The 124,171-nt window shown below is 40.1% G+C and overlaps 12 protein-coding genes and 5 long non-coding RNA genes across 23 annotated transcripts; 8 read left to right on the forward strand and 9 right to left on the reverse strand.

The window, feature by feature from the left end:
* The first annotated feature begins 1,526 nt into the window (after positions 1-1,526).
* On the forward strand, positions 1,527-4,970 carry LOC104421202 (plant cysteine oxidase 3). Its single transcript, XM_010033081.3, has 5 exons — positions 1,527-1,796; positions 2,898-3,049; positions 3,305-3,455; positions 4,097-4,297; positions 4,404-4,970. Exons 1-5 carry the CDS (start codon positions 1,568-1,570, stop codon positions 4,520-4,522), a joined length of 852 nt encoding a protein of 283 aa, XP_010031383.2. The 5' UTR covers positions 1,527-1,567; the 3' UTR covers positions 4,523-4,970.
* A 129-nt stretch (positions 4,971-5,099) lies between these two features.
* On the reverse strand, positions 5,100-9,852 carry LOC104421210 (enolase 1, chloroplastic). Its single transcript, XM_010033094.3, has 7 exons — positions 9,143-9,852; positions 7,615-7,922; positions 7,341-7,495; positions 6,916-7,233; positions 6,082-6,228; positions 5,937-5,987; positions 5,100-5,466 (listed from the first exon to the last, which is right to left on the reverse strand). Exons 1-7 carry the CDS (start codon positions 9,580-9,582, stop codon positions 5,401-5,403), a joined length of 1,485 nt encoding a protein of 494 aa, XP_010031396.2. The 5' UTR covers positions 9,583-9,852; the 3' UTR covers positions 5,100-5,400.
* Positions 9,853-15,694: 5,842 nt separating this feature from the next.
* Positions 15,695-16,882, forward strand: LOC104434382 (tetraspanin-11). Its single transcript, XM_039306736.1, has 2 exons — positions 15,695-16,156; positions 16,565-16,882. Exons 1-2 carry the CDS (start codon positions 15,695-15,697, stop codon positions 16,880-16,882), a joined length of 780 nt encoding a protein of 259 aa, XP_039162670.1.
* A 4,610-nt stretch (positions 16,883-21,492) lies between these two features.
* Positions 21,493-22,765, forward strand: LOC104421217 (ethylene-responsive transcription factor CRF4). The gene has a single exon (XM_010033103.3). It carries the CDS (start codon positions 21,805-21,807, stop codon positions 22,549-22,551), a length of 747 nt encoding a protein of 248 aa, XP_010031405.2. The 5' UTR covers positions 21,493-21,804; the 3' UTR covers positions 22,552-22,765.
* A 1,961-nt stretch (positions 22,766-24,726) lies between these two features.
* On the reverse strand, positions 24,727-27,149 carry LOC104421227. Its single transcript, XR_720951.3, has 2 exons — positions 26,601-27,149; positions 24,727-26,511 (listed from the first exon to the last, which is right to left on the reverse strand). It is a non-coding gene; the product is annotated as an uncharacterized LOC104421227 (long non-coding RNA).
* Positions 27,150-29,693: 2,544 nt separating this feature from the next.
* Positions 29,694-30,839, forward strand: LOC104421232 (probable calcium-binding protein CML15). The gene has a single exon (XM_010033122.3). The coding sequence runs from the start codon at positions 29,942-29,944 to the stop codon at positions 30,410-30,412; it is 471 nt and encodes a 156-aa protein (XP_010031424.2). The 5' UTR covers positions 29,694-29,941; the 3' UTR covers positions 30,413-30,839.
* Positions 30,840-31,450: 611 nt separating this feature from the next.
* Positions 31,451-37,862, reverse strand: LOC104421241 (putative phospholipid-transporting ATPase 9). The gene is given in 12 exon segments (XM_010033133.3): positions 31,451-32,441; positions 32,534-32,725; positions 32,896-32,994; positions 33,089-33,214; positions 33,726-33,935; positions 34,025-34,133; positions 34,231-34,319; positions 34,566-34,842; positions 34,943-35,053; positions 35,268-36,607; positions 36,949-37,244; positions 37,247-37,862. Coding segments are annotated over 12 exon segments (3,576 nt in total). The 5' UTR covers positions 37,341-37,862; the 3' UTR covers positions 31,451-31,808.
* Positions 37,863-39,668: 1,806 nt separating this feature from the next.
* LOC104421251 (protein Dr1 homolog) lies at positions 39,669-43,663 on the forward strand. Of its 4 annotated transcripts, none has more exons than XM_039307284.1 (6): positions 39,669-39,920; positions 40,027-40,110; positions 40,931-41,020; positions 41,628-41,722; positions 42,409-42,477; positions 43,222-43,663. In XM_039307284.1, the coding sequence occupies exons 2-6, from the start codon at positions 40,056-40,058 to the stop codon at positions 43,378-43,380; spliced, it is 468 nt and encodes a 155-aa protein (XP_039163218.1). In that variant the 5' UTR covers positions 39,669-39,920; positions 40,027-40,055; the 3' UTR covers positions 43,381-43,663. The 4 variants fall into 4 exon arrangements, with proteins under 4 accessions (XP_039163218.1, XP_039163217.1, XP_010031455.1 ...); XM_039307283.1 differs by having other exon boundaries at positions 39,673-39,920; positions 39,995-40,110; positions 43,219-43,663; XM_010033153.3 differs by having other exon boundaries at positions 39,673-39,920; positions 43,219-43,663.
* A 563-nt stretch (positions 43,664-44,226) lies between these two features.
* Positions 44,227-49,166, reverse strand: LOC104421279 (kinesin-like protein KIN-8A). Its single transcript, XM_010033180.3, has 7 exons — positions 47,877-49,166; positions 46,777-47,050; positions 46,256-46,306; positions 46,067-46,159; positions 45,615-45,980; positions 44,788-45,474; positions 44,227-44,599 (listed from the first exon to the last, which is right to left on the reverse strand). Exons 1-7 carry the CDS (start codon positions 48,710-48,712, stop codon positions 44,546-44,548), a joined length of 2,361 nt encoding a protein of 786 aa, XP_010031482.2. The 5' UTR covers positions 48,713-49,166; the 3' UTR covers positions 44,227-44,545.
* A 3,803-nt stretch (positions 49,167-52,969) lies between these two features.
* Positions 52,970-55,583, reverse strand: LOC104434383 (piriformospora indica-insensitive protein 2). Its single transcript, XM_010047321.3, has 2 exons — positions 55,443-55,583; positions 52,970-54,241 (listed from the first exon to the last, which is right to left on the reverse strand). The coding sequence occupies exons 1-2, from the start codon at positions 55,551-55,553 to the stop codon at positions 52,970-52,972; spliced, it is 1,383 nt and encodes a 460-aa protein (XP_010045623.3). The 5' UTR covers positions 55,554-55,583.
* Positions 55,584-61,777: 6,194 nt separating this feature from the next.
* Positions 61,778-65,064, reverse strand: LOC104421330 (single-stranded DNA-binding protein, mitochondrial). 2 transcript variants are annotated; one of them, XR_005548040.1, is made up of 5 exons: positions 64,700-65,064; positions 64,063-64,289; positions 62,954-63,054; positions 62,228-62,358; positions 61,794-62,127 (listed from the first exon to the last, which is right to left on the reverse strand). XR_005548040.1 is itself a non-coding variant. In XM_010033244.3 (4 exons), the coding sequence occupies exons 1-4, from the start codon at positions 64,976-64,978 to the stop codon at positions 62,279-62,281; spliced, it is 687 nt and encodes a 228-aa protein (XP_010031546.2). In that variant the 5' UTR covers positions 64,979-65,064; the 3' UTR covers positions 61,778-62,278. The 2 variants fall into 2 exon arrangements, 1 of the variants encoding a protein (XP_010031546.2); XM_010033244.3 differs by having other exon boundaries at positions 61,778-62,358.
* A 17,528-nt stretch (positions 65,065-82,592) lies between these two features.
* Positions 82,593-83,350, reverse strand: LOC120290383. Its single transcript, XR_005548338.1, has 2 exons — positions 82,904-83,350; positions 82,593-82,858 (listed from the first exon to the last, which is right to left on the reverse strand). It is a non-coding gene; the product is annotated as an uncharacterized LOC120290383 (long non-coding RNA).
* A 6,579-nt stretch (positions 83,351-89,929) lies between these two features.
* On the forward strand, positions 89,930-91,712 carry LOC104421286. The gene is made up of 2 exons (XR_005548336.1): positions 89,930-90,013; positions 91,320-91,712. It is a non-coding gene; the product is annotated as an uncharacterized LOC104421286 (long non-coding RNA).
* Positions 91,713-96,068: 4,356 nt separating this feature from the next.
* LOC104446802 (receptor-like protein 35) lies at positions 96,069-97,474 on the forward strand. The gene has a single exon (XM_039306737.1). It carries the CDS (start codon positions 96,069-96,071, stop codon positions 97,233-97,235), a length of 1,167 nt encoding a protein of 388 aa, XP_039162671.1. The 3' UTR covers positions 97,236-97,474.
* A 1,038-nt stretch (positions 97,475-98,512) lies between these two features.
* On the reverse strand, positions 98,513-102,127 carry LOC104444921. Of its 3 annotated transcripts, XR_005548333.1 has the most exons (6): positions 101,167-102,127; positions 100,969-101,026; positions 100,732-100,792; positions 99,706-99,965; positions 99,480-99,611; positions 98,513-99,388 (listed from the first exon to the last, which is right to left on the reverse strand). It is a non-coding gene; the product is annotated as an uncharacterized LOC104444921 (long non-coding RNA). The 3 variants fall into 3 exon arrangements; XR_005548334.1 differs by lacking the exon at positions 100,732-100,792 and having other exon boundaries at positions 99,706-99,937; XR_005548332.1 differs by lacking the exon at positions 100,732-100,792.
* A 14,863-nt stretch (positions 102,128-116,990) lies between these two features.
* Positions 116,991-118,160, forward strand: LOC120290464 (receptor-like protein 54). The gene has a single exon (XM_039306738.1). It carries the CDS (start codon positions 116,991-116,993, stop codon positions 118,158-118,160), a length of 1,170 nt encoding a protein of 389 aa, XP_039162672.1.
* A 2,334-nt stretch (positions 118,161-120,494) lies between these two features.
* On the reverse strand, positions 120,495-122,407 carry LOC104421295. The gene is made up of 4 exons (XR_005548335.1): positions 122,043-122,407; positions 121,845-121,902; positions 120,610-120,869; positions 120,495-120,515 (listed from the first exon to the last, which is right to left on the reverse strand). It is a non-coding gene; the product is annotated as an uncharacterized LOC104421295 (long non-coding RNA).
* Between the last annotated feature and the right edge of the window lie 1,764 nt (positions 122,408-124,171).

Below are 124,171 nucleotides of genomic sequence, written 5' to 3' on the forward strand. Positions count from 1 at the left end.
TAGGTCTCTAATGATTTTACCTTTGGTTGACCATATTTCACAGCAACTACATCTAAGTCTTCTCCAATAATTAGTAGTAAAACAAATAAAGCCAAATTGAGTAAGGAAAGGCAACATATTGCTTCCACTTTATTGCACTAGTAGTGGGCGGGATTATTGGTCTTTTACAAGTATTGTCTCTAATGGATATACTTTTGGTTGATGTTAGGACGCTAATGATTGTACTTTTGGTTGACTAAATTTTACAGCAACTATATGCAAGTCTCCTCCAATAATTAGTGCAAAACAAATAATGTCAAATTAAGTAAAGAAATGCAACATATCCCTTCCGCATCTATTACACTAGTAGTTGGCAAGATTGTTGGTCTCTTCCAAATATTAGTTCTATTATTTAGTGTTGAAACCTTCTTGGTTTTATGGGGTAAAATCTATAAGTGCCTTGATTATATCTATCATTGAAATTTTTAATTGCTAATGTAAATGGAGTATATAGTAGTCTATTATAGGCTCTATTAGATAATTATTTTAAGATAATATCTCAATCAAGATATGCACAACTAAAGAGAGATATACGTGCAATGTATGTGCAATATATGTGCGATATACCTTGTAAGAGTTTCTATAGCTATTCTAAATGGAAAATTAAAATTTTACTAAAATAATCAATAAATTATTATAACAATATAAAGTTATATTGATGTGAGGGCTCAACTTATTTCATCAACAGTCAAATTATCATATCGATTATTTACTTTTACTGAAAGGCCTTTATATTTGTAGCCTTACGTATATAATTATAATAATAATAACAACAACAACAACAACTTAAGTGAGGCATGAATAGCTTGTTTTCTCAATAATTCTTTTAGCTTAAAGATAGATGCTTTTTTGTTCTAATAAAATGAGATTTTTAACTACCAACTTTAAGTCAACATTGACCTTTTAAATTTCCCCACGGTCAATTTATTTCTTCCCATCTAAAATGTTAAATATACAATCACACTCAACATCATAATAAAACTTTGCTTTTTGAGAATTGAAAAAACAATTTTGCATGACTAGAATAATAGGGATTTTTTTTTTTGTGGAACAAGAGGAAAAATATAAACTATATATGTTTGATTTCAAATCATGACTAGATTAGAGTTGAAAATCAATACATGTAGATTATGCAGATCCAAAATAAGATTAGAAACGAATATTGAAAATGTTATAGGTTAAAACCTTATAAGTTATAGATCTATCATTAAGATCAAAACCTTATGTTATGTAACTTGAAATGGAAATGTCGGTTATACATAGGTTTCCAAAATTGTTAACATATGTTAACATATGCTTGACATGTGGGGTCAAGATAATGCACTTTTAGGTTTTCAAGAAATTAAAAAAAGAAATCTCTTGCTGACAATCGAAACCCGCACGTGGAATCGGCACACAAGTACAGGGCTCAACCTCGGAGACACCGAAACTGAACTACATCTTCGACAACACGCGCGTCGATCAGCAATAAAAACGCTTTCTTGGGCCTGTTTCGTTTTCCTTACTCTCGGGGACCAAGCCGGCGTCAATGCAAACGAGAAAAATGCTTCGGAATTTGCGGAAATTCGCGAGGGATAATAGGTGGCTCCTACGAAATGGAGCGCCCTTCTTCTCCACCAAGCGAGCGAGCATGGCCCTGGAGAGCCCTCGCGGCCCCAAAGTCCAGGCGCTCTACGACCTCTGCCGGCAGACGTTCACCCCCTCGGGGACGACGCCTCTGTCTTCTCACTCCGTCCAGAAGCTCTCTTCCCTCTTGGGTACGTTCTTGACTCGCCCCTCTGTTCTTCCTTTCGGTGCTAAGTCTCTGTTCTTGATGCTCTGGTGCATTTAGTCCGCTATTCTTGATGTGGGTGTTCTCGATTCGGTTAATCTTGATTTAGGGTTCTTGTTTTGCTTCGTGGGTCGACTCAGAATGGTTTGGGAGGAGGTGGGTTTGTCCATTCAGGATCAGCTATCGTGATCGTTCTCTTCTTCAGTTAGGGTGCGATTAGAGTGAGAAGAGATTTTGAATAGAATGGTGCTACTGGTTTGTAACATGGATTTGCATAAACTGTTGATAGATACTTGAAACTGTCGCGGGATTGAAAGAAGGGGCAAGTATTGTTGTATTTCTGCCATACCCATTTTTCCTTTCTTTAGTTGCAAAACTCATTGTGTTTGGTTAGCAAACGAGGCTTGCGTTGTTGATGCGAATCAGGAAGATTGTTTGTTGAGCTTGACTGGTGTTGGGAATTAGACTCCATTTTGTGCAAACAAGGAAGACCACAGCTATCAATTTTTGAAACATTCTCGATATTTTTCTGTCTGTTAGGAGGAGCAAGTTTGGTTCTGCATTAGTCAAGGGCCAATAATCAGCTCTTTTGCCACATTCCCGAGGAAACTTATAGTGAAAACAACCGTGAAAGCGTGACATTCAAGAGGAAGAATCTGCGAGTTTCTGATCGATATCAGGCTTCATCTCTGCTTCTTAATTATGCATACAAAATCATTTTTCCATGTTTAGCAATCCTGTTGTAGTGCAATCAACAGAAAATGGATTACTAGTCACAGATTCGATTACTAGTCACAGATTCAATTGGTACTTTGATGTTTTGATGGATGCTGTAAAGAAAAACTGCTTTGACTCTCCATTTTTCTTAGCACACTTTGGTACCAATTATTAAAGCACGATTGAAGTTTGTTAGTGTTGGGCAACATGGCACATGTACTTCCTTCATAATCATGGTTTTGAACATCGTAGAATTCTTAGTTTTAGATTTTTAATAACTTGAAGTTTTAGAATTCTACTTGAACTGACTTTACGAGTACAATTTAATTTATTTAACACCTCATAACTTTAAATAGATATTATTTTGCAGACACAATTGGCCCTGCTGATGTTGGGCTCTCTGAGGATGCTTTGGAGGATGATCATGGGCATGGTTTCTTTGGACTTAATGGATTAGACAGAGTCCCTCGCTGGGCTCAACCAATAACATATATCGATATACATGAATGTGAAAGTTTTACGGTAAGATCTGCAATTGTCTTGGTTTGTCTTCTGAATTCTATGATGCTCTTCATATGATTCTTGCATTTTTAAGTACGACTTTCTATGAAGTTTAGATGTTACTTTTCTTTTAATCTGAATAGATTTTGCTCTTCTTCTTTCAAACTAAAAGGCATTTGGGAAAATGAAATTTCTCCATCGATTCTCGCCTAAAAATATGATAGATATGTTTGTTCTCATGATTACATGCTTAAAAATTAATTATTTTCTTTGCAGATGTGTATATTCTGTTTTCCTTCTTCTGCAGTCATACCTCTTCATGACCATCCAGCCATGACTGTTTTCAGCAAAGTTCTCTACGGCTCTTTGCATGTTAAAGCATATGACTGGGTTGAGCCAGCCCGTGTCCTTAATAAAAGGGGACCAGGTTGTTTTATGCTTTAATCACTCTTAACATGTCTTTTTCTTTCCTTTTTTTTCTCCTATCAAGTATCGGATGAGTGGATTTTCTTCGGAGGGAGAGTGGTGGGTGGGGTAGGAAGGAGGTGTGCATCAGCAGCAGCTAGGAAATTCTGGGAGGAAGTGTCGTCTTAGGTCATCACTTAGTTCTTTTAGAGATGCTGTACAGCTCAATTTAGGATTTGTCTGAGTTGATCCAATAATGTGAATGGCCTCAATGAATGTAATTGTTTGAAATAGGAAATTAATAATCATCGATTTTTTGTATGTACTTTCTCAGGAAAAAACTGGACTAAAACTAACTTTCTGTACATATCTTTAAATGACAAATTACTAGAAATAACAGAGATTTTACTGGTGAAACACCCTACCACTGGTCAAAAGAAAAAGGAATCTACCTAAGAGAACCATAAAATGATTTTTACTGCGTACAATTAATATTTTTGGTTGTTGAGGAGCCCAATAATTTGGGAGTTTAGCAAATGCTGAGTGTACTTACTGGGAAATTCTATCAGCTGGTCAATTAAGCCACCTACATAATTTACTTCTTGCAGACGGATTTTAGAGCAGATGGCTGAAATACTTACTTCTTGACTCTTTCTTTGGCAGTGAGATTGTCTAAGCTAGCTGTTGATAATGTCCTAACAGCACCATGCCCTACGTCAGTTTTGTACCCTAATACTGGCGGCAATCTGCATTGTTTTACTGCAATCACGCCTTGTGCAATGCTGGACATTCTCTCTCCTCCTTACAGTGAAGATGCTGGCCGAAGATGTACATACTATTGCGACTATCCCTATTTCACCTTTGGTAAGTACCTCTTTCTGTGTGCATGTTACAACAAACGGAGTCAGACTCTTCATATATTGCATCAGAAACGATTGGGGTCTTCTTAGTTCTTATCACTAATCTGCAGCAAATAAAGATGAGAAGAGTGATGAGGAGGAAAACTACGCATGGCTTGCTGAGACTGGTACACCAGATGATCTCTACATGCGGCCCGGCAAATATAATGGCCCTGCCATTGAGATTTAGCTCTCTTTAAAGATACTTGCGAAGGAGGCACTTCTAAGCAGGTTATTTCGATATGGAATAAGTTTCATCCTATCATCTAGTGGGTGCGGGAGGGGAGGGAACGTTCAGAGAAGAATGGTGGTCCAAGTTGATAATCACCGGCTTGTGCCCGTGCATCAACCAATGATTAGCCATGGCGAGTATGCGCGTAGTTGAGTACCTTGTACTGTATGAGATAATTATACCGCTCAAGAGCAAGTTGATAATCTGACCGAATGACCAACTTTTGCATCCTCAAAGTTAGATTTATCTTGCCAAATCCAACTTTGATCTGGAGCAATTGCATCACCATGCTCCAACTGATCCTCTGAAGGAAGGTGTGAACGTTCTCTGATTTATTTAGTCATTTTTCTCTTGTACAATGCCACAGGTTATGTTCCTCATAAAGCTCTAGCTGATATTTCTGACAGCTTTGTGCATGTAAGGTATTTGAGCGTGTTCAGATGATAATTTGATCGCCCTATAAAGCAACCCAGAAAGGTTCATGCGAACAAGCAATTAAAATAACGCCTTGATTCAATAAAAGGGCACTTAAATGTTGCAATAATAAGTATTTCATGTTTGGAACCAGCTGATGGTCACTCCAATTTCATATAGAAACCAAATACAAAACCACAAGGTATGTTTAAGGACAAAGATTATTCCAACAGAAACTCAAGGTAAGTTGCCTACACTGAGTATGAGCTCTTATCACAAGCGTAATGATTGAATTTGCCAAAACTTCTCTAAAGGTAGCTGCAACTTGACTTTGCCTTGGAGCTCATCAAATTCTGATGACTGCAAATTTTGGTATTGCGCCACGTTATTACGAGTACAGAAGGTAGAATACAAGCTCATCTCTAGGGTGATCTGAAAGCTTCGCCCGCATAACGAACATTTCCTAGTTCCTCTTCAATGCGTAAGAGCTGCAATGATCAGCAACCACAGTTGTACATGAGCATTGGCAAACACGGTTTGGATGAAAATATACATAATAGACAGGCCTGCTGCGGATGTGCAGTGCAGAAGCACCTATTCCACTTCAAAATATTGTTACATCCTTCAAAGTTCTCATGTTAGTCTAAGGCAACCCAAAGTACCTATCGTTTATAAATCCAAATCTAATTTGACTAAGTGTTTAGGGATCCTGAGGTCCAGAGGGGTCTCAGACAAAGCAGTTTAAGATCATACTCAAGACCATTCTCATATTAGTTTAAGGAGTTAAGGTCATACACAGGACCATTCTGGTATTAGTTTAAGGCAACCCAAAGTACTTATCGTTTAATAAATCCAAATCTACTTTGACTAAGGCAATAGATACATCAAGTGACAGTTCAGCTACAGAGAGAGAGAGAAACCGAAAATGGGTAGAAAATCAAGAGTGACCCTCAATTACCTGGTTATACTTTGCCAGCCGCTCACTTCTGCAAGGAGCTCCTGTCTTGATCTGACAACGAAACATGAAACATCTGTGTTAGTTCTGTGGTTTCGGAAAAGATGCATGGCAAGTGTTGGAATATTTTATTTATGTTAAATCGAACCTGTCCACTAGCCAAACCCACAGAAAGATCAGCAATAAAGTTGTCCTCGGTTTCACCACTGCGGTGGCTGACCATTACACCCCAACCAGCAGCTTTCGAGTCAAGCGCTGCTTGAATGGATTCAGTCACTGTGCCAATTTGGTTTACCTGCATCGAGGTTATCCAAATGACAAAATAGATCATTAGGGTAATGCATTTGCCCATAAGATCAAATCAGATATGACAAATTGGTAACAGAAGGTGAAGGGGTAACCAGAGTTACTAAGGGAGTACCAAGAGACCAATCGACACTAGAATCTCCATAGCACTTTTTAGAAGGCTTTAGGTGAACTCTATACTAGTCACAGGAATACATTGCATATTCTATTCTATAAACAAACTGCTATTTTGCTCTTAAGAAATATCTAAATAATTAAATGAACACTATATCATCATAAAAGTTAGAATATACTCTTCTTGGAACAAGTTTGGATTCAAAATTAGTTGTTTATATAGTACATAGAGGTCCATATCCCTTTTCCTCCTATCAGGCCCTCTATGGCTATCTCTAATAATCCCCACCGCATGATGATTTACGAGTCAAATAAAGGAAATGCAAATCTAGAATATCAAGGGTATAAGATTCATCGCATTAAATTTCTAGCAGAGGAACATTTGACCCAATAATCTGGAAAAGGCTACTAAACACAGCATAACAAACATAACATGAAAGTAAAGAGTCGATAAGGCATGAACCATAGGAAGAAAAGGATCAGGCAGAGATTGACAAAGCTCAGACATAACTCATGGCATGGGAAAAAATATTGGGTAGGATGATTTGGAATTAGAGGCTACCTTCAAAAGTAAAGCATTGCAAGCCTTCTTGCCAATAGCTTCAGCTATTCTCTTTGGATTGGTAACCAACAGGTCATCTCCCACAAGTTGAATATCAACTGAAGACTGAAGAGATGCCCATGAGCTCCAGTCATCTTGGTCAAATGGATCTTCGATGGAGACAATAGGGAAATCTTTGACAAAATCCTTGTAGAGATTGCAGAGGCTCTGCGCTGAGAGCACGTGCGCCCCGTCATTTGGCTGTTTCTTGAAATTTAGGTCATATCTCCCATCCTTCAAGAAGAACTCAGAAGCCGCAACATCCATCCCTATTTTGATCTGCACCATTATTTTGCTTCCATGAATGCCATTAACCAAGTTTGTTCAATGAAGGATCCTTTAAGATTAGGATAATAAGCAACTCCTAGACCAGTAGCTGCATGTACCTTTCCTGTGTACCCGGCCTTCTCAATCGCATCCATCAGGAGAACCAGTCCCTCCCTATTATCCTGAACATTGGGAGCAAACCCACCTTCATCTCCAACATTACACGCATCCTGTCCATATTTGGCCTTAATGATCCCTTTTAGAACATGATAAACTGTTCAATCCGACAAAAGAAAAGATGAGCGCATGTTCATACTTTGGAAAAACAGCAAGAAGAAAGAAAAGGACACAGAGCATGCTAAAGGCAACTGATGCAAATAGCAGCCTACTGACCTTCACTACCCATGCAGAGTGCCTCAGCAAATGAGGTTGCACCCACAGGTAAGATCATAAATTCTTGCATAGCCAGATTATTCCCTGCATGACTGCCTCCATTTATCACATTAAATGCCGGTACTGGCATGACGAGTTCCTTTGTTCCAGAGATGTCCTGGATATGCTTGTACAGGGGCACTCCTTTTGCTCCTGCACCTGCTCTGCACACACTAAGAGACACTCCCAATATGGCATTGGCCCCCATAGCCGACTTGTTTGGAGTTCCGTCAATATCTAGCATAATAGCATCTACATCCACTTGATTCCTGTGGAATGCCACATGCCATGAACAAAAGCACGGATTAGAAGGAGGATTGCTTGAAAAGGTAAATGCCCACAAACACAATATCAAGACCGATCTAATCAGAAGTAGTGCATAGCCGCTGAACAGGCAAGTTATGCTTACATGACTCCATGACTCATTTAGTTGAATGACTAAATACTCAATTACAGAAGCTGCCAGATGGATATTCCGAAATCTTACATAAAAAAGAAGACTCTCGATAGACTGTTCAAGCAAAAAATTAAGTTATAAACTTGAATCATCTGAACTTGCAAATTCTAATCTTCTGTGTAATCCAGGTACCCACTCATCTCCATATCTTTCGCCCCTCATTTCATAAAGAACACCAGCAAACAAACTTGTCTTCATCTAAAAATCAATCCTTCCATACTCATCGATATTCACTTTTGAGTACAGAGGTGCAGTTTTGATACCACTTATTAAGTGCGGACGAGCGGCTTAGATAATACTTGTTGAGCATGGAAGCATGGTGACACGAGAAAACTATAATAGCCAACTAGAGACGCACTTACACCGAAATACGGTACAAGTATAACACTCATAAAATGTTGTCTCATTACAACTATTACACCCACTATATGTGAATTACCAGAGACTACACCTCCCTATGACAACTTATTTTCTGACACTACAGACAAAACTCTAAAGGCAAACTAGCTCGTACAAACACATACTCTCAGCTCTTTATCTCTCTCTCTCTCTTTCTCTCACGGGGCCACCTACTCTCTTTCTCTCTTATTCTGAAGCTCACACTACGGCGCCCTGTGGCTTGCCCTCGAATACTTCACTGAATCTCTTAATTATAGGCACATGAGGAACATGTGCAGATGAAAATCTTGAACAAAAGCTGACGACTGTCACTTTTCTCCTTCAAAGAATTTGATGGCAAATACTAACCGCTAATGGCATTTATCTCGTACAGCTTTAGGTACTACTCTTTTTTATAGGGGATGGGGAGATCACTATTTTGTCATGGAGTATCGAATGCTCCTTATAGCAGGTTTTGAACTTCAAACATTCACAAATCGCCTTCATCAAGAAGCAACCAACTCCACATCTAAATACGCAGAAACCAAAGACTCCCCGAATCAGCTTCATTCGCTTCATATACTTTCACAAACTATTAACATCAGAAAACTAACAGCAACAGCACAAACATTGACCAGCGATCGCCAGCAGTACCTGACATCGACTCCAACGAGCTTAGGACCAAGGACCTCGTTAATGTTCCTGACCGCATTGAGCACGCCTTTCCCTCCGTACACGCTCTTGTCCCCATCCCTCAGCTCCAACGCCTCGTAAATCCCGGTGGACGCCCCGCTGGGCACCGCGGATCGGTACAGATCGTCGGTGACCAGGTCAACCTCCACGGTCGGGTTCCCCCTGCTGTCCACGATCTGCCTCGCCCTCACCGACTTCACCCTACACTCCTTCGCCGCCGTCTTCGCCGGCGCCGCCGCCGGGGCCACGGAGCACTTGACCCGGAATGCCTTCTTGGAGGACCTGGCCCGCGGGATCGCGGAGGCGCAAAGGTGGGAACTTTGGAGCGGCCTCGAGGAGATGAAGGGTCTCTGCAAAAGGGTATTCGCGGAGGTGGCTTGGGAGGCCGGGGCCGTGGCCATTGCTGGGTTCCAGATGGTCAAGGGATGATGGGTCGACACAGACACAGACACAGACACAGAGAGAGATGGAAGGAGACTAGAGAGAGAAAATGAGGAGGGTTCTGAGTATATAGAGGAAGGAGAAAGCGTGGGAAGGTCCGCTGGAGGCAGGGGGGCGATGAAAGCGAGGCGGAGAGCAAGAAAGTTGGCTGCTTTTCGGTGGGGGTTGGTGGGGGAGACAGACGAAGCTGTGACAGACTCGAAGTTGAGAGGGGGGCGTTTTCTGCAGGAGTCGAAACGAGGTTAGGTGTCTTCGTGCGGATTGTTGTTTGGTTCTTGTGTGGGGGCGGCAAACTGTATTTTTAAGAACGTGGGTCCCAAAATATTGGAAAATGGAACCGAAGTTCGTTTTTTTTTTTTTTTTTTTCTTTTGGTAGAAAAAAGAAAAGGAAAAGGAGGAAAAACTTAGGTTAGTTGATAGTCGATGTGATTTGGGATAGCAATTTGATTGGAGGAGTTTTGGTTATTAGAATGTTACAATTTGATTATAAAATGTCTTTTATTGTAAATAGGAAAGAGCGATTGACGGATTTAACTCAGCAACCGAATGGAAACTTGCCTTATTCATAAACTCACGCGAGATCGATCAGGTTTCTGGATAAATAATTGTGGAACTCTTGACCAATTCTATTCTTGATTTTATTATTTAGATGGGCCAGTTAACATTTGCTCACTTCACATTAAGGTCAACATGATATATCGTCATGTTCATCAATCTTCTATGTCTTTAAAGTTTGAGACACCCAAAAAAGAAAAAACGATGGCTATTCCCGAATCAACCTTGAAACCTATTGATTCAAGTGTCGAACAATTTAGTTTCCAATCCTAAAAATTAAGAACCCACTCAATCAAGATAGATATCAGTTCTTAATCTAAAATCTACCCACCTAAGAAGGATTATCCTTAGTTGTGAATGAATAAAATGCATTACTTCTTATTGATTTCGAATTTATTGGGCCGTAATTTGGATTTGAACTTCTTACAATTAAATTATTGCATGTTCAAAATCCTTTCTTTACCACGGGTGAGGTATTCTCAATCCCTAACTCTATAGTTTGCCTTCATCCTCCGGTTTTCCCCTCTCGTTAAAAAGAACATGTAAGATATACTTCCATTTTTGACGGACTTTTCCTCTCTCTTCCCCTTTGACATTATCAAGCCACCGCAAAGAAATGATCAAATACCAACCGAGCGCTAGTGCATGATGCACCCTCGTCATCTCCACTTTATTAATCCCGGCATCATAATTAATTATATAATGAGATTACATAAGATGTTTTGTATGATCATCTTCAACTTATGCTTACGTTAATTCACCGGAAAAGACTGATACTAAAAAATTTAGAAACGAGTCATTTTTCACAAGGAAGGATTTCACATTTTTAGTGCTTGCATAGACTTTTAAACACTAGATGTATTCCAGCCCTCGTCTCCAAGAGCTCAACCGAGGGCTTTGGGGTCGCATGGCCTGATGCCGGGATTGTGCAACCAAGTCTCGCTTATCCGATGATAAGGATCTCGTTGAACTCAATTCTCATACAATGCAAATCTCCTCAATGAGCACGGCGGCAAAAGATTCATAGTCAGATGAGGGATTGGAGGTTCAATTCGACCGGGTGGGACTAGGGGTGTCAAAAACCGAACCGAACCAAAAAATTCGGTTTTTTTTGTTCGGTTTTCATTCGGTTCGGTTCTCTTTAAAAACCGAAATTTTTTTTATCGGTTCGGTTTTTATCGATTAACCGAACCGAATTGAACTGACAAACCGATAAGAGCTTATTTCTTGGAAACGGGAAATATATACAATAGAAAAAAAAAACAAATGCAAAAACCGAAAACTAAAAGCTAAAAACCAAAAAACCGAACCGAATCAAACCGAAATTTCAGTTCCGTTCCAGTCTTATTCGATTCGGTTCAAAAGTTTTTCCTAACGGTTCGATTTGGTTTGGTTTTAAAAAAAAAAAAAACGAATCGAACCGAACCATTGACACCCCTAGGTGGGACTCGTCATTAAGGGAGCGCCAGAGGGATTGGAGGCGATCAGAGAGGGTGGCGAAGAGGCAAGTGCAAGAGGGCAAAATAAGATTTGAAAATGTTGGGCAAAGTTGGGAGAAGAAAAAATTCATTAATCCTGAAAGTTACCTTCTGAAAATGTAGAAAGCCCATTTTTAGCTTTATTAATATTGGCATTTCCCCAAAAATGGTCAAACTTCTTTTTATCAATGCTCGCATTTTCACTCAATAGGCCTTAAAAGGTTCAAAATTCCTTAGAAAAGTTAAACTAAACGCATACTAAGTCTAGTTGAAATGGTTCACTACTTGAGTTCAACTCAACTTAAATGTTCAAGACTCGATATTTTACTCAAATTCAATTGAAAACTCGAACTCAATATGTATAATCCTTTTTATAAGCTCGACTCGAATCACTTAGTCAATAAATGTTATCCGAAACTCAAATGCAACTTAAAGTCAAGCTCAAATTGTAAAACTACGCTATCATAAATAAAATAAAATAAAAAGTGAACAACTTCATCTATTGGTTTATAATTCACAGATTTATATATAATTAAACTATACAAAGATTAATTGCTCAATTAGGCTATTAAACTCAAGCTTGACTCGCTGAGGTCCCAAGTTGAGACCCATGTGCCGCGGCCCCGGTCAGTGGGATCGGGTTTCGGGCTGGGCCAGCACGTGGGCCCATTATAGCTTGGGGTCTGGGAAGTTTTGGGGCCTCAACGGGCCTCCAGCGGTCCGTCTCTATAACAAGGCCCGTTTAGTCTTCCGGCTGGACTCTGATACTTCTAAATTTCTTCCATTGCATTGACTCGATTCAAAATCTCTCAAAACGCTTTGATTTTTTTACTTTTTTGACCAGAAACAATGCCTCATTGTTTAAAAAATTTTGAAATTCTTGATTATTCGGTATTGATTTTGAGGGGAATATTACCAAAAAAGTCTTAAATCTATTGCAAATTTTCCAATTTAATCATTTTTTTCTTTTAACATTTTAGTTTTAAACATTTTGTAATTGTTCTAATTCAATCCATTTGACTAAATTTGGCCTGCCGGTGTTAACATGGAAGCCAACCGATGTCAACAAACATTTTTTAATAATATTTAATTTTAATTTTTTTTTTATTTTTTCTTTTTATCTCTTTTTTTCCTACTCCCTCCTTCTTCCTCTTGCTTTAGCAACTGGCCAAAGGGGAGGGCCGGTTGTCAAACTGACATGCCCAACTAGTGGCAGCTTGCCCTCGCCTTGACGACAGGTCGAGCTTGCCAATTTACTAGCGAGGGCTTGTCTCATCCGATCTAAATAAGGTCGACCTCACCTAGCCATTGGCGAGGAGAGCCATTGCCAGATTTGATGGGGGCTTACGTCACTAATGGGTGGGCGAGCTTACTCTCACCTAGCAACAGCAAGGCGAGCTCACTACTAGCATTGACCCTCCCCTCTGGCCAATCATTGAAGTAAGAGGAAGGAGGGAGGAGGAAAAGAGAGAGAGAGAGAGAAAATAAAAGAAAAGAAATAAAATATTATTTAAAAATTGTCCACCGGTGCCAAGTAGCCAAATTTGGCTTGATTGACTAAATTAACACAATTGTAAAAGATTAAGGATTGAAATGACAAAATAAAAATTTATGATCAAATTGGAAAAATTGTAATAAATTTATGACATTTTTAGTAATTTTTTGCAATCTTGAGAAATTATTAGGTGGATCATGTAAAATTTTATGAGATCACTGTTAAGTCAATAAATTTAGAACATTTGGATTCGTGATTAATTAATTAAAAATTCCAATGCACATGATATAATGCATCTAATTGCGCGCTTCATTCTTAAATTTAGTAGGACCTACATGATTTCTACGACGGGTGCACGTCCGTCCGATGCACCTAAAATCTTCTCCTTAGTGATGGTGCTTAGTGTAGTTAATGCCCTTGAAACTTTTTCTCTTTTTTGGTTATATCAAGGCATCTTGGATTTTAAAAAGTTAATGGATAATCATGGGAAGAGTTTAATTTTTTTTTCTTTGAGTATTAGCTCATATAAGCATCATGGAGTTTAAAAGTCAAATAGATATCACTAATTTTTCCATATAGCTCATGAAATCTAAGGTGCATTTGTTTCACGGAATACATTTTTGGGGAAAACATTTTCCTCATTTTCCGGCGTTTGGGTCGCTTAGGAAAATGAGTAAATGGAAAAAGGTTTTCTAATCAACGGAAAATGTTTTCCTAGCAAAGCTTAAATTCAGGAAAATGATTTTTCTTTTGAAAGGACCGGAAAACGTTTTCGAATCTACCAAAGCTTAGATTTGATGCTTGGTTTTACAAACAATTATTCTTATAAAAATATATTTTAAAAAATTGAATTTGAATTATTTATTTAAAAAAATTAAAATTTGGAAAACATTTTTAAAATAAAAATAAAAAAATTCAATTTGCTTCTTTTTCTTTTTCTTTTCTTCAATTTTAATTTTGCTTCTTCTTCACCCGTCACTGGCCACAAGGATGGCTAGTGAGGTTTGCTTCTTCATTTTTTTTTCCTGTGATGAAGTGTGATTATTTTTTAACGGGATACAAATGGCATAAAATATTTTCAATTATACATCGCCAAACGAAGGAAAATAAACCGTACTCCTAGAAAATGTTTTCCCAGAAAGCATTTTCCTTTATCATTAAGTTTTCCGTGAAACAAACGCACTCTAAAAGTTCACTTGTATTGATTTAGCAAATTCTAGGGATAAGCACCGGTCCAGCTCAATCCGTAAGTTAGATGAAACGACCAACAGGTTCAAGACTGACTTTAGAGAGAATAGATTTGCTTCCTGGTTCCACAGACCTAGAACGGTCCAAGGTCGGTTCGCTTCTCGATTACAAGGCTAGAATAGTTAGTTTTACTTGAAAACCATTTTTGATCCATACTTGAATTGAACCAAATCTAAATCCATTTAGAAGTTTCTTTTAGAGAAGTTTTTTTCTTTTCTTTTTGCACAAATCAAGAACTAAATTGTGCTTTAAATGTGAACAAATAACATAATCACTTAATCAACCAATATTTTTGTAATGAAGTGGCGTGATTTTATACCATACAAATTTGGCTTTTTTACAAAATAAATGCGTCAATTTCCTAGTAACATGTAACAAGGCCAAATTCAACTGGTTTAAAACCAAAAGTTCCAAAACTAGTTGATTTGATTCCCAACTCTAGGTATCACATGATTGATATCGACTCTAAGCTAATAATTGACCCATCCTAAAATATATCACCGCATCAATTTTGTGTGCATAATTTTTTTTTTTTTTTGCTATATAAGGACCTCTCTAAGAGTTCAACATGCCACGGAATTTCTGATCAAATAAATATCGAGATCCGATTGCGCTTTGTCTAAGTATTAATGCATCAAAAAAAAAAAAAAAACTCTCCTTTTCTTGTCCTCCTATAAGTCAACAAGTCAAACATCCATGCAGGAGTTCCATTCCAAGTCCCAACCAAAACATCCACGTCATCGTGGGGAGGACCCCACCTCCCCGACAGGTCAGCATGTCGCCATACAATTTTCTCATCACGAACATCACTCGGTCGTGAACTCGTTATTTCATAGTCCAAATTCAGTTTACAGATATCAACGTCATCGTGGCCGTCGATCGTGTGCACTCCACGGCGACATCTGTACAATCAACGGCTACGATCACGATACCACGTAAAACTGAGTCCACGTAGCACCACTCCCGTTGCAAGAACTCCAGAACCACCACCCCCACGTGTTCCACGGGGCCCCACCACCTCCACCCTCACCCATTCACGCCGCGACACGTGGCAGGAAGTTTCCGCACGATCAAATAAGACCTCCTCTCCATGCAGTAACCAGAAAAGTTCTCCTGCTCCTTCCGAACTCCTCGTCTTCCTCATCCTCTCGATTCCAATCTCTCTCTCTCTCTATCTCTTCCATCAACATCACTCTACGCAAAACCCTAGATCCCTTCGCTTGCACAGAGAAGTTTGCATACGTCGCTTGCTTGCTTGCTTGCTTGCAGAAGTCGTGCGTGATCTCGGGGGTGAAGATGGTTCGCGCCAGCAACTTCGTCGTCGGGCTCCTGAACGCCCTCGTCGTCCTCGTCTCCCTCGCCGCCGTCGGCGCCTCCGTGTACTTCCGCGTCCACGGCAGCCCCACCTCGTGCCAGAAGTCCCTCCAGGACCCGCTCCTCGTCGCCGGCCTCGCCCTGCTCGCCGTCTCCCTCATGGCCGTCGTCGGCGCCTGCTTCGGCGTCAACTGGCTCCTCCGGCTCTACCTGGCGCTCATGCTCGTGCTCATCGTCGCCCTCGTCGCGCTCGCCGCGTTCCTGTTCCTGGTGACGAACAAGGGCGCGGGCCAGGCGGTGTCCGGGCGGGGCTACCGGGAGTACCGGCTGGGGGACTACTCGCACTGGCTGCAGAACCACGTGGCGAGCGGGAAGCGGTGGGACGAGATCAGGGTTGCTTGGCGGAGGGAGACGTCTGCCGGAGCCTCGCGGCTGGCGGCGCCGGCAAGGAGGCGGCGCAGTTCTTCAAGATGAACTGGTCCCCGATCCAGGTGACGTAGATGGAGTTCTTGTCGCGCACGTTGTTCATGTTTACTTCTATTTTTCGGTCTGCATCGAAAATATTAAGGTGGTTTCCGTATATTACGGATCTAAAAAAATACGAAAGTTCTTTCCTTTAATCAAACCTTTTGAGTAATTTTTATAGTAGCGGTTATCGGAGTTCTTTAAAAAATAAGATGTATTCCAGTTTTCTAATTTCCTCAAATTTACTACTTCTCTAGTTATAACTTCATTGTATAAATTTTCGTTTACTACTCTTGAAAATTAATCAGAAAGATCTTTATGTTCATGACATATGATAAAGCTCATTTATTTTATTTTCTTTTCTTTTTTTTTGCATAATTTCTTCAGTTGGGTTGCTGCAAACCGCCGAGCGACTGCGGGTTCGAGTTCAAGAACGCGACCTACTGGACGCTTAGCCCTGGGTCGGGCACGGCGGTGGACGGCGACTGCGCCAAGTGGAGCAACGACCCGAAGATCTTGTGCTACAACTGCAACTCGTGCAAGGCCGGGTTCTTGGCCAGCATCAAGCGGCAATGGAGGGCGCTGCTCGTGTTCAATGTCTGCATCGTCGTGGTCGTCCTCTTCGTCTACAGCGTCGGGTGTTGCGCCGCCAGGAACAACCGGTCGGACGGCTATAAGTTCGGTCGTCGTGGATGTTGCGCGTGAGAGGTTAGACGATTCAGACGGGGCGTACTTTCATCTCGTGTAATGCTTAAAATAGAAGAAACTTCTTAGATATCAGACTTGATACTTAGCATATTTGTAGGGTTGCTTTAGGTGCATTTTGATTTATTTCGATTCTCTGGTTGTTGCATGGGGCATGTATCATTCGGTTAGTGATTTCCTAATTCAATGACACCATATCGAATGTTTAATCTCTCTCTCTCTCTCTCTCTCTCTCTCTCTCTCTCTCTCTCTTTTGGTACGGCATTATTTACTAATACCGCAATTTGATTTGTTACTCAAACGGAATAACTAATATTGATTTGTTACCGTCATCGAACGGATTATTGATGTTGTTTGGTGAAATAATTTGAATATTTCCAATCAATTTTCAATATATTGTCATATTTAACTTGACTAATGAAATAGATTGATCTTCTTAGAATTGTAGTAATTGAGTATTCAGGTTAATAACATTTGTAGATCAATGAGTATATCTAATGCATAGTGGTCAATTATAATATCTTGTCTTGACTTAAGGAATTGTGACATTTGGTGTGTCTATATATCTTTTGATATAGGGGCCCTAGCCATGACTTGGTGAATTGGGACATAATGAGGTCCTTACACGACTTTTAGTATCTCGTGCTAAGTAACTGGCTTGCCTGTAGCATCCATGTTGAAATTGTTCCGTTCATCTGTTTGTCATATGTCTACTTGTGCATAATCGCAAATAGTTACATAAATCAACCTTCTCCTTCAAATCTTGAAATTTCATTTATCGGGCCAATGTTGCACACCCTTTTAACATTTTCAGATTAGCAGGCTGGCATCGAGATCTACCTTTTTCAGGAGTTAATTACATGCGTTGGCCACTTACTTGATTTTCAGCTCTATGATTGCTAAGTTTAATAGTTTATCTATACAATAATAAAAAAAAAAAAATTATTATTGGACCAAACTATTGGGCCTCTAAGCACGCATTTTTTCAACAATGGGCCCAGAGAAGCTCCGGCCTTGAATTCTTCATCACGTTTAAGATCCGAACACAATGTTCTGGAGCAATTAAATTGAAATTAAATTGCCTCTCTTAATAATAAACGAGATGAAAATTGTAAAAATTCACGATACGTATATATGTTATCGTCATTTTCCCTCGAAAACATCAAAAAAAGTTCGGAGTTACTATAGTAAGATTGTAAGATAAGGTTTCTATAGTAAAATCATGATTTTACATCATTCGTACTCTATATAAATAAGAAAATCTTACATATGGTAACAAGGCTGTTTAAATTACAAGATTTCATAGAGACAACATACATGATAGGTCAGTTTTCTTTGTTTTTCGTGCTACCCAATGAGAAATAACGAGTACATTATGCTTACACATGTTGGATATACAAACGATTGTTAACATGTTCCATCATTTGTTCACTAAAGAAAATACATTAATAAATAAGTTCAAAACCCAAGTATTTTTACCCGAGTATAACAAGTTAGGTACTTTCACGAGTATAATTCAGCTCACTATAGACATTTTTCCATAAATTCAACAAACATGAGGGAGACGGAAGTTCTATTGCAACGTGCAGACGTGTACTTTAAGTAAAAATACGAGGATCTTATTAACAGTTACTTGTCTCATTATTAAATTAAAATAATAGACAGATGAATCGTTGCCTTAGAATAATGTGAGCCTGGCACAATTCTCCTATATCTTGCATGTGCTCCTTTTCCTCCTAGCTAGGTTTCTTTATTTCGACCCACTTGACTCGTCAACCTCAAATTCCTTCTTTCACACTACATTCAATTGATTCCATCGAACTTTTATATAACCTTTCCTATCCTAAGCGAGTAACGCAACTAGCCTTTTGAAAAGTTTATGCATATTTAGTGAATTTGACATGAAAAAAACAATGCACGGGACAAGCCTAGTACCTAACTCAAATTCGACAGAATGAAGCGGGGTCTCGGATTTTTCTATTCGTGAAATGAAGATCGAAATTCAGACGAAGATACCATCTCGACAGCCACCTTTGTGCGCTTCTACTTTTAGGTTTTAGGAACTCAGGATAACGAGAGGTAGAGACAGCTTAGAGGGTGATGGTGAAAAGTACTTCTAGAGAATCCGACAAGAAAGGCTCGAAAAAGCTCTGAGGTTGATCTGCAGTCCAACAAGATGCGCGGGCCCTTATTCGGATTTGATTAAGGAAAAATTCAGACAATCAGGGAATATAGCTCATGTTTGATACGTTGCAAAGGTCTAACAAAGACAACACCCGCTAGATGACAACCCTAAAAGAAAAAATTCATCTTCAAGAATATATATTATTTATTTTGAATCCGCGGTGAGGATTCGTCTATTGCTATATCGGTTGGAATAGCTCTAGAGTAATATCATTTTTGTGGGTTTTTCCATGAGAGTTTATTTATTTCGAGGACAAATTCATTATATGAATCATTTATAGTTTTGTCAAGAGTATTGATTTGATCAGGTGTATCTTTTATGACTAAATTTTTTTGAAGTTGGAGTATCGAAGGGTTAACATCTCTCATATTTTTATACTCCATCAAGAATAGAAGGTTGCAACGCTCTTGGGATATTGACCCCATTATCTTCTCCTCTAGGGATCAGACTTAGAGTTTTTGGCCAGTTTGGTTGCCTTTGGCTGCTAGTTGTGCTTGCCGCCTGGGCCTTTCTCTGCTGTTCTTGTTGTAGCCATTTGGCTTTTCTCGCGGCTTCCTTCCACTCATTTAGAGTTTGTTCTTCATGAGTGCAAGTTTTTGAAGCCGTCTCATTTGTACAGTTTGGCTTCCCCATTATATTGCTTACTTTTACCAAAAAAAAAACATCTCTCATATTTGCTTCTATGTTATCTCTGTAACCTATTACTTTCTATGTGAGATTTCATTTAAATTTCAGCACATACCCCACTTACGTGCGGATTACTGTCTTTGCCGACGATATATACTTATCAACTGTAATACTTCATGATTCATTTGGGTAGGCCTGCCTTTTGTAGGAATGTCTCTTTCGGAGAATTCTGGTTCATAGGGTAATTCAGCTATACGTTTCTTTCTTTTCCAGAATACATTGGGTAAAGTAAAACAAAGGTTATTTAATACGCGTGGATGTGCTGATTTTATTTTGTTTTGGACTATCGGTTTGTTTAAATTTCCCACTCTAGTGGGGACTACCGTAACATAGAAGGGACAATTTCCCACTCTAGTCAAATTAAATTAATGTGAGGGAGAGAAAGATGGTGGGGGTGAAGTCAAGAAGCAAACGTGCCTGTTTTGGTCGTATTTAGGCTTTTGAGGTGTGAGTTTTTGTCTGCTGGCTGTTGGATGTATTGCACCAGGGACATTAAGTCTGATTTACAGAGAGGGTTTAGTGCTTAAATTAATTCCCTGAGTGGTTTGCTGAGCCGACCTTATAATCCCTTTGGATCTTTCTGCAGTAGACTTGTGTCCATTGCAAGCTGATCTATAAACCTTGGCAAATTCTTCTTCCCAGATTCCTTATTTGGCCTTTAACTGTAACGTACTGTAACGTGGTGTACTGCTTTGGACTCGTGTTCATCAGAGGCGGATACATTAAGAATGCTTCCGGCATGTGCATCCTAAATCATCATGTGGCGTAGAATTCCATATGCGATCTGCAAGATGTGTGACTAAGCAGTCGAGGACCGCCTGTCTTTAGTACTCCGGGAGTACATAAAAATGGGCCACTCAAGACTAGGGTTGAAAATTGAAACAGTTCCTCTTGGAAATTTGGTTTCATGAGATATATTTGACCTATTGTCAGACGGTACCAGGCCAAGAAGAAGAGATTCTTACATAGACTTCAGCAGACTTTAATGCTCACTAAAATGTGTGTCGTACATGTTTTTTCTGTACTATCCATGATCTGTCGGGTCTACCACGTCAACCGTGGATGAAGACCGTGTTAAGAACTTCGTAGAGAAGTCACTTTTGCCTACTGTGCAGATGGTTGAACTTGCTTAAAGTTTGAAGTGGAACTAAGAACCTAAGTCAAATTTATAGGAGTGAAACTCTGAACAGCACGCACAAGTGAAATGAACTTTTGTAGCTGAAAACATGTCTCTTGGCAATAGAACCTTGAGATCACCTCAAGGACGAGGCCCAGAATGAATGACCCTCACATTTCAGCTGGAACGTGTTAATAAAACTAGATTTCGTCCATTGAGGAGAAGTCTTCTTAACAAAAAAGTCTTATGCATTAAGTCGCACTAAAGACATGTCGTAACTAACCAATCACTTTGCTAGCATGACATATATTACATCCAATTTTAAGTTTGAATTTTTGAACTCTCGATTTCTCAATGGCCATCTTATTGATGCGTCATTGCCACATGACATTATTGCTGCACAAAACACCCCCTCTTTCTACAAAACAAGAATGGCAATGTCTATAGAGCATTTTGGACAAAGCACACTTATCCAGCAAATTTGCCTGTCTTTCATTTTGTCTTTAACCTACTCCGCCAGGTAAGCCTTCCCCATTCATAAAAGTACAAAAGGATACATTATGAGCATGGTGCTAATCAGTGACTAAATGCACCATGGATTGTGGTCCTCCAGATTACAGACAATCCATGATGAACAGGACTTATCAATGAAACACCAGCATTTTTCTCCACAGTTGTTACCACTACCAACCTACCACTCCCTTGGAAATCTGAATATAATCTTGACACCTTCATAGGAATCTCTTGCTCTGTCCCTGAGCTAAAGCTGCAATTTTTTGTGACGTTATTATTCTTGTTTTTACATGGAAACAAACCCCAATCAGACAAATAAACTTCTCCCATAATTATTCCTGTCATCATTCTCGTTGGTCTTGTTCTCACTACCACTACAGTACAAGCGTATTCCTCTCCCATTCTCTTCCTCTTTTTGCTATGGACCAACCCTCGTCATGCGTGACGTTCCCAGAAATCCCATCCAAAAGCTCATCCGGTGGCACTTCAACGTCTGTCGAAAGAGCGAGGGATTCTGGCCAAGGAGGAGAGAACACCATAGCCATGAGGAAGAACATCAAGAGAAGAGCGAAGGGCGATGATGCAATGAGAAGGTTTCTCGGGGTGAGACAAAGGCCTTCGGGAAGATGGGTCGCCGAGATCAAGGACTCCACGCTGAAGCTGAGGCTGTGGCTGGGCACTTTCAATAGTGCCGAGGAAGCCGCCTTGGCTTACGACAGCGCGGCCTGGCTTCTCCGAGGGAGGAACGCGAAGACGAACTTCCCGTGCCACCAGCTGATCGGTAATCACCCCGAGGTGAACTGCAGCTTCGTAGGGCAGCATCCGAAAGTCGACCAGATTCTCCAGCATGCAAATATGAAGCAGCAACAAGCAAGATCGTCGTCGTCATCAGTTCTCAACTCTTTTCTCAATCATCCATGGCCGGATCGGAACAGGAGGAGTGCAGGTGGTTCGAAGGATGTCAATACCCTCGTCCAAGAAACGATAGTTTGCTCCCCGGCCTCACCAAAAGAAGGTTCGGACCGTTGTGGCATACAAGAAAACGAGCCCCGTGGGCTCTCCTTATTTGGTAGTTCTAAGGTTTATTCCTCAGTGTTTGTGGCTCCTTCTTTTAGTTCTTCGACGCATCAAGACGAAAGAGGACAATACGATTTTCAAGAGGCTTAGTAAACCGATAATCTAAGCTCATGGTGAACACTGTTTCGCAATTGTCGTAAGTATATTAAGCTTCGCCTGCTGGTCTGGCGTTTTCATCAGTTGTTTGGTAACTCCAATAATGTCTCCAACGATGTGTATGCTCTCTCTGATTGTAGCGATCGTATGATATGAAGTTGCTGTTAGCTTCTACGCCTCTTGTTCAAAAGAAATGCAGAAGAAGAAGAAAAATATGTTTACCTGCTATGTGTATTCTCTCGGCTTTGATCATGATCAGGACGTGAAAAGCTTATCTCGATTCAAACTCGACCTGAGCTGAGATCCAAATACGGGGTGTAATTTTGAAGTCTCAAATCGGGGGATACTCGATTTAGATTTGGAGGACTTAGCTTCCATGTTTTGTCATGGTTTTTCCAGGCGATAAGGAACGTTTCACTGGTTAATCCTGAGCATCTAGATGACACAGAAGACAAAGGACAGGCGGATGCTCGGTAAAATAGCTTTGCCATGAATACTATTCTCTAGGTTTGAGCTGAACACCATTTAAGGATGCAACATCTATTTGTCTAACTAGATCGGTCCAAGACGAAATCTCTCGTTGATGAAAGGCTAATATCACAGCATAATAATGAAAAGGCAGCTTAGCGTATCCGTGCAAACCGGTCATTCAGATTTCGCGTGAAGAGACTGATTCCAAGTGGCTATGGGGAAAGATGTGGATGGCTAAGAGGACTATTATCTAGTGTCCGAAAACATGATGGTAGTCGGTCCGCCGCCGTGGTTGCTGATTCACCGTGATGAAATTCATCTAGGGTGCTCAACCGAGCTCATTTTCAGACAAACTCAAGGCCTGCACATGAGAAAGAAAGCGTGCTAAACCTGAGCTTTTCTGGACCTACACCTATATTTTGAGTCCCATGTCTCCTCCAAAATGTCACATAAGAAAGAAAGCGTCCTAAACCTGCGCTTTTTTTTCTGGACCTACACCTCTATTCGAGTCCCATGTCTCCTCCAAAATCTCACGGTAAACCTCTCTACTTCACATATCCTCGGACTACAGGTCCGGCCACGGCCCCGATGTGAGCATACGGATATGTTGCACAATCTTGCCCGCGAGAGAAGAGGCAGGGCAAGGTTTTCATTAATAAGTACGCCGATCATCGATCGGAAGGTTGGCAAAACATGAAGCCCGGATCAAATTAGTAGAGTCCTTGATAATTGATACCCACATGTCTAGAATCGTTAGACGTGAGATTCGATCCCGAGTCACGTCCCTGCCCTCCCCCAGCCACACTGGCAGCCAGGGCATCGCCCGAGCACGTCGTCTCAAGCCGGACCACCATCAGCCGACCTCATGGATCTCACGTTTATCAAACAGTTCAAAGTCTTCCCTGGGTTCATGAATACGAGCTAACTTGCACAAACCCTTCAGATGATCGTGCGCGCAACAAACCATTCAGATGATCGTGCGCGCAACGATCATTCGAGTGGAATTTATCAATCAAATAGCCATTGCCACCATCATCACCAATTTCGTCGCCACCCCCAAAACTTGGCTGCGAAAATTCCCTCTCTTGATCATAGCACAGCCTTTCCACGTTTTGTTTTTATCGCGAAAAAGCCATTGGGGCCCCAAGATTGATGGAGCACATCTGATGGCGACAGGGTTACTAAACTCGCTGTCCTTAACGAAACGAACAATGCGTCCTAATCCGTCCCCCCACGAAAGCTAAATCAGAACTTAGCTCCAAGTTGACAGGCAACTAGAATTTAACGTGTCAAACTCCTTGGAACAGTGTCCACTATCTGAAGCCAATAATTTCAACCTCACCATCATTGGGCAATGCACTAGACATCTTGAAATCATATTGGGAAACACTTCATTTAGGATAAAGACGCGTGGCAAAGTTATTGTCTTCTCGAAGGACAAGCGATAAACGGCATGAATCAGCCCAGTTGATGACGACAAGCGATTCGTTTTCTCCAGACGAAACTGAAGGACCTGTATAATACAAACTGTGCGCTCGAACCGGGGAGGAAAAACAACGAAGGAGAGTGTTCAAACGGCAGATGGGGCAGCTGCTTTAAGGCTGCCGACCTGACGGCAGCTTCAAGGCTGAAGCCGGGCAGCATCATGAAGGGCAGCAGAGGGAGGAGAGAGACAGAGAGAAAGGAAGCGAAAAAAGATACATATAACGAAAAGAAGCGCGAAACTTAAACTAGAAAAACGTACTACTATAGGCAAAAGGTGCCTTGTAGCTGACAAATACACAGTGAATGCAAGAGCATCACCAGTTGCAGCATTACAACTACAGAATTAGACATCAGCAATTATGGCTGAGCATAAACATTTTAAGACGGCAAAAGCAGAATGAAAACCAACCGAAAAGGAAAAGAAAGAGAGAGAGAGAGAGAGTATCCTCAACCTGCAGATGTCATCCTAGATTCTTCCACAAACCCAATTTCCCCATATTGGTGATTCCTCAGACGGTGTACACAAAGGAATCTTTCCTCACAAATCTTTTTCATCCTTTCCAAACTATCTTCATACGCAGAACATGATGCCAGATTCCAAAAGTGCTTCCTTCAATGTTTCGGATTCTCTCTCCCAAGTTGTAGTCCACAAGCTGTTGCTTTCCTCACTTTGAAGCAGTAGATTGTCCCACTGCTGGAACTTCATTCAAAGATGGTCCCCTTGGGGTGCCAACTGGAACCAAGGAACCACTTTTCTACCACCCGATCAAGAAAATGACACATTCATGGGAACCACTTTCATCCAAAAACTCAACAACGGGCAACCATGGGAAGACTACATGGTACATTGCATATAGCCAGTATCACACTTCCACTCAGAAACATAGGAACAGAGTAGAAAAAAATTAAAAACCTAATGACTTCCCGAAACTCGAACCACGCATGACCATGTAGAAACTTCTGGATAAATCACTCTCTGGAGTACTTACGTAAAAAGGTGCAGAAGCAATAACAAGCTTGAGCTTGCAAATAATCCAATGCGTCAACACAAAGGACACAACTTTCGGCCAAAAGGTGCAAAGAAAATTATGAAGAAGAATCAAGGTACAACTCACTTTGAGGAAGGCATCTAGAAAGATAAGCTAACCGAATTGTTGAATGTATGCAGGCTTGTAATAAAGATAATGACCATTTTACAAATGTTATCAAACTTGTACTTGAAAAAATAAAACCACAAGTACCCACAAATTTCGACATATTTTCACATTAGAGAACCTTCATCGGAAAATATTCCAAGAAACTGGGACTGAGAGGAAGAACCAGAAATGAACTGAAATGATGATGACGATGAAACACGAGAGGAGAAATCAACTCCGGACATTCAATTGACAATTGTCTACTCCACACTTTGGCAGCCATAGTAATTCTTCAAAGCAGATCAATTGACGCAGAGAAATCTATACCTAAGCCAACAAGATGTTAACTTTATATGGTCAAATGAGTCTCGACAACAAATCACAGCTCCAACAGTTGCAAGCATACTGAAATCACCACAACAGCTGCAGAAAATCCTTCTAGAAAGCAGCCATTTTCGAATGATCCACACTATCATTCTCTCTGTTTTTTCTTTTACAAATCACAGCATACTTCTATCTTAGATCAAGCAAAGTTTTTCCTTTCTCAGAAATACGACAGTAAGCCAAGCGAAAACGGAAGCTGATAATTCGCCTCATTAAAGCATTAAAAAAAAAAAAAAAAAAAACTTAATCAAGCCAGGAGCGCCAACAAGAACCTCGTTCAGTTCTGAAAAACCAAGGAAACAAAACAAGAACCATAACCCACTTTCTTCCCTCGCTCGTTGCTCCGTTCGAAGAGATTTCCTCAGACAAGAAAATCAACTGCCTCCAGGGTCACCTTCCATCAAAGAAAACAAAATGTCCCAAAGGGTTCCCAGAAAATCTCCCATCCGTTGGACCCCTTTTTCCAAACCACTCGCCCCTGTTCCACATCTCAAGATTTCATCCAGCCGAAAAGATCGAAACCAAGAAAGCAAAAAAAAAAAAAAAAAAAAAAAAAGCAAAACGCACCCAAGACAAAAGAGAGGAGCGAGCGCTGGATGCAGAGGTTTATCGACCGATTCATGCGTCTTGTCCATTCGAACCAACAAAATTCCCCAGGAAGAGATCGATGAACCGCTGCCTCCAGTGACTTCACCCCCACCGCCCCCGCAACGCCATTAACAAAAGTAAAAAAAGGGCTCCCTCAACAAGTCAAACCACGAAGAACCCAGAAATCAACCCGAGGAACACGATATTCAGGAAGAAGATGACCGGAAAAAGAACGCAGATCCGGACGACCGGAGCCCATCGCATTCGCACAAAAAGCTCCCGACCCATGCACAGTAGTAGTACCCAAGGAGGAGAAATGCACACGACGATAGGTACAGAGAAAACGGGTAGCGACGGATTTTGAAGGGCCGAACCCCAAGATTCTGTTGCGTCGCCGCCGCCGCCGCCGCACGGCGCTCCGCCTCCGCCTCCGCCTCTCTCTCTCTCTCTCTCTCTCTGACATGGCCTGTTGCAAATGGTGGAAGTAGATATTTAGAGAGGGCAGATTTCTGCCCTTAGCAAAATTGCACAAATTTTTCTCCTCTTTTTTTCTTTTTGATAACTCCACCAATGATCCTGACATTTTATAAGGAAAATTTACCAAAAATTCCTCATATGGATTACCCATAACCCTAAGTTAATGTTGACTAAAGGAAAATAAAATAAAATCCAACATGGCAATTTTTTATTATTTATCGAAGACCTCTGGCGGCGATAAAAAAGAAAAGAAAAGGAAAGAAAGTCTGTAATTTTAAAAGGGAGAAAGATAGAAGCTAGAGAGAGGAAAATACAGAATATTCTTAATTACACTGATTGGATGAGCTTCATAAATTAATCATGCTAAACTAAAGTATTAGATGTGATTGTGCTACTTGCAAGATAAATATTGCGTGCACGTTAAATGACCACAGGTTACAAGATCGAAACACCATATGGACTGAATAAATTAATGGGACACATTATTTTAATGTTGGTTTGTAATTATAGCATCATTCGATATGTCATATTATCTAATTCAATTTTAATATTCTTAAAATTGCCCCAATTGGAATAATCAAGTGGAGAGGAGACTCATGGATAATATACCATCATTGATGCGCTATGAATCAATTCCGTCGCATTGTAGGTCAACATAAAATTATGTTCTATTTGTTTGTGAAATTGGATAATCTAAAAAACATTTTTCTTAAAATCAATCACATATCGCTTATAAAAAGAATGAACGAAAAATATTCTCTCTTCCATAAAATTATCTAATCAAAATTGCACTTGTTAATGAAAAAAAATATGTACATTAAATTAATTATTTGAGCAGTCACTTTTAGAAAAATATTTTTAATTTATTCATTTTTTATGAAAGAATAATAATAATTTTCTCTTGATGGAGATAAATTTCATATAAGATGGTGGAAAAAAAATTGAAAAGAGCAAGTAATAACTTCTTAAAGTGCTGGTCAATTGGTTATATGCCTAAGTTAAAAGTAATGAATTTTGTGCTCAAATTTCAACGTTATCGATCAATAGTAATTTTGGTCATAAATCAATAGTAATTTTCGAGAAGTGCGGAGTTAGTCGATTTCCAAACATTTGGATTTCTTTGTCTCAAAAATAAAATAAAATAAAATAAGGCTTTTTGCGTGGCTGGGGGCTGCATTGACACGTGTTTGGTCCCTAGGCTGCCACTGATGGTGCCAAACTCCTCTTACAATGAATGTAGACAAAGCAATATAATTTTGATCGCCAAAAATTGTTTTAAATAATTATATCTTATGAACAGGTGAAATGTGCTTTTATATAAAAACTTAATCTCTAGTAAATGATATAAAGAACGCGTAAATTTGAAATTTATTATTTTTGCCATAGGGCTCTCGCTAATTTCATCTTTAAAACTCTGATTCCCCATTTCCCATTGATGTATGTATATGCATATGTATGTAATACTAGTATTTCAATATATACTCAATTTCATTTTTATGAGCTTATTTTTATTGTTTCAGTTTTGCAAACTATCTATCATCAATACTTTCAACTCCTTTTCGTGGGACACAGGCACATATGCTCGGCCGATGTTGATTTAAAGCGGTTTGCATGTAATTTATAGATTTGAACACGAGACTTCGAGTTCTCAAGTTGCAAATTTCCTGATGCCTCGACCAATTACGCAATATTTCCAATCTTTTGACCCATTTTATGTTTAATTGTGAACCGTCAAACTATTTTCTCTATTACAGACATGTGATAAATATCATAAAATTGCATTTATGGTTTTTTTAATATTACTTGAAAATAAATGATTTGAAAAATATTTTTCTTAAAAATCATCGCTTGTAACGCTTGAATTAATTAGACAAATAAAAATATTTCCATTACCAACAACAATTTATTTAAAAAAATTTGTACATCTTATGTTCACTTTTCCAAGTGATCATTTTTACGAAAATATTTTCCGATTCATTCATTTTTCGTAAAAAAAAAAAATCTAGCTTTAGAGTGTGTTTGTTTGACGAAAAACTCAAGATTTAAAAGATGATTGGTTACGTAGCTTAGAAATATTAATCAATGAGAAAAATTTTCATTATTGACAAGAATTTATACCTAACTATTTTCGTGAATGCCAAAAATGTTTTTTATTCATTTATTTTTGTAATCAATGTAAGTACTTACTTTTCTGAAAATATTTTTAAAATTTTAAAATTTTTCATGAAACAAAAACACCCATAATCGAAAGTCCATTGACCTTATCCATAAATTCTCTCACTTTTGATACATCTAGCACCTCACATTCATCCAGCCCTTAGATTTCACCCACCACCAACATTGCCAATGGCTGGTCCCCCATGGACAAGACACTCCAAAGTCCCAAGATGCCCAGATTCTCCGCTCCATGCCAAAAGTCCAACACGTCCATGAACTGTCCATGAAGATGCTCTCAGACAACATTAAAATTGAACAAATGTGGACACTTTCCTCGAACCTGCCTAAGTCCAGAAAATCCCTGAGCTTTCATGTCACAAAATTTTTAATCACCGACGCGCTATTTCTGTTATAAATGTCCATGCCACTAGGACCAAGATGAACCTCAAATCCATAACCAACCTCAACACCCCTTCCCTCCCTCCATTGCCTCATATACCAAGATCCACTCCTTCCCCCTCCTCCTCTCCTCTCCTCCGCCACCGCTGCCGCCGCCACCGTCGCCGCCTCCTAAGAAGAAGAACCCGTGTTTTCATTTTCGCATTCGCTCCCGGCCTTCCTGTCGAGGAAGCCGGTCGATTCGGTGTCGCGGGACATCGTGGGCGACGTTTTGAATCTCTTTGGTCATGGCGGCCTCGCTGAGCCAGCTGCGGGACATATTTGCCCGGTTCGACATGGACGCCGACGGCAGCCTGACGATCCTGGAGCTCGCGGCGCTCCTCCGCTCGCTCGGGCTCAAGCCGTCGGGGGACCAGGTCCACGTCCTGCTCGGCAACATGGACGCCAATGGCAATGGCCTCGTCGAGTTCGATGAGCTGGCGAGCGTGATACTGCCGGACATGAACGAGGACGCCCTGATCAACCAGGAGCAGCTCCTGGAGGTGTTCCGTTCCTTCGACCGCGACGGCAATGGGTACATCACTGCGGCGGAGCTCGCTGGGGCGATGGCCAAGATGGGCCAGCCGCTGACGTACAAGGAGCTCAGGGACATGATCAAGGAGGCCGACGCGGACGGGGATGGCGTGATCAGCTTTAACGAGTTTGCTACCGTAATGGCGAAGTCGGCATCCGACATTTTCGGCAAATCCTTTTCGTAATGTAGATGGTCCTTCCACTGGTAATATGGTGACCTTTTGGCAAGCAAGAACGACATATGGTCATCCACATTGTAGAGACTTTGTGCAGATTCGTGGCCTCTCTGCAAAACCGATGTTGATTAGATGGTTAGAGTTCAAGAAAGCTGAGTTCTTTCTTGCTTCGCGATGCGCACCATTCATGCGCACAAGGCGAGAACCCGAGAACTCGGGTCGACCTTGACTGTTGATTAATTCTTTTATATGTAGATAAGATCTGTCAGCTGACAATTCGTTTCCTAGATCTATTGATTTCTGGAGTTTCTCCTTCTGTGCAAGTCCTGATCTTGTGTGTGAATTTGCTCGTTGTACTGCAATTTCACTCCAAACCACCCTTTGTTTTTTATTGCTTTTTGCTTTCGGACAGGAGAAGGTGAGTTGTCTTATGTAATTTTTAAACGTTTGTGATGGTGAGTGTTGACCGAGGATGGAGACAGGTTTGGCTGTGACCATGTGCTTCTTAAGGTCACTGCATGATTTTCAACTCAAAGCTCTGTCTCATGGTTGGCAAGAGCAGTTCATACCTGCGCTGTCGCCATACGTCATTTTAATCCGAAGGGCGCGAATTGTCAGAGTTTGCACTCATTGTAGAGTTGTAGTTATAGTCGTACCAGCTGAGAGGAGTGCTGCATAGCATACTGATCGACCCGTTTTGCATCTTGAATGTATTCGGACCTTTGACAATAACCCAGAGAGATATGCCCAGCTCAAGACCAACATTTGCTACCGGAAATAAGCGAAAATAACGCAGTAAATTCTATGTAAAATACATTGCAGCGGCACAAAGATGACTTGTCCTTTGCTTATGCTAAGTTTACTGAGATGCCCAGATTAAGATTTCTTAAACCGTGTGATGTTAGTGACAGGAATAGTGGCCAGGAAGAGGAGCTTGCTGGGTCATTTCTTGACTAAAAGGAAGACGTCTTTTTCACTGCTGGAGGCCTAAACTTGCCGATTTGAACTCACATGTCAGTGACAGCAACTAGCTTTCTTTGCTACTGGTTTTTCCCAAATCACATTGCTGATCTTTACAGAACAGAGAGAAATCTCGCGCCATGTTGATTACAAGAGTAATGGCAAGTACAGCTTACTACTTCATCTGTGACAAGGTTGGCGAAAAATCCTGTCTAATGTCTCTCCATGCTTCCAAAACAGCAAATAATTGTCTTGGAGCCTCAAAAAAATGTTACTGGAGGTCACAGCAGCGCGATCACAGTCCAGACCGTCATCTTGCAAGCCTCCTTTGAGAAAAAGCGGCTCGAGAGTCGATCTCTCACGGTACACATGCTTAGGGACCTTAATACTTGCAAATGAAGTTACAGCTATCCTAATGATAGTCTACAAAAAAGAGAGAATCTCCTCATTCTTCCTCAACCTTGACCTCCTCGAAGCGTTTTGATGTCGCCTCATAACGAGCCGTGTAACCGACTGTGGTGGGCTTCAAAGATCTCTGACGCACCAGTCGACAGTATTCGGGATCATCCGATTGCCCATCATTCGTTATCCAATGTATCATCTGATGGTACATTGGGAAAAACCGCATTTGAATGGCTGAGTAAATGAAATATGGCAGGAGCGACGAGACCAGAACGAAGAGCGTGATGAGCCAAAATGAGAAAGCCGGTGCGCATGCCTCGTAGAAGACCATATAGGCGGTCGTGGATATATCAGGGTCCATTGCTCCGTATGCTAGGAGGAATATGTACCAAAATATAATCCCTCCCCAGATAAAGAGATGTTGAATGTAGGTGAAGTAGTTGATCGATAGCGCCATCTGGCAGTTGACAACCCAAACGACACAGGTGTACATTGTCGTTCCAAGGATTTCGAAGCCGACCACTTCACCCCCTTTCCTAAATGCTTGAGTCTCCACAGCGGAGATACAGAAGAAGAAGACGCAGGTGGCACTGAGGATTCCGTTTAGCGCCCATCCTAGGATTCTGCTCCAGCTGAAAAGCATGTTTTGCACGCCTTCTTGGTACAGAAGCGGGAACTGTAACGTCGAATAAGATCAATCAATAAAGATATAATTAATAGCATACAGAAACTATGAGGAACATAACGATGTTGCGTTAAGGAAACTACCCTGAGACATAAGTGATCTGAGACATCTTGGTCGAATACTCCGAGGGCAATTACGGGGAGCGAGGTGAAGAAAACGTTGTAAAACGAGAGATACCAATCGTTGTAAGCGGTTTCTCCAGAGAATGCAGCATAGGCCTCAAAGTAGAACAGCGTGAAGCCAAAGGCAATGTTCTTGTAGAAGAAATAGCAGATCTGTTAAGAGATATAAGCAGAACACGAGTTAATAGATCCATTGGGGGGAAGTGACAGGGGGCTAAGAAGCAATCTAAATTTGTGGCTTTTCAATATGAGAGTCATTTTGTCTCTAATTATGGCAAGATGTTTCTCTAAGCCTAGAGAATGAACTTTCTTGTGATTGTTACCATTGATGACATCCTTCGGTAGCACCAATGCCCGTGGACAAGTAGCAACCTTTCCAGAAACCGGAACTGTGCAATTGCAATGTCGCTAGACATAACAGCCTGAAAAATTGGAGAAACAGTGACAGTGAGCTGATCAGACAATAAGAAGTTGTACTGGCATACAAAGAAAAGGAGAAACTCTCAGAGCTGTTACCTGCATTCCTTCAAATCCGCTAATGCCGACTCCGATATCTGCTTCCTGAAGCATTCCGACATCATTTGCGCCATCACCAATAGCTAAAGTGGTACCGCCTGTTTTGAGTTTAACCAGCCTTGTGACCTGGACATTTTAAGTAGAGAAACTAATGAATTTTGAATTTGTAGATAATGCGACTTGGACACGGGATGTTTTAAATAGTCAACCTTTAAACTGATGCATTGTTTCTGCTTGAGCTCTCAATGACAGGAATGTTATAATAAATCAAGCTCTTTTATCATCTATACAGATTTATCAGGATTCTCTTGAAATATTGACTTTTTTCACAGTGGCTTCAAGAACCTGCTGCAGCATAACATAGTTAATGAAGTGAAGTACAGAGCTCATTTTGATTTCGATTCTGCTTAGCATAACAAGATTATCCCCTATGATTTTTCTTACACAATTCATCACAATTGGCTGGACAAAAGTCTAGATTATTATATGCAGTCCCCAGCGATTTTAGAAGACTATGGAACCAAGAGAAAATGTAAGTACAGTCAGGTTTTGTTTAAAAATTATCTCAATTCGACAAGGCATAGTAAAACCACTAGAAGGACTGATAGGGCAATATGATGATCATTGTGCAACTTACTAATGCTTTCTGTTTGGGAGATGAGCGACAGCAAATAACAGATGCACAGCCAATGGCAAGGTCGAGAAACATGTCCTTGGCATCGTCTTCCAGAGCATAAGTAAGTGAGTTGCCATCAATAATCAATGCCAACACGTCAGGGCTTTCCCTCGAAGCATCAAGCAAAACTTTGCCTTGGTTTATCTGATGGAGGACACTTGCCTTGAAAGCCTGAAAAAGCAAGCAATCTCTGCCAACCTCATTACTAGTGATATTTGAATATGTAGCCAAAGGAAATATAAGAATATAGAAGAAAATACCGCAGCAGTGGCAGAACTGTCCCCTGCTTTCTCCAAGGACTTATTCTCTGGTGTCTCAGAGTTTATTATTATCTGCATCATACCTTGTCTAAGCAAGCTACAGGAAAAGCTGCAAACAATCCAACAGTAAGTTTAAATTCTTCACATATTGTTTAAATTCTTCAAATATTGCCTTAGTTTACTCCATATATAAAAGGAAGACCTACCCAATGTTGATCGCCGTCTCCATCTTGTCTCCTGTGAGAACCCACATCTTGATTCCAGCTTGAGCAAGTTTATCAATGCAATCAGGAACCTATCCAACATAAGTAACTTTACATGTAATCCAAACCTTTATTAACAATTCAAAAACATGGGTCAAGATATGGAAGGTCGAGGTTATATTTATTGCCAATTGACCATTATTTTGGTGAGAAAACAATATGCAGCTTTGTCTATCTTTCACCACTAAAAGAAATTGTTTCTATAGTCATTTTCCAGTTATAGTAAATCCCTTCTGGATATCTGTACTCATTTAAAGTGTCTCAGCTCAAGTTCTCACCCCATTTTGAAGTTTATCCTCAACAGCTGTGGCCCCTAGGAGAATTAAACCCTTCTCAATCCTTTCTTCAACTGCCTCAATCTCTTCCTCACGATCAGCATTAACTATATTCTTTGCAGCTGTAAATGCCTCATTGAACTCACTGTACTCATCCTCATCGAGTTCACGATATGCTAGCACCATTGTCCTCAAACCTGCATCGGCATATTCATTTACATGCTCCTTTGTCTGTTTTACATATTCCCTTCCAGTTTCTGAAAGTCTCTCGAACATGACACTGTTCGATTGAAGAGAGAGAGAATTTATTAGCCTAAGTCAGAATTTCCAATTTGAGGCCATGAGTAGTCCATGATAATTGGATCTCTAATTTATCAAACCTGTCGGCTCCTTTGGAGAGGAGTAATAGCTTCCCTTCCTCATCCCTCACAATTACAGACATCCGCTTCCTCGAGCTACTGAACTCCAATATACTTAACAGCTTATAGGTTCTGCAAAAATCCAAAATGAACACCTGGTGTGACTCATACCAAAGTATGTTTGATTAACTCAAGCAAAATATAGCAATTTCGCCCTCAATATGCCAGTACTACATATATCAAATACAGAAAAGCATCAGCAAATTCTTACCAGGATAACTATCCCAACAACCAAAGTAAAATTTTGTTAAGGTCATTTATTACCAATTGTCAACAAGAATCTGACCTTTCCACTTTGTTTCCATATGTCGGGTCTAATTCGCGCACTGAGATGCTCGTCTGAGTCCTCTCAAAAAATTCAAAACCAAGTTCTCTCGCCGCAATGACGAATGCTGCCTCATCTGGTGATTCGGCTTCATATGAGATTCTTCCTGTTTCTTCATCCACTTCTGGGATTGCAGTGTGGCAAATTGCCAACAAGCGCAGGAACTTCTGGATGACATCTGCCCGAGGCTCATTTACCCAGTTACCATTCATAATCCGATCATCAGTGAAATTAAATCCCTTTACAGATGTCTTGTCCTCAGTGTGGGCTTCCTCTCCTGCCATCCCTTCATCTAAAGATGACCCTTTTCTCCTGGCAATAGCCCTTTCAACTTCCGTGACTCCGGTGCCATAAGCAGTCCCACCCACAGAACACTTTATGAATTCCATGGAATTGCAGGTCAAAGTGCCAGTTTTATCGGAAAGAATCGTATCAACCTGGCCTAGTTCTTCATTTAAATTCGAGGTACGGGCCTGAGCAGGCTTGTCTCCTTCCTCATAGTACATATGCAGATCATGATTAATGAAGATGCTTTGAAGAACCTTGACAATTTCTATGGACACATACAAGGAAATGGGGATGAAATAGCTGTACAACATTAGTGCTGTCACAAAATGCAATAAGGCTGCAACCACCGCTCTTTTGGGGTCATAGTAAATTGTCGTATCATCTGGTCGTAGATACCACCTTGTCATAAATTCACCATCAAGGTCATGACTAGTAGAAATTCCAAAGAATATCGAGCCAATGGTACAGAGAAGAACCAAGAATGCGAACAAAGAGTACACAATTTTATCCATTCTTCTCTCGATCTTGCTTCTCTTGGAGGGCGGTGCAGTTGAATTCTGAATGACCTTCGTGTCTTGTCCTGTGAAAATGACCACCCCAAAGATGTAATCTGTATTACGTAGCTTGGAGTCTCTTAGCAGAAGTTGCTGAGGACTTAGAGGGTGGTGTTCTTGCCCAAGATCCAGGGTCCCAATGAAAGAGTACAAGTTTGCATTCGGGTCTTCACATCTAATCATGGCCCTAAAATTTTGAAAGTCTGAGTCCTCTTGCAACTTCGAAGTTGCATCAAGCGCTTGTTTTAGCTTCAAGTTGGTTTCTCCATCAAGATTCATGGTCTCAACATAGCAAATTGCTTCATCATAACTGGATGAGAGTAAGATCAGGTCAGCTGGGAAGAATTCATCCTTCTCTACCTTCACAACAGCTCCAACTTTCAAATCTCGCCATTTAGTATCATTGAAAACACCATCATCGCAATACACTTTTACCTTCCTATTGTTAACCGCGATATCCTGTCCCAACAGCACCAGCAAAACCAGTCAACAGAAAATTGTTTTTATGACTTATGAGTTTCGAATATCAAAAATGAAATGCCAATGTCAATTGGATAACATGAAATAGACAAAATGCACAAATAGAACACACACAAAAGCACGCGTTATTGGATAATTATGCTGTGCAATTTTTCATACTTAAGGCAAGCAGTCCCTGTTACGTCAACATAATTATCAAAGCTGAAATGATCTCTAGATAGAAAAAGCAAGAAAACTTTGCTGTGTATCCCAATGGACATATGAAAGAAATGGAGATGATAAATTCGTCTCTCTGCAGGTGGTGACTAATGGAGGCTTACCTGCTTCTTCCTCCGCCAATCTTCGATAATCTCCTTGGCCATCGTGACTCCGATAACGACAACCAGAGGAAGGACATTGCTTATGGCAGAGTAAGGAGACATCGGAGTGAAAGATAACAGAGCGCAGAGGAGGAAATATATGTTGGCCACCCTCCTGAACTGCTCAAACAACGACTTGGGAAGGAATGTGGCAAGCGTGTACTTAGTGCTCCTCACATAATTACTAGCATACTTCTGATTGTCCGCCTCGATGCAATCCGGGTCATTGCAAAACACCACTCTCGAAAAGCCAGGCCTCCGATCAGGAAATGCTCGCCGAAGAAGGAGTCTTTCCCGCTCGAAGAAGTGTGGATACGGCCGAAGTGGTGCTGCCTTTTCCTGCCCCTGCCCATTGCCTTCCCAACCTCTTGACTCCTAACCACAATGTGCAGCTTCAGACCCCATGAAGAGCTATTCCGGAGGACACGATCCCTCCTCCGAGAATCGAAAAGACCCTGAAATCAGCTTCCTCTGTACCGTCGGATCCAAAGTGAGCACCGAAACCCATGTTGATATATGAACCGGCTTGGGAAGGACAAAGTCCTGGAAACCAACCGATCCCTGCCTTTGGACGGGATTGGTTGGAAACTTAAAAGAGAGACAGACAGACAGACAGAGAGATAGATTTGAAAAGATAGTGGAAGCACGGTTCAGCTAGCTAATCCCAGGAGGAAGGATGGAACGAAAGCTGCAGCTGAAGAAGAGCCAAAGAAACGAATAACGTGTGCTCAAAAGGGGTTCGGATTCAATACTGTAGAGAGCCGATCTTCAAAGCGGAGAATGACCCTACAAAGAACCCCAAGAGGGGAAGACCGTTTGGAACTGCGGTTCCTTTGCGAAACTTTGCTTTGTTTTCAGTTGGTAAATTTGGGATTTTGTCATTGTCAAACGAGGCCAGCCGAGGCACGGACATTTGCAAAGTTCTCAATCTTCTTTGCTTTCACATGAGCTCTGGACCTTCCTGTCTCATTCCTTCATTTTGACCAGTAGGTTTGAAAGCGGCAAGTGAACTTTTTTGCATGCCGTAGGACCAAACCAGACGCTCTCAACTACTTCTCTCCCTTTACCCTTTTCTCTTGGGGAGAAAAAGGAACGGAAACTAGAGAAAGGTGGGGGAAGAAGCCGCCTCTTTCCATAGAAAATTCTTCAATTACGCATATGGTCGTTTCAACTTTGACTTAATATATAATATGATTTCTAAACTTTAGTCTAATATGTAATGTATTTCCTAAATTTTCAATTTATTGAATATAATCCTTAAACATTTGCTTCACGTTCGATATAGTTTTTGAACTATATGAAAATTTGGAATGCGTTCCTTGAACTTAAATTAATAGAAAAATAATATTGATCATTTTCGTATAGTTTAGGGATCGTATTGAACAAATTAAAAATTTAAAGATTACATTGCGCATTGTGCTAAAGTTTTAATATCACATTGAATAAATTAAAAGTTTATAGATCATATTGCACATTGGATCAAAGCTCATAAATATTCTATATCATTATCTCAAAGTAAAATTAGGATATAGGCAATTCTTGACATGATCTTTTGAAAGATATGTGCTTTAGTAAACATGACTCATTTGTAATGGGTATCTCTCGAAAAATAGTTCAAATAATCGTCATAGACTATCGAGAGAAAATACAATTGGGTCAAGCCCATTGATGAATTGGGTTTATTCTATGATTCGCATCTTCAAATGTCAGGAGATTGGTTTAATAGTTTTGACTTAATAGTTTTGACGATCAACTCTCCAAATTCGAAGTTTTAAAACTACACTACACAAGTGCTAGCACGCAACAGCCTTGGCAAACTGCCTAGAGTTTGACCTTCATCGGTCCTAGAAGGAAACCTTACTTTCCTTCCTTCCCACAGCAGGCAACGACACTAGGGGGAAGACGATCTTTTGAATCTACTAGAGAACATAAACTATCACCTCTAAACGTACGTTTTCAGCATGACATGATGCCTTCGTTGACCCCTTTTGGAAGCATGACGAGCAACTTACCTAGGCCCACCCATCGCCTTGCAGCAAGCAAACTAGCATCCATTAGATTGTCTCGACATAGCCTCTAACAGCTTCCGAGACCGAGCCGAATTAGTTCAATTCATCTCTATTCCAGGCTAAAACGTTTAGCTTTAAATCTGGTGCGCCAAAGCTAATTAGAGACCCTTCTAACCTAACCGATCACACAATAGTTAACGAAGCACATAGCATAGCAAAACTACTCATCGCCCTTTCGAGTCTCGGGTCAAATACAATCCCCCCGCCGGGGGGGGGGGTGTCTGGACAGAGGAAATCCAAAGCCCGTTTCTGGCCCGGCTCGGCTTTCCCATTCCCACCCCCTAGGCCCAAGAAGAAAAAGCCCAACATGCCAGGCCCATCCCAGGAGTCAAAACCGGCCCCCACCCCAAAAAAAAAGAAAAAAAAAAAAGGAAAAGAAAACGGCGTCGCAACAACGGTACGTGCACGGAATTTAGTTTCTGACCTTTTCTCATGGGCCCATTCCACGCGCTTCGGGAGCCGCGTGCGCGATCCTCGCCGCGCGACCCGCCCCCATTGCCGTCCCCCGCGACGGAGCCCCACGCGCCAGCCCCGCGCGTGGGAGAAGGAAGGGGAAGGGAGAAATCCCCCGGGCGGATCCAAAAACAAAATTTCTTTTTCCCTTTTTACTTCTCTCTCCCTCTCTCTCTCTTCTCCTCCCTCGCTTTTGTTCTTGCCCTAAATCAGCTGCGAAGTCGTCTTATCCTCTTCGATTCCTGAAGAATCGTGTCGCTCTTCTCCTCCTCCTCGACGATTAAGAATCCGATTTTGATCGCGGCGGTCGATCGTCGGCGGCTCCGATTCGGCGGCGGCGGAGGCGGAAGATCGGTTGCTCGGCGCAGCTTCGCGTTTTTCCGGCTCGAATCGCGCTGCCGGGTGAGGTAGGTGAGTGTCGGGATCGTGTTTTCCGGAGGTCTTCGCGGCGTCGGTGCTGTTTGATCGGATTGTGGTCTGATTAGGCCCCTAACTTACGCCGGCGTGTTTGGGTTAGGGTTCGGTTCGGTTGGGGGTGTTTCGAAGATGGACCCGATGGATATAGTGGGGAAATCGAAGGAGGATGCGTCGCTCCCCAAAGGTCGGTTCTTTTTCCTTTCTTTCTTTCTTTCTTCCCTATGTTTCTTCGCCTGTGTATTTGACGGATTTCTAGCGTGTTGGTTCGTGAGTGATGGTGCTTTGCGTCTCTAATTTGGGGGTTGATTGGCTGAACTGGGGTTTCGTTCTTTTCTCGTTGCTTGATTGGCTTAGTCAGTGAGAGTGACCTTTTTTTTTTTTTTTTTTTTTTTTTTGGGGGACCGGGGGGGAGAACTGCATGGAGTTTGTCCTTTCAGTGTTCTTCTATCATGCGAAATGGAAGTAAGCGCGGTGGCGGTGGCGGTGGCGGTGGCGGTGGCGGTGGCGGTTTTTTTTTTTTTTTCTTTTTGGGGATATTGAGCACACTGTGTTTGAAGAACCCTTAGGCAGGCAAAGTCATTGGGTTGGTCCCTTGTGTTAAATCTTGAAACAGCATGAGATAGTCAGATTTCTGCAAATTATTGAGCCAGAGTTTTATTTAGACCTTACTTTAATACCTCTTTTGCCAGAGTTTTATGTCGATACACGTCCACTTACTGCAAGCATAGCCACAGGAAGCCCGTGACACCAGTAGTTTAGCCAGTTCTAATGCACTAGTTGATTGAAAGGAACGATTGTGTGGGGACCAATCCTTGCAGACGAAGCAAAAATTTGGCGGCCGGGAGGTCATGCATATGTGTAAAACTTTGCTATGGGGTGCTTCATAACACTTACAGCAGTTTGAAATATTTTGATTGAGCATGTGGTGTTATACTTGTCAAATTGGTGTGTTACTAATGCTCTACTTAGTACTAAAGCAGTCTGTTTGTTTATCGTTTTTGCAGCAACTATGACAAAAATTATAAAGGAAATGCTACCGCCCGATGTTCGTGTTGCACGAGATGCTCAAGATCTATTAATCGAGTGTTGTGTAGGTAAGAAATAGCTGCTTTGATTGAATATGATTTAATGGCAAGCATAAATTAGTCATAGATCATCTTGAGTTGAGCTGGTACTTCACTGCTTTCCAATGGATGGCAGAAAAAGTTATTTGATCATAATAATTGATGGATATTGCTAGTAAATTTTTGCCCCGTATTTATAAAAGATATAGTTCTATGTGCTCTATACTCTAGCTTTTGGGTTTCAGGTACTATATTGTTAAGGGGTCGATATTTCCAATGGGATAGTGGTTCATTTGCATGATCCCTATTTTTCTTCCCAGAGGTTGATCTGGTGCATTTGGTATAGTTGAGACAAGATTGGCTTTATACTGAAGCTCTTTTGCCAACTATACTTTTATGTCCATCTTTGTTTCTTGATAGGTTAACCATACATTATCCCTCTGAAACAGCTGTTGTATAGGAAGTTGTGCATATATACAAAGGTTTTTGCTAAGTTGACTTGTTGCAATGTTTTCATATGATTTGACTTTCTCCTGCCCTCACTGGACCTTAGCTATTGCGTTCCTTCTTTTAAATTTTTTTACAATATCCTGGTTGCCTTGTATCTGACATCTTTTCCTTTTAATGTACTCTTCAGAGTTCATAAACCTGGTGTCATCTGAATCGAATGATGTTTGTAATCGAGAGGAGAAAAGAACGATTGCTCCTGAGCATGTACTCAAGGCATTAGAGGTGCTCTTCTTGTTCTTGTTCCTCTTCTTTATTGAACACACTCGCATTGATAATTGCTTTTCTTTTGATCCTGCACATTCTCCTAGCTAGCTATCAGAAGAACCATGTGCTTGAGTTCTGTCCTGGTGAATTATAGTTCGCAATGCCAAAATCTGTACTTCAACAGGAGAATCTATGGGCTCTAGCAGCGTTATCTTCATTTTGTTTTAATATATAATCATACAAACCAATACTTGAATTGTTATCATTAAATTGCCGTTGATGGCAATGATTTTTGTTGTCTTCCTTTCTTGGCATACATCCATTAAGATCTTAGAATATATTATGCTCTCCGCATGCTTACTGAAAGTCAAACTGGTATATTTTGTGGCAGCATTAGCACAGATCACGTGGATATGCCATTCTAGTAGTAAATAATTTTCTACTCAAATGCCAGTTATTTTTCCCCCCTTCCCTTGGAGGCTTTAGTACCTAATATTTTTCATTAGTGGAAGTGTCTGCTGGTCTACCATTACATTGTTAATTATAAGGGAACATTTAAAACAGATGTTGAAGAGAAGCAAATATTTCCTTGATATTGTTTGTATATTTTGACTCTCTTTTCTAGGATTATGATTTTAGATGCTCATGGTAATTGCTGTTTCAGGATTTTCTAGATTTGATTCGGTAGTTGATTGACATTTCAGGTTCTTGGGTTTGGGGAGTACATTGAAGAGGTTTATGCAGCTTATGAACAACATAAGCACGAGACGATGGTATTGCTTTTTTTCTTTTTTTCAATAAATTGTATTTTTTTTTCGGGTAACTGTCTGACAAGTTGAAAAAGTCTGCTGCTCATTTGCTCCGTGTGCGGTTGTTAACATTCTAAAAGCTGGTACATTGGAACTTAAAGATGCTTTGAGTAGATATCATCATCCCTAACAAACTTTATGGAGATGAATTGTGCTACAATTTCTTAAGCTGTCTAAACTTCAAAGCCACTGAGTTTTTTGAGCTAGTAAAATTTTTATATTATCTGATCATTTGACTCTTAAATTTAAGTGTAAGATGTAAAGAAGCCAGCTTTTCCATAGGGACTTCTTGATCTCATGGTTTGTGATGAGTTCTCTTATCAAAATGTTAGTTCAATATCACAACTATTATGGAGGGTACTCGAGTCTGTTGGTCCTGTTCCTTAGAGTGTTGGGAACAGAATTCATAAAGCTGTTTTCTTTATCTTTCCCACACTCTTACAGTGATGTTAGTTGGCTTCTGATGATCGGGTTAGAAAATCCATTTGCTGAAAAGACATTGCGAGAGAATAATAATTAAGTGGAGGGATGCAAAAAGTACTTGAACTGTGCATCTGTGGCAAGATGCAAAACATAAGCAGTGTTTGCTCTATTGTTTTTGGAAACTTATTTTGCATTTTTATCCCTTCTTGATTGTTGCTTCTGGGCCATGTTAATTTCAGAAGATGGCGGGAGCATTAACATCTTCTCTTTAAATGTGTACAGCAGGATTCTCTTAAAGGTGGTAAATGGAGTAATGGAGCCGAGATGACTGAAGAAGCATTGCTAGCAGAACAGCAAAGGATGTTTGCCGAGGCACGTGCCAGGATGAATGGTGGGGCAGCCGTCCCCAAACAAGCAGATGTAGACTCTAATGTAGAGAGCTAATTTTAGGACCTTGATTTCCTTAAACCATAGGCAAGCATCTCTAACTCTTTTATATGTGCTTCTGATCTCCTCTTATTTTGTACAGAGCCAGTTGGGAGGTAGTCTGGCTTTTGTTGATATCATTTACGCTCCGAGCTTGTATTTTATGTATGGATGTTTACCTAATGTAATTAGCGAGAGCTCTTAACATGCTTAAATCCTCTGTTTCCGGTCAGTGATCGCTGTAGTTACTATTCTATACGTCCCTGTTCGTGCAATGAAGTTATTTTACTCTTCTTAAGAATTGAAGGCTGTTGTTGAGAGCTGTGGCTGCTGGATGTTATTAGATGCAGTTTTGATTCCTCCGGGGAATGCTTTCTCCCAAATTGGAAACAGCCAGAATTGCAGGATTGCTGGTATCGAATTCTCAAGGATGAATAACAGGAAGACGGTCCAGCCTTTTTGTTTTTGATAATTTGTGTCTGTTGCTTGGAAATAGTGTAATTATTTTAGAAATGTCAGCTTACACTACGTTTGGTATTTTCTTTACTCGAACTGGTTCTTGATTCTGAAATGGCACATATGCCGACACACAGCTTCACCAGCATAGAATATCGCATAATCTAAAGTCAAGTTGTTTGAATAGATTCTCTCTCTCCTATGTAAAAGGAGAGGACACCTTTCGGTCAAAGAAGATGCTGATGATACCAGGAATTAATTTTTGAACGAAAATGTTGCCATCCTGATTCGGAGTCTTGGAGCAACTGCAGATTTACCCTTGCTCCTTTTCAGGAATAGTCCGGAACTATTAAGAATATATCTTTCTTGGTTCTAAACTAATGAAAGATCGACCACGAGTTCACAACAGTCGAAATCTAGGACGCCTGGCAATACTTAGTGCGCGGCCATTTCGTGGTCAAGCATTACATTAAACGTGATCTAATCAAACTAATAAAAGAATCTGCTGTGATCACAATCGAAACTATTGTGAAAGAATAAACGGTATGGATACAAACAGAATTTATAAGGCTTGCTTGATCGCACGCATAGAGGGAGAGAGACGTGAAAAAAAGCACACAAAGCACATGTCCTTAATTATAGAATACCACCCGGCATGTTGCTTTCTCCATCTCTCCTCGTCTACACATTATCATGCTCGAGCTCCAACTCTCCCGCTTATCTTTCTTTAGTCGCCTCTACTTGAAACATTTTCAGGGGGCCTTCTACGGGTGAAACCCGGCTGTATGACACAATTTCTTTTGTGAATAAAGCAAGTCAAAGAAAAAGGATATGCAAACTTGATCAGCAGCAGGAGAAACTCCGGCACAGTATTAATGTGCTTATATTATGCTTGTTCAGTGAATGCGTGTAAGTTGGAATAGCGTAGTGTCATTATGGAAAGTGGCAGGGATGGGTTAACTACGTTACCTGAAGTAGCATGGAGGGAGCTCCAGCCAGGTCGGGAACAACATGGCTTCTGGTCTTTCTTCCATTGAACGTGGCAGCCGAAGGGCTATTAGCCGTTGTTATGTCCCAAAAGCTGCGCTTCTTAGCCGTGGGAATTGGTGATTTAAACCGGTGACCCGGGCTCCTAATCTCGCCAGTGCTCGGCTCCTTAGGTCTCGAGCTAGCCCTTGTGGCTACCCTTTTCGCTCCTTCCCTTGCCACTCCTATCGATGATCTTCTTTCACCCTTTCGTGAAAGCTGCTTTATGCAGTCGTCCTTCTGTTTCAATTCAAAAGCGTGTTCTTTCTTCATCTTTTGCATGTCTGCCTCCAAGGCCTTGACGATCTGTTGAAGGTCTTTAATCACTTCATCCGCTCCCTTCGGTTTGAATTCTGGAGTGAAACAAGTGCCTGATAAGAAAGAAGCTCTGGGTCTCCGTTTTTCATTTGGCAGGCCTGATGTAGGAGGAGTCAACAGAGAGGTCACGGAGGATGGGGTGGGAGATGATTGGGCAGCCAAGGACTGTGCCTGAAGGGTAAGGAGCTTCTGTTGCTGCCGAGCCAATTGCGCTCGCAATTCTCGATTCTCTTTCTGTAACTCCAGTAAGAGCTTGGCCCGGTCGGCTTCTGATTCTGGTACCTGCAATGTTTCTTCATTCACCTCGCTTGCCTGGGAAGGTATGAGCAAGTATCAATAATGATTGCCAACATCTCCAAGGAGAAGCCCCGAAAAGTTTCAAGAAAATGCATCAGGATGGAACATCATTAGTTATCTAAAGATAGGAAGATGGTGATTGTTAGGAATTTAACCTTGGCACGGATTTGTTTGGCTCGGTCTGCCCAATGAAGTGTGTTTTGTGTCTCCCCAAATGAGAGATTGCTTGGACTGATATTGGCGATCATCACAGTATTACAAGATCCCCCTAGAGAGTCCTTGAGCAGCTGTGTGAGCTTCGAGTTTCGGTATGGAATGTGCCTTTTTCCCTCCACAAGAGCATTAATGCAGCTACTTAGTGCAAGAAGAGACCGATTAATGTTGGCACCCTCGAGTGATCTAAGAGTTCTCTGATCTGTGGCAAGAGCTCTCTCTGACCCAGCAAGATCGATCAACGACAACTTACCCACTCGGTTGATCACATTCATGGCTGCATCTTTTACTCGATATTCAACCATAACCTTATTATGGCAAAGCAGGGTGTAAGAGACTCGGAATCTCAGTTCCAATTGGAAACCTTGTTAAGTATATGCATCTGCAAATATACCTGGAGAATGGCATGGGATCGGGAAGATGTTTCATTGGCCCGTGTCGGTTCAGTAGTTCGGTTTTGGTTCCCTTGGAAAAGCAGTGCCATTACCTGTCTCGCAAGCAAATGAGGAAAGAAGATTATCAGCCATTACATTTAACAAACTCTCACAGATTAGGAAAGTTTGAGAGGGAACGGTATTATTACTTCATCTGTTGAATAAGCTCTATACTGTGTGAGACCAGCTGCCACAATCCCCTGAGGAACAGTCAACCGCAATTTAGATATTGATCAAATTTATGAAGTAAAATGAGATTGAGAAGGAAAAAAAAAATATTCAATTGAATCCTAGCCAACTGAGAGGCTTTCATAGTGGCAAAACAATTGCTACAAAGGATAATCAACAGAAAGACCATTTAGGACTAAATAAAAAGTAAAAAGAGGCAATGGTAGTACTTGAGTATTCTTCATAAAAGTTTTGAGAATAGTTTCTCTCCTTTTATATTACAGGGGGATTCGCTGAATATTATCACATTGGAGATCCTAAATTCTAGGTTGCGATAGTATAAGCCGAACTCCTCATTCGATTCTTGAGAATTAAAAATTCTGAAAATGATAATTTCTATTCCATGAAGCCAGTTCATACAAAACACTAGACCAGGAAGGAGTATGATAACGCCAAAAAGTACATTTTTCTCGAATGTGTTCAGATATATCCATGATCCAACCTGTTTGTCTTCTCTGAGAACAAGAGGCCTTCCAGGAGAAAGCAAATCACGGACAGTTTCGTTGTAGACCTCGAGATAGGACAGATGAACCACGTGGTTTCCATCACAGCTCCTCTGCCTGATTTTGGTGAAGAGATCCTTAATTGCCAAAACCATGACTCCAGGATTCTCAACAGTACCGAGCATTGTGTAAGTCTTTCCAGCTCCAGTCGCACCATAGCAGAATACGGATCCATTCCTACCCTGCAGAACTGCTTCGACTAATTCCGCTGTTCTGTTGACAAAAGTAAGTGACAGCATCATTCTTTGCTTTGATCTAAAATAGAAAAGAAGGCTAAAGCATTTCCATTCCTAGGGAACTTGAAGACCTACTCAACAAAGAATTACTTCAGCTTCCTTCAAATGCACATTCAAATCTTTCCTATTTCTTTTTAGTAATTAGAAATATTAAGCTTGAGAATGTCTAAAAGATTGAACTGCTATTCTATTATTTTGGATTCCTACTCCAAAATCCAATACATAATCACATCCTCCCTCTTTTGGTAATTCTGTGCCACCAAACAGTATGCTTGTTGTACTTACGAAAAAAAAAACAGTATGCTTGTTGCCAACACCAATGGAAGTGAAAACTGGTCTGAAAAGCTTGAATTTAAAGAAGAAAGAGCAACACAGAGCAGAACCCCCTTAAAACTCCATGGTGGGATCTCTAGCAAGAATTCATCATAACATCAGAACTCTCTAGGCAGGAAAACAGATCGAAAATTTCGCTCATCCGAAGCTTAAATGTTCCAGAAAGCTACAATGGAGCAATACATATCAATCGACATAGTCGAAACTCTCTCCTGATAGTCCCTTGTTTCCAGCTACCAGAATTGGAGCACTAGAAAGACAAACTGCCACCAGCTTCAATTTAGTGATGAACCGACTAAAATTAGTAAGTAGGCCGTCTAGGGACTGCTAATCTTCTCAGCAGATTGCCATTTACCAAAGCTTAGGACTATATCGGCAAAACTGCAATCGAGCTCTTCGCCAGCAATTCAAATGCATCAAACCATCAAAAACTCGAAACATTTTCTGAAAGAAAAGGGAGAGATACTCACGTAGCGGAATAAACTTCATGCTGAGTAGCGGTGTCCGGGAACGACGCATCGAAAGCGAAATGCCTCCCTCTCAGCCTCTTGAGCCTCAGGTAATCGTTCTCATTCCCGAACTCCGTCAAGTACACGTCCCTCCGGTTCGCGATCCTCACGCAGCACCTCGACCCCGCCTCCCTCTCTCTCTTCGCCATCGGCCGCAGCCTCACGAACACCAGAATCCGGCTATGATCGCCGCCGCAATTCCTCTCCCTGGCCGCCTCCGGCTTCTCCATTTCCGGAACGACCTTGGCAGCCCCACCCCCCAAGGACAGCCTCCTCGCCACCGTGGTGGCAGTAGCCACTGGGACCACCTTCCTCGGGCAGGTCGAGAACCCGATTATCCTGTCCTGGCCGGAGCCGATGTTCTCCTTCGCGTCCCCGGCCCTCGGGTTCGGGTTCGGCTTGCTGGGCTGGGGCAGGACGAACGTTCTGGTGATCGTCGAGTTGGTCATCGTGTTCTCCCTCATGACCTGACCCGGCCTCGACCCGTCTTCCACTTTCGGCTCCTTCGATCCGAAGAGCTCGACGCTCGGGTGGGTCGAGAAGCCGGCACGGTTCCCGCTCTGCTCCTCCGCCGCCGCCGCCGTCGTTCTTGAAACGTTCCTCGCCTGCTTCTGCTGCTCGTAGAGGAGGGTCAGCTCCTTCATCTTCTCTTTCAAGCCGTGGTGCGGGTTCCGCAGCGGGAGGTTCAGGCCGCTCATCTGGGCCGCCCTCGACCGCGGCCCCGGGCACGAGTCGTCGTCCTCATTGCTCTGCCCTCGGCTGCCGCTCTGCGAGTGGGACCGCGTCGACACTGGCATGTTCCAATGAGCTTCCTCACCATCCAAACCAAGCTAACGACCGATCTTTCCGCCGACCCAGTTGCAGAAACGAGCCCCGCAGTGGCCGAAAATCGAAAACAAAGCGCTCTGGTTGCAGAAACAAGTCGCACGGTGGCCAAAGATCGGAAATTTTTCCCGGAAAACAGAGCCCAAGATCAGAAATTTTCCCGGAAAACAGACCCAAGGTCAGAAATTTTCCCGGAAAACTGATCCCGGAGCGCGCGTTGCCGGCGGAATTAGTAACAAGACTGCGAAACTCTGATCAAGAACAGCACAGTTTGAAGAAGCTGAAGCGAAGAGAAAGAAGGCAGCGCAACGAGCTCTTGACAAATGGGGAAATTTCGGAAAGAGGAGGGAAGGGCGGGGATCCAGTGCGGGATATCCGGGGAATGATTTCGGTGGGATCTCGGCCGTTGAGATGGGGGCTCGTTATTATGGACGGCTGATGGAGGGGGAGGGGCGTGCAGCTTTTTGAATGGGAATGGCTATGAGCACTCCACTCCGGTCGGACCCTCCGTGCGGGGTGGGGAGACCGGGGGAGTGGAAGGAGGGAGAAAGCGGAGTGCCCGTAGGGGAGAGAAATTTGAAATCCGCATCCGGCCTCGTAACGTTCAAACTGCTGCGTGTCAGAGAAGAGACCCCAAACGGTCGGTTTCTTGTTCTTTATGTTTCAAAGGGCATAGTCAAATCTTTTCTTGATTTTCTTTTTTTCTTTTTTTTTGAATTATGTGAATAAATTAAGGGCTTGCTTCTGAGATTTTATTATTATAATTAGGTCTTTTTTCGAAGCATGTAAAATCTATTTCTTTATTTGCCAGGAATTAGGTTGAAATAAGCATTTTGGCAACACATGATTTTAAATTATATAATAGCTCAAGATAATGTGAAATGGTTATTTAAAAGTAACAATAAAGTGCTATGTTTTAAGAGAATGGTGTAGCCATGAAATGATCATCAATCATCAATCATCACCATTATAGTTGCTACCCCATGGCTATATTGAATATCACTTTCACATGGTAGGATAAGCCTACCTCCTAAGTCTAATCAAAGGCACGCCACTCATGCTGCGATCAATAACTTCGCGAGGAGACAATTCAATGTGGCATGAGCCCAAATTAGCACAATGAATTAAAATCTAACTTAAAAATTTCTTTGTTTTGGGACCATAAGATCCCAATATGTTATTACTAAAGGTGATCATATCCTGGGTAGTTGGGTTCTTGGCCTAATATAGGGAATTGACCCTTGTGACTTGCAATATAATTTTCTAGAATCATGAACCAAATTGGTCTATTTTTGGACCTATGTGACGTAACCTCTTTTTTTTTAAAAAAATATATAAGAAATCATATTCATCTAATAAAACATAATAGATGCAACATTTTACTACGGAAACATATAATGGTATTGTTGTTTTTTCATGTTAAAGGCAAAGGTTTGATTCTCATTGAATAAAAAAGTAATTTTTTTCTCCAAAAGAAGTTTCAAACCGTCTCAATTGGATAACAAAATTGGCTCAAAACCGATTAGTATGATTTCTAGGTTTTACCGCCTCTTTCCAACCTTTGAATTAGGAACCGAATTAGTCTTAGATTGATTTTCAAATTTGTAAAACTGGGAACAAACCCCATTTTCCCTAAAACAGATCACTCCTAATGGATTTTTGGATCAAACTAGACTAATGCTCACCCCTAGTTATCACTCTAATAATCCTCACTTGTGGCGCATCATATTTGATTAGATGATCATAGTATAATGTCGGTATGATCATTTGATGGTTAGTGCACTATCATTAGAGTCATGGTCAGATTAATGGACGGTGGGGGATGCGGCTTGTGAGCATATTTGTCCTTAGCTTTATGGCATTATTATCGGCTAAAACCACGTTGGACGAATGATGATAAACTATGAATTTGTCCTCAGCTTTATGTTTGGAGGGTAATCACTCATCTAACCCACGCCTTTATCTTTACTTTCACGTTTTCTAATCTGCCCCCCTCGTTCGGCTTTCCCAGGTTTGAAGTCAGAACATAATGAGCAGTCCAATTTGCTTAGTCTTTTTTTATAGGGAATCATACCTAACTACATGTCCTATATGTGGGTACATAGCACTGTTGTCATCATCTCTATGTTCTTAAAAGCGTTTAACATATCAAATTAAATAAAAATTAAACCTCAAAGTCGAAGCTCAAGCACTTCGAAGGATAGGAAAGAAACGACGAATAAGCTGGTTAAATCGTTTTCGCTCAACTTGATCGAAACATAATGCGATTATACAAGTTATTGAGTTTTCGAGGAGCAATTTAAACTAGCAGCTATTTCAAAAGGGAAAAAGTACCAAAAAAGTTATAAGTCTATTATATTTGTATCAATTTAGTTTTAAACTTTTTGTATTTGTATCAATTGAGTCTATTTTGGAATGGCAATAAAAATGGTTGTGTAGGGAAAAAAAGGTTTGGTGGGTGGATTTTTTATTTTTTTTTTTATGTTGAACGAATGTAGACATGACTTTCATGAGTTTAGGAATTGTCGAACTTTGTGTTCAAATGGATGGTGTTGAACTCCGGTTTGAGTTGGGCTTGGCGTCTCGGGGGTCGACCCGTTTCTAATTTTTCATATGGGCCAAGATCTTAGCCTATTACTAATGGGGTTTGAAATTAATTGACATGGGCCCCACAGTCGGTCCAAATCTAGGGAGCTAGAGTTTTCTACAGATTGTAGTAATTCCTACCTAGTAGACTTTCACCAAAGAGAAAAACCTCTTAAAAATAAAAGCCCGTTTAGTTTAGTTTTTTTTAGCGGTATTGTAATCTGACTTTAAACAAATTTATTTTCGACTTTTAATTTGTTATTAACGTCCTCCTTATTTTTTCACCATGTTCATGGAGAGTAATGATCATCATGATATCTATGTAAAACCATAACTTTTTTTTTTTTTTTGACTCTTTGGGGATTCATTACGTTGCTAAAATTTATTGGTGTTATCTATAATTTTGTATCGGGTGGTAAAATTTTAGTGATTTTGTGTACTAAACTTATCGTTATTACCAAAAAAACATATTTTTCGGTGCTTAAGATTGTTGGCAAATAAGGAAAATTACCAAAACAATCTTAAACCAATTGCAATTTTTCCAGTTCAGTGATAAATATTTTGTAATTGTACTAATTTAATCTATCTGATCAAATTTGGCTGGCTGGCTTGACGTGGATGCTGGCCAGCGCCAACCTTGTGGCCAACGCTGACATGGCAATTTTTAAATAAGATTTTATTTTTTTGATTTTTTTTTTGATTTTATTTTTTGATTTTTCTTTTCTTTTCTTCCTATTGTTCTTCTTCTTCCCACACCTCCATAGTGGTTAGCAAGGCTCTAGCGAGCTCGCCCGCCACTGGGAGAGGGTCCAAGGCCCTCGCTGGCTGTCGACAAGCAAGCCCTCACCCTTGGCTATGAGGCCATGGCCGCCTTTGCTTGCGGCCTCCAGGCCTTCGCGAGGCGCAGCCGCCTTAGATTGAGGTCAAAGTGAGGCAGCGAGGCTCATTTGGGCTTGACGACCATTAGTAGAGAGAGGGAGAGTGCGCCTAAGATAGAGGGGGAGGACCATGAGGCACCTCGCATAGGCCTAGGGGCCGAGAGGGCTTTGGCCGCTATGGGTGAAGGCAACCATGGCCTTCCCAACCGCGGGTGAGACTGCCTTCTCCGTTGCTAGCAAGGCTATGGTGAGGCTACCCTCGCCTGTGGCCCCAATCCTCACTAGGGGGAAGAAGAAGAATAGTAGGAAGAAAGGAAAAAAAAAATTATTAAAAATTTTGAAAAATAAAATATTATTAGACAATTGCAATGTTAGCGTCAGTTGGATGGTTGCCGCTTGCCGCATCCATGTCAACGCAGCCGCCAAATTTAGTTGGATGTAACGCAAAAAAATATATGATTGAATTGTAAAAAAAAAAAAAAAGTTTTTGGACTAAATTAGTATAATTGTAATAGGTTTAAGACTCTTTTGGTAATTTTGCGTTTATTATTTCAAATAAGCCCTAAAATAAGTAAAATTGGTAATTGATTGATTCATTAGATTGGAAGTGGAGGATTAAAGAAACGGGTCCTATTATAATCCCTAGCGATTAAATAAGAAAAAACACAACACAACAACATCCTCTGCTCTTAGATCTTAACCTTTGACTCTTCTTCTAATTCAAAGCTACATATACATCAAATATTTACTATAGTTTCTCTCAACCTACTCGAACATGACGAGCAGGAGCACCCATACCAACGCCATCATCTCCTTCGATGTCGAGCCCCAGCCCGACCCGTTGACACCCCGACTTGGCCACCCCGAAGAGACCTCGATCTGCAAATCCCGATGCAGATCGTCGTCTCCTTCGCTCATCTCGGCAATCAATAGAGACGACACCGTGCGGTTGCCGCTGGCGTTTCCTCCTCGTGAGCATGGCCTCACCCCGAACGGCACGTTGACAGCCAACGACGACGAAGAAGTTAATGGGAGCCGATGACAGAGATTGGGATTGTTCCATGCGCCGAAACGCCTGCCCATCTTGCCGTAGAACGTGCCCGGGAAATCGAGTTGGCCGGTCAGATTGTTGCCGTTCAGGTAAAGCGCGCTGATGCAAGGCAGCGATGCGAGCTCGGGAGGAGGAGTCCCCCAGAGAGAATTATCGCTGAGTCCCAAGAATCTCAGCCGTTTGAGCTGCGTCATGGACTCCGGAATGCGGCCTGTCAGCCCGGTGCTGGACAGGTCCAGCACTTCAAGATCCTCCAGCTTCGCCCATTCAATGCCCGTGAGGTCGCCGCGCAGCGTCGGGTTGTTTGACATCACCATCTCCTTCAAGGAGAACATTTCTTGGATGCCCCGGATCAACCCGCCCGAGATCTTGTTGCCCCCGAGGTCCAGGAGCGTGAGGTTCCTCAAGTTCCCGAGTTCTCGGGGCAGAGGCCCGTCCAGGTTGCTGTTGCCGCTCAGGTCAAGCTTCAGGAGCGAGGTCAACCCCCCGAAGGTCAACGGCAGCGGCCCGGAAAGGTTGTTCCTGCTGCAGTCGAGGATCAAGAGGCTGTTCAGTCCTCCGAGAGCCGGTGGGATCTGACCCGCGAACCCGTTCGACGAAAGGACCAGCCTTTTCAGGCGGATCAGATTGCCCAACTCCATCGGCAAAGGCCCGGTCAGTCCGTTCTCGAGGAGGACCAGTGATTGGAGCCGCTTGAGGCTGCCGATGCTGGCGGGAACGGTTCCGACGAGTCCCGGGTTTGATCTGAGCTCCAGCGACTCCAAGGTGTTCGATAAGGCTCCCCAGCTGAAGATGGGGAGTCTGACAGGGTTTCGGCGAGGGGAAGAGAAGCAACTGTAGATGGAGAGCGTCGTGAGGTGCTTGAGCTCGAGCAGGTGATGCGTGAGTCGTGCATCCTGGGCGCACCTCAGAGAGTTTTCGTAGACCGGTCCGACGTTCAAGGCGCTCACGTACCACCAGCCATTGTAGAGATCACAATCCACTCCCTGCATTGATCATGGAAAACAAGAAGTCGAGGGTTGACTTGTTATGTTGCAGAAAGAAGAAAAAGGGTTATTTTATACATGGTGTAATCCCGATTACACAAGCAGTGAGCTTCAAACTGCCTTGCATTCAATCCCAGGCTTACGCCCTTCACACTTCTTCAATTGCTTTTCTTTTACAATCTCGTTCGTCTTTCTTTCCCATATTTCTTGAAGCTAACACTTGGAAATTCTATTTGTGGAGGATATACTGCTGATCTAGACGAAAATTCCTCCTTTAATCGAGCCTACGAATCTCGAGCCAAGGAGAACAACTGGACCAGCAGATTTCAAGAAAAAAAGAAGAAGTAAATCTATATTATCAGCGAAAGAGAGCACAAATTTGGACTAGAAAATGGAAAAAAGATATAGGAGAACAGGATTAAGCAATGCTTGGTGAATCAAATATGATCTTCAAGATTGATGAAGCTCAAGCTCATTTTCAATGATCATGCTCATGGATTGTATTATGGTCCCTTTTTCTTCTTTTTTTCCATTTTTTTGCAAAATCCATTTACGTTACTTATTATATAGATTTGCGGGTCTTGGCTGAGTAACTTGGGCAAAAAATGTTCCACTGAGAGTAAACGGAAGTAAACTTTTGGACATGTCGCTGATCCTAGTACACTGCTTTTGAAATCACGCAAGTAGACCACGGTATAATAAAACAAAAATAGAGGGCGATTTCTTTAAGGGAAGATTTCCAGATACATATATCGTAAATGGAAATTTCTAAATGCGGTTTGGAACTCAAAGGGGTTTCTTGCTGTTGACAATTGCACGTGGGGAACTCCAAGAACTCACTAGACATCATCATTAGTTAGCTAAGTTACAAGATCAAGCGATTCGTCTTCTATCTAAGAAGAGTAAGCATTATAATGCCAAGTTAACAAGGAGTCACACATCTCGTCTTTCAACACACATAAAACCTTCTTTGGACATTGATAAATTTGGACATCGTTATGATAGCTACTCTTTTTTACCATTCCAGATCTTCGCTATTGCTCCAGTATCTGAAGGAACCGCGTTCAAGAACTACAAAAAGTAATGCATAGATGTCCCTTGTCCTTATGAAACCGAGACAATGCATGCCAAAATGTTGGTAACATGATCGATCTCTGATCTCCATTATCTCTTGCATGTTATTCAAAAAGTAGTGAAGTACCTGAATTGGCGTCCACCCACAAGGGTCAGGATACAGATCAGAGCCATTCCACCATTTGCCCACAAAACCCTGAATTGCAGAGTACAGCGCCTCTTGCTCTCCTCTCTCCATTGGAGCCCCTGAGGAACCATTCTCTTGTTCTTGTCCTCTACAGGAAACATTGAACGAGGACAAGGACAACAAGGATAGCATGATCAAGAAGCAAAGAGGAGGACTAAACGACATCTTCATGGCCAAATCTAAAACAAAAAAGGCCACAAGGCTCAGTAAAGAAGTAACTAGCACTAGTCAAAACTAGTATATATCAACCCCTTTCATAGCAAAAAAAAAAAAAAAAAAAAAAAAACCCCTTTCAAAAGTGGAGAGAGAGAGAGAGAGAGAGAGAGAGAGAGAGAGAAGCACGTTTATGAAAGGGCCACGCTAAGCTCATCGCCAGTCACACCACCATAAAGAGAGAAGAACATGACAAGAAAGAAAAGCAATGGCCGGCGTGTCTGCTTTCCCCGGAAAACACCGACAGGCGACAGCACAGGAAGAGAAGCTCCTATCAGACCGTGTACAGTGAGAAAGACGGAGGATTATGGAATGCTCTATTACACGACCTCCGTACCGATCCAGCAAACAGTGAAGCAGGAAACTACACAGGACAAGCAAGATCTAGTCCGGAGTCTTCTTTCCCGCAACGAAAAACCACTTTCTTGAAAGATATTTAAGAGACTTTCGAAAGGAAAAGGAGACCGTAAATGCCAAGAACGTACTACGAGTTCAGTTGCGAAAGTGAAAATTGAGTGTGGGCATTCTTTGATGACATCGGGAGTTTCCTTAGCGCAAAGTACGAGGTGGCCTTGGCGCGAGCCCTTCTTTTGCATGTGGGTTCTGTTTCCCTGTTCGGGAAGAATTTATGTTAAGATTGGCGGGCGGACCGAAGCGCCATATCGGAGCTATGGGACTAGGGTTTTCCAGTTCCGGTTAAAACGCCAGGACTTGTCGTGACGCTACTTTTGGGATGCAATGCTCATCTTTCATACCAAACGGTCAATAGATATAGAACTCGATTCATAAATCACGTGGCGGATTGTAGATTAATATTCAAATAATCAAGTCATATTCGAGCGTTTGACAAGAGCTCGTCGCATTACTTCATGCACAAAAGAGGTTCATTCCATCTTAGTACAAATACAAATTCTTGTTTTTTGAGTTATATATGGCTACGGTTAGGGCTAGGGTTCTTATCGGGGGACCAGTGTAGAAACGGGGGTGTTATAATGAGACTTGCCACGCATGCATGTGTAGGTGTTGCATGCAGGCACGAGACTGGATTTATTAATGCCCTTCTCCTTCGGTAGGGGGCCCGAGTTTCATTCCTTTCCTTGCAGCAAGCCATTCATGGCGGTCTTCGCTACATTCACTTGATCTAGTGACCAAACGAAGGATCCATGTAACATACTTGTAAGCTAGACGCACACATCCTCTTCCGTCCTTTTGAAGAATCAAGGTATGTGCCTGTATGACAAGAAATCACACATAAATTGTAGTTAGACTTGTCAAACGAGTGGGTCGGATTGAATTTGGACCGGGTTATAAATGATCTGGCAACTAATATATGACTCATTTATTTGTAATGCAAATTTCTTGATCCATATTTGACTCAACTTATATTGCTAAAACACTTTCACATTTAGCTTAGTGTACAAAATTCATATTAAACTAAGGTGAGGGAAGATAGTGAGATCGAGTGAGGGTGAGAGAGGATGAAAAGAGAGTTATAGAGTTGAATTGGGTTTAAATAAATTGTAAACTCATTTAACATCCATATTGTGTTTAAACTCATTTATGACTTACTTATTAAATATACTTAACAATTTATGACTTATTTAACACTTATATAGATTAGGACTTTGTTACTAGCATTTGTGAACCGTTTTGAGGTACGGTAAGAATAATAATCTATTGTGAACCATAAATTCATGAAAAAGTGAGTTTTACTACGATTTATAATTATTTGTGGTTTGATTTTTTGTTTTCTAGAATAAGCCATTATTCTTACCGTTTATGCAATAATTTCTCTATGGGTTAAGATGAGTCTAGTTGCTAGGAGAAATTTCATAGTCTAAAGGAGAAACTTAAAGGGCTCGTGACGATCTTTCGAACCAGTTTTGAATTAGAACGAATGCGATTGGTTTTGTTAGGGAAAATGTTAGAAATGGCTGATGAGTACTTGAATTCGGGCATGGTGCGGATGTCTCTTTGTGGCTGCATTATGTTCTGCGACCGTACTAAAAGAGCCTACAGAGGAAGAAGCTAATGGCTGCTGCACTTCCACCCTACTCCTGCGGAGCACAGAGGGAGGGCTCCATGCGCTTTGCCAGCGAGCTTTTTTTGGCTCACAATTACATGCAGATGACGTGGCACTCGCATTTTCTTGAATTTGCATTGGCAATGGCAATGAATGAAAAAGATGCACGCATCTATATTTTGAACTTTTTATATGTCATCCATCGTCCGGCCGGTTAGTTATCAAGATGACTTCTGTCAACGATCCACAAAATAATAGTAAATGAAATGAAAAAAAAGGGCAAAAACCCACCAAAAACTCTAAAATATAACCACTACATATACCCTAAGCTTTTTCTTGTGACATAAAAAATTCCAAACTTAAACTTATGTGACTCATTTAACCTCGTCAAGATTTCATCAAATGATTTCTTAGCTAAAACAATGTGGGTAAATGTATTCTAGCATTCCGATTTTTAATAAAGTTTATTGACAAAATCTTGATGGAAGGTAAATGTGCCACATATAAATTTTTTGGTGTCATAAATAGGGATAAATATGTTATAGTGGACATAATATGTGATTTTTTGTAACTTTTTCCCAATAAACAAAAGGAAGAAGAAATTTTCCATCTCTCCATTTTTTTTAAATATATTTTAATTTAATTGACTTTAAATAAGATTTATATAAAAAAAAACCAGTATTGGACCAAAATGACGTTGTTTTAATCTTTTATATATATCATGTTTTATCCACATCATCGTCACGCTGGAGGGAATTTAAAAAAAAAAAAACCACATTAGCATTTTTTACTAGCCAAGTTAAACGGAGTTAATGAAAAGACTTGGTTACATCTTGATAAGTTTTAGGATTTAATTATATTTTTTTATAAATTTTAAATTTTATTTGCACTTTCTGACAAGTTATAGAACCTGCCATGCACTTATAAAAATAAAATAAAAATACAAGTTAATTGAACACAACGCAAAACAACCTGGATGATCCCTTAGAGTAAAAGGAAGTAGAGTTGAAGGGGCTTGAGAATTCATCCCTTCAACATGTTTATTAGTCAAGGCACGAGAAAAAACATAAATATCTCAAAATTTGGTTTAGATTTGTTCAATGTGGCTCACAAACTATTAATAAATGTCCAATCTAGTCCATAAACTCTATGAAAATATTCAATATCATCATTCGGTTAATAAAATTTGTTGATGTGGCTTTCAATCCAATTAAGTTTGAACATGTTACAAAAAAAAAGTTTCACATGGATCATTAGATATTTATTTCAAATTAGAAAAATAATAATTCAAAATTAAATAATTGACATTTACGTCTTAATTCTTTTTCTTTCCATCTCTAAAGTAGGTAAATAAAAAATGTAGACATATTGCCTCATCATATTTAAAACTTAAACTCAGTATATGATGATTAAAGTTATCAAATAGCATCTGATTTGTTTTTTAAACAAACAAAAGGACTAAAGAAACATTTACAAATAATTCAAAACCACATTTAACAAATCAAAAATCTAGAAACTACACTATATATCGGATTGAAGTTCATAAACAATTTGTTTAGTATCCTCTAAAGCAAGATTCACTAATCAAACGGCATGTGCATTGTCTTCCCTATATGCATGTTTGGGGGTTAAAGCACTCAAACTGTTTAATTAGCTGGTAAACAAGGATTACTTCCGGTTACATCCAGTAATTTTCCCTTTTCTCAAAGGCCCCCAAGAATCAACACTATGGCAACTTGGCAAGTACACAAGTGGGTTTAAAAAAAAAAAACAAAAGGAGAGAGAGGAGCAAGAAGAGCATTTAAAAGCTTTTGGGTGCCTAAACCTTTGGACCACCCTACCATCTTTTGAGAAGAGGGAGAGAGGGAGAGCTGTGATCTAATCTAAATAGTGGGCAGTACTCTGTTGTGCAGGGCTGCTAGGAACAAATGGGAGGTCGTTTTCCACCATCTTCTTTGGTATAATGCCAGTGGTCTCTCTCTCTCTCTCTCTTCCTTGAAGGCCCATCATCAAGAAACTAGCTATTTAGCTTTTGTTGACGACATCTTTTGTGCTCGAGGTCAGGCCTATCATGCTCCTTTGTTGCGCAACGCCTAACAAAACAGTGACCAAGATTGGTTCAGACCAGACACGGGATACGGTTCTGGTTTTCGTTTCTCGGTGCTTTCTGAGCGAGAGCAGGTCTATTCATTGCTTCTCGGGTCAGGGATCTAGCTTTTTCACCCCTCTTTATTGTGGATTTCAGCTTCTAGCCCACTAATCTGAAGATGCACGATGACAATCAATGCACATTCATGATGCACCCTTTTGTGTTTGGTTTGCGTTGTTGTAATCAAAACAGAAAATTATTGCATATTTTAGAGTGCTTAACCCAAAAGCTTAGTTGATAAGTCGAAAAAGATTATATGAATATAAAAAATATTTAGAATCTATTATCAAGTCACGTGAAACAATATTTCAATGCCCCTCTAAAGGTGAATATTAAAGCAAGAGATCTCAAGTTCAAACATTTTTAAGATATTTCTTGTGTCATGATCGATTCTATCAACTTGCATAGTTGATAAAACAAGTCCACGCTTGCCGTTCCTTTTCCTAATCGCACTTAAGATCCCAGCCGTGTTCAAGAAAATTACATTAGGTTGTTGAATTCATATGCCTCGTTGATGAGATTCAAAAGAAAGGCTTCATGTGCTTGGTTAAGCAACTTAAGTAAAGCAGCTCTAGGACATTATTTTCATGGTTTAGCGCCGACTCTAGACACTGCATTATACCAGTGAACTGTGTATAATGTAACACAAAGTACAACCTAAAGCAAAAGTAACGACGGATCATTATTCTCTCTTCATTATTCTAGAGCAAAAGCATTGCTTTGGCTGCTTTGGTTGCTTTTCTTCCCTCGCACAACAGTCGCCAGACTCGACCCACAAACCTAAGTCTCTACGCCAAGCCAACCAGTACGGTCCTGCAGAGAGAGGGAGACTGTGATAGAGAAGAACTTTATCCAACCCTGCAATTTCAATTTCAAGTTTGCTCTGGCCCTGCTCTGAATCACTAGGAATTCACTATTAAGCCGTCCCCTCAGTTTTCTTATCGGTTGGCTCCATCAAATGATGATGCTGATGTTATGACGAGAAACTCTTCGAGAGTTCGTGCCGTGGACGTGTACTGAACCCATCATCAGCGTGTCAACTGCCACATGATCGACATTCCTAGGCTCGGAGGTCGCTGACCTTAGTGCTTATCGTAAATTTTTTGTTTTGGAATGCTTTGCCTTCTAACTTTGTACGTCATAACTTTGATGATCATGATGTGCCACATGCTTGCGGTTTCGTCAAACGGGTATCGATATACGTTTAACGGAGTCACAGTAAGGAGAACGGAGAGAGTCCATTGAATAAGCAGGGACAGAACTTTTGCGATCACTAGATGTTCCAAGTCTCTCTTTCTTTGTTCCTCATGGAATACGTAGTCGCCTGTCGGGGTAGCGAAGCTTGTACCTCAACCCCATGTCTAATGCATAGAGAATTAAGTGCTCTAGAACTCGTTGAAACTCTCAAAGCTTCACCGCTACAGTGCTCTGGAGTTCTCCAAAAGATTTGAGGTTAATTCATCTAGTTAAGCCTCTTTAAAATAGGCAACAACACGGCACCGGCAGACGTCTTACAACTCAAATGGGAAATTGGGTTCGTGGTTCAATCGCCCTCTTTATTGGTGTACAAGTGACGAAGTCGTTTGCAGCTTGTCAAGTGTCGACCCTATTTCGACAAAAAAAGAAGTATCGACCCTCTGCTCCGAATGGCTTTGGTACGATCTTCAGGCGAACTTGACCCCAAGTTGATTCTAGACATTCGCAACACTCTCCTTTTGTCTCCCAACATCATATCTTCCAAATGGGCTGGCTTTGGATGCATCTCCGTGGCAGTGTCTCCAATGCTTCCCCCTTCAATAGGCTATGTATTAAGGATTACCCATTACAGTGATGCCACTGTGTTTAGCTAACATGTAGTAACTTCCCTTGTCACGAAGAAAACAACGAACACAGAGGAAAAATGACCTTCTCAACTAAGTGAAATTCCCCGATATCCACTTCTCCTTTATGCCAACGAAAACATCAGGCAATCTGCATTGATCTGGTTACAACCAGTTACACTTCAACAGTATGTCAATTTTGGGAGAACTCTGAAGCAGCAAATGTAGAAAGGCTAACCAACATAGAGAAACGTCAAAAAAATTAACAAAGAGGCAGACATTGGGAGAATATCTCTGCGTACAACCTTAGACAATTTCAGAGATCGATGAATAATCAGCTCTGGTTCATGATAATGAATTTCCGTCGATGTCATTGGCCCTACCCAGGACAAAAGAATATACACGGGTAGGCCATGACCCGTGCAACAGTAAGAAGTGAGAATATCAGCTTTTGCATGGCCCTGTAAGTCTCAATGTAGATGAGGTTACAAAAGAAACGCACGAAAGTGAAAACAAGCACCTCGTCAAACATCCCCTGCCCCTCCCTTCTCTCCTTTTCTCTCATCCTCCTTCAGTAATAGCCAACACCTCTCATCTCCCCCTGTGATGCCTGCTGGGAATCGCCACCTTTCCCAACAAACACAATGCGACCTGCATGACATGCACAATTGAATTAAGATCGCGACAAAAGAAAATCTTCTGCACCTTAGATTATGTTCTCTAACTAACAATTTTCCCCAAGAACTCATTTCTTCCTTAACTTTAGAACCTAAGGGCCAAACAGCTACAATAGAAGCCTGATTTTTTTTTAGGACCTCCATCATTGATAATTGAAAGAAATGCTGAGATGTGACAGATAAACAGAGACGGCTCATTTCCAAAACAAACTCTGCAGCAGTTAGGCAACATGCTTACGCATCCAAGAAACTAGGATATATATTTAAATATGCAACAAGAAACTATCTTTGGCATTTTGGCAAGATGGGTAGTTCACAGTCATTTGCTTAACCATCTAGCAATTCCTAAATCATTCATAAATTTGAAAGGTGAAATGAACGTCATCCACCTTTATTTCCAAGGAAAAGCATATAAGAGATGGCTAAAACAAAAACTTTTTGGCTTCCAAGGACAGAATTAATTAGCTTTAAGGATTCCAGAGAAAATATCAACTTCTCAATACATGAAGGAGCTCAGTAAACTGAAGCCAAACAACCATTAAAAGAGAAAAGTACAGAACTGCACATACCATTTCGACGGATTGCAATCTCTCTTATGCGTCGAACAAGACCAGTTATAGGATCGGTGAAGACTTTGGACTCCAAATTGCCCTCCAAGTACAAGATCATGCTACAATCACCAAAATATATGGAAAGTGTGTGGCACATCAGTAATCTTATGAAAGTATAAAGCAATCAAAAGAATAACTAAATTACAGTAAGAGCTGCTTTTAACAACAATAACAACTGCAAAGTATGGGTTGGTCATTTAGCAGAAGTTGCCCAGCTACAGATCCCAAGAAACTAATTCTGGATAAGTCACATTGGTGCCACTACTCTTTCCCCCTCCATCTCAAAACCAAGCTTACAAAGCAAATAAACATCTTATATTGTCAACATCCCAGCTCAAATCAAATATTCAGCGCAGATATATTCCTTCCACTGTTTTGGCCAATGATACACTCCTTCCTTTTTTTGGCCAAGGATATGCTTCTTCCTTTTGACCTTTAAATTTTCAGCAATCAAGCATCGAATGAACATCACGCACGGCATGGTACAAGGACTGCCACCAAACAGGTTAAACCACAAACCAATCTTTGACTCAAACATTATGGAAAGGAACGTACATTATTTAGCTCAGAGTCTGCAACAACTGAACTTAGAGCAATGTAGTGTTTGCAACACATTCTTCATGAGAACAGTAAAACCTTCTATTACGTATCATGTTAAGGGTTCGCTGATCAGCGTTATCAATTTCATCTCAAACGTTACTCCCATAACTACATTCAAGTTTAGCCAATACAAAGTGAGCAAAAATAAGATTAATTAAACATCAAACCCACAGCTTTATCAGGTCGACTGACCAACATTACTTTATCATTAGCGTGACAGGACCTCAATAGACAAGTCTGCTACTTAAAAACCACTTAACCCTTCAAAAGAATCCAAAGATCATTAGTCAATCCTCACATGACGCCTTGCTATTCAACCCACATGTCCTACTGTGAACTGCAGCTGGATATAAGCACTAGCTTTTCAAAAGTGTGACCTAGGACATAATGACTGACATGCCAAAGTTTGCCAAATGAGTCACAATTTGCACAGAGATACACGTCAGATAGGAAGATAAGACACTCACCCAGGACTAACATGCTTCCTGACCATATCCCCCAGTGCCTCGGGATAGACTGCAACCCGATGCCACTGGACCGAAGAGCGATTTGCATACTCTCTGGGATCCTCGTTTTGGAGCGGCCTCCTATTGTTGCGAATGCCACCTGTCCCGACCGAGAACAGGGTTACCATCCTCCCACTCTTCAGCCTCTTCACAACTGGATTTTGCCCAACCTGCCCCATTATTATAGCCTAGCAAACCTCGCAAGCAGTGCCTCCGATTAAAAAGCCTTTAAGTTGCAAACTATTACACTAAACGAAGCGCAATTAGGCAAATCAAACGGAGAGACTGGCACGGATAAACCAGGAAGAGATAAAAAGAGAGACTTTCGCGCTTCGCAGAGGAACTAGCTGCCAGCCGCCGATTGCTATCAGCAGGCACATACAGAGGAATTGAATCCACACAAACACATTGTCCACTACAGTAAAAGCTGCATTTCCATTACAATTCTGCTATCCTATACAACCGCATCGCGGATTGAACAAAAGGCTGAGTTCACCGATTCAAGCGCCGGCATCGCAAGGAAAACAAAACGAACTGCGCTTGCAACGCGTGTTACGGAGAACGAGAGAGCACCGAGCCGGCCCCATCGGAACCTCACCTTGTAAATCCCGGCGTCGAGGCCGTCCTTGAGAGGCCGGTCGTAGACCGTGCGCTGCTGGTCCGGCTCCGGCGCCGCGGACGCCGGCTGCGGCGACTGCTGCGACGGAGCCGCGTCGGCCTCCGACTCGAGGCCCCCGTCCTCCGGCTCCGGAGCGGCGGCGACCGGAGGCGACGAGGCCGCCGTCGTGCACAGGGACGCGGCGGCGCCAGGAGCCCTGCGGTTCGAGAGGAGGCAGCGGTGGAGGTGGGAGGAGAGCTTGGAGAGGGAAGTCGCCATTGCTGCGAGCTCGGGAGGGTGGGGGAAGAAGATCGCGCGGGTCTTTGCAGGGGGCTTAAACCCTAACGACAAGCACGCAAAAACCTCTCTTCTCAAGAAAAGACAAGGAAACGGGAAAAAAGAAAAAGAAAAAGAAAATGGCTAGTGTTCTTTTTTTTTTAAAAAGAAAAATGAGAATTAATCATAAAATAAATTTGAATAACCATATAAAACGATATAAATTTATCAAAATTTGATAATATGGCCATTTTAATAGAATTGTCCAAGATATTATAAGGAAAAAATAAATAATGATTAATTAACGGATGGCTAAATACAATTAAAAAATTTTAAATAAAAATGACGTGGACTTATAAGTAAAATAATGCATTTGGTAAATATATAAAATTTTTATTCTCTTAATAAAAAAAAAGGATAAGAATACATTTGGTAGATCCATAATTTTTTTTGTAATGTAAAATTCCTTTTAATTTTTTACTTTATTTTAGACTTTTCTTTTTTTCCTTTTTTCTTTGCCGATGGTCGGCATTTGGTAGGGGCAAGGGGTAGCAAGAAATAAGAACAAAAGAAAAAAAATATTTATTTCTAGAAATTATTTCTGGAAATAATAAGCTAGTTTTTTTTTTTTTATTTCTTGTTTCCGTTTCAAATTTATTCTCCAACTACTTTTCTATATCGAATAATATAAAAATTAGTTGATGTTACCAAATTGATTTTTGTTCTTTTTTATTACAGAGAGCAAAAGAACAGAAAAATAAAGGCATAGGAACATTAACAAAAAGGCCCTTAGTGTTTTTCCATTCACTTACATAATATGTTTTATACATTTGTAAGTTCGATCCAATTTAGTTGTTATTATATTTTTTCTATTTGTCCAATAAGTGTGCAGAAATAGGTTCTTTTTATGTTAGTTTCACCACTTGTTTAAGTTAGATTATCTAATTGGGTGTTTAGTAAATTTTTTGAAAACCACCATAAGGAAAAGTTTGCCTTGGAGAGATTGAAAGCTTAAGGCAAGTCTTAGGCTACCTTGGGCTTTTAGCTTTCTTGGTATGCAAGAAGGTTGGTAAGTAAAAAAGTTTTTCCAAAACTATCTTCACTGACTTTTTGGTTTTTTGGTTTTGCCTTCATTTGTGACTATTTATCTTCTTCTCTACTGGGGTCATCTGGGGTGGTTGCGAGGGGCTGGTGACAAGCTAGAGAGAGGCCGGTGGGGTCATAGCAACCTGGAAATCGTTGTCGAGGGGTCACATGACCCTTGTGAGGTTGGTAGAGGTCACCAAATCCAAACATCGTGCAATGGTCTTGCGACCTTGGCGAGGGGCTGCTTGGGATTGTGCAACCTAATTAGCCCTCATCAAGGTTGAGTGACCTCCATGAGGAGTTGCATAGGTCATGCGACCTTATTAGTGGTCTCCGGGGGCTGTCTAACAGCTGCTGGCGACAAATCTAGATCATCAGGAGCCACTTGCCCTTGATTGGCAAAGGGCCATTTTTTTTTTTTTTTTTTTAAAGTAAAGTCATTTGTAAATATAATTTTCCCAAACACTATTTTACTCAAAGTACTTCACAAGAACTTTTAGATTACAATTTAACAAATAAAATTTGCATTTTCAAAAACTCTTTTAACTTAAAGTTCTTTTTCCTCAAAAACTTTTCCCATAAGTCCAACCAAACACAGCTATAAATATAAATTAAGGGTACACATGACAACATTTCTAGAACAAAAATCAATTTCTAGCCATTTCTGAATTTATTTTCTCTAGACAAGTTTTTGAGCAAATAAACCCATTTGATAACGACAAAATTTTTTTTGTTTCCGAAATAGAAATTCATTTAATAACATAATAAAATTTCTTTTTCTAGGGGGATGGCGGCCAGTGTCCCATGGGTGGCAAGTGGGCCGTGGGTAGTGACAAGAGTGAACGATGAAAAGAGTTTTCATTTTTCATTTTTGTTCAAGAAATAAAAAAGTTAAAAATTTTAACTTCTGATTTCTAATACAAATCTATTTTTAAAATAGAAATTTATTCCAAAAATAGAAAATTGAAATTGCGTTATTAAACGGATTTCTGTTCCAAACTTGTTTTGAAGAAAAAAAATAAAGAAACATAAATTTTATTATGCGTGCCCTAAACTTCTTAGTTGTAAATCGACTCGATAGTAATGGCCTAAAATTGAACCAAATTGATAATAAACCGAAGTTATTGGTTTGGTTTGAGTTGGATTGATAATTTCACAAATCAATAAGTTTAGTTTATTTTGAGTGGTGCAAATAGCTTTGGAATCCTATTTAGAAAATCATGGTTGCCTTTAGTTGGGGATAAGTAACAAAAAGTAACAAACCTATTGCATTAATAGCGATTGAGTCTTAAAACTTTTAATTATACCAATTGAGTCAATTGAGTCAATTTTGACTGAAAATTGCATACATTGAATCTAATTATTTTATATGGTACAATCAATGTTGATATGGACAACATTTAAATTTTTTAAATATTATTTGAATGTTTATTAAAATATTATTTTTTACACTATGATTGGTGAGGGTTGCTCGATGATTCTTTTGCGTCGTTATATATAATACATTGAGGGTACTAGGAAGATAAAATATCAGATTTATTAGAACTTGATTGGGTGCTCAAAAACTTCACAAGTTGGGTTTGAAAAATAATGTAACAAGAAGGTATCATGACATATTTATAAAGAAATAAATTGTTATAAACCCATTTCACTTCCATTGAATTTTGACTTTGTTCGAAATTGTTATCGATTCAGAAGAAAAAAATAGTTTAATGGAGTCCCTAGTAAATGCATCGAAATCGTTTAAGTATCATAACCATCAAATGATGTGATTTTCACGAAAAGAAGAACATTTATAGGTATAATTATTTATGAAACAATGAGTCGACATGAATTCATTAATAATTTGATTTGTCCATGCCATTTGCTTAGGCTAGACCGATGGGAGCCAAAAGTCCTACCAAACCCAAAAAAATAAAAAAGAAGAAACAATATAAATAAATGCTTTGTTTATTTCACGCAAAATAAATGATTTGATAAATATTTTTCAAAAAATGGTCATATTTATAATTTAAAATAATTAGTTAATGAATAATAATTCTATTATCGATCCAAAAAAAAAAAAAGATCCAAAATTATTAAATGGAGCCAAAATGAAGAAACGTTTTCGTTTAAAGAAGAGGGGGATTCCGCATCGACCCGCACGATGCTGTCATCAAACGCGGATGTCTTCCGTCCCTTCTTCGGTTCAGGGGCCCGAGCCTCTGCATTTCGCGGTACGGCTCCAGGACATGCACAGCGGTGGCCGCGGTACGGTTGCGGAGGAACTTTTCGAGGCGTTGATGAAAGATTAGCGGCCAAGACTTGTGCCGATGGCTACTGCGTGTAGACGAATTGTTAGTGTACGGAGATAGTTTTGGCTTGGCCGACGGTTTCATTCCTGTCTTGGTAGAAGCAAAAATCATGGACCGTGCATATGACCAAAGAGGATGACTGTGCTGATGAGAGATCAAAGATTTTCCTGTGGTGGACGGTTGTAATTGTTCAGTGATATCGAATTTGCTGGTGACTAAAATTTTGGTGATCACGTGATTATAACATTGAGTAGTGAGTTGCAGTTCATGGGACAGTTAATTTAGAGAACAAGAGAAAGCTTAGGACAAAATATTCGTGTCTGTGCTTATAGCAGGAAATGCTTTTGTGAAGCTTGGCCTGATATTTCATGGCAAATTCATTTCAGGGATGTGATTTGGTATTCACATCTCTAGTATGCAAAAAAATAATTAAAAAAAATGATTTACTTGGTGACTCTTCGGTATTGTGGGCTTAATGGCTTCTACTTTCTGGAGTCTAGCACACTGCTACTAAGAAGGTGTATATGTTGGTTTTGTCTTGCTGATATGGCTCATAAATGCTTCATGTAATTCAAAATCAGAGCTTAATTACTTCAGTGATTTCCCCATATGTTACCCATTACCTTAAAAATATAATTTCAACTATATTTTCTTCCCAGGACTTGGAAAACAGAAGTTGGACTTAGGGTACCTAGGCGAAGCCCATCCTAACTGATGAGATCTGATGATTTTATCTGTTTATTGGTCTTGGTGCAATTTGTTTCTTTCAGCAAATTTCTAGTTCTTATTGTTGCTTGAAACTTCAGGTCTGAGTTGCTTTTCAAACTATTGACTGCATATTTGTTATCTGTAGACAGGTAGAGTCTAGAGACATAAATAGCTCTTCCAATGTCATTCTTCCATCTGAATCTTCCCTTCATTTACTGCAGTGAGATCTTTTGGAACAGAAGGGCGAAGAAAGGACAGTCCTCAGGTCCTTCCTGACGACAGAGTTTTCGACTACGTAAATTTCAGAGGGAGTGACATAAAGTTTGGCATTATATTTGGACAGTTGCCATCCATGATCTGCATATAAGCAAAGCATATATTGTATCATTGACTATACTGTAGAATAGTTGTTCATAAACACAGGTGTATTGCAGTTCGTAATTCTGACTCATGCTAGCATTGGTAACTTCTAGATACTGAAGCTTTGTTTTGGTGATCCAACTATTTCTTTGATGTACTTATGTCAATTCTTGTATTAAAATTCACATGACTGACTAAAGCAGAGGAACAAAAATGCTTGTGCACCTGTTTCAGGAATTGCAGGTTCTATCTTCAGAGTCTCAACCTGAAAAGGTTACATCAGACTTGCCAGAAGATCCAGCCATCATAAAGGTTTTATCAACTTTTATGTTCTGATCTGATGCTTGAGATGGAAACAAGCCATCTATTCATGTTGCATTAGCTTCTCATATAGGCTATTTTCCTCCACGCTTCATCTGCATCTTCAATCACTCCACAGGCCACCACAATAAGCAGAACCAACAGTTCCAGTTTAGGAGTTCCAAATTTGGCTGTCCACCAGACTCTTTCTTCATATCAGCCCACACAGAACTCAACATCATTCAGTTCATTGCTGTGTACAAATACACTTGCTGCTGGACAGCCCATGCTATTACATGGGCAAGAATTTGGTAGGAGTACAGGGGAAGTCCCTTATCCTCACCAGAGTTATTGGCTGGACTGCCGCCCGGTCTGGCTACATATCATATTAAGCAACCAATGCAACATCCTGTAACAAATCCATTGACAAGGAGTGTTGCAACAACTTATGGATTATCTGATTCTTTGAAGCCCCCTGTTATCATGGATTCTTTGACATCTACAACAATGTTGATTCCTTCAGATCTGCCATCGGGTCCTGCTTTATTGATTTCGGACACATTGCCTAATGTGGCAAAGGATTTGTTGAGTTCTAGAATAACGTCGATGTCTTCTGCAGCAAAGTGCTCTAGTACTGCTGGTCTGAATTTTGACCCCATGCCTCAAGTTATCCATGGAGCAAACTTTGTCTGAGGGTCTGGAGCGGTTCCGGAAAGTCTGCCTCTAGCTATGAATGGAGCAAACTTTGAAGCCATCATTAACGACCCCTAGTCAAAATTTACAAACTGGGGCCCAGCCACTTTCTTCATCTCATTTTTCCGGAAGTACTTATGAAGATAAATAGGTCATTAAATCTTTTACTTCTGAATCGCTGCTGAGGGAGCCGACAGGTGCTGGGGCACCCATTTTGCCTCTTCCAAAACCATATGCCACAAAGGTTTTCTCATGTCTGTCGACTCAGTTCATATCTGTGATATTGTGATTCTAAAAATAGTAATTTGCATATTCTATGGTGTTAAAGTAGATGGTATACATGTCATGGCATCTGACAATGCGACTTTCATGCCTCTGTTTTTTTCTTGATTAAGGATGTGTATTGATACCCCTACTATAGGTTTAAGTTATTAATCATCCACCTTCAAACCCTTATCCCCAACACACAGAAAAGAAAAAACAGGAACCAAACGAAAGAAAGGTGGGACTCTGTAGGCTGCTTTTTCCTGTAAACCCCCAATAGGCAAAGGCTCGATTGAACCTTAGTGCGTTCCCATAAAATCGACAAGATATCATAACTCAAGCTAGTTAACTTTTCTAGAAACTTGGTATGTTTCAAAGCAGTAATCCTTGAATGCACAAAATTTTACAGAGCTAGCTGTTGCAAATGATTTTTTGGTTCAAGTGCTGGTCTTTGATGGCAGTGAGTAGCTTATGCATAGAGGTAGATATGAGAGCTACGGAAATGGAACTAAACCCATGTATCTGTTTTATATGCTGTATGAACCTTGGCGCATTATTTGATACAGGCTATTTCTGGATTTTATTTTCTTGTGGCTTCTTACTTGAGGCCAGAGCATTATGATTGTATAATTATGGTATGTGGAATTTCATTTATCCCTTTTCAATATTCCAAATACATGGTGCATCGTCCGGGAGGTAATTATTGTGTTTTTCTCCCTCCAATATGTTTTGAAACGCTAGACTAGAACAAAAGCTGTGCTCTCTCTCTTGTTAAAGATTAAATACTTGGTTGTTTTTTTTTGGTAAAGTTAAATACTTGGTTGTTATCTTGTTAAATGCCTGTTTAGTTTATGCTCATATTCCAGAAACTCCAGCCACACTCCTTTATAAGCAATCACAAGTCATGGTGTTTCAATTGAATTGACTAATATTTCCTTCCCATTCTTTATAATGTCTAGTCCATGACAAGTTTTTATTTGGGGTGAGTTCTAACTTTTGGGCTATTTTTCAGTATACTAGCGGTTTTTTCCCCTAAAAGAAAAAAAAAAAAACTTTTTGTTTTGCTTTGACGTTTGCCAGTAAACTATAGGTTCACATTTACTCCTTTGTCCTAAAGAACTCTTTCAGTCTCTTGCTTCGCTTCCTCATTCCTTTATTAAAAATAAGCATCTGAATTTCTAGTTGCTCCATCAAGTGAGACTACATTGCTAGAGAAAAAGGAACTGCATCTTCCTACGAATATTATGATTTTTACTCATTCATGCACTGCTTTTAAAATATATTCCAGATTTATAACATCTATTTATTAGAGCTCTCATTTGGTCATTTCTGTCTAATAAGATGCATCTTAGTGAGGAAACCTGTCCATGGCTAGTAAGAAGGGTTCCAATTCTAGTTTTCTTATCTTTGATTGCATGAATTGTGCTCTCTAGATCAGCAGAAGGACCTTTTGAAACTTTGAATCTTGTTGGCCTTCTCTTTTCTTGACATATCTTTTCCTCCAAAAGTTATTTGTTCAACATGCTTGCTAGTGGTTTTTGAAATAGGTTGCACTAAAAAAAAGTGATTTAGTTGAAATATATAATCTGTAATGGCTGTTACATGTATAATCTGGTTGAAAAAGGAAATAGAAACAAAAAGAAGAACCCACATTTTATTGATCATGTTCGTCTTTTGCCTGTTATGATTGCATTCCGTTAGCTGTCCTTACACCCTCTTCCCACCTTCTTGTAGGCTTATTGTAGCCAAAGATTTTATGTAAATGAGCCGGTGAAGATTATGTGCTTTCAGTTCTCACTTAGCCATTGTAGATGTATCTAACTTTTTAAAGGATTGCCTTTTTTTTATTATATCTCTGGAGTTATTATTGTCTCTTGTACTTTCTCAATTAGCCGCTTTCTGGTATTCTTTTCAAACATTACCCTTATTGTGTGAATAATATAGAGGGCAAAGCTAACTTCTGTCTGTTTGTTCATTCATATCATTCTTTTTCTTTATCCAGCCTTTGTTATATCTAAATCTCTTTGTTAGAATTGGATTTTCATAGAGCCTCTGCTATTTCCCTCTGCTTGTCAGCATAATAGTGCCACTTTAGACTGTAATAACATTCATAAAGCTAATGGCCTGGCAAAGTGAAATACAGTGAAGATTTTTCTTCCTCTGAACTTGCCAGTCCATTTTTTTGCCTGGAAATTGCCTTCCTGTTGTCTTCATAGTTTAAAACCTTTGGTTTTATCCATTATTTCAAGTGTATAAGGGGAATCTGCAGAACCCCAACAGCATTGCCAGCAAGTCGGCAGAAAGAGGAAAGAGGGTATGACACCTTCACAGAGCAAATTATCACATGCTATATGTGTGTTCTAATGCATGTGAGTGTCTATAACTATTAATTTCGCAAGGCCTTTCTCTCTCTCTCTCTCTCTCTCTCTTACGGCATACAGGTGATCCTTGTTAGACATAAATAATTCATATGCGGAAGCCAAGATCGTTTATAGACAAACCTCCAGCCATTGTTTGCATTCACGTTCGTCGAATCTCCTGAAAAATCAAGAAAGCAATGGGCGCACTCTTCTAACCAAATTTCCTCACGTACTGATGGTGTATTCTAAATGTGAGGATTTTGTGTTAGACCTTGATCACCCGTCAGAAATAAACGTACGTTCCTTATATATTGTCTCCCATCAAGACAAGCGGTTGTCAATGAAAAGGTACGAAGCGTGGAAATCTTCATGTCGAATAGTTGCAACTTTTAGGAGAAAATTTGGGTATAAATGTGGGATCACAAAAAATAAATAACATTCTCCCACTTGATCCCATCATTTTCATCATACGAATCATTCAACTAATTCCACGAAAACTTTATGCTTAAAGAAAAGAAACAAAACACATGGATCATGGCGACATGTCCTCTAAGAGTGAGTAATACCTTCCATGTATCACAATGCATCTTATTTCTTTAATATCAGCCTATATGTGACAACATATCTTAATGAATAAACCTCATGTTTATTCCAGAATCAAGGATAAATGTTATTCTCATAAACAACAAAATGTGTACACAAAAATTGAGAATCAACATTACAACTGCATAAGAGTTCCATACAACAAAAATTGTTCATATGTCGACAAATCACATAATGGGACTTATTCCCATACTAGTTACATGATCCTTATACTTCATCGGTGGCATGCCTTTAGTTAAAGGATCGGCTATCATCAATTCAGTGCTAACGTGTTCAATGACCACTTTATTCTCCTGCTTAACACGCTCCCTTATGGCTAAATACTTAATGTCGATATGCTTACTTCGACTACCACTTTTGGCATTTTTAGCCATAAAAACTGCAGCTGAATTGTCACAATATATTCTTAATGGCCTAGAAATAGAATCAACAATTCTAAGCCCAGCAATGAAACTCTTCAACCATACACCGTGCGAGGTAGCCTCAAAACAAGAAACGAACTCAGCCTCCATAGTGGAAGTAGCAGTCAAAGTCTGCTTGGCACTTCTCCATGACACGGCTCCACCAGCTAACATGAAAATGTATCCAGATGTTGATTTTCGTGAATCAATGCAACCCGCGAAGTCCGCATCCGAATAACCGATCACTTCCAGGTTGTCAGTCCGTCTATACATAAGCATATAGTCTTTGGTACCTTGAAGGTATCTCAACACTTTCTTTGCAGCTCTCCAGTGGTCTAAACCTGGATTACTCTGATATCTTCCCAACATTCCAACAGCAAAAGCGATGTCGGTCGAGTGCAAACCGAGCATACATCAAGCTTCCAACAGCAGAAGCATATGGAATGTTGCACATTTGTTCCCTTTCTAGATCGTTCTTCGGGCATTGGTTCAAATTGAACCTGTCACCCTTCACAATGGGTGCTATACTTGGTGAACAATCTTTCATCCGAAATCTCTCTAGGACCTTATTGATATAGGTTTCTTGAGATAGTCCTAAAATTCCTCGAGATCTATCTCTATGGATCTTAATGCCAATGACATAAGATGCCTCACCCATATCCTTCATATCAAAACTCTTAGAGAGAAATTGTTTCACCTCATGTAGCAACCCTTATCATTGGTTGCAAGTAGTATATCATCCACATACAGCACAAGGAAACAAATTTTGCTCCCACTAACCTTCTGGTATATACATTGATCCATGACATTCTCTATAAAACCAAATGAAGAGATTACTTCATGGAACCTTAAGTACCATTGGCGGGACGCTTGTTTCAAGCCATATATAGATTTCTTAAGCTTGCACACCAAATGCTCACCTTTACTAGAGGAGAATCCTTCAGGTTGTTTCATGTAAACCTCCTCCTCTAGTTCTTCATTGAGAAACGCCGTTTTCACATCCATCTGATGTAATTCCATATCAAAATGGGCAACCAATGCCAAAATAATACGAAGAGAATCTTTCTTAGATACAGGAGAAAAAGTCTCCGTATAATCGATTCCTTCCTTTTGAGTGAATCCTTTGGCAACAAGTCTAGCTTTATATCTTTCAATGTTACCTAATGAATCTTTCTTAGTTTTGAAGACCCATTTACAACCAATGGCCTTCGCATCATTAGGTAACTCAACCAAATCCCAGACTTTGTTAGATGCCATAGAACTCATCTCTTCTTTCATGGCATTGTACCACAAATTGGATTTATCACTATCCATGGCTTGTGAAAACGTTTCGGGATCATTCTCAGCTCCAATATTGTAGTCAGACTCTTGTAAATACACAATATAATCACTAGGAATAGCCGATTTCCTTGTTCTAGCAGATCTTCTCAATGTTGCATCAACATTCTCTTGAGGAGCGTGTTGCTCAACTGGTTGTTCAACAGTTTCTGGTAATTGCTGAACAACTGGATCTACTAGATCAATATCAGCAGGTTGTGGAACTTCAACAATTGGTTGTTCAATAGCCGGCTGAACTGAAGGGGCATTATAAGCAACAACCAACCCTAAACTTGAGGTGGAAGATTGAGTAACTGAATGATCTTTCTTAGGATCAAGGTCCTTCGATCGATCGCTCCCACTGATCAAGTCATTTTCAAGAAATTTAGCATTTCTTGATTCCACAATCCTAGTGGTGTGAGATGGACAATAAAACCTGTATCCCTTAGACCTTTCGGCATATCCAATGAAATACCCACTTATGGTCCTTGGGTCCAACTTCTTTTCTTGTGGATTATAAACTCTCACTTGACGGGCATCCCCAACGCGCACATGATGCAAACTCGGTTTCCAACCCTTAAATAACTCAAAAGGTGTCTTTGGGACAGCCTTGGTCGGAACTCGGTTTAATATGTACACTGCCGTCTTAAGTGCTTCTGTCCATAAGAATTTAGGAAGTTTGGAGCTGCTAAGCATACTACGCACCATGTCTAATAAGGTCCGATTTCTTCTTTCCGCTACGCCATTTTGGTCCGGAGAACCAGGCATAGTATATTGGGCAACTATCCCATGCTCTTGAAGAAATCTTGCAAATGGACCAGGTGCTTGTCCATCTTCAGTGTATCTACCATAGAATTCTCCACCTCTATCTGATCTCACGATCTTAATTTGCTTATTGCATTGTTTCTCTACTTCCGCCTTAAATACTTTAAAGGCATCTAATGCTTCATATTTATTATGAATCAAGTAGAGATACATATAACGTGAATAATCATCTATAAAGGAGATGAAGTATTTCTGACCACATGAGTCCATATCCGGACTACAAATATCCGTATGTATGATTTCTAATATTTCTGTACTCCTCTTGGCACCTTTCTTTGACTTGTTAGTCTGCTTTCCCTTTATGCAGTCCACACAAGTATCACAATCAGTAAAATCTAATGTACCAAGTACTCCATCATTTACTAATCGCTTAATTCTTTCTATGGAGATATGTCCCAATCTCCGGTGCCACAACATAGAGGAATGTTCTTTCACAACACATCGTTTCATACCAGCTTTATCATGAACATGCATCGCATCATAATAGGCATTGTCTTGTAAATTAATTCGAAAAAGACCATCAGACAAAATACCACTCCCAACAATTTCAGATTTAAATGATAAACAAAAGTTTGAATCTGAAAAGTTAAAAGAGTATCCCAAAGGTACAAGTCTTGAAACTGAAATTAAGTTTCTAGAAAAACTAGGAACATAAAAGGTCTTTTCCAAATCTAAAACAAAACCACTATTGAGAACTAGTCTATATGTCCCAATAGCTTCCACATGCGAACGCATCTTGTTTCTGAATAGATGCTTTGTTCACTTCCCACTGGCTTCCGGTGGTTTTGAAAACCCTGCAAGGAATTCGAAATATGGATTGTAGATCCAGAATCAATCCACCAAGTGTTGTGACTTACATCAGTCATATTAGATTCATAACAAACACAAGAGATTGGATTACCTTTCTTCTCGAGCCGGGCCTTAAATTTGACACAATCCTTCCTTATATGCCCCTTCTTTACAAAAGAAGCATTTGGATTCTTTCTTAATGTCAGCTTGGGAGGTATTTTACCTTTTCCCATATGCTTGCCATAGCCCTTATTCTTTCCTTGTGTTGCCAAATGAGCACTTTCTCCCAATTCCATAACCAGTCTTTCTTCCTCTTGAACACACATGGTCATGAGTTCATTAATAGACCATTTATTCTTATGTGTGTTATAAGAGATCTTGAAAGGTGCATACTTGTTGTGGGAGAGTGTTGAGAATATAATACACAAGGAACGATTCAGATATCTCAACCTCAAGGTTCTTAAGCTGAGCTGCAATGTTCCTCATTTGCATGATGTGCTCAGGCACACCTCTAACACTAGTGAGCTTCAATGATGAAAACTTCATAATCAGGGTCATGGCATGCGCCTTCTCAGAACTTTCAAACTGCGCATCTATAGCCTCCAATAAAGCCTTAGCATTGTTATGCTGAGCAACTGAACCACGAATACTTGGAGATATCTTAGCTCTTATAAACATGGCACAAACGTGATTGGACCGCTCCCATTGGTTATAAAGAGCTATCTCAGCTGGAGTGCTCGAATCAGTAGGAGCAGGTGGTTCGTCTTTCCTTATAGCATAGTCAATGTCCATCCACCCCAATTGAAGAAGAACTGACTCCTTCCAAATTTTATAGTTCTCACCATTCAATACGGGAACATCAAACTTAAATTCAGAGAAATTCACAGGTTGCGAAACAGCATATCAAATAATCATGCTTATGTCATAAAATTTGAGGACAAATATTAATAAATCATGTTTTACCAATGTAAACATGTCACAATATGAATCACATAACATAAAAACTACCCAGTGGGCTAAGTTTTTAATTTAAATAGATTCATAATTACTTCATGAAGAAACTACCATATTATATGCCTTTTCTTAATCCCTGTGGGTAAATTAAGAAAAATAATATGATATTTCATCCTAATTAATCATATTAATATAATGAAAATTCCTGTGGGATAAAATTCATCATATTAATATAATTAATTACAATCAATGTCCATTTCTAAATATGATCCGGAGGCTTTTTAATATATAATTTAATTAATTAAAGATGCTGTGGCCACTCCCTAATTAATTAAATATATGGACCATTGGACATTTAATTTCATGCATAAAATATTCATAAAAATGCATGAAATGACATAATAAATAAATACATCAAGGGCAGAACAGTAAATAAATAAATTGGCCAAGGGTATGATTGCAAAAATTTAAAAATTGGGGCAAAAGCGAAAAAAGGACCGCGGAAGAGGGGATGTCGGGCGCGTGCCGAGCACGTGCGCGTCCGGCGCACAGCGCATGCTCGGCACGCGCTAGAACCCGGGGGCGCGTGCGTTGCACGCGCCGGCAACCGCGCGTGGATCCCACGGGCGCAGCGGTTGCGCGCGTATGGGCGCGTGGCGCGTGGGTCCACGCGCTGCCTGCAGCGCGAGCGTGGAGCCCACGCGCCTTCTCCCTCGCGCGACAGAGGCCTCTCCGCCGGTTTTTCGCCATTTTCAGCCGCCATTTCTTCTCCGTTTCTTCTCCGGCAGCCCATCTAAGACCGAAATAATTGATGGGTTTTGAAGAGAACGTCGGCACGACCACATGGGTACAAGTTTCAGCGAAAATGATTAAGAATTGGCCTCAAAATCAAACGAAAAACTCCACAAACGAAATCCTCAATCACCACGACTTCCGCCGCCCGATTAGCCTCCGGCAAACTCCGATATACCGGAAAAACTCATGGCTAACGTTCCTTATGGCGGTGCGGCCAATGGGTCCGAAATCAAGGGGTGGGTAGTGCGGATTTTGCCTGGAATCGTTGAGTTTCTCTCTCGGCCTCAAAATCTGAGTTACTGTTCATGTAAAAATAAGCCCGAAAATACACCGAAAAACATAATAATACAACAAAACAAGGCAGAGGCACTAGATTTGCTCGATACAAATGTTAGACATAAATAATTCATATGCGGAAGCCAAGATCGTTTATAGACAAACCTCCAGCCATTGTTTGCATTCACGTTCGTCGAATCTCCTGAAAATCAAGAAAGCAATGGGCGCACTCTACTAACCAAATTTCCTCACGTACTGATGGTGTATTCTAAATGTGAGGATTTTGTGTTGACCTTGATCACCCGTCGAAATAAACGTGCGTTCCTTATATATTGTCTCCCATCAAGACGAGCGGTTGTCAATGAAAAGGTACAAAGCGTGGAAATCTTCATGTCGAATAGTCGCAACTTTTAGGAGAAAATTTGGGTATAAATGTGGGATCACAAAAAATAAATAACAATCCTCAGTACCCTAACAATTGTAAAGCTTGTGGGGAGAGAAAATGAAAGGAGGTAAAGCTTTTTTATCTATGAGCTTTTCTGAATTTAGCTTCTCTCTCTCTTTTTTTTCTTAACAGACTTATGGTTTATTTTGCCTTGATAGCTATTGTTTTCGGTACATCAGATGAGAATATCTAATGTACAGAATCCAAGAGATGCTGTGAGCAAGGTGGCAGAAAGAATAAAAGAATATAATGACTCTTTTCAATTCTTTTTGCACGATGGTTTAGAACATCATGCTGTAGGTCCGGAAGGTGTCTTGTCTTCACCCCAACCACAGAAGCCCAGTGGTTTTGTTTGCCACTTTACATGCCTTATACTTGTGTGTTTCTTGTTAATGCACCATCAATTTTCTATCAGATCAACAGAGCTGTTTCTTAATCACTAATACCAAACCATGGGAAAGGGAAAACAGGGTATACAGATACCTCTCAATGTTCTTGTCATTTCTGCCTACTATCAATTAATATGGAGATAGTGAAAAGTGCAGTTCATTCTTTTCATTCCATGTTACCAAGTGTTCCAGAAAAAGAAGGCTGAGTCAAGAAAAACCCAAAACACAAGCAATTCGGGGAGAAGAAAGAAGGTAATACTAGTACTTGATATCTTTTTGTTTGAGATTTCTCAAGTACTTTCCCTCCTCACCTCAAACCGGTTTGCATATTATCTTTTATCCGTGCCTTTCTATATTTCCTAGGTAGTTCCAGATAAGATAGGGCTGACAGGCAGCATCATCAAACTAGCAAGAGCATCTCAGCAGGAAGAGGAAAGAAGGTATCGCATTTTTAGTCATTTTTGTTTGTATAGCCCTGTGACATGAGTAGTTTAAGTTCGATGCTGTTTTTGCTCTTAACAACTGTGCAGTTGATTGGAACTGTTACTCAATTGTTATTACCATAATAAAGGAATTGCTCAAGGAAGAGGGGAAAATGCGGTATGACTCTCTTCTTCTGATTCTAAGGAATGTCTTGAAACTTAGCAGCAATTAGTAAGAAGCATGTAGAAAGCAACAAACAATATAGAAAGGCCGATAAACATCTTATATTGTCAACATCCCAGCTCAAATCAAAACGTCGGCAGATTCGCTCCTTCCACTGCTTTGGCCACCGATACACTCCCTTTTTTTGGGCAAGGATATGCTCCTTCCCCGACCTTTACATTTTCAGCCATCAAGCATCGAACGAACATCATGCACGGCGCGGTACAACGACCACCAAACAAGTTAAACCACAAACCAATCTTTGACTCCCAAACATTTTAGAAAGGAATGTCCATTATTTGGCTCACAACAGCAACTCTTTGCACTTAGAGCAACGTAGTGTTTGGAGCACATTCTTCATAAGCACAGTATAACCTTCTATTACATGTCATATTAAGAGTTCAGTAATCAGCTAAGCAGCACCGACACCAACATGCGACACACAACGCAACACGACACGACACAACCATACGTCATTTCTATAAAAATAGTGAATTTCGACTTGCTAGAACATGTTGTATATTAAATGTATATTTTTATATACACATTATAAATTATCATTTTTATTATTATTTCAATTAAATTAATTTAATTCAAATTCACAAATAAATAAATAAATAAATAAATAAATAAGAGCCTAAAATGAATTCACACTAAAAACATTAATTCACTATTTGTCAATACCATTCATTATTTTGAATTGAGACTACATTCCATTCCAATAATTCATAGAACTTGGATTTTAAAAGAAAAAAAGAGTCCATATTTCACTATTAAATTTAACATTTAACAATAAGCCGAACAAAAAATCAACATTTCACAATCAAATATAACATTAAGTCATTCATCTATATTATATACCCCTTTCCTTTTTCTTTTCTTTTTTTGGATCGATTTACATTTTGACCCCTAATTGTCCCAAACTAACCCCTTGCCAGAGCTATTAGGTTTAAGAGTATTGTCAACTTTAGGCCGACAGTCTTCCATTGACTCGGACTCTCCCAAGTTTATACCTCGCGCGACTTTGAAAGTTCAGATTTTAAATCAATTAAGCCTACGCAAATTTTGACTAGAGTGTCACCATTAGCCTTTTTGAGGTCAACTAAAAATCCAATAAGATATTTTCCCGTATCTTGATGGATTTCTAGACTTGGAACTTGATTACGTTAGCCCTAAGGCTAACACCACGTTGGTACCTAACTTGATTAAATGCTAACTAATGCCTTAGCAAACTATCAAAGAAATCGAAGTATCGTTCTAACCATTCTAAAACAACGAAAATAATATTGAAATGGGCAACCAAGTATAATCACAAAGAAAATACATGCAAGCCTCCTAATATTGTCTCTAAAAAGAGAAGGCAATCCAAAACAAAGTGATCCTATTGTAAAGCCCTAAAGACTTGTCCAATTTTAGATTTTAATTTTTCAAAAATTTTCCAATTTTTTAAATTTTTCTGATTTTGTAGAATTTTCTGGATTTTTATGATATTTCTGATTTTTTTTTCATTAACGATTTAATTTTTTTGAACTTTTTAATTAATGAATTATTATTTTTATTTGATTTTTTTTAAAAATTCTTTTCTTTTTATCTCTTGTCTTTTTCTGTTTTTGTCTTCTTTTGCCGTCATCGTCAACCTCCAGCACCTCATTCTTCCCCGAATCTCTTTTACGCCTGCAGCTTCATCTCCTTCATCTCTCCTCCATTTTGAACCTGTATAACCTAAAGCCGTGCCATTCTCCATAGACACCTATGCTCACACCATCGGCCAACGCCGGCTATCTAATCCGAACGGCGTCCGGCACTTCCGCCCACTCATTCCGGCCACCGCCAAACGACAATAAAAGAATATCAAACCAAAGCCAACGCCTGTAGACTCTTAACATTTGTAACGATTAAACAATCATGAACGCATTTAGAATGAAGAGCAAAGCTGACTTGAACGGGCTTGACCCGTGAGCGACGCCGGTAAGGAAATCACCGACCAGGAGGAGGGAGGATCCATGGCCGACCAACTCGAACATGTGTTTCTCACCAAATCGCATGACAAAGCAAAGAAAACACGAATATCAGACATTGATCAACAAGTACGAAAGCAAATATAGAACGATCGTGAGTCGGAACACGCATCAACTTTCAGCACTCTTTGGAACATTTCATCGAGCACGTAATGAGCAGCATTAACAATGATTTTTCGGTTTGATTTTTAAACCGTTCCTAGCCTAACGAATAACGATGACAGGCATCAGACCTGGATCACTATCATTAACAACAAAACAGCTTCGTCTCGTCACAGTTTTCTCGAGATCATCGATTGAGTCAAAATACCCCACTCGGTCAAAGAAAACAGAGAGATAAAAGCATCTCGGAAGCAAGTGCCTTGTTTGGTGGAATTAAAACTCGATCGGCGATGCCATGGAGTACCTGGTTAGGCTTCTACTTCTGCCAATGATGAACAACAACAGCTTTCGCCCGATATTCAACATCCAATGAACGAAGCATAGTTTACGGCTTGACCCTTGATCAAAAACTTCGGCGGTGAACTCTGGAGATGAAGTTTCTTCTTCGCTCCAAATCAGCGAGCCCCCTCAATGAAAAAGGGATTCTCCGATGGTCGAACGTTGCTTCCCTCTGAACTAGAACCAGAGAACCCTCCCAAAAACGATTCCGTCACACAAAAATGGCCTCCTCCCTGCTCTCCTGCTCTCGACGCCTCCATGCTTACCTCTATCCTCGAGCGAGCACCCTCTCTCTCTCTCTCCTCCCATGGCCGACGCCATCCTCTCTTCCTTGTCGTGCAAGCGAAACTCTGTAGATCGTTGAGCATGCTCTCCTCCACCTGTTTCGAGCACCCCCTCCGCTCACGCAGCCGAAAAAGCTCTCTAGCCGGAGTTTCACCCATCTGGCAATCGTATTTAAAAATCCCTTTTAGAAAATCTTCACCGAAATGCCCAAACCTATTTTCCCCCTTAAACGCTGCTTGTCTCTTGCTCCCAGGCGCGCCTTCCGTCACCCACCTGCGTCACGGGCGTCTCCCTTCCTTCTTCTAATTTTCCTATAATCAATGTTGATGTGACAAAATTTAAAATTTTTAAACATTATTTGAATTTTTATTAATATTATTTTTTACACTGTGATTGGTGAGGGTTGCTCGATGATTCTTTTGCATTTTATAAATAATACATCGAGGATAATTTGGTTACTAGGTAGATAAAATGTCAAATTTGTTAGAACTTGATTGGGAGCTCGAAAACTTCATGAGTTGGGTTTGAAAAATAATGTAACAAAAAGGTATCATGACATATTTATAAGGAAATAAATTGTTATAAACCTATTTCACTTCCATCCTAAGCTAATTCTGACTTTGTTCAAAATTGTTAGTGATTAAGAAAAAAAAATAGTTTAATGGAATCCCTAGTAAATGCATTGAAATCGTTTAATTTCAGAGTATCATAACCATCAAATGACGTGATTTTCACGAAACAAAGAACATTTATAGGTATAATGATTTATGATACAATGAGTCGACATGAATTCATTAATAATTTGATTTGTCCATGCCATCTACCTAGGCTAGACCAATGGACCCAAAGGCCTATCAAACCCAAAAAAAAAAGAAAAAAGAAATAATATAAATAAAGACTCTGACTCCGTTTATTTCACGTAAAATGGATGAATTGATAAATATTTTTGAAAAAATGTTCGTTTTTATCATTTAGAATAATTAGTTAATGAATAATAATTCTATTATTGATAATAATTATTAAATGGAGCCAAAATGAAGAAACGTTTTCGTTTAAAGAAGAGGGGGATTCCCGCATCGACCCGCACGATGCTGTCATCCGCCTCGCAAACGGTGCGATGTCTTCCGTCCCTTCTTCGGTTCTTTGTCTCCTCAGGGGCCCGAGCCTCTGCATTTCTTGTAGCGTGGTCGTCGATCGGTCGGCTCCAGGACATGCACAGCGGTGCTTGGCAATTGCCGCGGTACGGTTGCGGAAGGAACTTTTCGAGGCGTCGATGAAAGATTAGCGGCCAACACTTGTGCCGATGGCTACTGCTTGTAGACGAATGGTTAGTGAACGGAGATAGTTTTGCCTTAGCGGACGGTTTCATTCCTGTCTTGGTAGAAGCAAAAATCATGGACCGTGCATATGACCAAAGAGGATGACTGTGCTGATGAGAGATCAAAGATTTTCCTGTGGTGGACGGGTGTAATTGTTCAGTGGTATCGAATTTGCTGGTGACTAAAATTTTGGCGATCACATGATTATAACATCGAGTAGCGAGTTGCAGTTCATAGGACAGTTAATTTAGAGAACAGGAAAAAGCGTAGGACGAAATATTCATGGTTGTGCTTATAGCAGGAAATGCTTTGGTGAAGCTTGGCCTGATATTTAATGGCAGATTCATTTCAGGGATGTGATTTGGTATTCACATCTCTAGTATGCAAAAAAATAATTAAAAAAAAATGCTTTACTTGGCGACTCTTCAGTATTGGGGGCTTAATGGCTTCTACTTTCTGGAGTCTAGCACACTGCTACTAAGAAGGTGTATGTGTTAGTTTTCTCATATGGCTCATATATGCTTCATGTAATTCAAAATCATAGCTTAATCACTTTAGTGATTTCCCCATATGTCACCACTTACCTTAAAAATATAATTTCAACTATATTTTCTTCCCAGGACTTGGAAAACAGAAGTTGGACTTAGGGTACCTAGGCGAAGCCCATCCTAACTGATGAGATCTGATGATTTTATCTGTTTATTGGTCTTGGTGCATTTTGTTTCTTTCAGCAAATTTCTAGTTCTTATTGTTGCTTGAAACTTCAGGTCTGAGTTGCTTTTCAAACTATTGACTGCATATTTGTTATCTGTAGACAGGTAGAGACATAAAATAGCTCTTCCAATGTCATTCTTCCATCTGAATCTTCCCTTCATTTACTGCAGTGAGATCTTTTGGAACAGAAGGGCGAAGAAAGGACGGTCCTCAAGTCCTTCCTGACGACAGAGTTTTCGACTACGTAAATTTCAGAGGGAGTGACATAAAGTTTGTCATTATATTTGGACAGTTGCCATCTATGATCTGCATATAAGCAAAGCACATATTATATCATTGACTATACTGTAGAATAGTTGTTCATAAACACAGGTGTATTGCAGCTCGTAATTCTGACTCATGCTGGCATTGGTAACTTCTAGATACTGAAGCTTTGTTTTGGTGATCCAACTATTTCTTTGATGTACTTATGTCGATTCTTGTATTAAAATTCACATGACTGACTAAAGCAGAGGAACAAAAATGCTTGTGCACCTGTTTCAGGAATTGCAGGTTCTATCTTCAGAGTCTCAACCTGAAAAGGTTACATCAGACTTGCCAGAAGATCCAGCCATCATAAAGGTTTTATCAACTTTATGTTCTGATCTGATGCTTGAGATGGAAACAAGCCGCCATCTATTCATATTGCATTAGCTTCTCATACAGGCTATTTTCCTCCACTCTTCATCTGCATCTTCAATCACTCCACAGGCCACCACAATAAGCAGACCCAACAGTTCCAGTTTAGGAGTTCCAAATTTGGCTGTCCACCAGACTCTTTCTTCATATCAGCCCACACAGAACTCAACATCATTCAGTTCATTGCTGTCTACAAATACACTTGCTGCTGGACAGCCCATGCTATTACATGGGCAAGAATTTGGTAGGAGTACAGGGGAAGTCCCTTATCCTCAGCAGAGTTATTGGCTGGACTGCTGCCCGTTCTGGCTACATATCATATTAAGCAACCAATGCAACATCCTGTAACAAATCCATTGACAAGGAGTGTTGCAGCAACTTATGGATTATCTGATTCTTTGAAGCCCCCTGTTATCATGGATTCTTTGACATCTACACCAATGTTGATTCCTTCAGATCTGCCATCGGGTCCTGCTTTATTGATTTCGGACACATTGCCTAATGTGGCAAAGGATTTGTTGAGTTCTAGAATAACGTCGATGTCTTCTGCGGCAAAGTGTTCTAGTACTGCTGGTCTGAATATTGACCCCATGCCTCAAGTTATCCATGGAGCAAACTTTGTCTGAGGGTCTGGAGTGGTTCCGGAAAGTCTGCCTCTAGCTATGAATGGAGCAAACTTTGAAGCCATCATTAACGACCCCTAGTCAAAATTTACAAACTGGGGCCCAGCCACTTTCTTCATCTCATTTTTCCGGAAGTACTTATGAAGATAAAGAGGTCATTAAATCTTTGACTTCTGAATCGCTGCCGAGGGAGCTGACAGGTGCTGGGGCACCCATTTTGCCTCTTCCAAAACCATATGCCACAAAGGTTTTCTCATGTCTGTCGACTCAGTTCATATCTGTGATATTGTGATTCTCAAAATAGTAATTTGCATATTCTATGGTGTTAAAGTAGATAGTATACATGTCATGGCATCTGACAATGCGACTTTTGTGCCTCTGTTTTTTTCTTGATTAAGGATGTATATTGATACCCTTATCCCCAGCACACAGAAAAGAAAAAACAGGAACCAAACAAAAGAAAGGTGGGACTCTGTGGGCTGCTCTTTCCTGTAAACCCCCAATAGGCAAAGGCTCGATTGAACCTTATTGAGTTCCCATAAAATCGACAAGATATCATTACTCAAGCTAGTTAACTTTTCTGGAAACTCGGTACGTTTCAAGGCAGTAATCCTTGAATGCACAAAATTTTATAGACCTAGCCGTTGCAAATGGTTTTTTGGTTCAAGTGCTGGTCTTTGATGGCAGCGAGTAGCTTATGCATAGAGGTAGATATGAGAGCTACGGAAATGGAACTAAACCCATGTATCTGTTTTATATGCTGTATGAACCTTGGCGCATTATTTGATACAGGCTATTTCTGGATTTTATTTTCTTGTGGCTTCTTACTTGAGGCCAGAGGATTATGATTGTATAATTATGTTATGTGGAATTTCATTTATCCTTTTTCAATATTCCAAATACATGGTGCAGCGTATGGGAGGTAATTATTGTGTTTTTCTCCCTCCAATGTGTTTTGAAACGCTAGACTAGAACAAAAGCTGTACTCTCTCTCTCTTGTTAAAGATTAAATACTTGGTTGTTATCTTGTTAAATGCCTGTTTAGTTTATGCTTATATTCCAGAAACTCCAGCCCACACTCCTTTATAAGCAATCACAAGTCATGGCGTTTCAATTGAATTGACTAATATTTCCTTCCCATTCTTTATAATGTCTCGTCCATGACAAGTTTTTATTTGGGGTGAGTTTTAACTTTTGGGCTTATTTTTCAGTATACTAGCTGTTTTTTTTCCCTAAAAGGAAAAAACTTTTGTTTTGCTTTGACGTTTGCCCAGTAAACTATAGGTTCACATTTACTCCTCCGTCCTAAAGAACTCTTTCAGTCTCTTGCTTCGCTTCCTCATTCCTTTATTAAAAAGAAGCATCTGAATTTCTAGTTGCTCCATCAAGTGAGACTACATTCCTAGAGAAAAAGGCACTGCATCTCCTTATATTATGATTGTTACTCATTCGTGTCAACTGCTTTTGAAATATATTCCAGATTTATAACATCTATTTATTATAGCTCTCATTTGGTCATTTCTGTCTAATAAGATGCATCTTAGTGAGGAAACTTGTCCATGGCTAGTAAGAAGGGTTCCAATTCTAGTTTTCTTATCTTTGATTGCATGACTCGTGCTCTCTTGATCAGCGGAAGGACCTTTTGAAAATTTGAGTTTTGTCTGCCTTCTCTTTTCTCGACACATCTTTTCCTTCAGAAGTTATTTGTTCAACATGCTTGCTAGTGGTTTTTGAAATAGGTTGCACTAAAAAAAGTGATTTAGTTGAAATATATCATCTGTAATGGCTGTTACATGTATAATTTGGTTGAAAATGGAAATAGAAACCAAAAGAAGCACCCACATTTTATAGATCCTGTTCGTCTTTTGCCTGTTATGATTGCATTCCGTTAGCTGTCCTTACACCCTCTTCCCACCTTCTTGTAGGCTTATTGAAGCCAAAGATTTTATGTAAATGAGCCGGTGAAGATTATGTGCCTTCAGTTCTCACTTAGCTGTTGTAGATGTATCTAACTTTTTAAAGGATGCCTTTTTTTTTTTAATATCTCTGGAGTTATAGTTGTCTCTTTTTACTTTATCAATTAGCCGCTTTCTGGTATTCTTTTCAAACATTACCCTTATTGTGTGAATAATATAGAGGGCAAAGCTAACTTATGTCTGTTTGTTCATTCATATCATTCTTTTTCTTTATCCAGCCTTTGTTATATCTAAATCTCTTTGTTAGAATTGGATTTTCATAGAGCCTCTGCTATTTCCCTCTGCTTCCTTTTGTCAGCATAATAGTGCCACTTTAGACTGTAATAACAGTCATAAAGCTAATGGCCTGGCAAAGGGAAATACAGTGAAGATTTTTCTTCCTCTGAACTTGCCAGTCCATATTCTTTGCCTGGAAATTGCCTTCCTGTTGTCTTCATAGTTTAAAACCTTTGGTTTTATCCATTATTTCAGGTGTATAATGGGAATCTGCAGAACCCCAACAGCATTGCCAGCAAGTCGGCAGAAAGAGGAAAGAGGGTATTACACATTCACAGAGCAAATTGTCACATGCTTATATGTGCGTTCTAATGCATGTGAGTGTCTATAACTATTAATTTCGCGAGGCCTCTCTCTCTCTTACAGCATACAGGTGATCCTCAGTACCCTAACAATTATAAAGCTTATGGGGAGGGAAAACGAGAGAGGGTAAAGCTTTTTTATTTATGAGCTTTTCTGAATTTAGCTTCTCTCTTTTCTTTTTCTTTTTCTTTTTTCTTTTTAATCAGACTCATGGTTTATTTTGCCTTGATATCTATTGTTTTATCTTTCAGATGAGAACATCTAATGTACAGAATCCGAGAGATGCTGTGAGCAAGGGGGCAGAAACAATAAAAAGGGTATCATGACTCTTTCCAATTCTTTTTGCACGACTGTTTAGAACATCATGCTGTAGGTCCTGAAGGTGTGTTGTCTTCACCTCAACCACAGAAGCCCAGTGGTTTGTTTGCCATCTTTGCAGGTCTTATACTTGTGTGTTTCTTGTTATTGCACCATCAACTTTCTATTAGATCAACAGAGCTGATTCTTAATCACTAATACCAAACCATGGGAAAGGGAAAACAGGGTATACGGATACCTCTCAATGTTCTTGTCATTTCTGCCTACTATCACTTAATATGAAGATAGTGAAAAGTGCAGTTCATTCTTTTCATTCCATGTTACCATGTGTTCCAGATGACGAAGGCTGAGTCAAGAACAAACGAAAACACAAGCAATTCGAGGAGAGGAAAGAAGGTAATACTAGTACTTGATATCTTTTTGTTTGAGATTTCTCAAGTACTTTCCCTCCTCACCTCAAACCGGTTTGCGTATTATCTTTTATCTGTGCCTTTCTAATTTTCCTAGGTAGTTCCAGATAGATAGGGCTGACAGGCAGCATCATCAAACTAGCAAGAGCATCTCAGCAGGAAGAGGAAAGAAGGTATCGCATTTTTAGTCATTTTTGTTTGTATAGCCCTGTGACATGAGTAGTTTAAGTTCGATGCTGTTTTTGCTCTTCACAACTGTGTAGTTGATTGGAACTGCTACTCAATTGTTATTTACCATAATAAAGGAATTGCTCAAGGAAGAGGAGAAAATGCGGTATGACTCTCTTCTTCTGATTCTAAGGAATGTCTTGAAACTTAGCAGCAATTAGTAAGAAGCATGTAGAAAGCAACAAACAATATAGAAAGGCACAGAATGTCCAACGAAAGTATAACATGAGTAAGAAGAGCACGACAAATAATGTGTAGAAATGATTAGCTTGCGTACCAAAAGAAATTAGAGAATACGCATGAAATTCTTAAAATAATTAAATTGAAACATATAAACTTTTTTGCTTAAGGGTAAAAAAAAAAGAAATCGGAATTAGTAATCATAATCATTTTTATGAACATATGATAGACAAGGTAAGAAAACTTGGAGCAATTGGTTGGCAATATTGATTGCAATCCCAAACATGCTTGAAAATAAAAAGAAAAGGAGGGAACACACTAACTAGAAGTGAAAATTTGTAATTTCGAAGGGTAGAGGTCAAATTATAATAAAATTTCATAATCAGGTGGTTGAGTAAATCATTTGACTTGCGAATATTGCTGCAAGTTGATGTCAGGTGTATTCAATTTATTATCTAAAGTCCTTAAGTGATTTTGTATATCACTATTAAGGTATGGTGAAAAGAAAAGGAATAGCTATGGGTGGTTGTTGATATAAACTTGGACAAATTGGTGTGTTGCCAAATCATGCGCCTATTGCCACAACTTTAGCTATAGGTATTTTGAGAATACACCTTAACGACCAATGGTTAGTTTAAAGGAAATAAAAGAACTTTTGACTTGTTTGAGCATTCAATAATATCCTATTTTGTGGTTTTGTTGTACATGATCTTTTTGATTCAAAATCTCCCTCAAAATGGATGCATACATCTGCAACAACAATAACAATTGGTCCTTTTCTCATTAATTGGGCTGCATGGATCATCTTACAATAGGATCCACGTCATAGAGATTCAGCAAAAAGGGAAATGTATATATGAATTTGTTATACGTGTCTGAAAAAGCTTGTATCTTGAATTTGAGCCTACGGGCTTGCAATTTTCCATGGATTACCATTTTTTTAGTTCAGATTTATGTATGATCATCAGATACCTATGTTGCCTTCAATCTATTTTTTTTTTTTAAACATTCGTTAGGGTCTTATTACACTTCTTTATGGGCTGTTCTCTTTTCTTTCTCTTGACTTTCCAGATTCCACATTTGGTTGCCAAATATGCCGAGGATCTTGATTTCGTGGCAATGAACAAGAAATTTAACAAGGACGAAGTGTGGGGTGAGCTTGGCAATCATAGCAAAGCTCACCTAAAGACAAAAGCAAATGCTAGTGATCTTCCTGCTGTGGATGCTGAGGTTGTAGATGCTGCAATGAAATTGGGTAAGAAGGTGAGTCATATGTGAGCTTAAAGAGTTGACGGTTCTCTTCCGTCCTTTCTTTTGAGATGGTGATGTCTTTTCCTTTTGGATGGTAGCCTGGTTATGTGAAGGATGACTTTTTCGACTCACTTTCGACCGGTCCACCTGGGCCATGGAAGCCGAAAATATCTGAACAAAGGAAGTTGGATATGGAGGTATCACTTCATGATTCTTCTAAAGATTTCCAATGTTTGTTTTTTGTTATTTTCTAACATTTTCTTGACTTGGTCCTCAGACATTTGGGTATTACCAAGTGCACCAAAGGAGTCACGGTAGCCGAACGTCGAGGCTTGGTGGCAATCCAAAGGTCTATTCTAACGGAAGAGAAAACGGTAATGCAAGGAGAGGCTGGGCGCATCTTACTTGGAGTCATGTCACATAGAAAACTTGACCGGATGCTTATAAATACTGTATACATACATTTAGAGCTCTGTACAGGTGATTATTCTTTTCCCTTATCTTGGGGGAATAGAGCGAAGTCTTAAGATAGTGATTGTTAAATACAAATTTGGTGACCCCCCTCCCCCACTTTGCCAGACTTCAAATCTCGTTGCGTGATTGTCAATGGTTCTTAAAGACTAGGACAACTTAGCAGCAAATCGCAAGTTAATCGGGCATTACATCGAACTTTAGCAAGACCCTTGGGATTTCTAGAATGCAATGTCAGTCTGTAAAACCCGAACTTATTTTGAGATGGTTAGCATGAGAAAATGTAGCTAGGGAGAGGTAACCGGGTTCTGGTCGAAGGAGAATTGCGAGTGAGTTGTGTCCGCCAGGAACTTCGGTGTATGTATGGTGTCGGGGTTAAATTATTAATATGAGATTAACCAATTGCCACCGCCACTGGCATACCTTACTAACTTAGTTTATGTTATGAACCGTTGTGAAAATATTTGCCATCTGTTTTCAGCTTTGCATGTTAATGAGTAGTCCGTGAGCTGCCGCCAATATAGGCTAAAGCCTCCTTTTGGTTGATAAAAAAGCGCCGTTTCGCTTAACTACGAAGCAGGTAAATCTTCAGAATTTTCTCGCACATAAGGGTGCAACAATAGACTGTTATATTGGCCCCATCTGAGACATCAAATGGGGAAGAATCATGCGCAGCAGCAATCACTACAGCGTCATGCCCAGAAAGCATAGTCGATGTGGAATTCTTCCAAAAATGACGACATAGACATGGGAAACCATATTAAGATCTAAATCTCAATGTTGATCTCGACCTACACAAGGGAACATTGTCATAGTGGCCACTTGTTTATCGGCAACCACCATTTGTGGTGGTCGTCTGTCAACGAGGCGACCACCATTGCGATGGCTACCTATCAAAGATGACCATCACAAGAGTGATCTCATCTATTGTCCAGGCGACCAATCACACCTTGAGGATTGTTTCCTGAGTTAATAGAGGCAATATTTTCAAAATTCATGCTTAAAAAAAAATTAGGAGGGAAAATAAATTTTAATAATGCATCACTAAATCAACAAGTGATTCGTTCTTACCCATATGAGCTTGGTTAATAGGATTGTTAATCACATAAGTTAGGTTACTATCATTGTTGATTTTTCTTAATTGACTTAAGTCTCATTCCCCTCAATGTATAGTTAGTATAGTCAGTGAGGATCGGTGAAATTCATCCTCACTCAAATTCATATAATCAATAGACATAAAGCGCGTTTGTTCGGTCAAAAAGAAAAGTGTTTCACACGCACCAACGTATGGAATGTGGAATTCCATCAACTTTGTCTGGGTGGAGAACTCCAATAATTGTAGATTGAAAAACTCATGGAGCAAAAGAAACGTCAAGCATTAATGTCAAGTCACATAAGACTTGAGTGCCTTCACTAGTCAATTCGTTGACTAGTCAAACCGCCCAACTATCACGTTACAAGAACAACCACCACAAAAGTCTCTCATATGGATCTTCCCAAGTCATTTCCCCAAAAACAGTGCAAAAGTTTCATAAGACAACGTGATTAAATAAGTAAAGACTTCATTTTCGAACTCCTGCTCGTCAAGGTGGTGGCCTTCCGTCAAGCAAATACCTAATTGACGAAGTATTCCAATTTCAAACCATAATTCCCTTGCAAAATCGAAATCTTGCATTGAAATTTTTTTTCAAATTTCTCTGAAAGAAAGTTACTAAAATTAAAAAAAAAAAAAAAATGAGACCGCCGGTGTGAAAACAAGCGCCCGAGTCGCGCTCGCTTTTTCTCTCTCATCGTATAAACCGAAATTTGCGCACACCCCTCACTCCTCGCACTCCACAGGAACTTTCCTTTAAAACATTTTCCTTTAAACCCTTTCCTCTCTCTCTCTCTCTCTCTCTCTCTCTCGGTCAAAGTCGTCGCAGTCTTCGTCGTCTTCGTCGGTGTCGCTGTCGAAGCATCATTGAAACCTCGCTTGACCCGCCATCAAATTCAGGTTCTGTAAGTCGTCGCAGTCTTCGTCGTCTTCGTCGCTGCCGAAGCTTCCTCGAAACCTCGCCTGATCCGCCATCAATTTCAGGTTCTGTTGGGCAAAGTCGTCGCAGTCTTCGCCGTCTTCGTCGGTGTCGCTGCCGAAGCTTCCTTGAAACCTCGCCTGATCCGCCATCAAATTCAGGTTCTGTTGGGCAAAGTCGTCGCAGTCTTCATCGTCTTCGTCGGTGTCGCTGCCGAAGCGCCATCAAATTCAGGTTCTGTGTCAACAGGGAGGGCTAGACTTACTATTACATAAGGTTGACTTAAAGCAAAAGAATAAAGGTAATATAAAGTTGACACGCGGTTTCAGTTCTTGTCCATCTTCACCTCGCCCACCCAGCAAAACCAAAACCCAAGTAGAGTGTTAGAACAATTTAATCACCATGAAACGAACGCCATTTGATCTCTTGGTGGTTTTCCTCGCCATGATTCCACTCCGCTTTGCTTCCTCTGAGACATTGCCTTCAATGAGCTCAACGAAGTGCCATGAGCAGGAGCGGTCTGCCTTGTTAGAATTCAAACAATCTTTCTTCGATGCAAAGTCCTCAGTTTGCCAGGGCCTTATGGCCATCGGCACAAGCTAGAATCGTGGAAGCTGGAAGACAGGGATTGTTGTGATTGGGAAGGCGTGGATTGTGATGAAGGGATGGGCTACGTGACTGGCCTCGACCTCAGCGAAAGTTGTCTCTCCGGTTCTATCAACTCGAAGGCCAGCCTCTTCCGCCTCGCTCATTTGCAAAGCCTCAATCTCTTCTGGAACGACTTCAATTTCTCTCAAATACCGTCCGCCATAGGTGATCTAGTGGAGTTGATGAGCCTGAACCTCTCTTCATCCAACTTCACAGGTCAAATCCCGTCTCAAGTCCTAAAGTTGACTAACTTGACCTCCCTCGATCTCTCTTGGAACTATGGATTGGAGCTGAGGAATCCCAGCATGGAGAAAATGGTTCAATTTTTGACCAAATTAGAACACCTTGATGTTAGCTGGTTGAATGTGTCGGCTCCGGTGCCCGATGCCGTCGCAAATTTATCTTCCTTGACATCACTTATACTTTGTGATACTGCAACTTGCAAGGGACATTCCCAACAACCATCTTCAAGCTGCCGAGGCTACAACTTCTTGATTTAAGTGACAATCCAGAGCTGTCAGGTCATTTGCCAGAGTTTCACTTGGGCAGTCCCATTAAGTCGTTGTCTCTTTTGTGGACCAATTTTTCAGGCTCACTACCAATAAACTTGGCTTTCCTCAACAAGTTCGATATCATGCAGTTTTTCCCATCTTCAATAGGTAACCTCACTCAACTTACCATGTTGGATTTTGGATATAACAAACTCTCGGGTGAAATCCCATCTTCCCTAGGGAAGCTCGTCCAACTCTCATATTTGGATCTTGGAATGAATCTACTCTTTGGGGAAATTCCTGCTTCGTTGACTAACCTCACTAACCTCACTTTCTTAGATCTCTCTCACAATCAATTAACTGGTCAAATTCCAGCTTGAGATCACTAGCCTCACCCGGTTAACTTATCTCGACCTATCATTCAACAAATTAACTGGCCCAATTCCTAAAAACATCTCTAACCTCGAGAGTCTTGATTTCCTGAACTTGCAATCAAACAATCTGAATGGTACTTTGCGGCTAGATGTGATACTCAAACTTCAACATCTAAATATGTTGCAACTCTCATCCAATGAATTCTCATCGATTATCGAACCCGGCATGAATGCTAGCCTTCCAAACTTGTCTATTCTCGGCTTGGCTTCTAGCAACTTAAGTGAGCTCCCCATCTTCCTATCATACCAAAGTAGGTTGGAATGGCTGGACCTATCCCAAAATAGAATTTATGGGCCGACACCTCCATGGTTCTTAAATGTGAGTATGTCACAACTGCATTTTTGAATCTTTCGAGAAACTCAATCACTAGTTTCACAGCTTTTAAATGGCTAAATCTTATGACATTGGACCTTCGGTTCAACGATATACAAGGATTAATTCCCCTTCCCCCGAAGTCCATTGAATCCTACCTTGTCTCAAATAACAAGCTATCTGGAGAAATTTCACCGGAGATGTGCCAACTAAGCTTTATTAGAATGCTTGATTTGTCCAAGAACAAGTTGTATGGTGTTATTCCACCATGTCTGAGCAATTTGAGCGATACTCTTTACGTCTTGAGTTTGAATGGCAATGATTTATATGGAAGATTTCCTCAATTGCATAATGACGTATGTGGGTTGCATATGATAGATGTGAGTGATAACCAGCTACAAGGGTCGTTGCCACGGGGATTAGCTAATTGTAGTGATATGGAATTTCTCAATATTGAAAATAATCAGATTGTCGACACCTTTCCTTCATGGATGGGCTCGCTTTCTTATTTGAAGGTGCTCATTTTGCGTTCCAATAGATTTCATGGAGCCATAGGGGAACCTGAAGCTCATGACCAATTTCCTAACCTACGAATTGTTGATCTATCTATGAACAACTTCTCAGGTAGCCTTCCATCTGAATATTTTGATATGTGGAGTGCCATGAAAGACCACAATGCAGATGATGTAGATTATATGTCCTTTATACAGCTGTCCCTCTTAACACATTTAAAAGGGGATGGAGAGTATGACTACTCAATGACAATAATCAACAAAGGCATTTTAATGAAGTATGAAAGGATATTGGGATACCTCAACGTGATTGATCTTTCGAGCAACAACTTTATTGGGGAAATCCCAAATTCTATTGGAAGTTTAACTGAACTTCATATGCTCAATCTCTCCAACAATGCTCTTACCGGCTCCATCCCTTTGTCCTTGGCGAATCTGACCGAACTGGAATCTCTTGACCTTTCAAGCAATAAGCTCTCGGGAATGATCCCTCTAGCACTAGCCCAACTCGATTTCCTTGCTTTCTTCAATGTCTCAGACAACCATCTTTCTGGGCCCATACCTCAAGTGAACCAATTCCATACATTCGAGAATGACTCCTATGGAGGGAACTTAGGACTCTGTGGAGTTCCTCTGACAAAGAAATGCGGAAATCTTGTTGAAGCGCCCCCGGCACCACCATTTGGTGCATTCGCTGAAGAGATTGATTGGAAGATTGTCCTGATGGGTTTTGGAAGCGGGCTGGTCATCGGCGTGGTTATGGGGCTAAACACGACTTCCAAAATTGAACGTTGGTTCCTAAGGTTCTATAGAGGATGGCAACAAAGACGGATGCACCAAATAAGGTTTGTGTGAATTACAGTCTGCTGTGAAAGTTCAATGACTGGATTGCTCATTGCTAGCTGCGCATCATGGCATACCTTTTCGATATGTTCAGTGACTTCATGATAGCATCCAAGTATCTACCATCTAGACATAAGATTTCGAGTAAAGTGTCTCCAGTTTCATTAGGCAAACAATAAATGCGTGATCGTTCCCGTGAAATTGACTTGATGTACTCTTTTGATAGCTATGAATACAATTTCTCGTGTCAACCAGAGAAGGTTTTAGTTTTACTTATTTCTGATAAACCATTATGCAGAAGTTTCCTTCGCCTCGTTTCTCTAATCCCGATCAAACAAGGTAATGAGTCATGGCCTCCATGTTTTGGAGGAATCTGCATAACGAGACATCTTTGTTATAAGTTTTCTAGTTTCCATTTAAATTCAAATCAAAAGTGCACACCAAAATTGTGTTCGGCCAAAACTGAACATTGTATTGGAGGATCTGGATCTAAGAACTAGACTGGAAAATTGTGTTTGATGGGTCGTGGAATTGGACTGGTCATCGGAGTGGTTATGGGACACAACACAACCACGAGAGTTCAACATTGGGTCGCGAAGAAGATTTTTGGGCAGAGGAAGAGAACCCGGAGGCATGCTAAGAAGAAGGTTTGTACGAACACCTCAATCTCAAAAAGTGGCAATAGCATTGCATTCCACTTTAGTCTTTTGACTGGTGATGAAGTTCGTTCAAAATGCTTCCATCTCAGTATTAATTTAGTTAAATGGCCCCAAATATATGTCGAGTAACTCTTTTGAGTTGCTGCCGATGCTATCCGAAATCCCATCCATGCTTTCATTTGTGAGCAAAATGAATCTGCTTTCTTAATAATATAAGCATGATGTGAACCCCTTTCATATCCCATTTGCTGCAGATTTATTAAAACTGGTGTTAGGGAAATAGGACAAAGATCGAGTCAAATCCCTAGTTTAAGTCTTAGGAGTATCGCCTGGTTGTTGACATGAGTTATGAAGGAGCAATTAAAGTCATTGTCATTAGAGATTAAGATTTGTTTTAAGTCATATTTACAAGTATCAACTTGTTTGATATGTATCTTCCTCGTATTATTGGTACAGCGGTCTGGAAACATGCCTTGCCATATATATGACTAATTTAGACTCCTGGATGGTTGGTTTCATGTTCCGAAGCTGCCGTTATTTCCCTTTTTTTTTTTTTTTTTTTTTTTTTTTTCGGGCGATTTTAGTAATCTTCCAGAGACATTTATTCCACTAGGAGCACGATACACCACAGATCGTAAACGAACTTTCACCAGGATACACCACAAAAGGAAAGTATGAGATCTTTGGGTTACACTGGAAAATCCTATCACTGGTAGGACGCAAAGAGTAAAACTCGTACAAAGCGACACTTTCTTTTTTTGACAGAAGAACGATATGCACTTTTATTTGAACTTCAAATTGAAAGTAACAGTTGTAGAGGTCGGGATCTGTTTTATCCAACATAGAATTTGGCTGAAGGCTCCACGCTATCAGCACACTATCTCGACCACAGCTATTCCCTCGATGCAAGCAACTGCAACCCGGCAGAGTGAAAGCCACAAAAATGGGAGACAACGGATATGGAAGATTTTATCTTTGTACTGAAACCACAGAGCCTACATGAATGTCTTTATAGAGGCAATGGAAAACCTCGGACCATCATAATAGCTTATTATTGTCGGAGCATGGATATAATGAGGAAATGAAGCATTTAGAGCAGGTATGAATGTTATCAGCGGGAACCTTTCTGATATGAAATATCCCAAATCCTTCCATGACCAAATTTCAGTACGTGCTTAAGCCTGTATGCGACAGAAAGTCAAGAGTCATTCACAAAACAACAAAGAATCCAGGGACATAAACAGTCTTATCCTATGGTAAGTTCTGGAAAATCTGGAAAAGATAGAGGCGATATTTTCATTCGCCTGCTGTAACTGAAGCTACATTCTAGAGCATGCTATGACTGTACAAACTCCCACAATGCATACCCAAAGCCATTTGCATCCCATAAACGAAGAGTCTACTCCTCTGAACCAATGATTACTATTGGCAGATTAGGATGCGCACATATGGCGGTAACATTGTGCTCGTGTCCCTCGAGTGTTTGTACACAGCTTCTGCCCAAACCTGTACTTGTTATTTAACAAATCATATATCAATTGATCTCTTTCTAATAATGCGCCAATATATTAAATCAAGAATGATAAAGTTTGCAAACCTTAGCAGTGTAATCATTTGAACCACTCAGTAAATACAGCATATCATCCCTCGAGAAGTGATCAACAAAGTTCAGCCCTTTCCCATGCACGTGTGAAGTAAACTTAGGCGTAGAGGAGTGCACATTCCAAATCTGCAACAAATGGGAATCATGTTGAGAGTATAAATAGCGTATTTGGAAATTGAAATATGTATTTTACTAAGAGGAAGACCTCCAAAATGAGTACCTTTATAATTCCCTCGAGTGATGTACTTGCAAAAGCATTAGGATCTTGAGGATCAAATGCTACTCACATCACATAATGTGAATCTCCTTCAAATGTTTGAGTACACATCTAGTCCTTCTCCCAGTCCTAGAGCTTTACAACCATGTCATCTGATGCCGATAGCACATAGAGTAAGTAGGGTGGACACCCATGCACCCGAGGATCACGGTTTTACTCCCTTACCTCTTCATAGCTGCTCAAGTGATCCCAGAAAACATTGTCTACATGAATAACATATTCATTAGATCTAAACATCTTACCGAAACATATAGTTTATCTACAGTTCAACAGATAGGATATACAAATCACTAATAGCAAATCAGAGGAAAGGGAAAACAGGGTATGCAAATGCTTCTCAATATTCTTGTCATTTCTGCCACTGTCACAAAATTTGGAGATATTTAACGAAAAGTGTGGTTGATTCTTTTCATTCCATGTTACCTCGTACCTCAGATGACTAAGGCTGAGTCAAGAACTAACCAAAACACGAGCAATTCGGGGAAAGGAGGAAAGAAGGTAATAACACTAATACTCAATATCTTTTTGTTTGAGTTTCTCATGTACTATTCCTCTTCACCTCAAAGCTGTTTGCATGTTATCTTTTATTCTGTGCCTTTCTATATTTCCTGGGTATTTCCAGATAGAGAGGGCTGACAAGCAAGATAATCAAACTAGTAAGAGCATCTCAGTGGGAAGAGGGAAAGAAGGAATTGCATTTTTTAGTCCTAATTGTTTGTATAGCCCCGTGCGTGCCATGAGTGATTCAAGTTCGATGCTGCTTTTGCTCTTCACAGCTGTTTAGTTGATTGGAGCTGCTACTAATTGTTGTTACCATAATGAAGGAATTGCTCAAGGAAGAGGAGAAGATGCGGTATGACACTCTTCTTCTGATTCTAAGGAATGTCTTCAAACTTAGCAGCAATTAGCAAGAAGAATGTAGAAAGCGACAAACTATATACAATGCTAAAAAGGTATAAGACGCATTACCTCTAAAATGTAGACAGCATAGGACGCATTACCTCTAAAATGTAGACAGCACTTCCTAAAACTAAGAGCCGAGAAAAGAGATTTAGTTTCAAAGATGTGGAAAACAAATGGCTGAAAATCTTAAAGACGAATATCCAACGAATGTTAATTTTTTTTAACATTCCTTAGGATCTTGTTACACTTCTTTCTCTTTTCTTGCTTGACTTTCCAGATTCCACATTGCAGAATGAATCTCACCTAAAGACAAAAGCGGATGATTGTGATCTTCCTGCTGCAGATGCTACGCATGTAGATGCTGCAATGAAATCAGATAAGAAGGTGAATCATTTGCAAGCTTAAAGAGTTACAGTTCTCTTTAATTCTTTCTTTTGAGATGGAGATGTCTTTTCCTTTTTCGATGTTAGCTTTACGTGAAGGACAAATTTTTTGACTCACTTTCGACCAGTCCACCTGGGCCATGGAAGCCGAAAATATCTGAACAAAGGAAGCTGGATATAGAGGTATCACTTCATGATTCTTCCAATGATTATCCAATGTTTGTTCTCTTTCTTGACTTGGTCCTCAGACATTTGGGTATTTCCAAGTGCACCAAAGGAGTCACGGTAGCCGAATGTCAAGGCTTGGTGGCAATCCAGACGTCTTTTCCGACCAAAGAGAAAATGGTAATGCAGGCAGAGGCCGGACGCATCCTGCTTTCTCGACAGGAGGCTTACAGATACTGGATACATAAGCTCTTTTTCCTTAGCTTCGTGGAATATACCGATGTCTTAAGATAGGGATTGCAAAGAATGTTGTTACATGCACATTTGGTAACCCTTTTCCCCCTCTTTTGCTGAATTCTGAATCTCGTCACATGATTGTCAATGGTCCTTAAGACTAGTACAACTTGCCAGCAAATCGGATGTTCATCGAGCATTATATCAAATCTTAGCAAGACGACACTTGAGATTTCTAGAATGCAATGTCAGATTGGAAAACCCAAACTCATCTTGAGGTGGGCAACTGATAAACATCTTATATTGTCAACATCCCAGCTCAAATCAAAACGTCAGCACAGATTCGCTCCTTCCACTGTTTTGGCCACTGATACACTCCCTTTTTTTTGGCCAAGGATATGCTCCTTCCCTGACCTTTACATTTTCAGCCATCAAGCATCGAACGAACATCATGCACGGCGTGGTACAACGACCACCAAACAAGTTAAACCACAAACCAATCTTTGACTCCCAAACATTTTAGAAAGGAATGTCCATTATTTGGCTCACAGTCTGCAACTACTGCACTTAGAGCAACGTAGTGTTTGGAACACATTCTTCATAAGCACAGTATAACCTTCTTTTACATGTCATATTAAGAGTTCAGTAATCAGCTAAGCAGCACCGACATCAACATGCGACACACAGCAACATGCGACACGACACAACGATACGTCATTTCTATAAAAATAGAAAATTTTGACATGCTGGAACATATTGTCTATTAAATGTATATTTTTATATACAATTTATCATTTTTATGATTATTTCAATCAAATTAATTTGATTCAAATTCGCGGATAAATAAATCAATAAATAAATAAGAGTCTAGAATGAATTTACACTAAAAATATTAATTCACTATTTGTTAATACCATTCATTCTTTCGAATTGACAAATTTGACTACATTCCATTCTAATAATCCATAAACTTGGATTAAAATAAAAATCCATATTCCACTATTAGATTAAACATTTAACAACAAGCCGAATAAAAAAAATCCACATTTCACCATCAAATATAACATTAAGTCATCCATCTACATTATCTACCCCTTTTCTTTCTTTTTTCTTTTTTTTTTTTTTTGGATAGATTTACATTTTGGCCCCTAATTGTCCCAACCTAACCCCCTCGTGAGAGCTATTAGGTTTAGGAGTATTGTCAACTTTAGACCAACGGTCTTCCATTGACTCGGATTCTCCCAAGCCTATACCTTACGTGACATTGAACGTTCAAATTTTAAATCAATTATACCAAATTTTGACTAGAATGTGACATTTTTGGGGTCGAATCCAGTAAGATATTTCCCATAGGATTTTAAATCAATTACATTAGCCTAAGGCTAACATTTTACCTTTGATTTTTTGCTAACCGACGCCTTAAAACTTCAAAGAAATCTTCTTTATTCTAAAACAACGTAATTTGAAATGCTGTATTTTGTCTTCTTTTTTGTCCCTAAAAAGAGAAATCGTCAAAACAAAGGACCCTCCAGCACCCAATTTTAGATTTTAATTTTTCAAAATTTTCTTTTTTTAAATTTTTCCTGGATTTTTATGATATTTCTGAATTTTTTTATTTTTTATTAACGATTTAATATTTTTTGAATTTTTTAATTAATTAATTAATTATTATTTTTTGCTCTTTTACGCCTGCAGCTTCATCTCCTTCTCTCTTTTTTTCTCTCTCTCCTTTTTTTTTTTTTTTTTAACCTGTATAACCTAAAGCCGTGCCATTCTCCATTGACACCTATGCTCACACCACCGCCCAACGCCGGCCATCTAATCCGAACGGCGTCCGGCACTTCCGGCCACTCATTCCAGCCACCGCCAAACGACAATAAAAGAATATCAAACCAAAGCCAACGCCTGTAAACTCTCAACATTTCTAACGATTAAACAATCATGAACGCATTTAGAATGAAGAGCAAAGCTGACTTGAACGGCCTTGACCCGTGAGCGACGCCGGTAAGGAAATCACCGGCCAGAAGGAGGGAGGATCCATGGCCGACCAACTCGAACATGTGTTTCTCACCAAATCGCATGACAAAGCAAAGAAAACACGAATATCAGACATTGATCAACAAGTACGAAAGCAAATATAGAACGATCACGAGTCGGAACACGCATCAATTTTCAGCACTCTTTGGAACATTTCATCGAGCACGTAATGAGCAGCATTAACAGTGATTTTTCGGTTTGATTTTTAAACAGTTCCTAGCTCTAACGAATAGAGATGACAGGCATCAGACCTGATCACTATCATTAACAACAAAACAGCTTCGTCTCGTCACAGTTTTCTTGAGATCATCGATTGAGTCAAAATACCCCACTCGGTCAAAGAAAACAGAGAGAGAAAAGCATCCCGGAAGCAAGTGCTTTGTTTGGTGGAATTAAACCTCGATCGGCGATGGCACGGAGTACCTGGTTAGGCTTCTACTTCTGCCAATGATGAACAACAACAGCTTTCGCCCGATATTCAACACCAAATGAACGAAGAATAGTTTGCGGCTTGACCCTTGATCGGAAACTTCGGCGGTGAACTCTGGTGATGAAGTTTCTTCTTCGCTCCAGATCAGCGAGCCCCTTCAATGAAAAAGGGATTCTCCGATGGTCGAACGTTGCTTCCCTCTGAACTAGAACCAGAGAACCCTCCCCAAAAAACGATTCCTTCACACAAAAATTGGCCTCCTCCCTGCTCTCCTGCTCTCGACGCCTCCATGCTTAACTCTATCCTCGAGCGAGCACCCTCTCTTCTCTCTCCTCCCATGGCCGACGCCATCCTCTCTTCCTTGTCGTGCAAGCGAACCTCTGTATACCGTTGAGCATGCTCTCCTCCACCTGTTTCGAGCACCCCCTCCGCTCACGCAGCCGAAAAACTCTCTAGCCGGACTTTTCTCTCATGGCAACTGAAAGCCCAGAAAATCTTCACCGAAAAGCCCCTTTTTCCCCCATGGCCGAACGCTGCTTGTCTCTTGCTCACTGGCGCACCTGCGGTCGCCGGTCACCCACCTGCGTCACGGCGTCTCCTTCTTCTTCTAGTATAATCAATGTTGATGTGGATAAAATTTAAAAATTTTAAACATTATTTGAATTTTTATTAATATTATTTTTTACACTGTAATTGGTGAGGGTTGCCCGATCATTCTTTTGCATCGTTATAAATAATACATCCAGGGTAATTTGGTTACTGGATAGATGAAATATCAGATTTGTTAGAACCTGATTGGGAGCTCGAAAACTTCATGAGTTGGGTTTGAAAAATAATGTAACAAGAAGGTATCATGACATATTTATAAGGAAATAAATTGTTATAAACCCATTTCACTTCCATCCTAAGCGAATTTTGACTTTGTTCAAAATTGTTAGCGATTCAGAAGAAAAAAATAGTTTAATGGAGTCCCTAGTGAATGCATTGAAATCGTTTAAGTTCATAGTATCATAACCATCAAAATAACGTGATTTTCACGAAATAAAGAACATTTATAGATATAATGATTTATGATACGATGAGTCGACATGAATTCATTAATAATTTGATTTGTCCATGCCATCTGCCTAGGCTAGACCAATGGGAGCCAAAAGGCCTATCAAACCCAAAAAATATAAAGAAGAAATAATATAAATAAAGACTTCGTTTATTTCACGTAAAATGGATGATTTGATAAATATTTTTCAAAAAATGATCGTTTTTATCGTTTAAAATAATTAGTTAATGAATAACATTTCTATTATTGATATTTTTCAAATGGAGCCAAAATGAAGAAACGTTTTCGTTTAAAGAAGAGGGGGATTCCGCATCGACCCGCACGATACCGTCATCCGCCTCGCAAACGGTGCGATGTCTTCCGTCCCTTCTTCGGTTCTTTGTCTCCTCAGGGAGCCCGAGTCTCTGCTTTTCTTGTACCGTGGTCGTCGATCGGTCGGCTCCAGGACATGCACAGCGGTGCTTGGCAATTGCCGCGGTACGGTTGCGGAAGGAACTTTTCGAGGCGTTGATGAAAGATTAGCGGCCAACACTTGTGCCGATGGCTACTGCGTGTAGACGAATGGTTAGTGTGCGGAGATAGTTTTGGCTTGGCCGACGGTTTCATTCCTGTCTTGTGCCGATGACCAAAGAGGATGACTGTGCTGATGAGAGATCAAAGATTTTCCTGTGGTGGACGGTTGTAATTGTTCGGTGATATCGAATTTGCTGGTGACTAAAATTTTGGCGATCATGTGATTATAACATCGAGTAGCGAGTTGCAGTTCACGGGACAGTTAATTTAGAGAACAGGAGAAAGCGTAGGACGAAATATTTGTGTCTGTGCTTATAGCAGGAAATGCTTTTGTGAAGCTTGGCCTGATATTTCATGGCAAATTCATTTCAGGGATGTGATTTGGTATTCACATCTCTAGTATGCAAAAAAATAATTAAAAAAAAAAATGCTTTACTTGGCGACTCTTCAGTATTGGGGGCTTAATGGCTTCTACTTTCTGGAGTCTAGCACACTGCTACTAAGAAGGTGTATATGTTAGTTTTGTCCTGCTGATATGGCTCATATATGCTTCATGTAATTCAAAATCAGAGCTTAATCACTTCAGTGATTTCCCCATATGTTACCACTTACCTTAAAAATATAATTTCAACTATATTTTCTTCCCAGGACTTGGAAAACAGAAGTTGGACTTAGGGTACCTAGGCGAAGCCCATCCTAACTGATGAGATCTGATGATTTTATCTGTTTATTGGTCTTGGTGAATTTTTGTTTCTTTCAGCAATTTCTAGTTTTTATTGTTGCTTGAAACTTCAGGTCTGAGTTGCTTTTCAAACTATTGACTGCATATTTGTTATCTGGAGACAGGTAGAGACATAAAATAGCTCTTCCAATGTCATTCTTCCATCTGAATCTTCCCTTCATTTACTGCAGTGAGATCTTTTGGAACAGAAGGGCGAAGAAAGGATGGTCCTCAAGTCCTTCCTGACGATAGAGTTTTCGACTATGTAAATTTCAGAGGGAGTGACATAAAGTTTGTCATTATATTTGGACAGTTGCCATCCATGATCTGCATATAAACAAAGCATATAAACACAGGTGTATTGCAGCTCATAATTCTGACTCATGCTGGCATTGGTAACTTCTAGATACTGAAGCTTTGTTTTGGTGATCCAACTATTTCTTTGATGTGCTTATGTCAATTCTTGTATTAAAATTCACATGACTGACTAAAGCAGAGGAACAAAAATGCTTGTGCACCTGTTTCAGGAATTGCAGGTTCTATCTTCAGAGTCTCAACCTGAAAAGGTTACATCAGACTTGCCAGAAGATCCAGCCATCATAAAGGTTTTATCAACTTTATGTTCTGATCTGATGCTTGAGATGGAAACAAGCCATCTATTCATGTTGCATTAGCTTCTCATACAGGCTATTTTCCTCCACTCTTCATCTGCATCTTCAATCACTCCACAGGCCACCACAATAAGCAGACCCAACAGTTCCAGTTTAGGACTTCCAAATTTGGCTGTCCACCAGACTCTTTCTTCATATCAGCCCAAACAGAACTTAACATCATTCAGTTCATTGCTGTCTACAAATACACTTGCTGCTGGACAGCCCATGCTATTACATGGGCAAGAATTTGGTAGGAGTACAGGGGAAGTCCCTTATCCTCAGCAGAGTTATTGGCTGGACTGCCGCCCGGTCTGGCTGCATATCATATTAAGCAACCAATGCAACATCCTGTAACAAATCCATTGACAATGAGTGTTGCAGCAACTTATGGATTATCTGATTCTTTGAAGCCCCCTGTTATCATGGATTCTTTGACATCGACACCAATGTTGATTCCTTCAGATCTGCCATCGGGTCCTGCTTTATTGATTTTGGACACATTGCCTAATGTGGCAAAGGATTTGTTGAGTTCTAGAATAACATCGATGTCTTCTGCGGCAAAGTGTTCTAGTACTGCTGGTCTGAATATTGACCCCATGCCTCAAGTTATCCATGGAGAAAACTTTGTCTGAGGGTCTGGAGTGGTTCCGGAAAGTCTGCCTCTAGCTATGAATGGAGCAAACTTTGAAGCCATCATTAACGACCCCTAGTCAAAATTTACAAACTGGGGCCCAGCCACTTTCTTCATCTCATTTTTCCGGAAGTACTTATGAAGATAAATAGGTCATTAAATCTTTGACTTCTGAATCGCTGCTGAGGGAGCCGACAGGTGCTGGGGCACCCATTTTGCCTCTTACAAAACCATATGCCACAAAGGTTTTCTCATGTCTGTCAACTCAGTTCATATCTGTGACATTGTGATTCTCAAAATAGTAATTTGCATATTCTATGGTGTTAAAGTAGATAGTATACATGTCATGGCATCTGACAATGCGACTTTCGTGCCTCTGTTTTTTTCTTGATTAAGGATGTATATTGATACCCCTACTATAGGTTTAAGTTATTAATCATCCACCTTCAAACCCTTATCCCCAACACACAGAAAAGAAAAAACAGGAACCAAACGAAAGAAAGGTGGGACTCTGTGGGCTGCTCTTTCCTGTAAACCCCCAATAGGCAAAGGCTCAATTGAACCTTAGTGCGTTCCCATAAAATCGACAAGATATCATTACTCAAGCTAGTTAACTTTTCTAGAAACTTGGTATGTTTCAAAGCAGTAATCCTTGAATGCACAAAATTTTACAGACCTAGCTGTTGCAAATGGTTTTTTGGTTCAAGTGCTGGTCTTTGATGGCAGCGAGTAGCTTATGCATAGAGGTAGATATGAGAGCTATGGAAATGGAACTAAACCCATGTATCTGTTTTACATGATGTATGAACCTCGGCGCATTATTTGATACAGGCTATTTCTGGATTTTATTTGCTTGTGGCTTCTTACTTGAGTCCAGAGGATTATGATTATATAATTATGTTATGTGGAATTTCACTTAGCCCTTCTTAATATTCCAAATACATGGAGCATCGTTCGGGAGGTTATTATTGTGTTTTTCTCCCTTCAATATGTTTTGAAACACTAGACTAGAACAAAAGCTATATTCTCTCTCTTGTTAAAGATTAAATACTTGGTTGTTATCTTGTTAAATACCTGTCTAATTTATGCTTATTTTCCAGAAACTCCAGTCCACATACAATCATGAGTCGTGGCATTTCAATTGAATGAACTAATATTTCCTTCCCATTCTTTATAATGTCTCGTCCATGACAAGTTTTTATTTGGGGTGAGTTTTAACTTTTGGGCTATTTTTCAGTATACTAGCGGTTTTTTCCCCCTAAAAGGAAAAAACTTTTGTTTTGCTTTGACGTTTGCCCAGTAAACTATAGGTTCACATTTACTCCTTCATCCTAAAGAACTCTTTCAGTCTCTTGCTTCGCTTCCTCATTCCTTTATTAAAAATAAGCATCTGAATTTCTAGTTGCTCCATCAAGTGAGACTACATTGCTAGAGAAAAAGGAACTGCATCTTCCTACGAATATTATGATTTTTACTCATTCATGTAACTGCTTTTGAAATATATTCCAGATTTATAACATCTATTTATTAGAGCTCTCATTTGGTCATTTCTGTCTAATAAGATGCATCTTAGTGAGGAAACCTGTCCATGGCTAGTAAGAAGGGTTCCAATTCTAGTTTTCTTATCTTTGGTTGCATGAATTTTGCTCTCTAGATCAGCAGAAGGACCTTTTGAAACTTTGAATCTTGTCGGCCTTCTCTTTTCTTGACATATCTTTTCCTCCAAAAGTTATTTGTTCAACATGCTTGCTAGTGGTTTTTGAAATAGGTTGCACTAAAAAAAAGTGATTTAGTTGAAATATATAATCTGTAATGGCTGTTACATGTATAATCTGGTTGAAAAAGGAAATAGAAACCAAAAGAAGAACCCACATTTTATTGATCATGTTCGTCTTTTGCCTGTTATGATTGCATTCCGTTAGCTGTCCTTACACCCTCTTCCCACCTTCTTGTAGGCTTATTGTAGCCAAAGATTTTATGTAAATGAGCCGGTGTAGATTATGTGCTTTCAGTTCTCACTGTAGATGTATCTAACTTTTTAAAGGATTGCCTTTTTTTAATTATATCTCTGGAGTTATAATTGTCTCTTGTACTTTCTCAATTAGCCGCTTTCTGGTATTCTTTTCAAACATTACCCTTATTGTGTGAATAATATAGAGGGCAAAGCTAACTTATGTCTGTTTGTTCATTCATATCATTATTGTCTCTATCCAGCCTTTGTTATATCTAAATCTCTGTCAGAATTGGATTTTCATAAAGCCTCTGCTTTGTCCCTCTGCTTCCTTTTGTCAGCATAATAGTGCCACTTTAGACTGTAATAACATTCATAAAGCTAATGGCCTGGCAAAGGGAAATACAGTGAAGATTTTTCTTCCTCTGAACTTGCCAGTCCATATTTTTTGCCTGGAAATTGCCTTCCTGTTGTCTTCATAGTTTAAAACCTTTGGTTTTATCCATTATTTCAAGTGTATAAGGGGAATCTGCAGAACCCCAACAGCATTGCCAGCAAGTCGGCAGAAAGAGGAAAGAGGGTATGACACCTTCACAGAGCAAATTATTACATGCTATGTGTGTTCTAATGCATGTGAGTGTCTATAACTATTAATTTCGCAAGGCCTTTCTCTCTCTCTCTCTCTCTCTCTCTCTCTCTTACGGCATACAGGTGATCCTCAGTACCCTAACAATTATAAAGCTAGTGGGGAGAGAAAATGAAAGGAGGTAAAGCTTTTTTATCTATGAGCTTTTCTGAATTTAGCTTCTCTCTCTCTCTCTCTCTCTCTTTTTTTTTTTTATCTATGGTTTATTTTGCCTTGATAGCTATTGTTTTCGGTACATCAGATGAGAATATCTAATGTACAGAATCCAAGAGATGCTGTGAGCAAGGTGGCAGAAAGAATAAAAAGAATATAATGACTCTTTTCCAATTCTTTTTGCACGATGGTTTAGAACATCATGCTGTAGGTCCTGAAGGTGTCTTGTCTTCACCCCAACCACAGAAGCCCAGTGGTTTTGTTTGCCACTTTGCATGCCTTATACTTGTGTGTTTCTTGTTAATGCACCATCAATTTTCTATCAGATCAACAGAGCTGTTTCTTAATCACTAATACCAAACCATGGGAAAGGGAAAACAGGGTATACAGATACCTCTCAATGTTCTTGTCATTTCTGCCTACTATCAATTAATATGGAGATAGTGAAAAGTGCAGTTCATTCTTTTCATTCCATGTTACCAAGTGTTCCAGAAAAAGAAGGCTGAGTCAAGAAAAACCCAAAACACAAGCAATTCGGGGAGAGGAAAGAAGGTAATACTAGTACTTGATATCTTTTTGTTTGAGATTTCTCAAGTACTTTTCCTCTTTACCTCGAAACCTGTTTGCGTATTATCTTTGATTCTGTGCCTTTCTACATTTCCTGGGTAGTTCCAGATAGATAGGGCTGACAGGCAGCATCATCAAACTAGCAAGAGCATCTCAGTGGGAAGAGGAAAGAAGGTATCACATTTTATAGTCATAATTGTTTGTATAGCCCCATGACATGAGTAGTTTAAGTTCGATGCTGTTTTTGCTCTTCACAACTGTGTAGTTGATTGGAACTGCTACTCATTGTTATTACCATAATAAAGGAATTGCTCAAGGGAGAGGAGAAGATGCGGTATGACTCTCTTCTTCTGATTCTAAGGAATGTCTTGAAACTTAGCAGCAATTAGTAAGAAGCATGTAGAAAGCAACAAACAATATAGAAAGGCACAGAATGTCCAACGAAAGTATAACATGAGTAAGAAGAGCACGACAAATAATGTGTAGAAATGATTAGCTTGCGTACCAAAAGAAATTAGAGAATACGCATGAAATTGTTAAAATAATTAAATTGAAACATATAAACTTTTTTGCTTAAGGGTAAAAAAAAAAAAAAAAAAGAAATCGGAATTAGTAATCATAATCATTTTTATGAACATATGATAGACAAGGTAAGAAAACGTAGAGCAACTGGTTGATAATATTGATTGCAATCCCAAGCAAGCTGGAAAATAAAAGAAAAGGAGGAATACACTAATTAGAAGTGAAAATTTGTAATTTCGAAGGGTAGAAATCAACTTATAATTAAATTTCATCATCAGTTGGTTGAATAAATCATTTGACTTGCAAATATTGCTGCAAGTTGATATCAGGGGTAATCAATTTATTATCTAAAGTTCCTCAGTAATTTTGTATATCACTATTAAGATACAGTGAAAAGAAAAGGAATAGCCATGGGTGGTTGTTGATATAAACCTGGACAAGCTGGTGTGTTGCCAAATCACGCGCGCCTGTTGCCCCAACTATAGCTATAGGTATTATGAGAATATGCCTTAACGACCAATGGTTAATTTGAAGGAAATAAAAGAACTTTTGACTTGTTTGAGCATTCAATAATATCCTTTCTTGTGGTTTTGTTGTACATGAGCTTTTTGATTTAAAATCTCTCAAAATGGATGCATACATATGCAACGACAATAACAATTGGTCCTTTTCTCATTAATTGGGCTGCATGGATCATCTTACAATAGGATCCACGTCATAGAGATTCAGCAAAAAGGGAAATGTATATATGAATTTTTTATACCAGTCTGAAAAAGCTTGTATCTTGAATTTGACCTATGTTGCCTTCAATCTTCTTTTTTTTTTAAACATTCGTTAGGGTCTTATTACATTTCTTTATGGGCTGTTCTCTTTTCTTTCTCTTGAGTTTTCAGATTCCACATGTGGCTGCCAAATATGCCGAGGATTTTGATTTCGTGGCAATGAACAAGAAATTTAACAAGGACGAAGTGTGGGGTGAGCTTGGCAATCATAGCAAAGCTCACCTAAAGACAGAAGCAGATGCTAGTGATCCTCCTGCTGAAGATGCTGAGGATGTAGATGCTGCAATGAAATCGGATAAGAAGGTGAGTCATTGTGAGCTTAAAGAGTCGATGGTTCTCTTCCGTCCTTTCTTTTGAGGTGGTGATGTCTTTTTCTTTTTGGATGGTAGCCTGGTTATGTGAAGGATTACTTTTTCGACTCACTTTCGACTGGTCTACCTGGGCCATGGAAGCCGAAAATATCTGAACAAAGGAAGTTGGATACGGAGGTATCACTTCATGATTCTTCTAAAGATTTCCAATGTTTGTTTTTTGTTATTCTCTTAACATTTTCTTGACTTGGTCCTCAGACATTTGGTCATTACCAAGTGCACCAAAGGAGTCACGGTAGCCGAACGTTGAGGCTTGGTGGCAATCCAAAGGTCTATTCTAACGGAAGAGAAAACGGTAATGCAAGGAGAGGCTGGGCGCATCTTACTTGGAGTCATGTCACATAGAAAACTTGACCGGATGCTTATAAATACTGTATACATACATTTAGAGCTCTGTACAGGTGATTATTCTTTTCCCTTATCTTGGGGGAATAGAGCGAAGTCTTAAGATAGTGATTGTTAAATGCAAATTTGGTGACCCCCAACCCCCCTCCCCCACTTTGCCAGACTTCAAATCTCGTTGCGTGATTGTCAATGGTTCTTAAAGACTAGGACAACTTAGCAGCAAATCGCAAGTTAATCGGGCATTATATTGAATTTTGGTGAGACCCTTAGGATTTCTAGAATGCAATGTCAGGCTGTAAAACTCAAACTTATCCTGAGATGGTTGGCTGAGAAAATGTAGCTTGGGAGAGGTAACCGCGTCTTGGTCGAAGGAGAATTGTGAGTGAGTGAGTCGTGTATGCCAGGAACTTCGGTGTATATATGGTGTCGGGGTTAAATTATTGATATGAGATTAACCAATTGCCACAGCCACTGGCATACCTTACTAACTCAGTCTATGTTATGAACCGTTGTGAGAAATATTTTTGCCATCTGTTTTCAGCTTTGCATATGTTATTGAGTATTCCGTGAGCTGCCGCCAACATAGGCTAAAGCCTCCTTTTGGTTGATTAAAAGGCGCCGTTTTCATCTTCACTACAAAGCAGGTAAATCCTCAGAATTTTCTCGCACATAATGGTGCAACAATAGACTGTTATATTGGCCCCCTCTGAGACATCAAATGGGGAAGAATCATGCGCAGCAGCAATCACTACAGCGTCATGCCCAGAAAGCATAGTCGATGTGGAATTCTTCCAAAAACGACGACATAGACATGGGAAACCATATTAAGATCTAAATCTCAAGGTTGATCTCGACCTACACAAGAGAACATTGTCATAGTGGCCACCTGTTTAGCGGCAACCATCATTTGTGGTGGTCGTCTGTCAATGAGACGACCACCATTGCGATGCTACCTATCAAAGACGACCATCACAAGAGTGATCTCATCTATTGTCCAGGCGACCAATCACGCCTTGAGGATTGTTTCCTGAGTTAAGAGAGACAACATTTTCAAAATTCATGCTTAAAAAAAGTTAGGAGGGAAAATAAATTTTAATAATGCATCACTAAATCAACAAGTGATCTGTTCTTACCCATATGAGCTTGGTTAATAGGATTGTTAATCACATAAGTTAAGTTACTATCATTGTTGATTTTTCTTAATTGACTTAAGTCTCATTCCCCTCAATGTATAGTTAGTATAGTCAGTGAGGATCAGTCAAATTCATATAATCAATAGACATAAAGCGCGTTTGTTCGGTCAAAAAGAAAAGTGTTTCACACGCACCAACGTATGGAATGTGGAATTCCATCGACTTTGTCTGGGTGGAGAACTCCAATAATTGTAGATTAAAAAACTCATGGAGCAAAAGAAACGTCAAGTAATAATGTCAAGTCACATAAGACTTGAGTGCCTTCACTAGTCAATCCATTGACTAGTCAAACCGCCCAACTATCACGTTACAAGAACAACCACCACAAAAGTCTCTCATATGGATCTTCCCAAGTCATTTCCCCAAAAACAGTGCAAAAGTTTCATAAGACAACGTGATTAAATAAGTAAAGACTTTATTTTTGAACTCCTGCTCATCAAGGTGGTGGCCTTCTGTCAAGCAAATACCTAATTGACAAAGTATTCGAATTTCAAACCATAATTCCCTGCAAAATCGAAATCTTGCATTGAAATTTTGTTTTCAATTTTCTCTGAAAGAAAATTACTAAAATTAAATTTAAAAAAAAAAAAAAAGTGAGACTGCCGGTGTGAAAACAAGCGCCCGAGTCGCGCTGGCTTTTTCTCTCTCATCGTATAAACCGAAATTTGCGCACACCCCTCACTCCTCGCACTCCACAAGAACTTCCTCCTTTTTTAAACCCTTTCCTCTCTCTCTCTCTCTCTCTCTCTCTCTCTGGGCAAAGTCGTCGCAGTCTTCGTCGTCTTCGTCGGTGTCGCTGCCGAAGCTTCCTCGAAACCTCGCCTGATCCACCATCAAATTCAAGTTCTGTCGGGCAAAGTCGTCGCAGTCTTCGTCGTCTTCGTCGCTGCCGAAGCTTCCTCGAAACCTCGCCTGATCCGCCATCAATTTCAGGTTCTGTTGGGCAAAGTCATCGCAGTCTTCGCCGTCTTCGTCGGTGTCGCTGCCGAAGCATCCTCGAAACCTCGCCTGATCCGCCATCGAATTCAGGTTCTGTTGGGCAAAGTCGTCGCAGTCTTCGCCGTCTTCGTCGGTGTCGCTGCCGAAGCGCCATCAAATTCAGGTTCTGTGTCAACAGGGAGGGCTAGACTTACTATTACATAAGGTTGACTTAAAGCAAAAGAATAAAGGTAATATAAAGTTGACACGCGGTTTCAGTTCTTGTCCATCTTCACCTCGCCCACCCAGCAAAACCAAAACCCAAGAAGAGTGTTGAATCATTTAATCATCATGAAACGAACGCCATTTGATCTCTTGGTGGTTTTCCTCGCCATGATTCCACTCCACTTTGCTTCCTCTGAGACATTGCCTTCAACAAGCTCAACGAAGTGCCATGAGCAGGAGCGGTCTGCCTTGTTAGAATTCAAACAATCTTTCTTCCATGCAAAGTCCTCAGTTTGCGGGCTTATGACCGTCGGCAAAGCTAGAATCGTGGAAGCTGGAAGACAGGGATTGCTGTGATTGGGAAGGCGTGGATTGTGATGAAGGGACGGGCTACGTGACTGGCCTCGACCTCAGCGAAAGTTGTCTCTCCGGTCCTATCAACTCGAAGGCCAGCCTCTTCCGCCTCGCTCATTTGCAAAGCCTCAATCTCGCCTGGAACGACTTCAATTACTCTCAAATACCGTCCGCCATAGGTGATCTAGTGGAGTTGATGAGCCTGAACCTCTCTTGGTCCAACTTCGAAGGTCAAATCCCATCTCAAGTCCTAAAGTTGACTAACTTGACCTCCCTCGATCTCTCTTGGAACTATGGATTGGAGCTGAGGAATCCCAGCATGGAGACACTGGTTCAATTTTTGACCAAATTGGAACACCTCGATCTTAGCTGGTTGAATGTGTCGGCTCCGGTGCCTGATGCCGTCGCAAATTTATCTTCCTTGACATCACTTATACTCCAAGACTGCAACTTGCAAGGGACATTCCCAACAACCATCTTCAAGCTGCCAAGGCTACAACTTCTTGATTTAAGTGACAATCCAGAGCTGGGAGGTCATTTGCCAGAGTTTCACTTGGGCAGTCCCATTAAGTCGTTGTCTCTTTCGGGACCAATTTTTCAGGCTCGCTACCAGCTTCGCTCGGAAACTTGGCTTTCCTCAACAAGTTCGATATCAGTCAACTCCAATTTTTCAGGGAACATTCCATCTTCAATAGGTAACCTCACTCAACTTACCATGTTGGATTTTGGATTTAACAAACTCTCGGGTGAAATCCCATCTTCCTAGTGAAGCTCGTCCAACTCTCATATTTGGATCTTGGAATGAATCTACTCTCCGGGGAAATTCCTGCTTCGTTGACTAACCTCACTAACCTCACTTTCTTAGATCTCTCTGACAATCAATTAACTGGTCAAATTCCAGCTGAGATCACTAGGCCTCACCCGGTTAACTTATCTCGACCTATCATTCAACAGATTAACTGGCCCAATTCCTGAAAACATCTCTAACCTCGAGAGTCTTGATTACCTAGACTTGCAATCAAACAATCTGAATGGTACTTTGCGGCTAGATGTGATACTCAAACTTCAACATCTAAATATGTTGCAACTCTCATCCAATGAATTCTCGTCGATTATCGAACCCGGCATGAATGCTAGCCTTCCAAACTTGTATATTCTCGGCTTGGCTTCTAACAACTTGAGTGAGCTCCCCATCTTCCTATCATACCAAAGTAGCTTGGGTTGGCTGGACCTATCCCAAAATAGAATTTATGGGCCAACACCTCCATGGTTCTTAAATGTGAGTATGTCACAACTGGATTTTTTGAATCTTTCGAGAAACTCAATCACCGGTTTCACAGCTTTTAAATGGCTAAATCTTATGACATTGGACCTTCGGTTCAACGATATACAAGGATTAATTCCCCTTCCCCCGAAGTCCATTGAATTCTACCTTGTCTCAAATAATAAGCTATCTGGAGAAATTTCACCGGAGATGTGCCGGCTAAGCTCTATTAGCATCCTTGATTTGTCCAAGAACAAGTTGTCTGGTGTTATTCCGCCATGTCTGAGCAATTTGAGCGATAGCCTCTTCGTCTTGAGTTTGAATGGCAATGATTTATATGGAAGATTTCCTCAATTGCAAAATGACGTATGTGGGTTGAATATGATAGATGTGAGTGATAACCAGCTACAAGGGTTGTTGCCAAGGGGATTAGCTAATTGTAGCAATCTGGAATTTCTCAATATTGAAAATAATCAGATTGTCGACACCTTTCCTTCATGGATGGGCTCGCTTTCTTATTTGAAGGTGCTCATTTTGCGTTCCAATAGATTTCATGGAGCCATAGGGGAACCTAAAGCTCGTGACCAATTTCCCAACCTACGAATTGTTGATCTATCTATGAACAACTTCTCGGGTAGCCTTCCATCTGAATACTTTGATATGTGGAGTGCCATGAAAGTCCACGATGCAGATGATGCACACTACTATGGAACTCTTGTGGTCAATGTCCTCCATCGTATTTCCCTGGATGATGGAAAGTACGACTACTCGATGACAATAATCAACAAAGGCATTTTATTGGAGTACAAAAGGATATTGGCATATCTCAATGTGATTGATCTTTCGAGCAACAACTTTATTGGGGAAATCCCGAATTCTATTGGAAGTTTAACTGAACTTCGGATGCTCAATCTCTCCAACAATGCTCTTACTGGCTCCATCCCTTTGTCCTTGGCAAATTTGACCGAACTGGAATCTCTTGACCTTTCAAGCAATAAGCTCTCGGGAATGATCCCTCCAGCACTAGCCCAACTCAGTTTCCTTGCTTTCTTCAATGTCTCGGACAACCATCTTTCTGGGCCCATACCTCAGGTGAACCAGTTCCATACATTCGAGAATGACTCCTATGGAGGGAACTTAGGACTGTGTGGAGTTCCTCTGACAAAGAAATGCGGAAATCTTGTTGAAGCGCCCCCGCACCACCATCTGGTGCATTTGCTGAAGAGATTGATTGGAAGATTGTCCTTGATGGGTTTTGGAAGTGGGCTGGTCATCGGCGTGGTTATGGGGCTAAACACGACTTCTAGAATTGAGCGTCGGTTCCTGAGGTTCTATAGAGGATGGCAACGAAGACGGATGCACCAAATAAGGTTTGTGTGAATTACAGTATGTCGTGAAAGTTCAATGATTGGATTGCTCATTGCTAGGTGCGCATTTTGGCATACCTTTTCGATATGTTCTAGTGCTTCATGATAGCATCCAAGCATCAACCATCTAGATATTAGTTTTCAAGGAAAGTGTCTCCAGTTTCATCAGCCAACAATAAATGTGTGATCGTTCCCATGAAATTGACTCAATGTACTCTTTTGATAGCTATTAGTACAATATCTCATGTCGGCAAGAGAAGGTTTTAGCTTTACTCATTTTTGATAAACCATTATGCAGAAGTTTCCTTAGCCTCATTTCTCTAATCTCGATCAACCAAGGTAATGAGTCATGGCCTCCATGTTTTGGAGGAATCGGCATAACGAGACCCTCTTTGTTATAATTTTTTCTAGTTTCCATTTAAATTCAAATCAAAAGTGCACACCAAAATTGTGTTCAGCCAAAACTGAACATTGTACTCGAGGATCTGGATCTAAGAACCAGACTGGAAAATTGTGTTTGATGGGTCGCGGAATTGGACTGGTCATCGGAGTGGTTATGGGACACAACACAACCACGAGAGTTCAACATTGGGTCGCGAAGAAGATTTTTGGGCAGAGGAAGAGAACCCGGAGGCATACTAACAAGAAGGTTTGTACGAACATGTCAATCTCAAAAAGTTGCAGTAGCATTGCATTCCACTCCAGTCTTTTGACTGGTGATGAAGTTCGTTCGAAAGGCTTTGATCTCAGTATTAATTTAGTTAAATGGCCCCAATTATTTGTGGAGTAGCTCTTTTGAGTTGCTCCCGACCCCATCCGAAATCCCATCCATGCTTTCATTTGTGAGCAAAATGAATATGCTTTTTCCATAATATTAGCATGATGCGAACCACTTTCATATCCCATTTGCTAAAGAATTATTAAAACTCGTGTTAGGGAAATAGGACAAAGATCGAGTCAAATCCCTCCCAGCTGAAGTATTAGGAGCATCGCCTAATGGTTGACATGATTTAGGCAGAAGCATTCAAAGTCAATAGAGATTAAGAATTGTTTCAAGTCATATTTACAAGTATCAACTTGTTTGATATGCATCTTCCTTGTTTTATTTGTACAGAGGTCTGGAAACATGCCTTGCCACATATATGACTAATTTAGACTCCTGGATCGTTGGTTTCATGTTCCGAAGCTGCCATTATTTCCCTTTTTTTTTTTTTTCTTTTTTTTGAGGTGATTTTAGTAATCTTCGAGAGACATTTATTCAACTAGGAGCATGATACACCGCAGACAAAAGGAAAGTATGAGATCTTTGGGTTACACTGGAAAATCCTATCACTGGCAGGACGCAAAGAGTATACACATAAACTAGTACAACAAGACACTTTCTTTTTTGACAGAACAACGATATGCACTTTTATTAGAACTTCAAATTGACAGTAACAGTTAATAGAGGCTGGGATCTGTTGTATTCAACATAGAATATGGCTTAAGGCTCCATAATATCAGCACTCTAGCTCGACCACGGCTATTCCCTCGTTGCAAGCAACTGCAACCTAGTAGGGCGAAAGCCACGAAAATGCGAGACAACGGATATGGAAGATTCTATCTTCGTACTGAAACTGCAGAGCCTACATGAATGTCTTTATAGTGGCAATGGAAAACCCTGGACCATCATAATAGCTTATTATTGTCAAAGCACGGATATAACAAGGAAATGAAGCATTTAGAGCAGGCATGAATGGTACCTGCATGATCCTTTCTGATATGCAATATTCCAAATCCTTCCATGACCGAATTTCAGTGCGTGCTTAAGCCTGTATGCGACATAATGTCAGAGTCATTCACAAAATGACAAAGAATCCAGGGACATAAACAGTCTTATCCTATGGTAACTTCTGGAAAATCTGGAAAAGATAGAGGCGGTATTTTCATTCGACTGCTGTAACTGAAGCTGCATTCTAGAGCATGCTATGACTGTACAAACTCCCACAATGCATACCCAAAGCCATTTGCATCCCATATGCGAAGAGTCTCCTCCTCTGAACCAGTGATTACTATTGGCAGATTAGGATGCGCACATATGGCAGTAACATTGTGCTCGTGTCCCTGGAGTGTTTGTACACATTTTCTGCCTTTATCGTCCCAAACCTGGACTTGTTATTTGACGAATCATATATCAATTGATCTCTTTCTAATAATGCACAGATGTATTAAATTAAGAACGATAAAGTTTGCAAACCTTAGCAGTGTAATCATTCGAACCACTCAGTAAATAAAGCATATCATGCGTGGAGAAGTAATCAACAAGGTTCAGCCCCTTCTCATGCGCATCCAAAGTAAACTTAGGCGCAGAGGAGTGAACATTCCAAATCTGCAACAAATGGGAATCATATTGAGAGTATAAATAGCGTATTTGGAAATTGAAATATGTATTTTACTAAGAGCAAGACCTCCAAAATGAGTACCTTTATAGTTCCATCAAGTGATGCACTTGCAAAAGCATTAGGATCTTGAGGATCAAATGCTACTCACATCACATAATGTGAATGTCCTTCAAATGTTTGAGTACACATCTAGTCCTTCTCCCAGTCCCAGAGCTTTACAACCGCGTCATCTGATGCCGATAGCACATAGGGTAAGTAGGGTGGACACCCATGCACCCGAGGATCACGGTTTTACTCCCTTACCTCTTCATAGCTGCTCAAGTGATCCCAGAAAACATTGTCTACATGAATAACATATTCATTAGATCTAAACATCTTACCGAAACATATAGTTTATCTACAGTTCAACAGATAGGATATACAAATCACTAATAGCAAATCAGAGGAAAGGGAAAACAGGGTATGCAAATGCTTCTCAATATTCTTGTCATTTCTGCCACCGTCACTTAATTTGGAGATATTTAACGAAAAGTGCAGTTGATTCTTTTCATTCCATGTTACCATACCTCAGATGACTAAGGCTGAGTCAAGAACTAACCAAAACACGAGCAATTCCGGGAAAGGAGGAAAGAAGGTAATACTAATACTCAAATATTTTTTTAGTCTGAGATTTCTCATGTTTCCTCTTCACCTCAAGGCCGTTTGCCTGTTATCTTTGATTCTGTGCCTTTTATATTTCCTGGGTAGTTCCAGATAGAGAGGGCTGACAAGCAAGATAATCAAACTAGTAAGAGCATCTCAGTGGGAAGAGGGAAAGAAGGAATCGCATTTTTAGTCCTAATTGTTTGTATAGCCCCGTGCGTGCCATGAGTGATTCAAGTTCGATGCTGCTTTTGCTCTTCACAGCTGTTTAGTTGATTGGAGCTGCTACTAATTGTCGTTACCATAATGAAGGAATTGCTCAAGGAAGAGGAGAAGATGCGGTATGACACTCTTCTTCTGATTCTAAGGAATGTCTTCAAACTTAGCAGCAATTAGCAAGAAGAATGTAGAAAGCGACAAACTATATACATTGCTAAAAAGGTATAAGACGCATTACCTCTAAAATGTAGACAGCACTTCCTAAAACTAAGAGCCGAGAAAAGAGATTTAGTTTCAAAGATGTGGAAAACAAATGGCTGAAAATCTTAAAGACGTATATCCAACGAATGTTAATTTATTTTTTTTTTTTTTTTAACATTCCTTAGGATCTTGTTACACTTCTTTCTCTTTTCTTGCATGACTTTCCAGCTTCCACATTGCAGAATGAATCTCACCTAAAGACAAAAGCGGATGATTGTGATCTTCCTGCTGCAGATGCTATGCATGTTGATGCTGCAATGAAATCAGATAAGAAGGTAAATCATTTGCGAGCTTAAAGAGTTAAAGTTCTCTTTAATTCTTTCTTTTGAGATGGAGATGTATTTTCCTTTTTCGATGTTAGCTTTATGTGAAGGACAAATTTTTTGACTCACTTTCGACCAGTCCACCTGGGCCATGGAAGCCAAAACTATCTGAACAAAGGAAGCTGGATATAGAGGTATCACTTCATGATTCTTCCAATGATTATCCAATGTTTGTTCTCTTTCTTGACTTGGTCCTCAGACATTTGGGTATTTCCAAGTGCACCAAAGGAGTCACGGTAGCCGAATGTCAAGGCTTGGTGGCAATCCAGACGTCTTTTCCGACCAAAGAGAAAATGGTAATGCAGGCAGAGGCCGGGCGCATCCTGCTTTCTCGACAGGAGGCTTACAGATACTGGATACATAAGCTCTTTTTCCTTAGCTTCGTGGAATATACCAATGTCTTAAGATAGGGATTACAAAGAATGTTGTTACATGCACATCTGGTAACCCTTTTCCCCCTCTTTTGCCGATGAATCTTGTCACATGATTGTCAATGGTCCTTAAGACTAGTACAACTTGCTAGCAAATCGGATGTTCATCGAGCCTTATATCAAATCTTAGCAAGACGACACTTGAGATTTCTAGAATGCAATGTCAGATTGGAAAACCCAAACTCATCTTGAGGTGGGCGACTGATAAACATCTTATATTGTCAACATCCCAGCTCAAATCAAACAGCACAGATTCGCTCCTTCCACTCACTGATACACTCCCTTTTTTTGGGCCAAGGATATGCTCCTTCCCTGACCCTTTACATTTTCAGTCATCAAGCATCGAACGAACATCATGCAAGTGCTTTGTTTGGTGGAATTAAACCTCGATCGGCGATGGCATGGAGTAACTGGTTAGGCTTCCACTTCTGCCAATGATGAACAACAACAGCTTTCGCCCGATATTCAACATCAAATGAACGAAGAATAGTTTGCGGCTTGACCCTTGATCGGAAACTTCGGCGGTGAACTCTGGTGATGAAGTTTCTCCTTCGCTCCAGATCAGCCCCTTCAATGAAAAAGGGATTCTCCGATGGTCGAACGTTGCTTCCCTCTGAACTAGAACCAGAGAACCCTCCCCAAAAACGATTCCTTCACACAAAAATGGCCTCCTCCTCCCTGCTCTCCTGCTCTCGACGCCTCCATGCTTACCTCTATCCTCGAGCGAGCACCCTCTCTCTCTCCTCCCATGGCCGACGCCATCCTCTCTTCCTTCTCGTGCAAGCGAACCTCTGTATACCGTTGAGCATGCTCTCCTCCGCCTGTTTCGAGCACCCCCTCCGCTCACGCAGCCGGACTTTTCTCTCATGCCAACTGACAAACGCGAGGTCTTTTCCCCGTGGCCGAACGCTGCTTGTCTCTTGCTCACAGGCGCACCTTCCGTCACCCACCTGCGTCACGGGATCGTATTTAGAAAATCATTGTTGCCTATTGCATTAATAGTGATTGAGTCTTAAAAACTTTTAATGGACTAATTTAATCCAAACATTTTATATTTATGCCAATTAAGTCAATCTGTCTGAAAATCGCATACATTGAATCTAATTATCCTTTATGGTACAATTAATGTTGATATGGACAAAATTTAAAATTTGTAAACATTATTTGAATTTTTATTAAAATTATTTTTTACGGTATGATTCGTGAGGGTCACTCGATGATTCTTTTGCGTTGTTTTAAATAATATATCATGGGTAATTTGGTTACAAGGAAGATAAAATATCAGATTTGTTAGAACCTAATCGGGTGCTCGAAAACTTCACGAGTTGGGTATGAAAAATTATGTAACAAAAAGGTATCATGACATATGTATAAGGAAATAAATCGTTATAAACTCATTTCACTTCCATCCTAAGCGAATTCTGACTTTGTTCGAAACTGTTCGTTGATTCAAAAGAAAAAAATAGTTTAATGGAGTCCCTAGTAAATGCATTGAAATCGTTTAATTTCAAAATATCATAACCATCAAATGATGTGATTTTCATGAAACAAAGAACATTTAAAAGTATAATAATTTATGATATGATGAGTCGACATGAATTCATTAATAATTTGATTTGTCCATGCCATCTGCCTAGGATAGACCGATGGGAGCCAAAAGGCCTAACAAACCCAAAAATTAAAGAAGAAATAATATAAACAAAGATTCTGTTTATTTCATGTAAAATGAATGATTTGATATATATATTTCAAAAAATGATCGTTTTT

This window comes from Eucalyptus grandis, chromosome 2 (genome assembly GCF_016545825.1).
Source record: "Eucalyptus grandis isolate ANBG69807.140 chromosome 2, ASM1654582v1, whole genome shotgun sequence".
Lineage (NCBI taxonomy): Eukaryota > Viridiplantae > Streptophyta > Magnoliopsida > Myrtales > Myrtaceae > Eucalyptus > Eucalyptus grandis.

What these genes read in the sequence shown, in the direction of transcription:
- LOC104446802 (XM_039306737.1), top strand. Translation starts at nt 96,069, where the DNA reads ATGTGCCAACTAAGCTTTATTAGAATGCTTGATTTGTCCAAGAACAAG.
- LOC104421217 (XM_010033103.3), top strand. Translation starts at nt 21,805, where the DNA reads ATGGACCAACCCTCGTCATGCGTGACGTTCCCAGAAATCCCATCCAAA.
- LOC120290464 (XM_039306738.1), top strand. Translation starts at nt 116,991, where the DNA reads ATGTGCCGGCTAAGCTCTATTAGCATCCTTGATTTGTCCAAGAACAAG.
- LOC104421251 (XM_039307283.1), top strand. Translation starts at nt 40,056, where the DNA reads ATGGACCCGATGGATATAGTGGGGAAATCGAAGGAGGATGCGTCGCTC. An exon ending in GGATGCGTCGCTCCCCAAAG is followed by an intron (nt 40,111 to 40,930) that starts GTCGGTTCTTTT and finishes TCGTTTTTGCAG; the next exon opens with CAACTATGACAAAAATTATA. An exon ending in ATGTACTCAAGGCATTAGAG is followed by an intron (nt 41,723 to 42,408) that starts GTGCTCTTCTTG and finishes TTGACATTTCAG; the next exon opens with GTTCTTGGGTTTGGGGAGTA.
- LOC104421232 (XM_010033122.3), top strand. Translation starts at nt 29,942, where the DNA reads ATGGCGGCCTCGCTGAGCCAGCTGCGGGACATATTTGCCCGGTTCGAC.
- LOC104421279 (XM_010033180.3), bottom strand. Translation starts at nt 48,712, where the DNA reads ATGCCAGTGTCGACGCGGTCCCACTCGCAGAGCGGCAGCCGAGGGCAG. An exon ending in CATGAAGTTTATTCCGCTAC is followed by an intron (nt 47,051 to 47,876) that starts GTGAGTATCTCT and finishes TTTTGTCAACAG; the next exon opens with AACAGCGGAATTAGTCGAAG. An exon ending in TTCTCAGAGAAGACAAACAG is followed by an intron (nt 46,307 to 46,776) that starts GTTGGATCATGG and finishes ACTGTTCCTCAG; the next exon opens with GGGATTGTGGCAGCTGGTCT.
- LOC104434382 (XM_039306736.1), top strand. Translation starts at nt 15,695, where the DNA reads ATGGTTCGCGCCAGCAACTTCGTCGTCGGGCTCCTGAACGCCCTCGTC. An exon ending in CCTCGCGGCTGGCGGCGCCG is followed by an intron (nt 16,157 to 16,564) that starts GCAAGGAGGCGG and finishes TAATTTCTTCAG; the next exon opens with TTGGGTTGCTGCAAACCGCC.
- LOC104434383 (XM_010047321.3), bottom strand. Translation starts at nt 55,553, where the DNA reads ATGGAGAGAGGAGAGCAAGAGGCGCTGTACTCTGCAATTCAGGGTTTT. An exon ending in GTGGGTGGACGCCAATTCAG is followed by an intron (nt 54,242 to 55,442) that starts GTACTTCACTAC and finishes TGATCAATGCAG; the next exon opens with GGAGTGGATTGTGATCTCTA.
- LOC104421330 (XM_010033244.3), bottom strand. Translation starts at nt 64,978, where the DNA reads ATGGCGACTTCCCTCTCCAAGCTCTCCTCCCACCTCCACCGCTGCCTC. An exon ending in AGGAAGCATGTTAGTCCTGG is followed by an intron (nt 63,055 to 64,062) that starts GTGAGTGTCTTA and finishes TGGTGATTGTAG; the next exon opens with CATGATCTTGTACTTGGAGG. An exon ending in GATTGCAATCCGTCGAAATG is followed by an intron (nt 62,359 to 62,953) that starts GTATGTGCAGTT and finishes CATGTCATGCAG; the next exon opens with GTCGCATTGTGTTTGTTGGG.
- LOC104421202 (XM_010033081.3), top strand. Translation starts at nt 1,568, where the DNA reads ATGCAAACGAGAAAAATGCTTCGGAATTTGCGGAAATTCGCGAGGGAT. An exon ending in GAAGCTCTCTTCCCTCTTGG is followed by an intron (nt 1,797 to 2,897) that starts GTACGTTCTTGA and finishes ATTATTTTGCAG; the next exon opens with ACACAATTGGCCCTGCTGAT. An exon ending in ATGAATGTGAAAGTTTTACG is followed by an intron (nt 3,050 to 3,304) that starts GTAAGATCTGCA and finishes TTTTCTTTGCAG; the next exon opens with ATGTGTATATTCTGTTTTCC.
- LOC104421210 (XM_010033094.3), bottom strand. Translation starts at nt 9,582, where the DNA reads ATGGCCACGGCCCCGGCCTCCCAAGCCACCTCCGCGAATACCCTTTTG. An exon ending in ACTCTGCATGGGTAGTGAAG is followed by an intron (nt 7,496 to 7,614) that starts GTCAGTAGGCTG and finishes CGGATTGAACAG; the next exon opens with TTTATCATGTTCTAAAAGGG. An exon ending in GGCTGGCAAAGTATAACCAG is followed by an intron (nt 5,467 to 5,936) that starts GTAATTGAGGGT and finishes TGATCATTGCAG; the next exon opens with CTCTTACGCATTGAAGAGGA.